Below are 135,098 nucleotides of genomic sequence, written 5' to 3'. Positions count from 1 at the left end.
CACGATGAACCCCTATGTTGTGGAAATGTGCAACTAGAGTGCATATTCTGTCAAAGATGTCCCTTGGTGTTGATGTAGTTGTTATGTCGTTCCCGCCTATCTGTATAAATACTGTGTTGGGTTTGTGTCTGGCAACTGCGTTGAGTAGTTCAGGATCCATTCTATCTGTACGAAGTCCCCCCTTCCCACAAAATACTGTGCATACTCCTGGAACGTGAAGATCTCCATCTGAAAACCTCCTTAGTCGTTCAATAAAACTGCTTCCAAACAAGACGGTTACTGCCATGATTGTTGTATCACAAAAAATTTTCCCTTCATTTATATGATTTGATAATTATTGACCCATACTATGATTAGCTTGGGATAAGTGTTCACTTTCTTTTTGTTTAACTTTTATAAACCAATTATTAAAATGATACATTTAGGTGTCATCAAACATCATGTATTCAGCTTCTAATGTGTCATTATCATGAGTGATTGTTTATTAAGGGAAATCAATTCAGGAGTTTATTGATTACTAAATAATAACTGTTAAAGCCATGCATGCACTGTTGTTTGGACAGGTGAGACACTCCTCAGGTGAGCTGTCAACCACTCTTGTTTATTCAAGTGATCACTAATAATTGCTAATAGGTGCGAATTTGTTGTCTGGCAGTACCTGTTGCTTTTATTTAGTGATTAAGTAATCAACACTGATTTTTTGAATACTTTTTAACATGAATGAAAACAATTCAGTAAAAATTATATCATATAAATATGGGCATTTCACTCAGTACAAATCATACCCATTGCAGAACCCTAACAGGTAACATATTGTTCATTTCTTTATATATATATAGTGCTTTTTTTCAACTGTGTACATAATTAAGGTAAAATATTAATTGTGTTATTTTTGTTTAGACTTTAGTGCTGTCAATTATGTCTGTCCTTGTAGCTGGTGATTCGCAGGCAAAATATTTTGATAGTTATCTTTCTGAAAATGATGGTGCTAAGGTGTTGTTTAGGAGTTATGGGAAAATAGGAAATATTTGGGGATTGATCAGGGATGTTGTGTGTCATCATGATGTGCTGGTTATTCATAGTGGTAAAGACAATCTGTCGGGTGGAGATAGTGTTTCGGATATTCTTAGGTCATTTCAAAGTCTTGTTGAGAAAATTATGTTTTCCTTGTTTGTTAATGACATGGAATCAGAACTTCTTTTCTCCAATTGTCAAATATATCATATACAACTCCTTTATTTGTTTTTAATCATGTATGCAGACGATACTTTTCTATTTTCTGGAGACATTGTTGAGCTCCATTTTTTTTTAAAGAGTTACTTGGATCATAGGAACATGACCATGAATGTCGATAAGACCAAGGTAGTGGTTTAAAAAAGTAAAGTATTATTACCAAATGAACGGTGGTATTTTGATGGAATATATATAGATATTGTAGATCAGTTTTGTTATCTAGGACTGGTATACAATTATGGCGGTGAATTTACAATAGCACATAATAGCATAGCTGCACAAGGTAGAAAAGCATATTATCTCCTCAATCGTGTGTGTGTGTGTGAGGGTGTGTGTGTGTGTGTGGGTGTGTTAGGGTGCGTGTGTGTGTGTGTGTATGTGTGGGTGTGTTTGTGTGTGTGTGTTTTAAATTATTATTCCATAGTAACAACAAAATATATCATACACTGTATGTGTTTACATATCATCATTTGACAGGTTCCTTCATAAACAATGGTCAGTTTTGTTTATAAATGAAGCATGTCTTTTAATACCACGAATTTAAAGATTTACCCCACGTTCTTCGGATTTAAAGTATCAATACGACAAACACATATAAACAAAAGCACACTGCTGAGACGGATTGAAGCACGCGAGTACGTACTGTGGAGGAAACGGGAAAACAAAAGAAAGAAACCCCGCGGGGTCGGGCAGGTGACTTCATACCTTTTCACACCCGATGAGGAAATCAAACACGGGTCACCAAGGTGAAAGTTGTGTTACCACCCGTCCTATCAAATATATTTAATTTTACATCACGTGACTGTGTGTATTTACCACAACGGCTACAATTGGTTGTTATTACGTAAAAGTGACGGCTTAGTCTGGGAAAGATAGACTTGTCTGGTTTCAGTACATGTATATAAAACAAAACTTAAGGTAAATATTTAAATTAGCTTTTCTACAGAGGCCTTCGTATAACGTCTATAGACGAACATAATTCAACAAAAGGTAGGGAATACTCCATTTCGGCATTTGTCAATGTCAATTGTGAAGTACTGTAATCTTCGATTCCATATTCACGCACCATCAATGGTCGTTTATGTGAAATACGTGAAATTCTAAAGGCGATATTTGAAATCGATAAACATGTTAATAATCTATTACAAACCAATCAGTCATGAGTGATACATAAGGGTTATTTCAATTTTATTTCATTCCGTATGCAACAGCATATAAGATTGACAATATACATACAAATAATAACATTTACATTTACACAAGGTGGCGGAGAACATTAGCTCTAACCAACAAGATTAAGACACAAAATTCACAAGAATGCACAAATATCAAACATATAAACAGAGCGCTGTTCTGAAGCACCAGTACTCCGAAGTGTTACTTTTGACAAATGAAAATGTATAGATTATTTAAGAAACACTCAATTGCTCCAAAATATCTCGAATAATATAAGAAAAAAATAATTCAAGTCTTTGATCATTATTTTCTTTTTTCCGTAGCATGAATCAGAAACCTGCCAAAATTCCTGAGAGTTATTACTAGACAACAGTTGAATAATTTTACTTACAGATGGCCGGTGATTTAAGTAAGGCTTGATATATAAGATACGTAACTCTGAATAAGATGGACATTGTGAAATAAAATGAATTTCATGTTTTATTTCATTACTGTCGCACATAGTGCATATTGTTTGAGAAATATTAACACCATGGTATTTACCCGTTTATTCAACTTATGTGAGCTCAATCTATAGTTAGACAGTATCATTGTTATCAAAGTTAGTGGTTTGTTGAGGTACGACTGTGTTACAAACCGATCAACTATATGTTTATACAATGTTCACTTCGAGGAGTTTTCAAATCTAATTCCTAAGTTTTGAATAAATATATCCTGTATACGTTGTTTAGATATCAATAATAAATACTTTTCATTTGAAACACCTTGTGCCAACACGAAATCTAAATAAATCTTGTTTCGAATGAAAAATCCAATTTGCCTTACAATTAGGCTTCTTGGTATCAAGATCAACTAATTCATAATAACAAGTTCTTAATATACAATTATCTGTCTTCGAAAGTTGTAGCCAATACTTAACAATACTAAAATTTCGCTGAACTTAATAGGGAAAGAGACCTAGCTCGAAATACACCATAGAATAGTTAACATTTTTCTTCACACCCAAAAAAGATTTTAAAAACGACAAATGTTCCTTTTAAATCTGTGGTGTTATATCAAAGCCCAGACCTCGCAACCATAATTCAAAATACATGATACGTAAGTATCAAATAACGATAACTTAGGTTTTACATTCAAAACAAACTTGTTAATCCTTGTCACATGCCGTTTCTATGTATATAGTAAATCATTATTTTATGCCGATAAATGATTTATGTTAGCCCTAGAGTTTCAAATTAGCGCGCTTTTTCTTACCCGTCGAGCTGTACGGGGCGTACGTGCGCAGGTGCGACAGGTGAGAATAATACAGGTAAATAAGCACGCTTAGCGGGTGGAAAGACGTGGCTCACTACGACGCCTAAAATACAGATTGGGGTGAGTATTTTTAATTTGATTCATCCAAATATCACCTCACAACCTTATCACTAGTATTTGGATAGGTTTTTGTCTGTTTGAATGAGATTTTGAGTTTGAAAGGGTCGTTAAATGCCACCGCTATTGTTATGGATGACCGGGTACTACTGGCGCTCGTGCAGTTCTTTGTTTATTAAAAGCGTGTATGTTAACGAATTTCACTAGAGTTGTATATGTATTTAATGTGTGGTTGGTAATAATAAGTAATATTAGAATAGTTTATTATACATTAAGGGTAAATTACAATTCCTATATAGTTGTAGCTTGTTGGGCCAACACCGTAGCGATAACTGACACTGAAAACCCACTCGTTGTGTGTATGGAAGCCCTGAGGCGGGGTCAAGTATTGGTCAGTACCAAATACCCAGCGTATATGTGCCTTGAACTTCACCCTTAGTAATATGGAAGGGTTGGATATACTGTATGGTATATGATGTATCCATTTGTCTCGTGATATGAATCGACGACGTCAATTATTTGTATAGAGATGTATGGCGTCAGCGTTCTGGGAACGTCATCGCCGACGTGGGAACACAGTTCCACATGATGTCTTCTCTGGGGTCGATTGTGATGATCTGTTGATACCTGTTACTTGGCTTTGGATGTGTGTTCTATGTTCTTACGACCAGGTGTACTCAAGGATTCTGGGAATATTGCTTGGCTGTGACAGTTACTTATATCTGGAACAATTGGTTGACGTCGGACGACAGCGACGTTGTGGAGTACTCTACGGTGGCCTGACAGTGACTTTTAGGTTACTTAGTGTTGTTGTAGTTTGGTAGTCATTTATGAGTATGTAATTATGTATGCATGAGAGTGAAATGCGTATGTGGTGATATGACTAACAATGTGAGGATCATGTTTGTAAAAAATTGTCCGGAAATATTATTGTAGGAAAACTGTAAATAAATCTTGTGAATATTGTAGTCTGTCTTCTCGTGTGAATGTCACACAGTGGGCAGTTGGGGTTTTCCGTCATCCCCCATCGGTGGAGATTGGTAGGTGTTGGTAGGACATCATACACTGATCGCAGGAGGAACTGGATTCTACATGGTTCCAACTTCCAGATATCTGCCCATGTAAGACGTCTTTCCGTTGTCTCCCATTTGGTCCATGCTCCCTGTGCTCCCATTTCTACAGCTTTAACCTTCCTGATCTCTTCCTCCATCTTCCTGATGTTATCTTGAACCATCTTCCTTCTACCAGCCGTGTCTGCTGTTCCCCACCTTTCCACCCGCGTTGACCCTAACCCCTGTTTGCCTATACAGGTAGTCCCAACGATGTCGCTGTGCCTTAGCCTGCTCTCTGCTTCCTGTACCGCAATACTTGCTGACCACTTGCGTCCTGTTCGAGTCTCAATTCCAGCATTCCGGATCCTTTCATCTTTGGAGTCTCTAACAGTCATCACCAGCCTAACCTTTGCCACCTTGAACTCTTCTACCAGTGATGATAATGGGAGTTGTAATTTGCCTGTGGTGCTGTAAAGGCCCACACTGGTGAAACTTGGGGGGACTCCAAGCCAACGTCGTAGACATTTGCTAATTTTCCTTTCCAGGATTTCCACTGTGGTAGTGGTAACCTCGTACAGGGTTAGAGGCCACGTGAGGCGTGGTAGGAGCCCGTGTTGGTACATCCACGATTTGAATTTACCGGGCAGTCCTGATTTGTCAATTCTCCTCAAACCTTCTTCCACCTGGTTCTGCAAACGTTTGATATTCTTGTTGTCGTTCAGGCTAGCATCAAACCACTTTCCTAAACACTTGATTGGATTGTCTACGATTGTTGGGATCTCCTCCTGCTGTATCGAGAGCTTGAACTTTCTGGTCACTTTCCCTTTCTTTATCACAACACATCGAGATTTCCTTGGTTTAAACTTCATCCTTGCCCATCCAACTGTTTCCTCGAGTGCTGACAGGATCCATCGCGCCTGCACGTGGGTGGTAGTTGTTATGGTCAGGTCGTCCATGAACCCTCTGTTTGGTGGTACTCGCACTCCTGATGAAGTCTTGGGTCCTCTAGTCTCCCGGTCTGCCGCCTTGATGATCAGGTTCATCCCCATCACAAAGAGTATGACCGATATAGTGCATCCTGTTACAATATTTTCTCAAGTGCCTGCCAAGATGTTGTTATCTCCCTGACCGTGAATCGGAGCCTAATGTTGCTGAAGTAGCTCTTCACGATCTTCTGGATGATGTGGTAATGTTCCAGCGCCTTGAAAATCAACTGGTGGGGGACAGAACCGTATGCATTGGCCAGGTCTAACCAAACAACTGTCAAGTCTCCTTGATTGATCTTGGCTTCCCGAATTAGCTGTGTGATTGCGCTGGTGTGTTCAATACATCCAGGGAATCCTGGAATTCCTCCTTTCTGCACAGAAGAATCGATGTACTCATTCGATGTCATGTACTTCGTCATCCTCCTGGCAAGTATGGCAAAGAAGATTTTCCCTTCTACACTCAAGAGTGATATGGTTCTGAACTGGTTCATGGAGTACTGGTGCTTCAGAACAGCGCTCTGTTTATATGTTTGATATTTGTGCATACTTATGAATTTTGTGTCTTAATCTTGTTGGTTAGAGCTAATGTTCTCCGCCACCTTGTGTAAATGTAAATGTTATTATTTGTATGTATATTGTCAATCTTATATGCTGTTGCATACGGAATGAAATAAAATTGAAATAACCCTTATGTATCACTCATGACTGATTGGTTTGTAATAGATTATTAACATGTTTATCGATTTCAAATATCGCCTTTAGAATTTCACGTATTTCACATAAACGACCATTGATGGTGCGTGAATATGGAATCGAAGATTACAGTACTTCACAATTGACATTGACAAATGCCGAAATGGAGTATTCCCTACCTTTTGTTGAATTATGTTCGTCTATAGACGTTATACGAAGGCCTCTGTAGAAAAGCTAATTTAAATATTTACCTTAAGTTTTGTTTTATATACATGTACTGAAACCAGACAAGTCTATCTTTCCCAGACTAAGCCGTCACTTTTACGTAATAACAACCAATTGTAGCCGTTGTGGTAAATACACACAGTCACGTGATGTAAAATTAAATATATTTGATAGGACGGGTGGTAACACAACTTTCACCTTGGTGACCCGTGTTTGATTTCCTCATCGGGTGTGAAAAGGTATGAAGTCACCTGCCCGACCCCGCGGGGTTTCTTTCTTTTGTTTTCCCGTTTCCTCCACAATACGTACTCGCGTGCTTCAATCCGTCTCAGCAGGGTGCTTTTGTTTATAAGTGTTTGTCGTATTGATAATAATTTAAAACACACACACACAAACACACCCACACATACACACACACGCACCCTAACACACACACACACACCCTCACACACACACACACACACACCTCACACACACACACACACACACACACACACACACACACACACACACACACACACACACACACACACACACACACACACACACACACACACACACACACACACACACACACACACACACACACACACACACACACATACATACATTATTAACTCTTTGAAGGAGAGTAACTGTAAAAAAGAATTTAAAAACTAAACAAAAACAAAAAAACAGTGTCTAAATTTCAAGTAAGTCTTTCACTAGTTATCTTTTAAAATGGGTCAAACATTTCGTCTCCTTAAATTCACACGTAAAACATTCCAGATTCCAGTCTTTGATACTGAATATAAAATAGTGGTTTGAGTAGAATATGGTTTTATATTTTGTCACTAAAATGTTGTTTTCACAGGCATATATTGTAGCTCTATTGGCTCTATTGTGTCTATTTCTAACCAGCTGTTCTAACTAAAATATACATTGCTGAAAAGTAGTCAGGACATCTTCTTGAAAATATCTAAGAAAAATCATACATAGCTTTCTAAAACGAAAAATATTTATCGATAGGCATCCATCGTAAAATTTCAAACATCTGTTGAAGGCGTATCGAATGGTACATTAAAAATAATCCTGGTTGCTTGTTTCTTCGCCTTAAGGACCGCTCCCCGACTTACCCCTACCTGACCGTGATATAAAAATGGTTTGTTTAAGTGTGTGCTGTTGAAACTCGATAACAGGTTATACATTGATATGACAATACAAGGCCGGTAGCTCGAAGACTATGAATGCTGTTGATAGACATTCCTATAAATAGATAGAGTATAACTAAACCTTTTGTCGTATATAATGCGAACAGAAAGTTGATCGAGACGATGGCAGTTAGACAGGTATTCGTTGGACTTGTAATTCTTGTAGTATCAACTGTGATTGTGTGGAATTTTGTCACCTACAAGTAAGTTATGTTGATACAATTCGATTATTATTATCTTTATTTCCTCCAAATATGAAGATTTACAAAGACAACAATATAAACAACAATAAATTACATAAATTTACACGCGTACACACCAACACGCACATACATATATATACAGTTACAATATGTTTTGATAGTTAATTAGAGGTATTTCACTACTTTCAACACATTTTCAAGATATAGGGTTTTGGTACTTATATGTACCAGAAAAACAGATTACTGATAATGGTTTTTCAACATTTGACATACATATGAGATAGCGCCTAATCTGAAATGTTCCATTTTCTCTGAAGATAAATCATACTTTAATAGACTGCCTAACAGAGCATTAGTTAATTCGAAATCCGATAAGTTATGTATATGGACACTGAATTGAATATCTGACATGTTAATAACATAGCACCATAATTCGTCTCTAATACCTGCATTTGCATCACAATTTAGAACAATATGAGTTATAGAATCATTGTAAAATTTTCCACAAACATGACACAATTCCGTATTGGTAGACCTGCGAGAGGTTACACACCATCTTAAAATACAATGTATAGATCTAGAGTACTGAGGATATTTTGCAGCAAGTTTCCATAAGCAATGTGACTCTAGCTTGTTATGAATCTACGCGAACCGGAAGAAGTCACTGTGATTTGACATTCTTTGTTTCAATTCATTTTCTTCAAATATATATACGTACTTATTTACCAATGTTTTCCACTGTCGTTTACCAGGTAACGAGCCCGTTCTTATACAATCTAAAAAAATACCATACAATGTATACTTGCGTAGGATCCGTACAATATCTGGTATGAACCCACTTTGTTTTGCAATTATATAAAACAGAGCTTTCAACATGTGTGTACATTTCTTGTAATATGACCCATATTTTACCCCTCAAACCCATTTCATGTAATTTAAATAAAAGGCCAGCATGCCAAACTGTATCAAACGCCTTGTTGCTGTCTAAAAAGGCAACATATACGTTTGAGCCATTTTCTATATTATAATTCACACATTCTTGTAAGTTAAATGATGTACACATGCTACAAAGATTCTTTTGGTATGCAGACTGTTGCTTGTTCGGAAACGTGTTTGAACACAGTACCGAGTCTATTCTACTTGAAATAGCCATTTCGAATAGTTTAAACATGACAGACAGAAGGGTGATTCCCCTGTAACTATTGGGATCATCTTTTACTTTCCCTTGACCTTTATACAACGTTACAATGATTCCCTTTTTCCATGGCTTAGGGATGTATCCTTTTTGTATTATAACATTAAATAACTTGGCCATGTGTTTAGACAGAGTTCTGCTACCATACTTAATGTGTTCGTAAACTAAACCATCATGGCCTCCAGCTTTTTTAGAATTAAGTTTTTTACACAACAGTTGTATTTCGGAAAATGTAATCACATCTCCAAGAAAATTATCTTGTTCAAATTTCCAGTTTGACTGTATATGCTTTTATATTCGCATCAATAAATTTGAAAAAGTCTGTATCGAAGCATTCATCAGAGTTATCTTGGTATATAATTTCAAAGTGTGACGCCCAAGCATTAACAATCTCTTCTGGATCACGTAATGTTTTCCCATTGTACTTTAGTTCAGTTAGAACATGGGATTTTTTCCGTGACTTTCTTTTATATAATTGACAAAACAGTATTTGATCTACCTCTTCACTTCTATCAATTTCTGAAAACTGCTTTGACATATACACATTGAAAGCTTTTCTCAAGTTCATACGGAAAATTGTTTTAGACTTTTTATAATTAAAAAAACTTGTACTATTAGATCTTGGTCTACCTTCTGAAATCCAAATTTGTCTTGTATTAGTCATCGATTTATGAATTCTAGACAATTCCTTATTCCAATATGGTTTTAGATAACTTTTATACACACTTTTAGGCAATGCAGCATCAGAGGCTTTCTTCATAGCTAATACAATATTATTACAGTATACATCGATATCTTCGTTACTTGCGTCACTTTCAGGTATACTTACGAGGCTTGAATTATCATCTAAACATCTTCTATATTCTTTGAGAAGACCGTTAGTTATTGCCTTCTTCCAGTTATACTTTACATAACCAGACTGTACATTAAGAGGTGGAGAGACAGGCACTGATAAAGAACATATTACAGGATTGTGCTCGGATAGATTGTGCAAATCTTCGTCTAAAACTTCACAGAAATTGATGAGATCAGCTGTGTTTGATTGAACTAATATATGATCGATGGATGTACAATTTCCTGTTTGGGGGTAAAATGTATATACTGGAACGTGACAGTTGGGCTGTACATTAACCGAAAATAAATTTACTCGGTCTAAAAATTATTGAAATAAGTCTGACCTTTCATTGTTTTCAAATTGATATCGATCACCACGTATCTTAACGTTTAAGTCACCAATGATAAAAACTTTTCCCTTTTCAGAATAAACTGTGAAAAGTGCCTCCAGAGTTTCGATATGATCGATGAACATTTCAATTGGCCTCGTTCAGGCTGGCATGTATACTGAGAAACAATATTAATTTAAAATTGTAATTGTAACACAACTTTCACCTTGGTGACCCGTGTTTGATTTCCTCATCGGGTGTGAAAAGGTATGGAGTCACCTGCCCGACCCCGCGGGGTTTCTTTCTTCCTCCACAGTACGTACTCGTGTGCTTCAATCCGTCTCAGCAGAGTGCTTTTGTTTATATGTGTTTGTCGTATTGATACTTTAAATCCGAAGAACGTGGGGTAAATCTTTAAATTCGAGTGGTATTAAAAGACATGCTTCATTTATAAAACAAAACTGACCATTGTTTATGAAGGAACCTGTCAAATGATGATATGTAAACACATACAGTGTACGATATATTTTGTTGTTACTATGGAATAATAATTTAAAACACACACACACAAACACACACACACACATACACACACACAAACACACCCACACATACACACACACACACGCACCCTAACACACCCACACACACACACACACACCCTCACACACACACACACACACACACACACTAAATTTCAAGTAAGTCTTTTACTAGTTATCTTTTAAAATGGGTCAAACATTTCGTCTCCTTAAATTCACACGGTAAAACATTCCAGATTCCAGTCTTTGATACTGAATATAAAATAGTGGTTTGAGTAGAATATAGTTTGATATTTTGTCACTAAAATGTTGTTTTCACAGGCGTATGTTGTAGCTCTATTGTGTCTACTTCTAACCAGAGACGTATATATCACATATATGTGATATATACGTCTCTGTTCTAACTAAAAGATACATTGCTGAAAAGTAGTCAGGACATCTTCTTGAAAATATCTAAGAAAAATCATACATAGCTTTCTAAAATTAAAAATATTTATCGATAGGCATCCATCGTAAAATTTCAAACATCTGTTGAAGGCGTATCGAATGGTACATTAAAAATAATCCTGGTTGCTTGTTTCTTCGCCTTAAGGACCGCTCCCCGACTTACCCCTACCTGACCGTGATGTAAAAATGGTTTGTTTAAGTGTGTGCTGTTGAAACTCGATAACAGGTTATACATTGATATGACAATACAAGGCTGGTAACTCGAAGACTATGAATGCTGTTGGTAGACATTCCTATAAATAGATAGAGTATAACAAACCTTTTTGTCGTATCTAATGCGGACAGAAAGTTGATCGAGACGATGGCAGTTAGACAGGTATTCGTTGGACTTGTAATTCTTGTAGTATCAACTGTGATTGTGTGGAATTTTGTCACCTACAAACTCTGTAGATAGTTTGTTCGACAAAATCCTCACTGAGACATGAGTTCTATGACATGGTGTTGCAAACGATATGTAGTTAAGTCAAGACCACAAAACTAAACAGTCTTAGGAATGACAAAAGTGATTTGTTCAAAGTGTTAATCAGACACAAATGCCTAATTACGATTCAATATTCCGTATACGAAATATGATTAAAAATAGATAAGATAGGACTGTTGTGTATAGGTAGCAGTACACAGTTTCTCGGTGTGGCCATGGGTGATTTTTTTTGCTCATTAGATTACCCCATTATAAAGGTTTTAATTAAAAATGAACAAAAAAAATCCTTGCTAAAATTGGTCCTGTCATGTTAAAGTGGACAATGTGGGGTTTCATTTTTTTTCAGGATAATATTTTAGCTTTGTGTTGGAGATTTGGGCAGTCTCGAATCTGTGTCTACGTACCAAAAACTAGCCTGACAGGAAGTGAATTTTTCAGTGTTTACATGTGGTCATGTTATGAAGAATTTCCGAGTTGGAATTTGCTGAAATGTAAGTACTTTGTTACCATGCCAGTGTTGTTGATTGTAAGATAGGTGTTTAGAATTAAATTTCTCCTAGAAAGTTGTAGTGTTGGGTTGGAATTAGCAGTATTTTTGTATTTTTAGCATTTTTTCAGTAGGTAACCATGACAATCAAATGTCAGAAATCAGAGGAAATTTTTTTTTACACAAATTTCATCTCTCTACTGTTAATGTAATTGTTATGCCGTTTATAAATATATATACGCTACCTTAAAGCACATTAAAAAAATTAATCTATTTAAAATGTGCTTTACTATGTTTGATTAAGTTTAATCCTTTCCATAATTGCTATGAATACACAAAAACACACACTGAAACTTGTTCATAATGATTTTATTTTAATTTCATCAGGGGTGCATCAAGGGAGGTAATTTGGGTGCTCTTGTGGGTGAGAATTTCAGCTGTTTTCAAAAGGCTTGGTATCAGTTTGAAAACTGTTCTACAGTAGGTAACAGGTATAAAATAGGTCAGTAACAACCTTAGAATGTATTTAGACTGGATTATAGGGCAATTCCAATAGTTTAAGGTGTGGTATCCATGGTAACTAAGAAGGAAAGTATGAGATTTGAATTTTGGATAAATTCTCTGTTTTGATGATTTTTACTCAATAATGTGTGTATTTCTCATAGATTGGGCATACAATCATGTTAATATTGTCATAAAATTACATTTCCATAGTTACTGCTGTAAATAAGACTTTTTTTCGAACAACATTGCAATGTCATAGGGTTTCTAATATTACACGTGAAGAAGGGTGGGGGGCAGTAAGCATAGGTGTTTGTGATGCCATATACATGACATTTAAGAATATCTTATGTCATATCACTGTTAATTACTTTCGAGAAATGTGTTAGATGCTAATTTGAAGTTTTTGTTGGATTTCTAGCCTTCACTATGACATCACAGTGCATTGGTGAAGCCATCATTAGCAATTGATGACGTCATAGTACCGATGACATCAGCTGTTACCATGACGTCATAACATCAGACTTTATATATGTAATATCAATCTGCTTTTCAGTTATCTAAATTCACAGAAGCACAAACTACTTGATTCAGTTTCAATTGCAACTTTATTCAAGTAAATTTAAGACTTATTGAGGTTTTAATTTTTCAAATTACCTCCCTTTCTTCCTAATTTGAGAGCAGAATTGGTCAAAACACACCATGCGGGAAAATCCATATTACTCGAAAGCTATTCGAGATACACAGTAAAGCGATATATCGTATTGTTCGTGTGATCATTTTCTAGACACTCAGAGGGATTTTAATGAAATCAAAAAAACTAATTGTGATGTGGCTCCGGCTCCGGATGTTAGTGTGGCCCGTGTAGGGCATTGTGGGATATTGTTAATAAACCGCCATATTGCAAACCACATGGTGTTGTGTTAGTCTGCGGGGCTAAACCCCAAACATTACAAGGACTAATTGGTCAGTATGACCTGCCGAATAGGTTGAAGCATTGTACAAAACTGTTGTGTGTAAGCTACGCATATTCTCTGACCAAGGTTATTATCTTGACGATATATTTATTTCAACATTTGCCAGACTTAATCTAAGATTCTAACCGTGTGTTTGAAGGTACGCGATATTTAGCTGTAACTGTCAAACGATACCCAGATCCTTTAGTTTTCGTTTCATTTATTGCAGCGGTCTACATATTGAAAACTTTGACGAATATTTACTATCGAATAGGTAAATATTTGTTTAAGACACTTGTATAAATAGTCTCCGATCGTTGTGTAAACGATGACGTTTTCGTACATTCGTACACAACTTTTACCAAAAGAAGGTACATGTATATTGATGAAATCAAGAAATGTGAATTTCTTTATAACTACGTCTCACTTTCTGACGTTGAAACAATTGATTTCATTCTATTGTTTATATATAGACAGATTTTAAATCGTTTTAACAGAATGGCCTCTAATGAAATTGGTGTGATTATCTGTTTTAAGTATGTAAAATTATTAGGGCTTTTCACCAATATCTCAATAATGATGTGACATTTTGAAATCATCTTTGGATATGTTATATAGAATTCAAAATTAATAGCTCTTCTTCTAGGGACATTTTTGTTTAAAACGTCAACTTCCTGTTTTCGGTAGGGGTCAAAGTTCAAAAGTGCAATTTAGGGTATCAAGTACCGGAAACTTCTTCTGAAGTTTGGAAAGGGCTAAAGGCTCTATAGTTCACAAATATATTGTTAAAATTATTGTCTATTGATGGATGACCTTGACCCACTTCCTATGTCATGGGGGTTAATTATATTAATGCCATTAGATGATGTTTACTTCCTTTGTAAGAGGAAACAGTTACGTGGTTTGATAAACAACCTTCTGCGGAGACTTCTGTTTGGTTGGTTTAAGCAAAACTTCCACAAAAGACCAATTTCCGGTTTTCCTTAGGTGTCAAATTTCAAAACTTCATTGTAGGGTACCAACGTATACGAAACTTCTTCTCAAGTTTGGTCAAAGAGACTTGATATCCAATACATATAAATGATGACCTTGATCCACTTTCAAGGTCAGATGGCTCAATTATATCAATAGGGACCAATTATATTAATAGCAATACCTGACCTTAAGTGCCAATGTATTGTAAGCATTGACTTTAATTACAGGCCAAAATCGGTAAAAAGCCTGTCAAAATTGTCTATGACAATTTCTAGTTTTATATTGTAATTGTAACATCAATTATAATTGAATGAGTTTAATAGCTTCAGTTGTTCATATAAATTATTCCTCATTTCATTAAAAAAAGATAAGAACTCGTTGTACTCCATGCTAATATGTTTTGTGTTTGCCTTCACACAGTCAATTCTAATACTTTTGTGTGATAAATAAAAGTTGTATCTCATTGGAGTGTTCATTGATATCACGTTACGGTTAAATGAAAAGGTAGACTTTGCAAACGGGTCAATAAAAAAGTTTAGTTATTTACCTCGAATCAATGAAGAATTAAATGCAGTTATTTGTTATGCAAAAAAACGCGTTAAGAACAGAATCGTCAATAAAGTAGGTTTGTCTTGGTGACTTCGTTATACTTTCGGGTTCTTTTCCTGGTTCCGATATGTTGCCGTATGTTACATTTGTAATTACCAAACCGGCAAAAATTATGTATGCTTTTGTAGTAACATTACTATGCTAATGTTAAATGTCATGCCGTATAACCAGTAAGGGTATAAATAGAAACCCAATTACAATACATAAATCAATAGAATGCTATCATCCGGGTAATAGTCCTTTCCATTCGATTTTTATCAGTTATTATGTAATTTGAATAATTAGAATTTTAAATAACCTCAGAAGAACAATCTACCCTTGATAGCGAATGTTTTCTTTTAATATTTGTTAATGGTAATCTGCCATGTTTAAACAATATGTTTGTATGTTTCAGACAATATGAGTACGTGTATCCCTTATTCCAACACTTTGCTACATCAAACCTGACTTCCCGCCAAGGAACCAATACTACTAATCCGCAAGAGCATATAATGGAGATCTTCAAAAATGCAATTAAGACTATCCCTGTGTCGGATTATTCAGCCTCTGTATCAAAAGCGGTTTTGTCATCTTACAAAGCCTACCTTTCTATCGAAGATATTATCGACATAAGAAGTCTAGCCAATAATACTTCCTCCACACAAACACTTGCTGTAAACAAGGCGGTATATTCTCTGGGAGAAATTATAAAGGTTAACATCAGACTTTATGATGGATACGGAAAACCACTCACATACGGCGGAGATGTTCTCAGAATATGGCTGACAAGTACAGCCAATAACGCAAATGCCAATGGCTACGTCATTGATCACGGAAATGGGTCCTACACAGGTCACGTGATTGCCTTATGGACAGGTAAAAGTGTCATTAAGACATCGATAGCGGCAACTAAAGAGCAAATTGCAGTCGTTCAAAAATATATAGAAAAACATGGATTACTGCATGATATGGTGGCTGGATTTACAAAAGATAATGTTGTAGAACGAACGCCTTGCAGTGTGAAACCCGATGTGTTAGGATTGACGGACATGTGTAATTTTACCAACGATAACTATGGTCTTCACTGGTTCTGTGGGAAGCCAAGCAATCCGTCACTAAATTGCAAGGATTGGAAGTTCACAAAAGGTCATCGTACAGATCATTTAACTAAACCAGAGAGGAAAATTGCAAGGTAGATGATAGCTTTATTACTAAAACGAAATAAGTATTTATGGTGTTACATTGGCGAAAGCTTGGACGTAACAAGAGGTTCATATGTCCTGTATCGCTCACCTGATTTGTTGGCTGAAATTTATTAATCTTAACTAAGGGCAAAGTATTTCTCCTTAATAGACTCGATCCTCCTGTCAAAGGAGGTTAGATGCACCTGTTTGTAAATAACTAAGTTCTCTTCACCAAGAATGTCTTCAGTTCCAACATAATAAAGATTGTAAAGAATTTGTTCTGTGTCCACTATTTGACCCCGGCTATCTATTCCCACCATTTATTCAAAATTGATTTTCCTTCACCTAAGCATACTTAAGACAAAAATTGGACAATATCCTGCAATTCCTAAAGAACAAAATAGATTTTAAAGAAATTGAAAAAAAAAAAATTCCCTATTGGGCCTCGCCCCTTCGGGCCAGGTGAGCTAAAATCTAAGTCCATTTCTGCGGCTAGTTTTCAACGGTTTGATACCAGTCCAAATATTCCAAAGGCTTTCATAGAGATTCCTAACCAAAGGAAATCAACGTCAACTTTAATTTAACGAAAACTGATGAAAGCTGAGGAAAAGATCACTATATCCAACGAAGAATCTTTTCTTCATGGACATGTAAAACTGTAGTTTGTTCTGATGTTTCATTATAGTTTTAAAGCACTGAATAATAAATTTTAAATGACATTTTGTAAGAAATATAACCGTAAATTCCATGAAAATGTAAGTTCATAATCTTAGCAGTCGAAAGGGATATTTACTATACTTAGTAACGTCAATGTAATTGTGTTATTTTAAAATTAGCGTACACTCTTGTTAATTCATTCATACATTTGTACAAAATATATTAACAAAATGTGATATTCTTTTTTAACAGGATCCACAAACATATGCATTTACAGAAAAGTCCGGAAATAACGATATCAGGAAGTAAGTAACAGTAGAATTATAGACTATCTAGGGACATCAGGAGGTAAATACAGGTGGAATTACAGACTATCTAGAGACATCAGGAGGTAAATACAGGTGGAATTACAGACTATCTAGAGACATCAGGAGGTAAATACAGGTAGAATTATAGACTATCTAGGGACATCAGGAGGTAAATACTGGTGGAATTATAGACTATCTAGAGACATCAGGAGGTAAATACAGGTGGAAATATAGACTATCTAGGGACATCAGGAGGTAAATACTGGTAGAATTATAGACTATCTAGAGACATCAGGAGGTAAATACAGGTAGAATTATAGACTATCTAGAGACATCAGGAGGTAAATACAGGTGGAATTATAGACTATCTAGAGACATCAGGAGGTAAATACAGGTGGAAATATAGACTATCTAGAGACATCAGGAGGTAAATACAGGTGGAAATATAGACTATCTAGAGACATCAGGAGGTAAATACAGGTAGAATTATAGACTATCTAGGGACATTAGGAGGTAAATACAGGTAGAATTATAGACTATCTAGGGACATCAGGAGGTAAATACTGGTGGAACTATAGACTATCTAGAGACATCAGGAGGTAAATACATTATAGACTATCTAGAGACATCAGTAAATACAGGTAGAAATATAGACTATCTAGGGACATCAGGAGGTAAATACAGGTAGAATTATAGACTATCTAGAGACATCAGGAGGACATTATAGACATCAGGAGGTAAGATATCTAGGACATCAGGAAAATACAGGTATATAGACTATCTAGAGACATCAGGTGGTAAATACAGGTAGAATTATAGACTATCTAGAGACATCAGGAGGTAAATACAGGTGGAAATAAAGACTATCTAGAGACATCAGGAGGTAAATACTGGTAGAATTATAGACTATCTAGAGACATCAGGAGGTAAATACTGGTAGAATTATAGACTATCTAGAGACATCAGGAGGTAAATACAGGTAGAATTATAGACTATCTAGAGACATCAGGAGGTAAATACAGGTAGAATTATAGACTATCTAGAGACATCAGGAGGTAAATACTGGTAGAATTATAGACTATCTAGAGACATCAGGAGGTAAATACTGGTAGAATTATAGACTATCTAGAGACATCAGGAGGTAAATACAGGTAGAATTATAGACTATCTAGAGACATCAGGAGGTAAATACAGGTGGAATTATAGGCTGTCTAGAGATATCAGGAGGTAAATACAGGTGGAATTACAGACTGTCTAGAGACATCAGGAGATAAATACAGGTGGAATTACAGACTATCTAGAGACATCAGGAGGTAAATACAGGTGGAATTACAGACTATCTAGAGACATCAGGAGGTAAATACAGGTGGAAAATACTGGTAGAATTATAGACTATCTAGAGACATCAGGAGGTAAATACAGGTAGAATTATAGACTATCTAGGGACATTAGGAGGTAAATACAGGTAGAATTATAGACTATCTAGGGACATCAGGAGGTAAATACTGGTGGAACTATAGACTAGCTAGGGGCATTATGATAGAGGAAGATATATGATAGATCTACAGATCATTTAGGAGATTCGTTTAATAATATATCATTGAAACAAGTGGTTGGATATGGATATCTATTTATTGTTTCTTCAGGTGTAATATTTCAGCAATTTACATATATCATTTTAATTATAGGTGCAGATTTCATACGATCTCCAGATCTGCCATGCTACAAGAGACCAAGTAACGAAACATGGCTAGAGGAGTCTCCTGTTGGTTTTTATTATCACGGAAAAAGGCACCAACGGGGCTGTAGAAACACCTTTATACCTACCAAGATTTCATATGAAAAGTGCTTACGGAATCAGTACCTGTTTTTGATTGGCGATTCAAATATCCGCTCGTGGTTTGATCATATAAAAGTTAGAGTGAATATGAAGATACCGAAGAATAAACAAGGTCTGACAGGACAACGATGGTTCAGTTTGAGGGAAGCTGAACGACAGGATTTGAATCTGACACTGTTATGGGCTGTTCATGAACTTCCTTTCTATACTGGAGAAGACTCCCCGAGGGAACATATCAAGTCCGTAGCCTGGTATATAGATCATGTTCCTACAAGGGAAAACGTAACAATAGTTATACATAATATGATGCATTTTGCAAGAACAACGCCGTCGGAATTTCGTGCACATATTCGGAATGTCAAATTTGCTATAGGCAGATTGTTTAAAAGAGTCCCTGGAGCTAGGGTGTTTGTAAAAGGACCACACTCTGCAACGTTTATCGATCTTCTTAAACCTTTAGATTACATACGAAAAATTCACGAACAATTATTTTACGAAGAATTTAAGGAATTCCATGATAAGGTAACTTATTTGAATGAATGGGATATAACTACCAGTATTGATAACACCAACGTTCATCCAAGTCAATTCACTGTTAGCGATATGGTTAATAACTTATGTTATACTTGTGTGAAGTTTAGAAACCATTCTGCAGAGTTTAAAAGTAAAATTCTTGTCTCCTTTTTAATTTTAATGTCAGTTCCGATGAAATTGCTTTATAATTCCTATTGAATGAGATTTGATTTCAACACCCAAGAGGCAACTGAGAGATTTTGAAATTGGGGGAGTTGTTGTATTCCTGTTTAGAGACATAGAAAATGCATAAATAGTTGATTAATATTGATAAATTATATCATTACATTAACAAATTGTCAGGAACTTCGTATATAAAAATTCCGGAAATATTTTAGTCATTTCTAAAATTACAATCTCCTCAAGTCCGGATATTTTGTTTTTATCTGTTTTGTACATTAGAGAAGAAAAGAAAACATAAACCTGGAAGCGTGAAGAATGCCGCAACAAATTTTCGCTTTTCGTTTTGATTTGCTACAGAGTGCATTCAACCTTAAAGTTTGATGTTTCTCAGTCGCCTACTTGTTTTCAAAAAAAATGTTTTCACTGACAAGTGATATATGATGCAGTCATATTCATTATCTGACTGTATATCAGATTCTAAATTTATATTGAAAGAAAATGCTATCAGTAACATGTTTGAGTTTTGTACTTGTCATTACATAAACATGATAAATTTCAGTACTGAACAATTTCAATAAACATCACTTTTTCTGGCTTTTAGAACAGGGATGTGACCCATTGGATTCACTAGCGTTACCTTGACACTGATTAGAGGTAACTGCGGGTGTTATGGTGACTTAAGTAGGTAATTAGTTATTGACACCTGATGTCGCAACTCTTAATGTAATAACGGCGCTGATGTAATAATTGTTACATTAAGCGTTGAGACCGTTACGCTTAATGTCATAAACCTATCGTTATTGCATTAAGAGTTGCAATTGTTACGCTTCGAGTAATACAAAATAAATTATTACACTAAGCGTCGTGGTTGTATTTATATTACCGCTAATGTAACAATTTTTATACTGCTACGGAAGTACACTGCGTGTCGATTACGAGACAATATAGCAATAATATACTATAACGATGTATGTTCCCGTGGCGTGTTCTCACTTTCCCAACTTTTGGATCAAATTTTTAGGTCAGGAAAGTGAGACTCTATTGTTTCGGTGAACAATAGTGTTTGGTAGGTGATAATGTGTGAAAATTGCTATACTGGGTAATAAAAGTTAGGTTACTAATACTGTCATGATATATATAAGACCTAACAAATTTTCGTATATATATTCTTTCAATATAGCATAAGAAAAGCACAGAATCAAAAATTTTATATCATTTATAAAAAATATTTACATTTTGCTCTGTGGTCACCCATTATGTCTATATTCATCTGGACTGCATTCACAGTATTGTAGATGCAGTTCAGAGAGTGCGCATTAATATTTTTTCTTTGGTAGGCTAAGTACAAATAGTATCGAATACCTGAATGATCAAGGATTTCAGGCTAGACACATCATGTTCATTAGCTCCCATAAATCTGAAACTTCGCTTCGGTCCTATAACCGCACAGTTTCGACAACACAGAATCAAAGTACTGAAAGTACTGGTATGCTAAGACCATTAAAAAAACAAATTCTTTGTTATTAGCTTGCTATATACTGAAACCAACTATATGCAAGCAGTAAATCATTACAGCCCATAAAATGACCAGCAGATATCAGAAATAACAAGCATAGTAGTATTACTTATGTAATACATGTCCCAAGTAGGCTCCAAGATGCAATGATAGGGAAGTTGTCCATTTCTTTGGATACATTGTAGGAAATGTTGATCTTGGACACCATATTATCACTTTAAAGACTGCGTATCTTATTGGTTTAAGACCATTAGTTAGACCATCATGCAAATAACATGCTACATACAAATATTGGGCAGCTTCATTTTCCAGATTTTCTGTAAATGACTGCATAAGAGTGCCAATTTTCTAAAACAAACATGATATGTCACCATATCTTAAAATAAAAGATGCCTGTTCTTTCGGAACACCTGGTCTTATTCTCCTTGTACTTTTTCAGGGAATCTTCGAGTAGATATTGCCTTTGTTTCAATTTTACACTTGTTTTACTGGTTCTACAATTCTGTTGACATGTTTATATATTCTTTGTTCTCTAAAACTTGTCGCAAGATATTTTATTCCTCTTGTATTATAATTTTTACATACTAACAGTGACCTTGAACCTTGAAATTTGCAAAATGTGAATATCTTTTAGGTTGTGAAATTTGATAGAAAAATGAGGGTAATGCAAAGAACACCCCCATGCATCTATCCGTTTTTTGACTGTGACCTTGATCTTCGACATCTGACCCTGAAGTTCTAAAGAAACCGACTTCCCATAAGGGATACATGTTCCAAATTTGATTAAGGTATACTGTCTTAGTCTCAATGCGTTTACAAGGTAATCATATAGTACTTATGCAAGTACTGTGACCTCTACATTCAATCCTCAAAATCATTACTATATCCTCTCCACATTGCCCAGGGATAACTGAAACTGTAATCCAAATGATAACTAATACCCCCAACACCCACAGCCTTAGTTATCTCCCCATGGTGACCTTTTGCACAGAAACATCCTCTGAAACACAGCGGCATGTGCACGTTCCCCTACATTCCTGCAAAGTTTTGTTGAAATTGGTCCACAGGTTTAGAAGTTGACCGACGAGCAAAACCCGTCTATATTGACCAGTTGCCATGGCAATGAATATTTCGAGGGAAAATGGTGCATGCACATCTACACATTGTCCCGAATATTACTGAAAAGTTTCATTGGAGTTGTCCAGACAAGATGTGTCTACAGACAGACAAACAGATGGATGGACGGATAGACAACCTGATTCCAGTTTACCCACCCTTTTGGTGGTATAAGAACGCACAAGAGTGCTTACAAATTCCATGTGGACAGACATTATGGAAAAATAATAATAATAATAATAAAAAAAACATGATACAGATGCTTATATCTTGTTTTATTAAGTTTTTAGATACAGTATTCTTTCCATGCTTTGATCAGCAATGTAATCTTGTCATGTCAATATCCTAGTACAAGATTGCATACACAAAATTGCTGTAGGTAGACTTTTAAGATACATAAAAAAATACATGCCTAAGTTTAAATGAAAGTTTTAAACAGAAGTCATATTATGTTCAGTATACAGTGATTTTTCTAGACAATTGTAAACTATAAACTCTGTATACAGCGATCTTTTCTACACATTTGTAAACAACAAACTCAGTATGCGGTGATCTTTTCTACAAAAAGTTTTTTTTTATATATCGTATACACTAAACTCAGAAAAAAAAACAAATAAGTAAACCTTTCTATGTACACTACAAACTCAGTATACAGTGATCCTTTCTACACAAACTTGGTATAACTAGTGAATCTTTCTACTCAAGTAAATTGAAGATTGTATACAAATTTACTACAAATGCAGTATACAATGATCTTTTCCACATTTTTTTAGTTTCCGCCATTTGTTGATTCTTCTTTTGTGATGGTAAATATATTTCCGCCTTTAGAGAGTACTGTGACATTAAAAGGCAACATGGTTGTTAGCATCTCCTCAAGTGATTAATCATCTTCAACATCTAATTGGAGGCCGGAAAGAAGGACGTTTTTCTCCACCATAAGGTCCTCAAATCCATTGTTGGTCACCATGGCCAATTCCAACTTAGAAGAGTCAATAGAGATACCTTCTACCATTCCAGATTTCATTTCTTCAGGGACATTCACTTGCTGAAAGAGAGTAAGGGAAATAAATAACTATATTTCATTATTGCTATGATTATGTGCAAAAAATACACACTTCTGTATAAGCTTATAGTCTTCCCAATAGGAGTCTATATTAAATATACTGTAATTAATTACTTTGACGTTCAGGACTGTCAAATTATTAAGCGATGGACAGCTAGCAAAATGATAATATCTTGACCATGGTCATACAGAGATTGAATCATAAAATTAAATTTGTGTGATAAATCTGTGCAGTATGATAATTTATTTTGACATTTGCATTTCAAAAAAAAAATCATTTTGACTTGAAAAGTAATGTATAATTTAATTAATTACATTCGACCGTCATGTAATGGTTATTTAATTATTTTGAAAATACCTGTAGTGGCAATGCCATTTTCATAATGTAATTGTAATTTAATTAATTACATCATCATGTAATTGAACCCATGCCTGTTACAAACAGTAGCTGTCCTAACTGATCCTAAAATTAACTTTGGCTACATCTATCACAAAATTAACTTTGGCTATGTCTATTACAAATGCCACATTTAGCTACAGTAGAGGTATTTCAAAAATGTACGTCATTATAGCTGAAAGGACATAATTAATGGTTACTTAACCAGAACTACAGTTCTGAACAAACCACTACAAAGCCTGGTTATCTGTACAGACAATGTCCTCTCAATTAATCAATTTCATTGATTATCAACATCTTATTGTTGTACTTCCGGTCACTTGAGTTTCTTAAAGTTTCAATTTGACTTTTAATAAGGCCCAATGTGATAATACTGCAATGTCTTAATAAGCTCTTGAGGAGTATTGGTTAGACTATTTATCCCATTTCATTCCATTCACTATGGAAACAAAACTCTAAAATGCTTATAAACAGTCGACAATTAATGACAAATATTGAGCCTAGGGCTGTGTAAAATTGATGAATCAAGTGTTGAACTGAAAGTTGACGCAGTTGACATAATACTGAAATTTCTGAGATGAACAAATACAGTACATATATTAAAAGTTCAGGCATAATAAGAATTGTACCAATGGGACCTAACACTTTGCTAGGTTTATCCTAATCTTCATTAAAACACTTTCCGGGATTCAGATGTTAATTGACATCTTCATTATTCCCAATCTTCATATTGTAATCGTTCACATGCATCACTCTTCAACAGAATCAACGAGACATCATGTCAGAAAGACAAAAACTAAATTTAAGCTAAAACTATATATATAAACTTCAATTGGAATAGCTGTAGAGTTCCCGTACGATTTCATACCCTGGACTTGGGGTACTTATAAATTATCTCCGATCAGAAATTTGAAAGAGCTAGATCTACAATAGCACGGACAGTGACCGATATTTTAAAGTAAAATCGATATATTACACAGATAGATTCCTAGATTTATTCACGGTAGCGTAAGTAGTACAGTACAATATTACGGATAAGTTTTTTTCTGTTTAATTTCCGATCTGTTGGGCCACTCACGATCATTCAAAATTAAATTTATTTCAAAACACTGAAATACTTTACGGAAGCAACAAATGCTTACATAACATTTTTCAAATGCATACTGCTTCAAAGGAAAAGTCTTGAAAATATTTTGAAAAAAGTGCCATGGCGGCAGTGCCCAGCTTGCGCGTCGCCGTCGAGCATAAATTCAATACATGCGATAGCTCATTTCAAATGAGTATTTTGCAAAAAATGCAATTGCTAGTTCAGTTTAATTATTGACTTTAAATTCAGCTTATAAATATATAGTGATACTTACTTGCATCAAATACCCGCCATCTTCTTTCTGCCGCCGTCTTCTTTCAGGGTCCAGCAGCAATTCCGTGTTTCCGTTTTTATGCTACTCTAAATCATTCTTATTTTAGTTTCATTCTTATTTTCAACTACATATTTCAGTATTTTCAAAAGTTTTCAACAGTATTAAACGGGATGAAAATTTTCGAAAAAGAAAAAAAAAGAAAGATATATGACACCCACAATGCATCGCGCGGGAAAGAAAGTTAAGCCGCCATATTGGCATCGCCTCGCAAAATTTACCACCATAAAACGTGAGTCTTCATCACTGTATTTACAAATTTCGATGTCTGATTATCATTAATACACAACACAAAACGTTTTCTTGATGTACAAGTAATGAAGAAAATGTCGATAAGGTTGTTTCATTTAATGACTGGGATCAGCAACTTGTAGGGGCGATAATCCAATGATTACGGTAATGTCCGGCAGATGGAGTAGGAATAAACTTTCGATTTATGAACCAATGAAAACGAAGTACTGATACTCAGGGCCAGGGGCGACAGCAACATGCTGAAGAGCATTGAAAATGCTCTTAGCATAAAAAGTCATTCAGTGCATCGTTGTCTACCCTGACACTTCCAGTTACCGATCACACAGCGTGAGTTTCGCGATCCCCAGTTACCGATCACGCAGCGACAGTTTCGAGATCCCCAAACACAAGCAGTTTCCTCACAAACCGTAGCATGTGTTTCATCGGAGTCCGTTTCTGCAAACGATAATCCTCTTCCTTTAAACTCACTCAGAAAAAACATGAATGTAAATGTCCAAACCAATACGGCTACACCAAGTTTCTTCGCCGGCTCATCATTTCCAAACTGTTCGTTCACTTTTAACTCGAAGTGACGTTACGCCGCCATTTTTTCTGAATGAATGGACCGGCACGGGTTATACCTGCGTAGTGAAATTTTAATTCTCTTGATTTAAGTACTGATATTAAATAGTAATCGTTGAAATTGTTAAACATATTCATTTCGTCAGCTAATAAAGTTTCAAACTTTATTGTTTTATCAGTCTGTCATTGTTTTACTGTTGTTTTTCCACGCACTATTTTTGTCGTCGTCAATATGGCTGTTCCATCAACATCGCAACACTAAAGATTGAGCGGGAAATTTGAATTTCAATTATTTCTAAAAATAAAAAAAATGACAAAAATGTAAATATAACCGTTGAACGTCTTTCAGATTGCATTTATTGTCAATATGAATGCAATCTGGGTGACAGAAAAATAGAATGACGTCCGTTAAAAGTAAGCAATGTTATATAGGACATAACAAATTTTTGTATCTATTTTTAAAAAAACAAAATAAGCATAGAATCAAGAATTTTATATCATTTATACAGAAATTTAAACAATGATATAGAAATACACATACATTTGAAAAGTAACTTGTTAGCACATATACATGTATATATGTGATGCAGTCTCCAGGCCTCAGTGTTATCTCGTGGCAGTAGAGGGAGCTGGAGTGATAAGTGTTCCCACGATGATCAAGCAAGGAGGTGGTCTCATGGGCAAGGATACAGTTGAAACCTCGGAAGTCTCGTTGCATGATTGTGAGGAGAGGAAGAATAAGCCAGTAGAGTACAATGAAGGCCTAGGGAGAGATGATCCCTTCAATCATTGGCAATACAATCAAATGCCTAGGAAAATGGTTCGACGACACCGTGGAAGATGGTCACAACCAGAAGAATACCCAGGACCAGGTACACCAATGGATGAAGAGGATAAACAAGTCAGGACTTCCGGGAAAGTATCAGGCTTGGAAGCACCAGCATGGCATGCTACCGAGACTGACATGGTTGCAGTTGCTGTATGGGATCCCAATGACGCAGAGGAGACTTTAGAGAGGGTGGTGAACAGGTATCTGAGAAAATGGCTAGGAGTCCCGCCAAGCTTCACAGATATTGGTCTGTATGGACGTTCTACAGAGTTACAACTGCTACTTGTGTCAGTGAGTCAGTGAGGAGTTCAAAGTGTCCAAATGCAGACTGTTGATGACACTCCGGGACTCCAAAGATCCAAAGATCAGTGAGGCAGGAATACAGATCGGGACGGAAGTGGTCTGCGACTGCTGAAAACACACTGGAGCGGCGAGAGATGGTTCATAATGCGGTACGGAGAGTAGAAGAGGAGAGACGGAAGCAGAAATCTGTTGAACTGAGTAAGCAGGTTGCAAGGACCAGATAGAACCTCCCGAAGAGAAAGCTTACATGGGCTGAATTGCGGAGGATGGAATCCTTCATGATCTCGTTCATGCTTAGATCAGTATATGGCACTCTTCCATCGCCCGTCAATCTGCACCAGTGGGGAAAGACAGAGAACTGGACTGCAGACTATGCAATCAGAAAGGGTCAAAGTCTCATATCTGGCTGGATGCAAGAAGGCACTTCAACAAGGAAGGTATCGATGGAGGCACGACAATGTACTGAGAGTATTGGCTGATATCCTGGAGATGGAAAGACGGAAGAAGAGGACAAATCGGTCAGCAGCAGAACCCCTATTCGGTTTGATAGGCATGGTGAAAGAGGGGAAGGGAGGAGAAGAAGCATCACTTCTATCTTGGACAGGGTTCAATCATAGGAGATTGGACAGAAAGCTTGTCTTCCCGGATATCGTGCAGATAACGCTGAGGCCTGACATCGTGATGTTATCGCAGAAGTCCAAACTCCTCTTCGCAATATAGCTAACAGTACTATGGGAAGAAGGTTGCTAGGAGGCCCATGATAGGAAGAAAACAAAGTATGATGAGCTGATGGCGGAGTGCAGAGAGAAGGGATGGACTGTTTGGCTATTTGATGTGGAGGTGGGCTGTAGAGGGTTCCCGGCCCAATCCTTATGGAGGATGCTGCAGACACTAGGGATCACAGGAAGAACTCGAACTGCAGCGATCAGACATTTGGCAGAAGCTGCAGAGAAAGCATCGTGCTGGCACAGACGAGATGAGCATTTTATGCACTAAAATGAACTATTATTCAAAAGAAACAGTAAACCCCAAAATGAAGCTGAATTAGCACTGACTCGTTTATCTATGACAATACATTATCCTCTTTATCTAGATATTATGTCCTTTTGCAACCTTTGAAAGTCAAGTACTAGGGAAGTCTCTACTAGGAAACACAAAACACTCTATCCAAGATGGAGAAGCTCGGATGCTGAATCAGCATAGGTCATCAGGTCGATCGTCCCAGTCTGATAACCGTCCTTCAAGGTGGCCAGACGTATGTCAATGTTGGCGTATTTCTTCTTCCGGGGTTGAATGGTGACTCCTGCATCTCTCTGAATCCGGCTGACGTCATTAATGCTCTGTATGTCCTTAAGCGTCTGGATGACGGTGTAGATGTTGAGGTGGACATGCAGTACCTTCTTCTTCAGTTTCCCTTGCCAAGCTTCAAGATGGTTGGTAGTCCGAGAAGTTGTTGAGAAGTTGAGAAGTTCCTCCAGGTGGTTCGATCTCCCTCTATCCATTGCTCTGTGACATAATCTGTGAATGACAACACTGGATGTGGGATGTCAGCATCATCAGCGTCCTCAAGGGTTTGTAACCAGACGTGCTCAGTGCGGTTTAAGGGGATGAGTGACAGAACTGCAGCTCGGCGTAAAATAGTTTGACGTCATCGTTGCCACGGTACATGGATGTTGTAAATCTGGTGACAGGTGTAGAATGTGCCATCACAGAAGAACGTGCTTGCGGCGAGCACGGTAGAGAGACGATTTGGCTGTGTAGAATGTTGGCAGTTGCTGGACCACGGCCTTGGGAGTGTCATTCCAGTCGTTGTCTTGGAGTTGATTGAGCTCCTTCTCAAAGATGGACGGAATGGGTTGGACAGATTCTACACATTTATTGGTGATCTGGTTCATGAACTGTTTGGCTACAACACTGGCTGGGTCTGAGGTGTGGTTGTGTGGATTTCTTCCAAAGTAAGCTAATGTGTTTTCTACTGTCGAGAGGGATGCTGATCATCTCCAGAGTGCCGTTCCTTCGAATCTATCTGTAGATGAATCCATTATGCGAAAGGTTCTGTCTGTCTCTTCTGTTGGTGATGAACTTAACGTTGATCTGAGCGTTAGCCATCCTGTTCTTGTATCAAAACCACACAAATACTATCACTCAAATTTAACACACTTTACACTAAGCTGGAAAAGTACAAGATTAACTAGTATATATGACAAAAGTTACGATAATTTACACTAAACTGAAAACTAAATAGTATCCACATCCCGATTGACGAGAAGATGACACCAGTCGTGTATGCCTTTCTCCCAGGAAAGAGCCAAGCCATCTACAGAAGATTTTTCCAGCTACTAAAAGACAAGATGGCTGAACTCAACTTAAGATTTTCTCCAACCAGTGTCCTCGCCGACTTCGAGACTGCAGTCCACAACTCAATTAGAGAGGTCTTTCCAGATACTACAACCAAGGGATTGCTCTTCCACAATACACCGAGCATATAGAGAAGAGCACAAGCAACAGGCCTACAGATCCTCTATAAAGACAACGACGCAGTGAAGACCTTAGTGAGACGCGCATTGGAAGACATTGAAGACGTCTGGTTCCAGGCCTTAGAAGATCGAGATGACGCAGACCTTACCCAGCAGACACAGACCTTCACAGACTATGTAACAGAGCAGTGGATAGAAGGAGACCGACAGCTTTGGAACCATTTCCATACCGAAGGACCCCGTACCACCAACAGTGAAGAAGGATGGCACAGCAAGATAAAGAAGATGACACAGCACGCCCATCCAAATATATATTCCGCAATCCAGATGTTCAAAGATATACAGAATGCCAATGAATATTGACCGACGCCTATCGACAGTTCAGGAAAGATACCAGAACAGAACCATTGACCTGATGACATATGTAGATTCTGCATCCCAACTCATCCATCTCGGATAACTGTTCCAGTCATATTGAAATATGTTGAATAGGTTAATTGTAACAGAAATCTTTTTGAATCTATCAGTCAATATCATTAAATTAACTCGAGTTGTATCCAGTACATATGCAATATCAATATAAATACATATTATTACATTTTATGTGCTACATACATTCAGAGACGTCTCTGATACATTTGTTACAATACTATGCTATGATAAAATATATAGTTTATGCTTCTGAGCTTATCTAGTGTCATTTTGTAATAAGACTTATAACTCACCTGTTTGTACAGGTAAGAAGTTTACAGGTAAACTTCATGCCTACTCCCCACTGAGAGCCCCTCAACACCTCAAGATAATTAGGTGTCAATTACAGGAGTAGTCGTTCGGGGACCCGGTTAGGTAGGGCAACTCGGATAAATGGCTCTCGATGGGCCAGGTGAGCTAAACACAAAAACTAGTATTTCAAAATTTCAGAATTCAAACCCACTGGCAAAACAATGTTGAGGTCAGGAGTGCAGTATTCTTATTATTAATGAAGTAAATACAGTAACACCACAAAAAATACTTCCATTTGCACATTTGGACACCAAGCATACCATGGATGATAATTAATATTGGGGCAAATGAATATAAACTAGACTTCCAAACTTGTGAGAAATAAACCTATACTCAAATCAAGCTGTCATGTGGTAGTTACTATCATTTGCATATACATCCTGATGTATAAGTTGTAATCACTGACTGAACTTACAATCAGTATGAATTATCCCATATATATTTAACATGGTGAATTGTACATCATTTGTATTTCCTTGCTGATATTCGTTCGCTAATGTTTTATCCATATAATGCTATATAGATGTTGTCAGTATATGTAACAATGAGTACGTAATTTAGATAAAAGATTTAAAGTTTATTCACGGAATAAAACGAACTGTGTCGACCAATCGAATTTCAGCATGAGTTCAAATCAATTTCTTTGTGATCGATCTGGCATTTTGAGATCTGACAGCAGACCGTTAGTACCTGTTTCAAAATGTCTAAGTTAGCAATTTGATTTCTAAGTAATATATCTGTTTATGATTTACTATGTATAAGTATAACTGGAATATAACAAGAGTACCGCAAAGCGGAACAAAATACGCCCGTGAATATCCAAAACAAAGAAGATAATTCAAGAATTACAGTCCTCCACCTGGTGTACTTTGATGGAAGTCTAAGGTCGAAGAGTAAAATCATGTTATAGAGATTAAACCTACAAAAGTTCATAAACATCGATTAGAGGAAATATTCAGACAAGATTTTTATATTTCATATCATGGTGATTAAGCCTACCAAGTTTCATAAATCGGCTGAAAAATGTTGGAGGAGATCTCCTGACAAGATTTCTATAGTGAAATAAACAAAGGGGCATAACTCTTGTTTAAATCACCAAATCAAAACCCCGTTCAGAAAGCACAACTTCATATCACGGTGACTAAGCCTACCAAGTTACATAAAGATCTGCTGAAAAATGTAGGAGATATCCGGACAAATAAAAGTTTATGTTGGACGGACGGACAGACAGCGCCATACCATATGTCCGTCTTTCGACTGGTGTATAAAAAGTTTGTGTTAACACAACTTAATGTATTTGTGATCGCTGCAATTGATTAATATTTTACCTGTATCTACATACATGTAATTATATCGGAAGTGTTTAATCAATATATTTGCTTTAATACTATTTGGTAATGTCTGCAATAGTGTAATGGATAACGTCGTGGTGCTGTAGTTTGCGATGATTTTGTAATTCTCGTAGCCGAGGTTCGAATCTCGGAAGTTACTGAATTTTATTCTTCTATTTTTCATGAATTGTAAGTTTCTATTGAAAAAGATTGTTTGTCCATCTCAGGTGTTCATCTCAGCGAGATTTATCGTACAGCGAAGAAGGATTGTGATTATGTCTCATCTACCTGACTTAGGGCGAGTTTTGTTAACTCAGTTCTCATTACTATTGACATATTGACGAATGTTTATATAATCCTATGTCAGATGCCACCATTAATGTAATTGTCTGATGATGGTCAAAATGTTAATCATTCTCAAACTTTTATTTTAATTTGTTAATGGTGTGTTATTATCTGTGTTTCTATTGAATGTTATGTTTTTGATATATTGCAGACGAATGCCTTTTGTCTGTAGCTAAAATTAAAGAAGAATCAAATTGAAAGACTAAAGTAGAGTAGGTTTTTTTTTCTGCTGGTTATATTTATACACTTCAATCTGACACAATGTGCGTAGAACGAGTTGTCGACTTTACCCCCAAATTTAACAAAACCTATCCCAAAGCCAAGACCAACACCCAAACCCCATCTCAGGACTCAACCACCACTGCCATCGTCTGTGGATGACAGTGATGAGGAGGAATCCAGCAGTGATGGAGAAGGGAGTGTGTGGGTGACGGTGCCCTCCGTACCGAGAGAGTCAGGTGATGTTGCAGCTGATGTCATAAGTGACACTCTGGTCCATGCGTCGACCATGGAGGAGAAACCTACTGAAGATAACTCTTCTGAGATGCCAGGCAGTCCAGAGGAGGGATCTGATAGTGGGGCAAGGGCAGAACACGGGGAAGATGATTCGACCATTCCAGACGAACAGAGGTCTCCAGTTATCCGGAGGTCTGGGAGGGTTCGCTGGAAACCAGTACAGTTTCAGGACTACGTGATGGCTGGAGATGGGAGGAGTTTACGTGTATGGACTAGGAAGGCTTATATTGGAGGTCTCTAGCACCAAAAGGAATTTTCGCCCCGGAATCGTGTAAACTATTGGAGGCGATTATTTCCATTGTGGCTGCCCCTGATTGATGGACCATGGTAGTTATATAAGAATTACAATATTTCTTTTAATCCTCTTTGATAATATTTTAGCTGATGTGATGTTTTTCCTTCTGCATCTGCGTGGATATGTCTGAGACGACATTCCTCAAACAGGGGATTGTATGTGGCACCCTGATCAAGTAATTAAATATTTTATAATTGTATTTAATAAATATGCTTAGTTAATCCTGTACGGTAATATTTCCTTTGTTTAATACTGTCCATGGCAATTGTAATTATTGTTTATTAACAATTAACGCTTCGTGTCGCTAGATCACGTGACCGCCACTTTCGGTTTGTATGTATTTCGCATTGTGTGTAATCATGTTTGATGTCATGTGATGTGTTGTATTCTTTTGTTGACCAGACTGACCACTCTGGACACATGCCCGCTGCCTATTTTCCTGTCCTTTCCAGTGTTTCGGTCTTTCCTTTCAGAAAGGTACCAGATTTCAAAGTGGTTGGACGTTTGAAGTTTGAACCTATTACTGCAACTATATCTATTGTATCTATTCGAGATATAAGTACACATCCCCAGCACCACATGCAGGATAAATTGCTGTGAATTATTTGTTAACGATTATTACCCATAAATTATGAATATTGCTGTACAAGTTCGGTCTTTCGTATTTCAAACATACACATATATTATCTCTTACTTCAGATGTCCAGTTGTTCGCATTCTGTATTGTACAGCAATTGTGTAGTACGTTCGATAACATATTGTAAAAGTTTTTTATGTGCTTGTATAGTCATGTTTTTGTCTTTTTAGGGATTTTTTTCGTGCCCAAAATAAATCTGCAGCAGACAACCTCAAGTCAGTCGTTTTTTTTTCAAAAACAACCCTAATTTCACACTTACATATCATTAATCTATCCCATTTATGTTAATTGACATGCCACTTACATCTTGGATTCTCTGATTTCAAGAGACACAAAAAATGTTCATGCTGTCATGTGTTCGAAGTAGCTGCATTCACTAATGCACCTCACTTAGGTGTAGAAACTAAAGGGACATAACTCTTTACTAACAGGACAATTATGTTACTAAGTCATAAAACATCATGGTACTCAGTAATTAACACCATGTTACTTGACATATGTAAATTTGTTACCTATAAAAAGAAACAAGTGAACAAAGCTGGTCAGTCACAGTATTTTTCTCATTTATATCAGTATAATTATACTGTATCATATCATTCATGTATAAATACAGCAAAGCAGATAGATAAATTGATCAATACATCAGCAAAATCTGTATCTCCTGACTAGAAGTAGTTTACACAGATACAAATATCACAAAACAACTTGATTCACTCTTACAGTAAAGTCATATCTACAAAGAGTCGGTCACAGGTGTCAAACGGAGAGAAAAAAGAGACAGCTTCTAAATATCTTAAAATAAATAACTGTACAAATGTTTATATAGGATTCCTTATTATACATCACCAGCGTCCATACAACCTTTGGTATACACAGGGACTAATATATATTATTGCTTACTTTCAGTGCTGGTCAATGTTCTGTTTTCTTCACTGAGTCTTGCTTATGACACTGAAATCCTTTGCTCTTCAAGCTTATCATTGGTTAAGTCATAAAGTACTTGGCTCTGATAGAATATACACCTTACACTATAGTCGTATGAAAGTATCAACAACATACAGTCTCTAACTTCTGACAAATCCTGTGTTTCCCAATTTTTTGTTTTTTGTTTCCCCAAAAATTACCATTTCAAGGGCACTTATTTTTTGTGGATACAGAATACTCAGAAATCCACTAATACTAAAATTCCATGTCATGTCTCTATCAGTTTATAAAGTCATCCATTCATGGAAAAAAAAATTTCAGAAATCAGTGAAAATAGAATTCCACAAAAAAATTGATTTTGTCTGTTGATGGAGTTCACTAACGGCATCAGAAACATGATTCTGGAGATGACCATCAGCATCATTGCATGATTTTAGAGAACACCCAATCTACAGTGCTAGTGATGGCGCTAGGCATTGTCACATGGTGCTAGAAGTCGGTTCTTCATCTAGTCACAAAGTACTTGAATCAGATGTCAGGCTGAGGTGAGTCAGATCTGGTGTAGATTTAGATACTCCGAGTGGAAGAAGTGACCAACCAGACATCTGGACACTAATGGTCATGAGCTGGCTGTGTACATGACTGAGATCTACATCTAACCCAATAAGGGCAAATACACCTGAGGATAGAAATAGATAAAGATTTTATTTATAATCACATATATTACGTTTGACGTACCAGAACTAGGCTTGGTATTTTCTGTATTTTATGTCAAAAAGGCCAACACATTGTTTCTTACCATTACAATAAAGATGTTACAGGAAACTAAAAATAACAGTGATTTGTAAATTTGTCTCAAATCAATAAATACCATTACGACTAAAAAACAACTTAATGGTGAATCAATATGGGTAAACCATTTTCTGAATAGAGATCAAAAAACAATCTTAAAAGTCGTTTTCTCTATGTATAGGTTACTTGATAGAGTTTGCCTGTTAATCCAACATACCTGTCCTTTTATCAGCCTGGGAGGTACAGAAGATGTTAAGCAGAACAATGATATCATCTTCTGTAGCCTGACCAAACATGTCATTGGGCCAAAGAGACCTGTAACAAAGCTCATTATTACAACAAGGGTCCTGTCATAAAGATCTTTATCATAACACATAGACCCGTCACAGAGATCACTATTATAACACAAGGACCCGTCACAGAGATCACTATTATAACACAAGGACCCGTCACAGAGATCACTATTATAACACAAGGACCCGTCACAGAGATCACTATTAAAACACAAGGACCTGTCAGAGAGATCACTATTATAACACAAGGACCTGTCACAGAGATCACTATTATAACACAAGGACCTGTCACAGAGATCACTATTATAACACAAGGACCTGTCACAGAGATCACTATTATAACACAAGGACCCATCACAGAGATCACTATTATAACACAAGGACCTGTCACAGAGATCACTATCATAACACATAGTATCATAACACATAGACCCATCACAGAGATCACTATTATAACACAAGGACCTGTCACAGAGATCACTATTATAACACAAGGACCTGTCATAAAGATCTTTATCATAACACATAGACCCGTCACAGAGATCACTATTATAACACAAGGACCTGTCACAGAGATCACTATTATAACACAAGGACCTGTCACAGAGATCACTATTATAACACAAGGACCCATCACAGAGATCACTATTATAACACAAGGACCCGTCACAGAGATCACTATTATAACACAAGGACCTGTCACAGAGATCACTATTATAACACAAGGACCTGTCATAGAGATCACTATTATAACACAAGGACCTGTCACAGAGATCACTATTATAACACAAGGACCTGTCACAGAGATCACTATTATAACACAAGGACCTGTCACAGAGATCACTATTATAACACAAGGACCTGTCACAGAGATCACTATTATAACACAAGGACCCGTCACAGAGATCACTATTATAACACAGGGACCCGTCACAGAGATCACTATTATAACACAAGGACCCGTCACAGAGATCACTATTATAACACAAGGACCCGTCACAGAGATCACTATTATAACACAAGGACCCGTCACAGAGATCACTATTATAACACAAGGACCTGTCACAGAGATCACTATTATAACACAAGGACCTGGAGATCATCATAACACATAGACCCATCACAGAGATCACTATTATAATGCAAGGACCCGTCACAGAGATCACTATTATAACACAAGGACTCGTCACAGAGATCACTATTATAACACAAGGACTCGTCACAGAGATCACTATTATAACACAAGGACCCATCACAGAGATCACTATTATAACACAAGGACCTGTCACAGAGATCACTATCATAACACAAGGACCTGTCACTATTATAACACAAGGACCTGTCACAGAGATCACTATCATAACACAAGGACCTGTCACAGAGATCACTATCATAACACAAGGACCCGTCACAGAGATCACTATCATAACACAAGGACCCGTCACAGAGATCACTATCATAACACAAGGACCCGTCACAAAGATCACTATTATAACACAAGGGCCTGTCACAAAGATCTTCATACAGCACAGGGGCCTATCACACAGATCTTTATGAGAACACCTGTATTTGCATTTTGAATGATATTATAATATAAACACCATCTATACTGTCTACATAAGGACAGAATGACAAGGATTGAAGAAATATACACTAAAATGACTGAAGCTTTGAATAATTCTGTGATATAGATCATCTTTAAAACTATATTTACAGAAATATTAATTGTAAATAATTATTTCATTGCCTGAAGGCTGAGTACCAGAGTGAGATCATACCTGAAGGAGCGGAGAAGCTGTATGGCCTTTACATACTGCTGACCATTGACATATTCAGCCAAGCTGGATAATGCCTCCTGTTTGGAAAGTACCTTTCCTGAGTCAATGTTGACAGGCGAGTCTTGACCATTTTCCATCTCACTGAGTGCCTGTGTGACCTCCTCCTTCAGAGATGACACTTGTGATGATATATCTACCACCTGTATTTATAAAGTAAAACAATGTCAGCTATACCGACAAAAAAAACCCCACAAGGATCTTGACGTCCAGTATTGTTTGGTCTTCCTATGTTCTTAAACTTTCCTTTCTTTGTCAAAATACATGATGGCCACCTGTCAGACATTTTTTTTTTCTAACAAGTCCCATAATTTAAAGTGCATAACACGGGACAACCTTCATACAACATTTGAAAAAGATCCCTCCACTGCTTCTTGAGAAATAAATGATAACAAACTTCCTATGTCAATATCTAAGGTCACCTGTCAGCCATTTTGCCTGATCAGTCCTAAAATTAGGAGGGCACAATAATGGTCCCTGGGAAACCTACATAAGAGAGAGAAATCCATCGTGTATGTTATCCGTTCTGAACTCTGGTCAATCTGAACAAAATTATATTAATATTATGGAATCGTTTGTATATTACACTTGTGAAAATATATTTGAACTTTCAGATTCAACATTGCCAAAAATCATGACTAAGTGTCAACAAGGGGGAAGGCAGGAACCACAGTTAAGACAATGGCCTGTTTCTAATGTTGAAGAATGTGTTGATTGTGCAATATAATTTTCTTTGAAACACTCCCCTGTTAAAACTTGACAAGTTTCATTTCATTCTTCATCATGTTGGATATCACATGTATGCCTGTGAAAGCTTATGTCTACTTGTGTATTGACAGAAGTTAGCATTGACATATAACGAGTGTGGATTGAGACTTCAGGGTACAGACTGTTTATTAAAATCATATCATTTGTGTGTGTCTAGGAGTCTTACAATCATTTATTGCTGTAATAAATAAGGACAGTCCTGGTGCAATTTTTATCTAAATGAGTAGTGAAACACTGCTGTTCTTTAACAATACACATGCTAACATTCCGTGCTGTGATCGCTGGTAATACAGAGTTGGAAGCTCAAGTGACATTAGCTGGTATGAGCATGATGTCGTAGCAAGACATGAAATAATTCACACCAAATCCATGCTATGTAAGTGACATGTGTATGATTTGGCAGTATCACATGCTTACTATGGTAATTTACAACATGCTAACCACACACTGGGAGACAAAACGCTCCATTACATCACAGCTATTTATTTCACTAAATTAGAATTTAGCACTATTTGTTAACCTCTCTCCACCAATTTGACAAAACTGGATCTAATTTTACAGGATATAGACGCGAGCTATTAACCACAGCCTATTTCATGATATGTTTGTTACATTCCTAATCACAAACTACTGATAGTTATCGATAAATGTAGAATGTTATCTAGATAAAGCATTACCTACCCTAAATCTCATCATTAGAAAATCTGAGGATTTTGTTGGCATAACGACTCTCATTTAACAAATGTTAGTTCTGTTGATATGCTGTTGCTTGTCACTTGGTATACTTTTGGCTCCAGCGACAGATCTGTGAAAACCTTGTCACTTGGTATACTTTTGGCTCCAGCGACAGATCTGTGAAAACCTTGTCACTTGGTATACTTTAGGCTCCAGTGACAGATCTGTGAAAACCTTGTCACTTGGTATACTTTTGGCTCCAGTGACAGATCTGTGAAAACCTTGTCACTTGGTATACTTTAGGCTCCAGTGACAGATCTGTGAAAACCTTGTCACTTGGTATACTTTAGGCTCCAATGACAGATCTGTGAAAACCTTGTCACTTGGTATACTTTTGGCTCCAGTGACAGCTCTGTGAAAACCTTGTCACTTGGTATACTTTTGGCTCCAGCGACAGATCTGTGAAAACCTTGTCACAAGTGAGCAGTCTAGCCAATCTTTAGTCAGGTCAGAACTTGAGCTAGTGCTGACAAGCTGCCCCAGGGGACCTAGGCAAAATTGATTCCCCTTCAGCCAAAAATCAATCAGACCAAATATGGGCAAAATTCAATCATCCCTACAGGAGTAGGATTTTCAAATATTTTGCTCAATTTGACCTATTAGGCTAGGCACATCCAGCCCCTGGGGGCTGAGAACCACTATTTATACAAAAAGGGATCATCTTTCACCCAATTTGGGCAAAATCTAATTCCTACGGAAGAAGAAGGATTTATAAATCTCCTCTTTTAGACCCTGCTCCGCAGGCAATTGGGGGTCAGAGACCGACCAGTTATACAAAATTTGTTTTACTTTCCTTGGGATGCTTCTGAATGAATTTGGTCATAATCCTGTAAGTCGTTTATGACTAATACTGATTTGTGTGAACAAATTGATGGACAGACAACAGTATGCCATGAGCTCACCCACTGGGCCAAGTGAGCTAAAAACAGATATTACTTTTCTGTTTTAGATAGATTCCAGCCTTTTCAGCTCAACAATTGATTAAAAAATTCAATATCCAACTTAAGGATTAAACAGTAGAAAGTGAATTACAAAAGTAAACATCCTGCCATGAGAAAGAGTCCTATGAGTACTGTACATGTGAACATGTACCTCCACCATGAACACAGACATATAATGGTTTCAGGGCTATTTCATCATTGCACTAATCAGAAACAAAAAGTGATAATGTGCTAAAAATTTGATGCTGCTAAAATTGTGTCACAGAAACTGATCTTCAGAGGAAAGAAAATAATTTTGTGTGGTGTAATAAACAAATCTGGAGTTGACTTGTATCCTTAAATGCAGACAGATTACTTGTTTAGCCTTTAGATAGTAAAAACAAGAAAATGGTAAAACTATCCACAAAATATGACAATATATTTCTTAAACGATGTCGTTTATTTGGTGGTGACCAAACACTCATTACACCTACCTGTGGTGATGCTCTCACGTTGGTGAACACCTCCATCAGCTTAATGTAGTTCTCAAACAGCTGGACGAGCTGGAAAATCAGACGATACAGCTTGCGACACAGATCTAGCTTCTGTAAAAACAGAATCAGAGGAATGAAATTAACAAAAAGATTAATATGTTGATAATGTATATACAAACTGTTACTTTTGAAGTAAGATATTATCCATCACATGCAAAACAATCAAACACTTTTTATAGAAGATGACTATAAAGCCAAACATTGGATACATTTTCCATCAAATCAGTGAAATTGGTGCAAAATATACAATTCTTAGCAACAATTTATTGGATATTGAACCCAGACTTTACAACAGATTATAAATGGTTTATTTTGCTACCATAACAAAAGGCCCAAGGGCCGTTACAGTCACCTGAGTTACAATGCTTCTGGTATCATGTCACAGAAACAACCTTGTTAATAAAAGTAAGATGCCTGGACTACATTGTTCATGTCATGCACATGTAAACTGTGCCTAACTTTAACTGCAGTCCCATGCTAAGGCTTCTAACCAAGTCTGAGTTAAAAGAAATGACATCCAAATAATGTAATTTTCCTATATAACTCTTCCATGCAGAAACAGTATTTAATAGATTGGTTGTATTTGGCATTGAGATGATCTCTGAAATTGGAGTCATTTTGACCCCTTTTGACCCTGACCATAAGCTCCTAGGGGTTAGCCAGGATCAATACCTTATACTAATAATTTTAACCATGTTTGAACTATTTTCAATAGAAAATAAACAATTCAAAAAATGTGATTTTCATGTATAAACTATGATAAATTTTACCCCCTCCTCTGGGGGAGATCCCAGGGTCCTTTTCCCTATTTGGTGATGTTCCTTACCTGTTCCTCACTACAGCCGGCTACACTGTTACCTCCATCCCCCAAGGATTGCTGTTTGATAGAGGACTTGATGGACTCCAGACTCTGATGGAATAAAAATACATCATCATTCATCTAAAAGAAACATATGTTAGTGTACAGTCTCCTTTACTCAGACGGAGTGGAGCTAGGGTCTGTTCCTTTGGTCAGCAATTTAAATAGATCTTCCAGGCATACACTGGGACATACCTATAAATATTCATTATTAATACAGGCCTCACAAGTAGATGATTTAATTGTATGTATTCCACAAACCCAGTAGATGATTTAATTGTATGTATTCCACAAACCCAGTAGATGATTTAATTGTATGTATTCCAGAAACCCAGTAGATGATTTAATTGTAAGTCTTCCAGAAACCCAGTAGATGGTTTAATTGTATGTATTCCAGAAACCCAGTAGATGATTTAATTGTATGTATTCCAGAAACCCAGTAGATGATTGAATTGTATGTATTCCAGAAACCCAGTAGATGATTTAATTGTATATATTCCAGAAACCCAGTAGATGATTTAATTGTATGTATTCCAGAAACCCAGTAGATGATTTAATTGTATGTATTCCAGAAACCCAGTAGATGATTTAATTGTATGTATTCCAGAAACCCAGTAGATGATTTAATTGTATGTATTCCAGAAACCCAGTAGATGATTTAATTGTATGTATTCCAGAAACCCAGTATTTAATTGATGATTTAATTGTATGTATTCCAGAAACCCAGTAGATGATTTAATTGTATGTATTCCAGAAACCCAGTAGATGATTTAATTGTATGTATTCCAGAAACCCAGTAGATGATTTAATTGTATGTATTCCAGAAACCCAGTAGATGATTTAATTGTATGTATTCCAGAAACCCAGTAGATGATTTAATTGTATACCTTCCTGAAACCCAGTAGATGATTTAATTGTATGTATTCCAGAAACCCAGTAGATGATTTAATTGAATGTATTCCAGAAACCCAGTAGATGATTTAATTGTATACCTTCCAGAAACCCAGTAGATGATTTAATTGTATACCTTCCTGAAACCCAGTAGATGATTTAATTGTATGTATTCCAGAAACCCAGTAGATGATTTAATTGTATGTATTCCAGAAACCCAGTAGATGATTTAATTGTATGTATTCCAGAAACCCAGTAGATGATTTAATTGTATACCTTCCAGAAACCCAGTAGATGATTTAATTGTATTTATTCCAGAAACCCAGTAGATGATTTAATTGTATGTAGATGATTTAATTGTATGTATTCCAGAAACCCAGTAGATGATTTAATTGTATGTATTCCAGAAACCCAGTAGATGATTTAATTGTATACCTTCCACAAACCCAGTAGATGATTTAATTGTATACCTTCCAGAAACCCAGTAGATGATTTAATTGTATGTATTCCAGAAACCCAGTAGATGATTTAATTGTATACCTTCCACAAACCCAGTAGATGATTTAATTGTATACCTTCCAGAAACCCAGTAGATGATTTAATAGATGATTTATTGTATACCTTCCAGAAACCCAGTAGATGATTTAATTGTATGTATTCCAGAAACCCAGTAGATGATTTAATTGTATACCTTCCAGAAACCCAGTAGATGATTTAATTGTATACCTTCCAGAAACCCAGTAGATGATTTAATTGTATACCTTCCACAAACCCAGTAGATGATTTAATTGTATGTATTCCAGAAACCCAGTAGATGATTTAATTGTATGTATTCCAGAAACCCAGTAGATGATTTAATTGTATACCTTCCAGAAACCCAGTAGATGATTTAATTGTATACCTTCCACAAACCCAGTAGATGATTTAATTGTATACCTTCCAGAAACCCAGTAGATGATTTAATTGTATGTATTCCAGAAACCCAGTAGATGATTTAATTGTATACCTTCCACAAACCCAGTAGATGATTTAATTGTATACCTTCCTGAAACCCAGTAGATGATTTAATTGTATGTATTCCAGAAACCCAGTAGATGATTTAATTGTATACCTTCCAGAAACCCAGTAGATGATTTAATTGTATACCTTCCAGAAACCCAGTAGATGATTTAATTGTATGTATTCCAGAAACCCAGTAGATGATTTAGATGATTTAATTGTATGTATTCCAGAAACCCAGTAGATGATTTAATTGTATACCTTCCACAAACCCAGTAGATGATTTAATTGTATACCTTCCACAAACCCAGTAGATGATTTAATTGTATGTATTCCAGAAACCCAGTAGATGATTTAATTGTATACCTTCCAGAAACCCAGTAGATGATTTAATTGTATACCTTCCAGAAACCCAGTAGAAATTGTATGTACCTTCCAGTAGATGATTTAATTGATTTTGTATACCTTCCACAAACCCAGTAGATGATTTAATTGTATACCTTCCACAAACCCAGTAGATGATTTAATTGTATACCTTCCACAAACCCAGTAGATGATTTAATTGTATACCTTCCAGAAACCCAGTAGATGATTTAATTGTATGTATTCCAGAAACCCAGTAGATGATTTAATTGTATACCTTCCACCCAGTAGATGATTTAATTGTATACCTTCCAGTAGATGATTTAATTGTATACCTTCCAGTAGATGATTTAATTGTATATTTCCTAGATGATTTAATTGTATACCTTCCAGAAACCCAGTAGATGATTTAATTGTATGTATTCCAGAAACCCAGTAGATGATTTAATTGTATACCTTCCAGAAACCCAGTAGATGATTTAATTGTATACCTTCCGTAGATGATTTAATTGTATACCTTCCAGAAACCCAGTAGATGATTTAATTGTATACCTTCCAGAAACCCAGTAGATGATTTAATTGTATACCTTCCAGAAACCCAGTAGATGATTTAATTGTATACCTTCCAGAAACCCAGTAGATGATTTAATTGTATACCAAACCCAGTAGATGATTTAATTTTCCAAAACCCAGTAGATGATTTAATTGTATACCTTCCAGAAACCCAGTAGATGATTTAATTGTATGTATTCCAGAAACCCAGTAGATGATTTAATTGTATACCTTCCAGAAACCCAGTAGATGATTTAATTGTATGTATTCCAGAAACCCAGTAGATGATTTAATTGTATACCTTCCAGAAACCCAGTAGATGATTTAATTGTATGTATTCCTGAAACCCAGTAGAAGATTTAAATGTATACATTCCACAAAACCAGTAGATGATTTAATTGTATACCTTCCAGAAACCCAGTAGATGATTTAATTGTATACCTTCCAGAAACCCAGTAGATGATTTAATTGTATGTATTCCAGAAACCCAGTAGATGATTTAATTGTATGTATTCCAGAAACCCAGTAGATGATTTAATTGTATACCTTCCACAAACCCAGTAGATGATTTAATTGTATACCTTCCACAAACCCAGTAGATGATTTAATTGTATACCTTCCAGAAACCCAGTAGATGATTTAATTGTATGTATTCCTGAAACCCAGTAGATGATTTAATTGTATGTATTCCAGAAACCCAGTAGATGATTTAATTGTATACCTTCCACAAACCCAGTAGATGATTTAATTGTATGTATTCCAGAAACCCAGTAGATGATTTAATTGTATACCTTCCAGAAACCCAGTAGATGATTTAATTGTATACCTTCCAGAAACCCAGTAGATGATTTAATTGTATACCTTCCAAGTAGATGATTTAATTGTATACCCCAGTAGATGATTTAATTGTATGTATTCCAGAAACCCAGTAGATGATTTAATTGTATGTATTCCAGAAACCCAGTAGATGATTTAATTGTATATATTCCAGAAACCCAGTAGATGATTCAATTGTATATTAGATGATTTAGAAACCCAGTAGATGATTTAATTGTATATTCCAGAAACCCAGTAGATGATTCAATTGTATACCTTCCAGAAACCCAGTAGATGATTTAATTGTATACATTTCCACAAACCCAGTAGATGATTTAATTGTATGTATTCCAGAAACCCAGTAGATGATTTAATTGTATACCTTCCAGAAACCCAGTAGATGATTTAATTGTATGTATTCCAGAAACCCAGTAGATGATTTAATTGTATGTATTCCAGAAACCCAGTAGATGATTTAATTGTATGTATTCCAGAAACCCAGTAGATGATTTAATTGTATACCTTCCAGAAACCCAGTAGATGATTTAATTGTATGTATTCCAGAAACCCAGTAGATGATTTAATTGTATGTATTCCAGAAACCCAGTAGATGATTTAATTGTATGTATTCCAGAAACCCAGTAGATGATTTAATTGTATGTATTCCAGAAACCCAGTAGATGATTTAATTGTATGTATTCCAGAAACCCAGTAGATGATTTAATTGTATGTATTCCAGAAACCCAGTAGATGATTTAATTGTATGTATTCCAGAAACCCAGTAGATGATTTAATTGTATGTATTCCAGAAACCCAGTAGATGATTTAATTGTATGTATTCCAGAAACCCAGTAGATGATTTAATTGTATGTATTCCAGAAACCCAGTAGATGATTTAATTGTATGTATTCCAGATTTAATTGTATGTATTCCAGAAACCCAGTAGATGATTTAATTGAATGTATTCCAGAAACCCAGTAGATGATTTAATTGTATGTATTCCAGAAACCCAGTAGATGATTTAATTGTATGTATTCCAGAAACCCAGTAGATGATTTAATTGTATGTATTCCAGAAACCCAGTAGATGATTTAATTGTATGTATTCCAGAAACCCAGTAGATGATTTAATTGTATGTATTCCAGAAACCCAGTAGATGATTTAATTGTATACCTTCCAGAAACCCAGTAGATGAATTGTATGTTTCCAGAAACCCAGTAGATGATTTAATTGTATGTATTCCAGAAACCCAGTAGATGATTTAATTGTCATTTCTTTTAACAAACTTCATTAGGCTTCATCCTAGGAAGATACCTGCAAAATATCTAAATATTTGGTCCGTTTGTTTTTTAGAAGAAGTTGTTTCCCCTTCGGGCAAGGTTAGCTAACTTGGGACCGAAGAGAACCTTTATATGAAATTCAAGAAAAATACATCATGTATTTCTCCAGAAACAGTGATAACAGTTGAACTGTCCGTCCATCACTTAACAACCCTTGTTATCACTGTTTCTAATGGATGGACGGAGGGAGGGATGGACAGACGGATGGATAGAGGGAGGGACAGACGGCTGGATGAGGGATCATGGACATAGGGTGTTTTAAATAACCCATCATCATCAGAAACATTCCTCAGGCATTTATCATGTCCGAAGAGTTCTTACCTGTTCTGCTTGGTCCTTCCTCATACAGTAGGTTTCAAAACACTCCTGCATCTCTAGGAGGCTGAACTTGTGTCTGTCAGCAACACGACTTCCACTCAACTGAAGTATAACAGAAGTACAGTCAGTAACTACTAATGTCCTTGATGTACTTAGTCGTGAAGAACTACAGCTGGGATAATTTCAATCCTATTACTTGAGATTTAATTTAGGTGGTGCCACAGAGAGCCATCTTTTAGCCAATACTTTCCATGTAAGGGTTTATATCTACTTCCTAGAAGTAAGTATATGAATTACTCACCGTGTCACTGTCAGTGAAGAAGTAAGGACAGTCAATATGGATGAACATGGTATCCAGAAGCTGCCCTGAGCTCTGTTAAGGTCAATTTACTTCAATGGGATTTAGTTGTAAAACTACAATATGTATCAGATGACTTACAGAGGATAATAGAAAGTAACAAAGGATGACTTATAGAGTATCCTAGATAGTAACTAAGGATGACTTATACAGTATCCTAGATAGTAACTAGGGATGACTTATAGAGTATCCTAGATAGTAACTAAGGATGACTTATAGAGTATCCTAGATAGTAACTAAGGATGACTTATAGAGTATCCTAGATAGTAACTAGGAATGACTTATAGAGTATCCTAGACAGTAACTAGGGATGGACAGTAACTAAGGATGACATATAGAGTATCCAAGACAGTAACTAAGGATGACTTATAGAGTATCCAAGACAGTAACTAAGGATGACTTATAGAGTATCCAAGACAGTAACTAAGGATGACATATAGAGTATCCAAGACAGTAACTAAGGATGACTTATAGAGTATCCTATATAGTAACTAAGGATGACTTATAGAGTATCCTATATAGTAACTAAGGATGACTTATAGAGTATCCTAGACAGTAACTAAGGATGACTTATAGAGTATCCTAGACAGTAACTAAGGATGACTTATAGAGTATCCTAGACAGTAACTAGGGATGACTTATAGAGTATCCTAGACAGTAACTAGGGATGACTTATAGAGTATCCAAGACAGTAACTAAGGATGACATATAGAGTATCCAAGACAGTAACTAAGGATGACTTATAGAGTATCCTAGACAGTAACTAAGGATGACTTATAGAGTATCCTAGATAGTAACTAAGGATGACTTATAGAGTATCCTACACAGTAACTAAGGATGACTTATAGAGTATCCTAGATAGTAACTAAGGATGACTTATAGAGTATCCTAGAAAGTAACTACAGATGACTTATTGAGTATCCTAGACAGTTACTAAGGATGACTTATAGAGTATCCTAGACAGTAACTAAGGATGACTTATAGAGTATCCTAGACAGTAACTAAGGATGACTTATAGAGTATCCTAGACAGTAACTAAGGATGACTTATAGAGTATCCTAGAAAGTAAGTGAATTAGGATGACTGTATAACATTCCAAAAGTACAATTAGATTGAGATAAGCAAACATGTATCTATATAGTAAGTGATAGAAACTGAGTTAAGGATACTGAAATAGGTGGCAATCTGTTTAAGTGATTCTGTTTTTGCAATGTAGTAGCTGGATTCCTTGGTCATGGTGTCTAGTCTTCTACGTAATTCCTACAACATATACATCACTAAATAAACAAGACTTAAATATTTACACCAAATATACCTTAGATTTAAAATTGGAAAGACTTATTTTTTTAATTAATGGTTGCCATTTTTACAGAAAGCAATAAAAAGGATCCCAAACAGTGAGAATACATGTTATTCGTATCAACATGACAAAAGCTAGATATACATGTACTTATTATCAACTTGAAAATACCAGGATGTACATGTTCTTCATATCAACCGCACATTACCCAGATATATGTACAAAATATCAACAATACAGTACACATATATACATGTTCTTCATATCAGCCGCACAATACCCAGATATATGTACAAAATATCAACACTACAGTACACATATATACATGTTCTTCATATCAGCCGCACAATACCCAGATATATGTACAAAATATCAACACTACAGTACACATATATACATGTTCTTCATATTAAGCTGACCATACCAGGATGTACATATCAACTTTACAGTACCCAAATTTACCTGTACTTAATATCAACTTCAAAGTTTTCAGATATCTCATATCAACTTTACACTTCCCAGATATACATGTACATAATATTAACCTGACACTATCCAGATAAACGTGTACTTCACATTAATATGACAACACCAGGACATATATTTACTTCACATCAACCTTACAGCACCAAGATATACATGTACATCATATGATTGTTACCACACCAAGATATACATGTACGTCATATGATTGTTACAGCACCAAGATATACATGTATGTCATATGACTGTTACAACACCAAGATATACATGTACGTCATATGATTGTTACAGCACCAAGATATACATGTATGTCATATGATTGTTACAACACCTAGATATACATGTACATCATATGATTGTCACAACACCTAGATATACATGTACGTCATATGACTGTTACAGCACCAAGATATACATGTATGTCATATGACTGTTACAGCACCAAGATATACATGTACGTCATATGACTGTTACAGCACCAAGATATACATGTATGTCATATGACTGTTACAGCACCTAGATATACATGTACGTCATATGATCGTTACAACACCTAGATATACATGTACATCATATGATTGTCACAACACCTAGATATACATGTACGTCATATGATTGTTACAACACCAAGATATACATGTAACTTATATGATCGTTACAACAAGATATACATGTACGTCATATGATCGTTACAGCACCAAGATATACATGTACGTCACATGACTCTTGCAGCATCTAGATATACATGAACTGTTGGGTCCTTTAATCTACTGACTAACAGTTTTGTGATACCAGATTACCTTGTACAGCCTTGGGAAGATCTGTGTGGTATTGAGCATCAGGGTGGCTGATGATCCTGACATGATACGCCCCATGTGAGATTTCCATGCATCCTCGACCTCGTCACTCTGCATGGTCAGGTACAGGTAAACTGACTGGAGACCAGAGAAACTGGGGGAGGCCGTACTGGAACTCAGTTCAACCAGATCAAGTTCACTGTTGGTACTGTGTAGACTGCGACTAGGAAACATACACAAGAAAACTACACTTACCAGCACATTTGTCCTATATTCTACAACTTCCGTATTTAGGATAAACAAGAAAGAACATCTAAATACCGTAACAGTCTGTATTGATATTAAGAGGCCCAAAGGACCTGTATTGCTCAGCTTGCTTGGGCTAAAACTGCTTAATCATCACTAGAGAAAAATACTTTTTTTTGGTAAACTATGTCCCCTAATAAGATTAAGTGACAAGATAACTTTTTTTAAGTGATTTTTTATCTTATTATAGTTCAAACATACCTAGTTGCCTGGGTAGTATCTTTCCCTGACACACTGAAAAATAATTATTTACTTACGTGGAGCTTGTGGTTATTGGACTTGAGTGACGACGCTCATCCAACATGGGGTTCTGTATGGTAATGGTGGTCCCCATTGGTAGGTTCTGGGGCACGCCATCGTCCTCAGGGGTCATGTTCTCACTCTACACCAAATGAAACACCAAGTTATCATACAATAACAATCACACCTTAGGTCCTACAAGAGGCCCATAGGGACTGTATAGCTCACCTAGCTAATTCAGCCATTCAGTCAGCCTTCTGGTCATATGAAAGCCAGAACCACTGTTTATATAAACATTCCCACAAATGAAGGAGGGTCTTAAGAAATTTTTTTATCTCCTTATAGGACCCTGTCCTTTCTGCCCCAGAAAGCAGAAAACGTTGGTTTACCCCTGTCATCCAAATGATACTTCAGTCCTAATTGGTCACCTTGGTAATTTAGCTATTCAGCCTTTTAATAAAGAATTTCAGATATAACAAATAAATTCTATTGTAAAGTCTATTGGGTTCCAGCCTTGTGGTCAAACAGAAGTCAGATTCACTATTTATAAAATGTTCGTCAGACTAAACTTGGACACTACCCCTGAACGTATGAAGAATTTTTAAGAACTTAATATTTGTCCAAGTGGACCCCACCTCTCTGGCCTTAGACCAAAGTTGGGCAATATCCAATCATTCTTACAGGAGTAGGGTTTTCAAGAACTTACAAAATTTCCATTTTTGGGCCCTGCTCCTCTGGCCCCTGGAGGCTGAGAACCAAAATTTACTCAAACTTGGTTCCCCTTCCCCAAAAGAATGCTTCTAACTAAATTTGGTCAAAATCTGTGTAGTTGTTCATGACTATTCATGCAATTATTAGGAAAAAGATGATGGACAGATGATGGATGCCAGATCACCATGGCATAAAGTCAATGGTCCTTCAAACCAGCTAAAAATTTAACCAACTTATTAAGTCCTTAGAGGTGATTCACACCCAAGGTTCAGTTACACCATGGCTGTGCTTACCTCTTGATGCCAAGCAATTCTACATATGGTTATGGGATAGGGATTTCAGCCATGTCAAAACTACAACTCAGAAATTTGAAGTCCAGAGGGGCCAATTTTAACATCATGATTGTGTTTATCACTTTATGCCCATCATTGCTCTATATGGTTATGGGGTGAGAATCTCAAAGATAAAACCTGTTTCCCCTATTGAGCCTGTTCCTCTCCTGTCCTTGAAGTCCAAGACCCACCATTTACACAAAACTGATTTCCCTTCACCCAAACATACTTCGGACCAAATTTGGGCAAAATCCCATCATTTCTACAAGAGGAGTAGAATTTTGAAGAATTTGCTCTTTTTCCCCTGATGGTCCTCTCCCCTCCTGTCCCAAGGGGCAGTTACATACACTCAATACAAAATTGATTTCCCTTCACCTTTGCACCATACAGACCATATTTCAACAAAATCCAATCATTACTACAGGAGGAGTAGGATTTTAAATAATTTGTTCTATTTCCCCTATTTAGCCCTGCACCAGGAGACCCATAGATTACCTGGTAACAGAAATTGTTTGAAGATAGATTCAAAATTCTATTTGTTTTTTGATAAGAACTAACAGGTAAACAGGTCAATCTTATTGTTTAGGAGTTGCACGCTTGGTGTGAAAAGTTGGCCAAAAGGTCAGTGACAATGTTTACATAATGCATTCAGGTGTGACATATGACCCTTCAGGCATGAATCCATAGATCCTTTCCTCACTTACCTGTGATTAACCATTTTTTTTTTTTTTTGTGATAGTCGGCAAAATGAAGTGATATTAAGCGTTTAGACTTGGTGAGGTTATAAAATTGGGAATGTGATATTCTATTAGGAATACATTAGATTATGTGATAATGATGACTTTTCTACAATCACTTCATTGGTTTGCTTGGAAAAGTTGGCTACTTTCAATATTCATGATGCTGGTAAACTACTTCACCTCATTGTCTGAGATTCTCTCCTCTTTTAAACTGATGCTGTCACTAGGTGTCACTGGTTTCTCAGCAATGGCCAGGTGACCAATAAGCTTAAGGTCAGGTACACTACCAAAGTGATGGTGACGCTCCCTCTCAATTTCTGGAGAATTGAGGTTGAATGAGTGCCGTCTGTCTAAGCTTGGATAGAAATCATTCTCCTGGAAGATTCAAAATAAGAATAAAAAGAAATTCAATTTATTCAAGGCCATAATGAAATAAATCCTAAACCATAATAAGAATCAGTAAAGGCATAACTAACCAAATAATAAAACAACATAATAACTTGTCACAGAATACGAGGTATCTGATTGGTTGTTGTACTGAATAACACTAGATCACCAACCAATCAAATACCACATTTCTGAATATTCCAGTCGATCATCAAAACAAACATCTAACCACATGATCTTCCTATATATCGACTTCTGTCTCTTTACCTCTGAATCCTCCAACTCGTTGTCCAGAAAGTCGAAACCTTTGATGGTCAAATTAATGTCGTTAACATTCGGCTCACTGAGCAGGATGTCGCCTGAAACCAACGAGATAAACAAAGTATAGAAGTTTATAAACACCTGTTCACAAACCAATGTTTGCATATATTTTAAGAAGCGGATTCCAGACCTATCTAAAACTTTCTGACAAGGACCAAAACTTTTTCAGGGACACTGATTCAGGTAACCTTATATATGACAGTATATTATGATTTACATTCAGTGTTTTATGGGAGGTCACCACTATATGTTTGTAACAACTGCAACAAAGGAAGCAAATATATCTCTGACAAGATTGTAGCAGGACACTCTGAAGATCTGCTTTTAATTGCCTTGTCAGTTTGGTATTTTATTTTAACATCAGAGACAAAAGTTGAACGACTTTTCAGTCAAAGCCTAAAATTTTTCAGGCAAGACTGAAATTCAAGGACAACTCATTCCCTTAACGAGTTATATTGTCATGCTGAAGATGCTAACCTATGGGGGATGCCAGTAATACACTTCTATATTATAGTATTGCTTAAATCTATACCATTAATTAATAGGTTCATTGAAATCTGGGGATCAAGTGATTTACAGAGAAAATAACTAACTTCACTTCTGTCGTGAAGCATTGAGTATATAATTCACTAATCAATACGAAATGAATTTCCAATTTCAGTTTGAATATAAAATTATTGAAGCCCAAGTGTTTTATTTTGTGTTCAAATTGAGAAGCAGATGTAATTTCACTGAAATTTCTGTCAATTAAAATGACTTTATTGGACACAAAACTTGTACAAATAGTAATAACTCTGTATTTAAGGGGTTGCAGGACCTCAATATAATATAACACACACTTTCTTAGCATGACCAAGGTACACACCCAAGTTTCAAGATCCTGGTTTTAAAGCTATGCTCATGACACAAAACATTAACAAAGGACGATAACTCTGTAATTTATGGGTTGCAGGCCCTAACACTGGTACTCTGTGCATTGCCTTCGTATGATCAATGATCACCAGGTTCCATTATCCAAACTTAAATGCAAGCAAAGTTATGCCCTTGAAAAAATATTTTTAACAAATTGAAATAACTCAGTAATTGAGGAGTTGAGGGCCCTAAATTCGGTACACACCACATTGTCATAGAATTATCAATGTACAGTGAAACTTCTCCAAACCAACCATGCATGGGACATGAATAATTGGCGAATTTTCATGAAGGGCAATAACTCTGTAAATGAGGGGTGAAGGAAACTGAATTTAATAAATTGCACTTTGTCTTAGTGTGATCAATGTCTATACCAAGTTTTGTTATCATAGCTTAAATGCAACCAAAGTTATGCTCCAGATAGAAAATTTTAACAAAGGGCAATGACTAATTGAGGGGTTAAGGGTCCTGAACATTTTCAGGGAGCATAAAAAATCTTTTAGAAATAAAGGATTTACAGGTAAAAATAGATTGTCATTTAGCTGTGTTTAATGATCAGACACTGTCCCCCCCCCCCCTACAAACCCCCACCCCCAAACATGTTGAAAATGAGATATATAGTTATCATGAGTGCATGACAAGCAATGAGAGCTGTATATCACCAACTAATACCTATGTTTGTGTTTGCAGGCAGACAGATATACAGGATAATTTTGTCTGAGAATAAAAGCGTTAAAATAAGCTCAAGTTAATTGAAAAAAAAAACACAATAAATAGTGTCTGGGACTCAAAAGCTGTGCTCAATTTATGAAGAAATATGTATGTTAGGGGAAGGGAAAGGACCGTCTCGGAATGCTTCATGTTGTCAAAAAGAATGTTGATTTCTGAGATTTAAATGTAACTGGGACATTACTACATGAATAGTGACTGTCAGGTATGGGTAAAAGTTTGGAGACTTGTATGGATAAAAGTTTGGAGACTTGTATGGATAAAAGTTTAGAGACTTGTATGGATAAAAGTTTGGAGACTTGTATGGATAAAAGTTTGGAGACTTGTATGGATAAAAGTTTAGAGACTTGTATAGATAAAAGTTTGGAGACTTGTATGGATAAAAGTTTGGAGACTTGTATGGATAAAAGTTTGGAGACTTGTATGGATAAAAGTTTAGAGACTTGTATAGATAAAAGTTTGGATACTTGCATGGATAAAAGTTTGGAGACTTGTATGGATAAAAGTTTAGAGACTTGTATGGATAAAAGTTTAGAGACTTGTATAGATAAAAGTTTGGAGACTTGTATAGATAAAAGTTTGGAGACTTGTATGGATAAAAGTTTGGAGACTTGTATGGATAAAAGTTTGGAGACTTGTATGGATAAAAGTTTGGATACTTGTATGGATAAAAGTTTGGAGACTTGTATGGATAAAAGTTTGGAGACTTGTATGGATAAAAGTTTGGAGACTTGTATGGATAAAAGTTTAGAGACTTGTATGGATAAAAGTTTGGAGACTTGTATGGATAAAAGTTTAGAGACTTGTATGGATAAAAGTTTAGAGACTTACTTGCAGCATTATCTGGTATGGAGGTCTCTTCTCCACTGGAGGCTACACTGTGCTGGTGATCCAGTGTGTCACTTGACTGGCTGAAGATCACCTACAAGGGAGACAACCAGAACTTATTTAAATATTGTGTAGCTTGGGTGGAAATACACAACCATTTACGTAATGAAACATTAGATGACTGCAGATCTATGTTTTAATCTGATTAATATCATCGTATAAGCATTTTGTTCTCATGTTTAGGTGTAGTCACATCATGTGTATACCTCGATCCAGATAATTAAAATCACCAAAGTTGACTTTAATCTCAGAGAGAATGACAGATATATATTATTAAACAGTTCATTATCAACATTTAATCTCTGATGCAATATCAAAGAACAGGAAAAAAATTTATATGAATTAGTAGACAAAAAAATTTCAATAAATTTAACAGTGGGTCAATCATCGATCAATCACCATGCTACTTTTGTGGTAGGGAAAGTACAAGGTATACCTTATTTTACCAAAATGATCCTCACGGTTTCTATAACATAAACAATTCCCTTACATAAAAATTGTATTGTGTTCCATGTTGGCTACATTCTATAACAGCATTAAGGAAAAGATTTTTGAAATTTCAGCTAATCCGATCCTTTTGACCCATCAGCCCCTGCAGGTCAGACAGTGTCATAAACAACAAACTGCCGTCCTTTACTAACAATTCTAACCAAGTCTGATCTATTTTCAATGGAAAATAAATAAATTAGGTTCCAATTTTTTTTTCCTATGTAACAGAGGTCATTTTTAATCTCTCTTTAGCTCGATTGGTTGAGCGTCAGACTAGTAAACCAGGGGTCCCGGGTTTGATTCCTAGCGGAGGCATTGAGATTAAAAATGACCTCTATTACACCTATATAAACTATATTAACTTTATTACTTCCCCAGATGGAAATGAAAGATATCCTGGGGTCATGAAAGTTTTCCAGAAGAAAATGTACAAAGTCTATGGATGCATGAGAGAGAACGCCAGACAAAAGGGTATCGCAATAGGTCACCTCGAAGCTCAAGTGACTTAAAAACACAAAAACGAGCCAGCAAAATGATTTGTATCAAGAAAGTCCAGAGTACACACACGCTGAGTTCCTATGAAACTAAGGTAACTCCTTTATAATGATGTAATCAGTGCAAAAACAGAATATATATCAGCTTTGCTTTTGTTCTAATGTCAAGGTCAGAACAAGGACATAGTCATCAAGATCCCCCACTCATGTTCATTTGTAACATATATACATTTAAAGTGAGCAACATGGAAAATTGGAAAAGATATCAGCCAATCAGGTCACAGCAGATTAACAAGGGATTAAGGTAACAAGTCTACCAAGCAAGTCTCATCATAATTCATTTGTTCCTTCAAAAGATAACGAGTGAAAAACATTCAATTAGAGTGCCGAAAGACATCAGCCAATCAGGTCACAGCATCTTCATTAATTATGCACAAAATTTGCTGTAAATAAAACTTGGGCAAGGGATTAAGGTAACAAGTGTACCAACCAAGTTTCATCAAAATCTGCCAGTCCTTCAAAAGATATAATGTGGAAAGCAGCATCCGAGAGTGAATAAAAAAAAATAAAGAAAAAAATATTGCCAGAACACTGACATTCCTTAGAGGGACAACATTGAAGAATAGTCAATGTCAAGGTCACCATGTAACCAACCAATCCACACATAAAGTTTGTAGATTGTTGACCTCTGGTATCTTAATACATGATCTTAACAAAAACTCTCATAGGTTGGTCATCCTGTTCTAAAATCAGTACTAAGGATACAGTTAACCTATTCTCTACACATACCAGTTTACCAATTACTATATTGTAGTATTGGGAGCTGTATACTGCTCACAGTAAAAACACATCAAGATCCTATGATTTAGAAGCATGAAAAGTTTGCTTTTATCAGTAGCCTAATAAAGATGAAACCTTTGATTTCATATACAAAAAGAGTATATTATATTCATATATAATCTAAATTGAAAATATCTGTATTTTTTTAAGGAACAACTGCATAATTAAAGTAAAATTAATGCTTGAATTGCAAAAATGGTCAGGATATTTCCAAGACAATTTCTAAATTCTGTAATTGTGTTTATAGACAAAGTGAAGAGACAAGAGTACCCTACAAAATGACATTTGATTAAACAAAGAGTTTACAAGGGCAGTAACAATAAGCAATAGATATAAAAATATGATGTGTTTGTAAGCATCAGAACTCAAAGATAGATCTATAACAGCTGTTAAGCAAACTGAAGTCTAGGAGGAATATACCTAGGATGATTTTAATACTTTAATGATCAAAATCACAAGATTTATATTGCAAGTGAGTACATAGAGTAAATTTCTACAAAATTCGATACAAAAATGAGAGAAAAAAAGTTGTAAAAAATAAGCAAGGGACATAGAGTTTCACCCAGAAATATCAACTGAAGAAATGTTTAGACCAAGGAGAACTGAAAAATTCCTACAGAATTATTTTCAGACCTTATCACTGATTGATACACAATGGTGATAAATTTAAACAGTGCTTTTTTCAAACAACCACCTCTGTCATCCCTCAACTTAAACAACTGCAGTGCCATTGTATGTAAAATATATTGTAGGCTGAAGTGCTGGAGAGCCAGAAACAACCAGGTAGTGTAACCATGGTGACATATTTTCACCCGAAGCTATTACCTTGACAAGCAAATAGATCAATCTACCCATCATGATGTTATTACTGGATATAAACATGGCAAAGAAACACACTACATGTTTCAATTCAGTACATGTAGAAGTTCCTAAAAGTACAAGAGGCCTAGAAGACCTGAGATCCATCGTTTGTACAAAATTGATTTCCCTCACCAAAGATGAAAGACTGAAAAAGAAACCTGGTATTCCTACAGAAGAAAAGAGATTTTCAAGAATTTGCATTGTTTCCTCTACTGAGATTTTCCTCTCCTGCTCCAAAGAGCCCAGCCTAGAGATTTTGAAGAAATTATTCTACTTTCCTCATTGGGCAACACCCCTCTTACCCCAGTGGGCTTAGAACCACCATCTAAACAAAATATATTTCCTTCCACCCAAGGATCAGTTGGACAAAATTGGGAAAGAATCTTGATATTTCTACAAAAGAAGAAGGATTTTACAATTTTAAATCACAACCACTTCAGGGTTCTACCAGTGATTCTATAAGTGATATCCATTACTTTATTCAAGAGAATAAGCTGTTTCAAACAATCAGAACCAAATAACCCTTTTTGGTACCCTCATCCCCTTAAGAGATTCACACACAACCCCCCCCCCCTCCCCCTCCCCAACTCCCACCCCTTAAAAAGGTTTTGAATCTCCACCACCTAGGGATGCCAACAGAATGAGTGAATGATAGCCAGTTCATAGTTCTAGAGAAGAAGTTTTTAGGAATAAATGTTACCAAAATTTCCCCCTTTTGGCACCATCCCTCAGCCCCTGAAGGGTGAATTCTCAATCTCCACCACCTTCATATGCTTCCAGCCAAATTACGCAAAATTCTATTCATTGGTTAAGGATCAGAAGTTGTTTCAAAAAATTGCTGACACACAATGGACAATTGACAGACACTATGGCATCAGCTCATCTTAGAAGTTGAGTTAACAAGAGGCCTATAGGGCCTGTATTGTTCACCTTGATCTTACAGCCTAGGAATGGTATACATGCCTATAGGTTAGGTATTTCAAACATGTTCAGTCACTTGACATCTTTGTTAGGGCAGGACCAAAATGGGACAAAATGCAATCATTCCTACTAGAGGAATAGGTTTTTAACTCTTTGCATACTTGAGACATAACAAAAAAGTGTTCCCATATCTTTCATAATGTTTTGAGGCATTTAAAACATGTTTGTGTTATTCGCCAGTTAGGAATAGTCATATGAAGGAATTGGATGACAAACTGTTAATCAAACAGATAATTAGTAATAAACATATGATGATATTCTTTCAAGTGTATTCATTTATTAAAACAATAAGAGATGCAGCTGGATTGATTTCTGAGGCAATGATGACGAGAAAAATAGAATTAAACCATTAAAAACAATTAAACATATAAAACTGAGTATGGTTTTATGTCAAAATAAAATAGGAATATGTATAACTTGTGCACACAACCAAAAGATGAGGTTATGAATGAGTGATAAATTGCACACAAGTGAAATGGTGAGCACATAAAAAGTTGCACTTCCAGTCATTTTATTGAGTGATTTGATCGTATTTATGATATTCTATAAAAACCGTTTCAGGATTTCGTAGGATAAATTACAGCATATAAATGTCACCTATTAATAGCACCACACAGTCATAAATATAATCCTTTTACCGAAGCCAGCACAACACCCATGTGTTCTGTTATGTGTCATGTGCAAAGGAACGACCAAAAAATAACTTCCAGCAGCAACCGCAAAATTTGAATCGAGTATGGAAAGAGTTATAGGATTTGCTTTATTAGCCCCAGGTCTCACTCCCTGCAGGGAGCCTACTGCTGACACAAAATTCCTTTTTATCCCAGGCCGATTCAGATCCAATTTAATTATAACATTTCCTACAGAAGAAGGGGATCTCACAAATTTACCCTATTACACCTATTTTCTTCCTCGCCCCTCCCACCCCAGGGGTCCAAGACCAAATCTCTATACAGAATTGATTTTATTTCCCCCATGATAATTCTGGCCAGATTTAGACAGAGTCCAGTAATTCCTATGGAAGGAGAATGATATTAAAAATTTGCTCGATTTGGCCACACCCCTCCTGCCCTAGACCCAACATTTGTACAAAGTATGTTCCCCTCCCCCTAAAGAATGCTTATGACCAAATTTAGTTAAAAATCTGCTCAGTCATAGTAGCAATTTTTAGAAAAAGTTGTCGGATGGATGACAGACAAGCAAGGGGTCATGCCATAAAATCTAAACTCCTTTGAACCAGGTGAGCTAAACCCTGTCAACAATCTATTGCATGTTTTACTACAGTAATGACGTGAGATAATGGTGGTTATTAAAGCTGATTTTTGTAGGTTTCATTGTTTTCCTTGGTTATACCTAATTCAGGAATGACATGTTTTAAATCATGATTCCTCTAATGTCAACTGTTGGAATCAAAATTGTAAATGAAATAAAGAAGCAAATCCCCAAACTGTTATAAATCACATACGTAGTGCACAAAATACAAAATGTATACGAAAAACTTCAGAAACCTGTATTTATCTGCGTTTATAGGTTACTCATAAGTAATGCCTGGATCTATTCCAGTGAGATATAAGAATGTATTGAAACATAAGTCATTAAATTAATATCCAGCATATACATTAATTAAAATGTAGATCAAACCTTAATATAATATTCAAGTATCCAATCAAGAATCAAAAAGAGTCTTCTAATGAACAGAGAAGCTGCTATCCATTACGTCATTGTATCAGCTAGAAGTGTGTAGGACTCTAACAAGAAGCATCTATCTATGGCAGTGAGCCCAAGAAGAGGACAATGAAAGTGGAGGCAGAGGAAAGAACAGGTAGAATACAGGGCCCAAAGCTAACCACTTTGTATACATCAACATCCAAGATTTCCTTTGTTTCAAAACTAACAGATTTTAAAATTAATAATATTGCTATTGAATTCATAATTGATTTCAACTTTCTTTCTCTTTTATTTTTTCAAATATTTTCTTTTAACATTTTCACTTCAATAATAATAATTATTGTATCCTTTCAATTATCAAATGCATGTAGTTAAATCAATAATGATAATGTAAGTCATGTTTTAAGAATGGAATTATCCAAAAAAAAAAAAAAAACTTTCCACAAAGGAAAATAATGGACTTGTCTCACAGGCATGCAGCATGCAGTGATGTTGCCTGTAACCATGGTAACCGGTATCTCCCCCTTACCTTGTTAATAAATGTATCCTAATGAAGCATACACAGCATAGATAAAAGATAAGCAGGTTAATATAACATGCCTGTTGGCAGTAAAGTTTACCCTAAATATCACAATATCTCATACATATTATCTTACATTATCTTAACAAATTATCTGTTGGAACTTGTCTTGCACGGATCAATATGAAATGTTCAAATAATAATACTTTTCTTTCATACAATAGGTAATGTCACATACATATCAAGCTTTCCATCACTGTCCGCTGTTTAAATGTCATTATCCTTAACACGAATACATTGTCACATGGGTACAAAATGATCAAAATCCTTTATCAAATTATCAATAAGAAGGACAAAGTTTCAGAATTGTCAGTCAAGAGTTGAACTTATCACACTGTATATCATAGATACCTTACATATCTTACAGCTAGTAATTACATGATCAGGATTGCTTCTGAATTATCATCCTTTCAAAATCAAACTAATATATTTTCCTCCTTGGAGGATTCTTATAACCATTACCATTCATGTCTGTCATGAGCTAGACAAGAACCATTTCCATTTCCCAACTTTCCATTTAACTCATGGTAAAGGTAACTAATTTGATTTTTGGGAGGACTGAAAAAGCATGTAACAGATGTTGTCCCTATGTGCATTAAAAGGCTAGGCAAAGAAGAAATAAGAACAAGAGGCCCAATGGGCCTGCATTGCTAACCTGGTGTTCAATGTTCATCAAAAAAAAGAATTGGTGTCAATATCATAAATACATTGAAATGTACATTATTGGCACTCAAAGTGTGCATATCCAATCCATTTTAATCAATTTCCACAACAAACAGCTATAAACAACAACAGTTATGACATATGGATTTTAAGTAAATGCCTTTTTTTTTCCTCAAAATTTGTCAGGCTTTGACCTAGAAATACCTTTCTGTCAAATATATTGCTTCTCAGACTTTTGGTTTACCAGAAGAAGTCTTTCGCAAGTTTCAAGAAATTTGATCCCTGTGACCCTCAATATGGGTCATGGTCATTTCTTTTCAAAAACATTGTCAGTCATCATATTAGGAACCTATCAGCAAAATATCATGATTTTGCCCCTTCTGGTTAGTCAAAAGAAGTTGTTTTAAGTTTTTAACATATTCAACCCCAGTGACCTTGAATAAGTGTCAAGGTCATTTCTTTCCTCAACCATTGTTGGGCTTAAACCTAGAAAAATGTCTGCCGAATACCATACTTCTTCACCATATGGTTAGGCAGAAGTCATTTTAACATTTTAACAAATTTGTCCTCAATGACCTTGAATAAGGGTCACAGTAAATTTTTTCTGCACACTTTGTTTGGCTCCATCATAGAAAACTATCACCCAAATATCATCCTTCTGTATCAGGTGGTTAGTCAGAAGAAGTTGTTTTAATGTTCCCACAATTTTGACCCCTGTGGTCTTCAATAAAGTCATTTCTTTTTGCAAACTTTGTAGGGCTTCATCCTTATCAATCAAATACCAGGGTTCTGCATCTTTTGGTTAGTCAGAGGTTGTTTAAAGGTTTTAACATATCTGACCCCTGCAGATGATGGACAGACGATGCTCCACGACATAAAATCACATGGCCTTTTCTGGCCAGGTGAGCTAAAAACTTAGTCAATGAAATTGCCAAAATTTTTCAGTTTCTTTAAGAAAGAGTTTGTGGTCTAATAGATTATAGAAAAAGAAAAAGATATTTCAATCCTAAATATGAAATACTGTGTACAATGATCTGAAGGGTTACTGGACCTACTGGTACAATGTGTACAGTGATCTGAAGGGTTACTGGACCTACTGGTACAATGTGTACAATGATCTGAAAGGTTACTGAACCTACTGGTACAATGATCTGAAGGGTTACTGGACCTACTGGTACAATGTGTACAATGATCTGAAGGGTTACTGGACCTACTGGTACAATGTGTACAGTGATCTGAAAGGTTACTGGACCTACTGGTACAATGTGTACAATGATCTGAAGGGTTACTGGACCTACTGGTACAATGATCTGAAGGGTTACTGGACCTACTGGTACAGTGTGTACAGTGATCTGAAGGGTTACTGGACCTACTGGTACAATGTGTACAATGATCTGAAGGTTATTGGACCTACTGGTACAATGATCTGAAGGGTTACTGGACCTACTGGTACAATGTGTACAGTGATCTGAAGGGTTACTGGACCTACTGGTACAATGTGTACAATGATCTGAAGGGTTACTGGACCTACTGGTACAATGATCTGAAGGGTTACTGGACCTACTGGTACAATGTGTACAGTGATCTGAAGGGTTACTGGACCTACTGGTACAATGATCTGAAGGGTTACTGGACCTACTGGTACAATGATCTGAAGGGTTACTGGACGTACTGGTACAATGTGTACAATGATCTGAAGGGTTACTGGACCTACTGGTACAATGATCTGAAGGGTTACTGGACCTACTGGTACAATGTGTACAATGATCTGAAGGTTACTGGACCTACTGGTACAATGTGTACAATGATCTGAAAGGTTACTGGACCTACTGGTACAATGATCTGAAGGGTTACTGGACCTACTGGTACAATGTGTACAGTGATCTGAAGGGTTACTGGACCTACTGGTACAATGATCTGAAGGGTTACTGGACCTACTGGTACAATGATCTGAAGGGTTACTGGACCTACTGGTACAATGTGTACAATGATCTGAAGGGTTACTGGACCTACTGGTACAATGTGTACAATGATCTGAAGGGTTACTGGACCTACTGGTACAATGATCTGAAGGGTTTCTGGACCTACTGGTGCAATGTGTACAATGATCTGAAGGGTTACTGGACCTACTGGTACAATGATCTGAAGGGTTACTGGACCTACTGGTACAGTGTGTACAGTGATCTGAAGGGTTACTGGACCTACTGGTACAATGCGTACAATGATCTGAAGGTTACTGGACCTACTGGTACCATGATCTGAAGGGTTACTGGACCTACTGGTACAATGTGTACAGTGATCTGAAGGGTTACTGGACCTACTGGTACAATGTGTACAATGATCTGAAGGGTTACTGGACCTACTGGTACAATGATCTGAAGGGTTACTGGACTTACTGGTACAATGTGTACAATGATCTGAAGGGTTACTGGACCTACTGGTACAATGATCTGAAGGGTTACTGGACGTACTGGTACAATGTGTACAATGATCTGAAGGGTTACTGGACCTACTGGTACAATGATCTGAAGGGTTACTGGACCTACTGGTACAATGTGTACAATGATCTGAAGGTTACTGGACCTACTGGTACAATGTGTACAATGATCTGAAAGGTTACTGGACCTACTGGTACAATGATCTGAAGGGTTACTGGACCTACTGGTACAATGTGTACAGTGATCTGAAGGGTTACTGGACCTACTGGTACAATGTGTACAATGATCTGAAGGGTTACTGGACCTACTAGTACAATGATCTGAAGGGTTACTGGACCTACTGGTACAATGTGTACAATGATCTGAAGGGTTACTGGACCTACTGGTACAATGTGTACAATGATCTGAAGGTTACTGGACCTACTGGTACAATGTGTACAATGATCTGAAAGGTTACTGGACCTACTGGTACAATGATCTGAAGGGTTACTGGACCTACTGGTACAATGTGTACAGTGATCTGAAGGGTTACTGGACCTACTGGTACAATGTGTACAATGATCTGAAGGGTTACTGGACCTACTGGTACAATGATCTGAAGGGTTACTGGACCTACTGGTACAATGTGTACAATGATCTGAAGGGTTACTGGACCTACTGGTACAATGTGTACAATGATCTGAAGGGTTACTGGACCTACTGGTACAATGTGTACAATGATCTGAAGGGTTACTGGACCTACTGGTACAATGATCTGAAGGGTTTCTGGACCTACTGGTACAATGTGTACAATGATCTGAAGGGTTACTGGACCTACTGGTACAATGTGTACAATGATCTAAAGGTTACTGGACCTACTGGTACCATGATCTGAAGGGTTACTGGACCTACTGGTACAATGTGTACAATGATCTGAAAGGTTACTGGACCTACTGGTACAATGTGTACAATGATCTGAAGGGTTACTGGACCTACTGGTACAATGTGTACAATGATCTGAAGGGTTACTGGACCTACTGGTACCATGATCTGAAGGGTTACTGGACCTACTGGTACAATGTGTACAGTGATCTGAAGGGTTACTGGGCCTACTGGTACAATGTGTACAGTGATCTGAAGGGTTACTGGACCTACTGGTACAATGTGTACAGTGATCTGAAGGGTTACTGGACCTACTGGTACAATGTGTACAGTGATCTGAAGGGTTACTGGACCTACTGGTACAATGTGTACAATGATCTGAAGGGTTACTGGACCTACTGGTACAATGTGTACAATGATCTGAAGGGTTACTGGACCTACTGGTACCATGATCTGAAGGGTTACTGGACCTACTGGTACAATGTGTACAGTGATCTGAAGGGTTACTGGGCCTACTGGTACAATGTGTACAGTGATCTGAAGGGTTACTGGACCTACTGGTACAATGTGTACAATGATCTGAAGGGTTACTGGACCTACTGGTACCATGTGTACAGTGATCTGAAGGGTTACTGGACCTACTGGTACAATGTGTACAATGATCTGAAGGGTTACTGGACCTACTGGTACAATGTGTACAGTGATCTGAAGGGTTACTGGGCCTACTGGTACAATGATCTGAAGGGTTACTGGACGTACTGGTACAATGTGTACAGTGATCTGAAGGGTTACTGGACCTGTTGGTACTAAATGCTATGTACTATGATCTGACTGTGACTACTGCAGGTACTAAATACTGATATTGTTTCATGGATCACATACAAACACTTTTGGTAATTAGAGCAAGCACACAATACAGAACTATAAGAAAGGATAAAGAAAGTCTCGATACATACCGATGGGCTCTTTGGTAGACGTTTCTGTCCATAGCATGTCAGTAGTTCTGCCAGTCTCTCACGTACCCTTGTCTGAAACACATTCAGTACATAATGTTGATGAAAAATACATTATATTAACCAACCTGACTGCAAGGTCTTATTCAGCTCTGATTTTTGCCACACTGGTGTGATCTTTTCACACTAATTCACTTATATAATTGAATATAGCAAAATATCATTTTAATGCATACAATATGCAGGACTTGTTGCTAGGTAAATACAGTATGTGAATTATGTTAGATCCCATAAGTTGAAAATACTACAGATCTCAGCAGGATCTTGTCACCCAATATTATTTGTTCTTTTAAAGACAGAGATTTTCCCTTCTTTTCCTCTGTTTTGCTCTTGATCATGAGAAATTTGAAATTCCTCTTTAAAAATAGTGATAATAATCTTTAACTGCTAAATCTCAAATGGTCACCTGTCAGCCATTCCCCTTTTCTGATCAATTTTAAAATCAGACAGGCACAACTAGGGACCAATGGTAACCTATGTATGAAGAAAGATCCATCCCGTGCCTAGGGACCAACGGTAACCTATGTATGCAGAAAGATCCATCCCGTGCCTAGGGACCAACGGTAACCTATGTATGAAGAAAGATCCATCCCGTGCCTAGGGACCAACGGTAACCTATGTATGCAGAAAGATCCATCCCGTGCCTAGGGACCAACGGTAACCTATGTATGCAGAAAGATCCATCCCGTGCCTAGGGACCAACGGTAACCTATGTATGCAGAAAGATCCATCCCGTGCCTAGGGACCAACGGTAACCTATGTATGCAGAAAGATCCATCCCGTGCCTATCTAGAACTAGTGATAACTAACTTTCAAGGTCTGAGCTGGTACCTGTCAACCTTATTGTTTTAGATATCAGTTCCAAAATCAAATGCATACAACCCGGAACCAAAGTTAACCTACATTTGAATTTAAGAAAGAACCATCCAGTACTTTTAAAGAAATAGTGATAAGAAGAATATTTGACAGATTTTGGACCATAGACATCAGGCTAGTAACATGTCAACAAATTGATTAAAAACAAAAGGCAACAGACTTATTCTTAGACCAATAAGTTACCTCGATTGACCAGTTATCTTGAAACCGTTTCTTAATAAAATCAATCCCAGAATTCCTTGCTTTACAAATAGTGTTTCCTACCTGTGAATTCTGTGGTTTCTTCCAAACAGAGTCATGATCCTGGTTTCCTTTCCTTGCAGGAGAAGACTGAACCTCTGGAATGCCATCCAGGGAGCCATGGATTTCTGTGTTGACAAACTTTCTCCCTATAATGCCCACCTCCCTGAAGTCTACAGCAAAGTCCAGTGTGCGTCCTACAATATCAGTCAACGACAATCCATTCTTAATCATCATCACATGGGTCATTAGGTGGGGCATAGCCGTTTGTGTTGTTTTGTGATATTCGTCAAAATGTAGTGATATCAAGCATTGCACGTATGAAAGTAAGTGACATAAGACATAAGATTAAATAGAAGATATAGGGAAAAAACTGGTGTTTCAAGTAAACGTGATATTAACATTAAAGTGACATTAACATATGTGACATTAAGTGGTTTCCACGGTACCATAAACCGCAGAAAACTTTAAAAGTACCCCTTGTCAAAAACCATCGTGGGTGGCAGATTATGATACATTTTGTAACAATGAACAGACCTGGCAGTTCCTTGCGGGTAATGACCTCAGCCTCGGCAAAAGATGTATGCGACATAAATGTTCCGACTTCATTTGTATGGGCTGAAGGTGGTGCGGCAGTAAGCGTGGATGATCGTCCTACAGCTAGTTTTAAGATCTTCAATGCCTCCCTCCAATGGAAACCCTGTAAACAGTGCATTGAACTTTGACCTCCTGTTAAAATGCAGTATGATTTTATGTTTTCAGTAAAAATGTGATTGTTCAAGATTACATAAACATGAGGCCCTTTGGGCCTGTATTGCTCATCTGGCTGTTTCTCTAAAATTACTTTTTCCAAGGAAAAAAGATTTGAAAGACCTTTTCCCCATCGACCTCGGATCCTTTGCCCCTAAAGGATCAGCTAAACAATTTATACTCAATTTCCTTCATTCAAGAATGCTTCAGACCAAATTTGGAGAGAATCCTATCAACTCCCACAAAAGAGAAAGACTTTAAAATAATTTGTAGTATTTCGCATACTGGGTCCATTCCCTCCCATGCCATCTATTTCAAAGATTCTGCTTTATTTCCACAAATGGGCACAGCCTCAATGGACCAAGAACCATTATTTACACAAAACTGATATGTCTCTAAACAACAATATTTAGACCAAGCTGGGACAGAATCAAGGCATTCGTACAGAGGAAGAAAGATTTTAAAGACTTTGCTCTAAATCCCATATTGGGGCCAGTCCCTCAGGCCTAAGGGGGCAGAGACCCACCATTTACACAAACTTGATTCAAACTCTATTTTGTTGACTAGTAGTGTCAAGGACACTCATAGGCGCTGAGAATGATGTGTAATGAAATGAAGGAGTAAAGGAATTGATATATCAATTATATAAAGATTCAAGACATATAGTCAGGATAAGATCTTCATATGATCATTAGGGTGGATGAGTGGCTGGAGAGGGATAACTGATCATGTCCAGTCAAGCGTGACTCTGAAATCTGCACCTTTTGCAGTGTAGTGCATGGTTATAGGGCACAGATGGTTTGAATATTTTGTAGTGTTCATGGAGATGGGTTGAGATTTCATCATCCATGACCAGTTACAATTACTTGATTGTTTATCCAATTAACTGGTTATTTTCAGGTTCTGATGCAGGCCTGGGCATATTGTTTTGCAGCTTGTTTATTGTCAACTTCAACCTTGGCCATAACTACTGCACTGTAAGAGGTAAGGCTTTCATGTTTGGCCTGTAAGTTCCTTGTGACAAATCCATTCTGGTGGTATAATGCTGCAGGCCTAATATCACCACTCTGAGCATTATGGTTATTGAAACGAGTGGAATGGAAAGTGTAAGCATAGCGTACTATGACAGACAAAACACAATGGCTATAGGTCATCCTGATCATTCAGGTCAAACGATTTTAAAATTGATGGATGACAGTTACTGGACACTGCATCATCACATAAACCCATTACTCTTTTGGACCAGATGAGCTAAAAAGTTAACAGATGGACTGACGATGGAAGGAGGATAAACATTTATAAGGGATACATAGCTTAATTACCTGGACATGCTTGGAGATAGTATGGAAGAGCTCTGGGTTAAGAGAAGACGCTGGAGTGGTGTTGATATCCATATAGTGTACCATACAGTGTAGAATCTGAAAGACTGCTAACTGGTTTGTACCAGAACCCTTCTCTAGTACCTACAAATAAAATATAGATCAGGCCATGTACCATACAGTGTAGAATCTAAAAGACTGCTACTTTTTTTTTGTGTCAGAACGTTTTTTTTTTGCTCCAAAAAAAGTACAAAACAGCAGATTACAACCATAAAAGAGATTTTTAGCAAGATTATTGAAATAGTTGCAAGCTTACCTCTACAAGGAAGGAGATGAGACTGTAGGAAGCTGGAACATAAACATCAAGGAGATATTTGATGACACACTTTGTCCACTGGAAGCTGTCCTTACCGAATGTTCCACGGCTATATAATGACATGATAGTTCCCAAGTTGTTCAGGCGATCTGATCTCTGGGAACAAACCTGAAAGAAAAAAATGATGGATAGTGTCTTTTTTTTTTAAATGGTTTCTTATTTCATTACAAATTTAAGGATTGCTACTTGGGAAAGTATGATCTACTTTCAGTGATATCATATACCAATATTGACAATTGATAACAAATTTCTATAATTTTCAAATCAATGACCCATAATGATGAGGAAATTCTAAGATATGATTTATATACCTTCTAGATCATTGTCAGTTATCCAACCGTAAATTAGACACAAACACTATCAGCCTACCTCCCTTTCAACAGTTCTACTACCAGCCTTCCTCCCTTCTGACAGTTCTACTACCAGCCTACCTCCCTTTCAACAGTTCTACTACCAGCCTACCTCCCTTCTGACAGTTCTACTACCAGCCTACCTCCCTTTCAACAGTTCTACTACCAGCCTACCTCTCTTTCAACAGTTCTACTACCAGCCTACCTCCCTTCTGACAGTTCTACTACCAGCCTACCTCCCTTCTGACAGTTCTACTACCAGCCTCCCTCCCTTTCAACAGTTCTACTTCCGGCCTACCTCTCTTTCAACAGTTCTACTACCTTTGGAAGGTCAGGCAGTAGAGTCAGGATACTTAAAATGTTTTTCACCCAAGTGTACCTGAAGAATCAATTGCCTGATTTAACATGAAATGGGGCCTGTTCACTGAGGTAGACAACACTTTAAATATACATTTCAGGAATAAATCAGGACAGACCTGCAAATCACAATAATTACAGATATAAGTAATATGTATCTTGAAAGGTTTAATGGAGGTTCATCAGAGAAAAAGATAAGATCAGCAGATATGTCCTTATTTCATAAACAAAGAAACCTGGACTGGCTGGTTACACTGATAAACATAAACAAGCATGGTGTTGGGTCAACTGTATTTCTTACAACATTGTATATAATATCATGGCTAACTTCAATATTTACTTAGAAGAATGAAGTGATATCATTAGTTAATGAATGTTGCAAAATCAAAGTTAACTTATGGTATCACTTAAATTGTTAAGATCAAACAGAAAAAATATAAAACTTTATCCTTGAAGATTGTAATAAGCGATAATCTTGACTTTGACCCTGACATAATATAAAACATCTTTATCAAAATAAATACACTTTAACGTTAATAGTAATGTACCTGGGCAATATGGTCAGCGGCGTCCCGACAGCCCTGGCTTGGATTCTCGTAGTTCTGTACCAGTAAGGGTAACAGTGCAACAACATTCATAGGGAAACCTGAAATACAGCATTGTTTCAAGTGACAACAGGCCCATTGCTCACGTGAGTTTTGCTTTATCCAAACAAAATGATTTTTGAACTTTTTTCTCTTTTTGGTCCTACGCCTACCAAATCTGGACTGTGTATTTCTACACCATAAAGATTACAGAGAATTTGATATACATCTCCCATTAGGCACTTTCCCTCCCGCCCTTGAAGACAACCACCAACAATTTAAACCAAACTTATTCCCCTTCACCTATGATGCATCAGACCTAATTGGGATACATACCTAAAAATAATGAAAAGTTCTTAAGAGAGGAAAGTTATGTATATGACAAAAGCATTATTTTCTACACTTTCTGTGGGGTTACAGAGGGGAGATACTCACCCAAGTTTTCTGTGGGGTCTACCACAGGGGCACCTATACACACGGTTAAGCGCGACAACAGTGACCATGTGAGCTCTGATAAGGCACCAGATGTAAACCCCTACAAGAAAACGAGAAAACATTTTGTATTAAACAGCATATCAAGGCAACAAATATAAAATCCTGTAAGGTTTCATAACATCTCGGTGTCACTCTTCTAGCTACTGAATGACATTGAAACTATAACAAGAGGTCTAAGGGTCAGATGACCTAAAAATCTCTTATTGTTGTCTTTGCATAACTTCAAGATCCGAGGTGTATGGTTGGACATTCCCTACCAATGACAATTTCCCAGTAAGCTGGAAAAGCGAACTGTCTGTGCTGACATAGTTGTATCTATGGGTAAGACTCTTATTGTTCTGGATGGCATGTGATGGGACCCTGGTAGGTTGTTACTGATGTAATGACCAGTTTTAACCTTGGCTGTTTATGGAATGATAAACCCAGTACACAGACAATATATCATGCAATAATCCCAAGGGGCTCTGATTAAAGAAATAAGAAGGGATTGATGAAGGTAAATGATAAATCCTGTTTTTGTAACTTTTGAATTGGCTAATGGTGTTTTCTCAGATAAAATATATTGCCAAATTAAAGGGCGGAAAGAAAGATTGTAAGAGTGTATTAGACCAAAACCACTGTGAGGAAGGTGTGATTTTATAATGTAAGATACAGTTATGTTAGGGAATGATCATATAACACTATACATGACATACACAATATGATGTGTACAGTGTGAAAAGTACCTTTAACAAAAGAGTCTGGATCCCTGGAAAGTTTGTCCACTTTATCTGCTGTTGGATTTTTTCCAAACGTTCCCGACACTCTGGTCTCTCTGGTTGTATGTTTGTCAAAATCTACAAAATATTTAGAAAAAAATCAAGTATTCACTGATATATATCTTGCTGCATACTTCATACAGAAACCTCGCTGCATTCGGATAACTTCTAAGGAAAATTTGCTCACAACTGCGAAGTACTGTTTATGCAAAGTGAATTTTAAAAAAAACCAACAAAATGAGAAATATATTTCAAAAGAAAGCTTAACGTATAACAGCAAATAGACTGTTGTTCATCTGACATGGAATGGGGCAAAAAGTTCCATAATATGTGCCAAATACTCACCTTACTCAATAGCCTGACAGACAGTGAGAATTCATACTCAAAGTCACTCTCAAGGAGAGACACTGCTATCCAAAACATTTGTGACATGATGGTCAATTTGTCCTCAGTCCCATTCTGGTCAAGATTCTTTAGGGAATGTGCACTCCGTGACCTAGGCATGTTGGCTCGTATGCGACTCTCAATTTCAGTACCACTACGAATTCTTAAGTCTATTAAACAGGAAATGTAGAAAAAGAAATAGTTTTTCATTAATAGACAAAAGATTCTAAAATATTGCAAATTCTACAGATATAACCATACATTATGACAGCAACACAAAATCAACAATATTAATTCATAAGGTGACAAAATGGAAAATTTCAAACTGTGAAAACTGTGAAAATTTCTTTTCTGTTGGTGATGACAAAATAATTTGAAAATAACCGGTTAGAAAATTGGAATGTACTTGATGTAACGATGAGTAAACTGTCACCTTCACCAAACAATGAACAATAAATCCAAGTGCAAATCCACCGAGGTGTACAGTGTACACGGTGGTAATGAAATCAACAGAATTTATCAGCTGTTTTATGATCCTATGTACACAAAATTGAAAAATAATGCCCAGGATGACAATGATACTATGATGAAGACAAGTGGTGATAGTCAACACGTTCATTAGGCAGCAACAATGTACAGACAGCTGATTTGGCTTGATATTTGTGATATATGAAAATCTATTCTATAAATACTTCTATATCTAAAGAATATATTGGATTAGTTTTTGAACTACCAGACTTATGAGTATAGTAAACAAATAAGTTTTTAAATGTGAACATGAATGCTTGTGTATCCAGTGCTTACGAGGGGCAGTGCGATGAGCTGGGCCCTGGGAGTAACTAGTGCTGCGGGCATGATGGGGTGAAGGCTGGAGGGGAGCCATTAATGCACAGCTCTTTCTTCCCTCAGAACCCCCTTCTTTTGCAAGGTTTGGAGTAGAAATAAACAATTCCCTCATGAAGTCCATTGGCCGAAATTCAAGGTCAAGGTTATCAACAGCAGCTTCCAAAGTCAAAATGATTTCTGTCACATATCCCTGATAACATAATGAAAATTCATAATCAGTTTAAAGTGATATTTGTCTACTAATTAGGCAATATAGATACAAGGTTTTATAACTTTTATAAGTTCTAAAGACTTTTTCATTTAAAATTTACATCTTACATCTTTTTACCAATACCTTTGGGGTACATCACTTTTTGGGAATATGGAAGTAAAATGTTAAAACCTTCTTGAGATTGGGGACCATTACTACATGAGCTAGAAAAGCAACTGATGTTTATACCTGCATGTCCTCTCCTTGTTCTGCAACAGTCTCCACCAGGCGAGACAAAATATCAGACAACATCTGTGTTGATGGGCGGATATGTAAGGCTCGCAAAACCTGTAATGAATATTGTTTGAATATTAAACTTCTAGAACAATAATAAAATATCTCAATAAAAAAACCAGATAGTAAGACTCAACCCCACTGTGTCTTCAGTGTTGGTTCCCTGGTGTCCTGCCTGCATATTCAGGGATTATAGGGTGTCAAGATCAGTTGTTATCCTGCTTAATATAATATCTGATATTATGATATCCCGCTTAATATAATATCTGGTATTATAATATCCTGCTTAATATAATATAAGATATTATGATAGGATGCTTAACATAATATCGGATATAATATTATCCTGCTTAATATGATATGTGATATCATCATATCCTGCTTATTTTGATGTTTTTTCCATGTACAGAATATTCTTTATATAAATTATTTATATTTCCCCATCGGGCCCCACCTCTCTGTCAGGGAATAAGCAATGCATGCTTCATAAATAAAACCCTGCCATTTCTATAAACTTTCTGTTCTTACAACTTAACTCGCCTGTTTGGTTATTATAATACTTTATGTGTCAAGTTCCATGAAACCTATCATACATAATGAGGCATTCTTGGTAAAAGGGTTGATAAGATAGATACAGAAAAGAATCAATATGTCTCACATGGAAAAAGTGGTGGGATATTCATAAAGAGTGACAAGAAAAATTTTGTGTACAAATTAACTCCAGTACCTGAAAAGATCGTCCAGCATAGTGGCGCGAGGAACATGACAGAGCTAGCTGGAGTGCCACTTGCGACCATCTCTGTTCCACTAATGCTAAAGGCTGCATCTCTTTGAAGCATTTCACAACACATTTGAGAAAATATTCCAGACGCACTGCACTTTGGGTGTTGAGTGTTCGAGGTGTGATATCTTCACAGCTCCATAAGGGACGCCCACGTCTGCCAATCATATCGAAAGCACGTTATGGAAATTTGACATTCATTCAGATTCATTTTCAATTCTAAAACGAATATTAGATCTAGCCTGCACATTAACTTTACCTCAATTTACTGTGGCCAAATATCAAGCACAAATTTAGCTTGAACCATTAATGTGGTAGTAAAACCGCACAAAGTTCCTTGGCACCATGCACATAGTTAGGGGATATTAGCTATTAGGTTAGATACTGCCAGGTAACCATAATCTAGTTTCCATGAATGAAGTAACCAATACTTGCAATGTCACTGTCAAACTCATTCAAGATCTTATTGATATATGATAGCAGACCAAGTCTCAGCAAAATCCATTCATATCTACTCAAGTTATTGTGTTCACAAGAATCAAAGTGCCGAGGACACTCAAAGAAGCTATGTATGATACTCGGTACTCACAGACACTGCATATGATATATTATATAAATTCATCTTAACAGCAAAGTTTTCAATTCTTACTTAGCATCCATGAAATCCAGAATTGCCTTAACAACTTCCTCTACAGTGTTAAGGGAGTCCGAGTCAGCTGGTTGTTCTATAGGAGTGGACACGTCTGGGGTCAGCACTGCTTGACCACTGTCCAGGCTAAATGTTGACCTTCCTACTGATTCATTCTCTTGACCATCTGGAAACACATCAAAATATGAGAATCTTTCTGTCAGTTATTTAATCCTTCAAATGAAAAGTTTATATAATTATTATGAGCTAAATCAATAGGAGGTGTCATCTCAACAAGTGTATCACAAGGCGGGCCAATAATCACCCATCCAACGGTCAATGAAATATTTCTGATTTATCATATCAAAATGAATTTCAGATATGAAACTAATTAATGTTGAAAATGAATAAAAAATATCAAGAGGGTAAACAGTGCTTTAGGGTTAAATGATAAATCAAGAAATATCAAGATATTAAGAGATAGAGGAAAACTGACAGAAATCTCTATACAACATTAAAATGCTGATAAGAACAAATGGCAATTATACCTCCTTGTTTTTTAAATATAATTGAATCAAAATGCTGTTCACAATCTCATGTGGTGATTTTAAAGCCTTCTGAGTTTCAAAGAAATTGATTAAAAACTGCAGAAGATATCTGAACAAGACAAAAATGTTCAAAAAAACAAAGGACAGTGACTCTTTGTTATGTAAAAGTTGGATCTTTTCCCATCTTTTCCATTCTTTTCTTTTTTTTTTGAAATTTCAATATTCCTTCGCAGATATAGTGATGATAATCTGTAACTTCTAAATCGAAGATGGTCGCCTGGAAGTCAATCTGTTATTCTTATCACTACCAATATAAAACAGGCACAACTAGGGACGTAAGGGCAACCATCTTGACCCTTAATGACCCTAATGAGTCAGATGACCCTTTGAATTCAACACAAAACCACCCTTGAGAAACATTTATTTGTTCAGAGGCACAATATGTAACACATTTACCCCTCAATGGAATACTGTAAAAACTTGCCTTGTTGAAGCACCACTTCTGATGATTCATTACATACCTAAGGTATTGGGCATGTCCTTGTCATCTGCTGCCATGAGGCGGAGAGTGTCAGTGATATTGCTACGGTACTCCAGCAGGATCCGGGCTACACCTTCATGTTCCTGGGCAGCAGCAAGTAACATTAAGTTCTCCAGCAACTTTTTACAGTGTTCATACACCATTCCCCGCATATGGTCCAGGCCTGTGTTCAAGTTTTACATCATCTTTAATCATCTCATTGTTTTGATTATTTTCTCAAAACAGTACTTATTCAAGGGGCAGCAACTTGCAAACAAGAGGCCCATATGGCCTGTATTGCTAACCTGCATCTTAAATCCCAGCAATGGTATACATGCCAATATGTTGAGGAATTTCCAATATTTCCAAATTAAAGCTCAGTCACTTAACCTCTGGGTAAATTCCTATATCATGACTGTCTTTCTGTATTGATGCTTAGTTAGAGTTTATATGGTTATCAGGTGGGGATCTCCAATGTGCCCAAAATATGACCCCGAAATGAAGTGCGTAGGGGAGTGCCACACCCAAGGGTCAATTTTCGCAACAAGAATGTATTTATCTTTTGATACCAAGAAATTCTATACATGGTTATGGGGTGGAAATTTCAACTGTTTCAAAAATATAACTCAGAAACTAAAATTCAAGGGTTGCGGCCAGACCCCAGAGCCTGATGCCTAGCAATGCTTTATATGATTAAGGAGTGAAGATCTCACTCTTTCAAAGATATAACTCAGAAACTAAGTCTCAAGGGGTGGGGCCAGACCAAAGGGCCAGTTCTTACATCATGAATTGATGCCCATCATTGCTATATTTGGTTATGGATTGGGTTATGGAGTGGGGAACTCAACTGTTTGAAATATATAACCCAGAAACTAAGTCTCAAGGGGTGGGACCACACCACACCCAAGGACCAATTCTTATTTTTGTTAAATAGCAAATGTTTAATTAAGAAATTTCAGTGCATCATCAATGTTTATCAAATAATTCATAACAACTGATACAAAAACAACATAAAGAAGGAGCAATAATCTATAGAATAGAATATCTACAGAATATATATTTGTCGAAATAACACACTGTGTAAGCCGGGAGTATCATAACGAAAACTTGACCATCAGAATTTTATGATAACATAATATGGAAAAGGAAATTAGGTAGAAGATAGGGAAAGGGAAAAGAGAGGGCTGTAAAGGGGAGAGAAGTGGCCAGCATTACCTAGGAATATGACATGTAGCATGAGTGGCAGATGAGCTGACCAGTCAATCTCCAGGCCGTCCAGTACCAGGTCTGACAGGAACATTACTGCTATGTTGCTCCTGTATCAAAGAGGTTCATTTATTACTCAGAAATGCTTGAAACTCAAAATTATTTATTAAATCAAGTTTTTTTACAGTGGACAGGAATACCAAAACAATATTTTTTAAACATTAAAATTCACTAAGATTTGCAGGTTTTCAGAATATTAAAAGTTTTACCAAAAGGATACAAACCTATGAAAGCCAGCTGTGGGATGAAGATTTTCTGGCAGGTATTCAGTGAGGGGAGCAAAATACCCTCCATAAGCTGGCATTGGTAAGGGATAAGGTAGTGGTGATTCACTCCGCCTCGGTTCACTAGCCCTGCCACCAGTTGGCATGTGTAGATCCTCGTCTGATGAAATAAATGATCCTACTTATACACTTAGATATACTGTACATATGTCAGTTCATGTTGTGTCACATGTGACTTTCTTTTCACTGTTTACAGAGTATATATTGTGATTAAGTAATTATGTTATATGAATTGTTTATATTGTGTCTGCTGATATAGTTGTTCCTTCAGAGTGACCTGTTACAGATGTGAATCAACAGCACCCTTGAATACTGGTAAGTTGCTGGAATGTCATATGATTTACATACCCATTAAAAACTGGTCTGGATTGGATGAAGCACTGGAGGAACTCCTTAGTGATGTGGTTGATTCTGTGCGAGGCGTGCTGTCAAAGAACCAATCAAAAAGCTGTAAAACCTGTAGGTCCAAAACTTTACAGAAAACATCATGCATATCAATGACACTGTTTTGTGTGTAGCAACTTCCATCTAAATGATCACAGGTTTAAGACTTTCTGACAACCGATGAATGTATGGACAAACCACAGAATTTACAGATGGTGGTCTGACAAATCTGATGAATTCAAATTTTAAACATTCCTTAAAAGTATCAGAAGCTCATAAATGGTAAGTTCTGTAAATGAAAAACAGTTGCACAATCGTTTCACAAAAATGACTACTGTGGTTGAAGCTTCGATCAGGCTGAAAAATAACACTCTATTTCTTTCTTTTCTTTCACCATTCAAATTTTGTCAATGTGTGAATGGAGCTTGAGAAGTAGGTCAGACTATTTGCTTAAAATGAAATATGTTCGATTTTGGAATAGACCTAAAAATAAGATTTGGTCAGGACACTACCATGATCCCTTCTTTTGTATTTGGTATTATTGCAACTCTCTAATAATATTTCAGACCAAATTTGGTTGAAATCTACACAGGCATTAAGAAGGAGCACATTATGAAGCAAAATATTATCCAACTTTCCCTTTTCGTTCCCCCCCCCCCCCCTCCCTTCCACCCCCCATCCCCTCTTTGAGATTGAATCAACTTTCTGAATTTCTTAATTAATTGCCTACCCTTAATGATGATTAAGACAAAATCTGAATGAAATCTAATCAAGCATTATGGTAGAGCAGCATTTTGAAGCACAACATTGGCGTAACTTCCCCTTTTTGGGCCTCACCCACAGCTACCTAGGGTCGAACCAACTTTCTGTATTTATGAAATAATTTCCCAACTATAACAACGCTTCTGACCAAATATGGTTAACATCCATCTAGACTTTAACAAGGAGTGTTACGTTGTTATGGATTTTGGACCAAAGCGAAAAAAAATTAGATTTAAATCTGCAGAGGCATTAAACAGAAGCAGTGTTCTCAAGGGAAAAGATTATGGACGGTGCACAGCACATGGCAGACAGTGCACAACAGACGACACATGATAGCAATAACACATGTTAACCCCTCAAAAAATCTGTTGCTATGTCATTATCACATTTGTGGTAATCATATGTAGTTACCAATGTGGATATAAACAATGATTTAGGAAATATAATTTCAGCTCCCGTAAGTGCTAAATTGACATGTAATAATGGGATTGACTACATCAATATTCAGCATGATAAAGGCTAGGCCATACAGAGGATGAGTAGCAAGACTACTACATCAACTACCCAGCATGATAAAGGCTAGGCCATACAGAGGATGAGTAGCAAGACTACTACATCAATATTTAACTACCCAGCATGATAAAGGCTAGGCCATACAGAGGATGAGTAGCAAGACTACTACATCAATATTTAACTACCCAGCATGATAAAGGCTAGGCCATACAGAGGATGAGTAGCAAGACTACTACATCAATATTTAACTACCCAGCATGATAAAGGCTAGGCCATACAGAGGATGAGTAGCAAGACTACTACATCAATATTTAACTACCCAGCATGATAAAGGCTAGGCCATACAGAGGATGAGTAGCAAGACTACTACATCAATATTTAACTACCCAGAATGATAAAGGCTAGGCCATACAGAGGATGAGTAGCAAGACTACTACATCAATATTTAACTACCCAGCATGATAAAGGCTAGGCCATACAGAGGATGAGTAGCAAGACTACTACATCAATATTCAACTACCCAGCATGATAAAGTATTTTGTGTCTATGAGACTTAAGTGTCAAGGAACAATTTACTCATGATGATTGTATCCCCTTTAAAAAACAATGAAAATCTGACAAAATTAAACAAAAATTGGAGAGTATATATTTCCTACCATGACAACGGATCAATTCTACATGATACATTTTCACTTTTGATTCTATCTTCTATTTGAGGTAATTCAACAGAAAATATTGTACACTTGTTTACTATAAGCTGTACCTTTCACTAGGTAGGTCATCGTTGGCGCTGTGTCTCTTGGTATGTAGTGTACCCTTTTCCAGGGGGTGGTCAGTGAATTGTGTCGCCACCTTTTCATCATCAGTGGTGTTAATATGTAGCAGACTTTTCTTGATCTGAGAGAGCCGGAAGAAAGGTGGAGTCTGTGTGCGCTCTATACTCATATTCAGCGTTTCCACAGTCTGTAGCTCATTCATCAGCTCGTCGACTAGTCGCTCTGGCTTGGCACGGCCCAGGTAGCTCACCACACGCTTAGCCTGAAAGTTTACAAATGATGATTTGAAAGGACATAAATTCTTTAAATGCTTACTTAATGTGTGGCCTGATGATTATTCACAAAGTTCTCTTATTATTATTGGTTGCCTCTGTGACCTTCATCAGGAAATATTCTCTTAATAAGAGTTTTCATTGGTTGCCTCTGTGACCTTCATCAGGAAATATTCTCTTAATAAAAGTTTTCATTGGTTGCCTCTGTGACCTTCTTAAGGAAATTTGATGTTAAGACATGGAACTTAATATCTTCCTTATCTGAAGTATCAGAAAGCAACATTATAAAATTAATGTATCTATAAATATGTCCATGAAAGCCAAAACTTCAAACCATAAAATCATCTTAATGCATACAGAAGGCCTAGTGACCTTGACAGTCACCAAAGATAAGCAATATTGAATATAAAGGTTAAAGGGTAAGTAGCTTTTAGGTAGCATGATAAAGATATTGTAATATCGATGATAGAAAGATTGAAGTGATATGTTTTCAACCCTTGAGGCTCAGCCAGGGTCTAGAATATCAGCATACCATCAAAACTGTCATCCTATTCTAATAATTCTTACCAAGTTATTTCCAGTGGAAATTAAACAAATTATGCTCAAAAATGAACTTTCCCTAGATAAATTGCAGTAAATTTTACCCTCTCCCTAGGGGGATATGTGAGACACTGGGGCCATGAAATTCACAATTTTTGTAAAGCTTCCATCTATGAAAAGCATTTGATTCTACTATATCTGGGTAATGAGAAGAAGAATTTTGAAATTTGAATCAATTTGACCCCTTTTACCCTACTCATCAATCCCTATGGGTCAGCAAGGATCATTATAAACAAACGATCAAGCTGTCATTCTTTGTTCATAATTGTAACCAAATTTGAAATATTTCTAATGGAAGTTAAAGAAATTATGCTAAGCAAGAGGCCCAAGGGGCACATGCATCCCTCATCTGACTAATAGAGCTGTTCAGTCATTTAATTAAACATTTGTTGTTAGCCGTTTCAGTCATTGAAGCGATGAAAAAAATTTCTAGATATGGGATGCAAATACTAATACAGAGTAAGGTACCACCGGTATTTAAAGTTCCTACTTAATGACTTTCCATATATTTCTGCTTTTGATTATGTTTCATTTTCTTCAGTGGTGTTCCTTTAGTGCATCAATTACATTTTTGTGTGTTAATACAAACTGTTGGTAAACACAAATTATCATTGATCTGAAGTGGAATATAAAGAGTCCTGAAAGAACTCACATATTGTAGCAGTTCCGAAGCAGCCATGTTGGTGATGATAACCAGGTAATGGATGACCACCTTGAGGTTGTTTGGCCAACAGATGACTAGAGATGACCAGAGATCTTCCACTTCTCTCGGATGGTCATCTCCAAACTATAAAAATTACAAAGATTATACATGATTACAATAAAGAGGTCAGGTTGATGAAGAAAACACAGAGAAATTACAATACCGTTTGTAAGGTTAGGTCAACCAACCAGTGCAACTTCATTGCTAAATAATATATTCATGTACCTCAGAAACTGTACAATACTATCTAAATGAGGGAGCCAGATGCACCATTTACACAAAATTGCTTTCCCTTTCTCTAAGAATGCTTCACATCAAATTTGATAAACTTCTGCTCAGTCGTTCATGAATGGTTGCAATATATCGTAAAAGATAACCGAGGACGGACACTGCAGTATCCCGATGGTTAAAAATTGAAAAATTCTCTTTAGAAATAGCCATAATAATTTTTAATTGCCAAATCTGAGATGGTCAACTGTCAGTCATTTTTGTCTTTTTAATCACGCAGTCCCAACAATTGCAATTACAACCTCTCATTGCTAAAATTCAAGATATCTGCCTGTAAGCTATTTCATTTTCCTAATCAGCCTAAAATCAACAGAGCGCAACTGGAGACCAAGGGACTCTTTCATATGAAATCTGCGGAAGATCAATCCAGTTGTTAATATGCAATAACGATAACAAACTTCCAGTGTAAAATCAAACATGGTTGCCTGTTAGCCATTTTGTTTTTTGGATCAGTCCAAAAACAGGCACAATTAGGGACAAGGGGAACCTTCATACAAACTTATAAAAAAGGTTCATCTTGTACTATCCGGATATAGTGATTAACGATGCTCAAGAATTAATTTTTATCAAAATACAGAATATTTACAAAAATGTATTTAAACATACCTTGACTGTGAGATGAAAAAGATTATTCAGAACCATCTTGGTAGCCTCCGGAGATCCCCAGCCTTCACCTTTAAGAGGAGGCTTGAATGTGTCTGTGTGTGTGTCATGTAACCGAGTCAGAAAATTGTTTAGTGGAGAGGACTGTGGTAGTGATGGGTCCATCAGCTCCATGTTATGTAACCAAGGCAGCATATATTTCAGTAACATCTGACGAACTGCAGACTTGGCAGTCTGGAACCGATGGGTTATTTCTGTTAAAAAAAAAGAAAAGAAAACCACATACATATAAAATTATGTAGCAAACTCAAACATTTACAAGTTGGATCAATCATACACAGGGACAACCTTTGGGCAGAAAAGGTGTCCATCTTCTAAAGGAGGACTTATTTAACAAGAGGCCCAATGAGCCTTCATCGTTCATCTGGTATTCAATGTTCATCACAAATAGAATTGCTGCTCGTAACAAATACATTTACATGTATATCATTGGCCTTTGAAGTGGGCACATCCAAACAATTTTAACTTATTTCCATAACAAACAGTTTCTAATACTCAACTCCAAACAGTGATCATGATAACCTCGACCATAGATAAAAGTCATTTCTTTTTTTCTCAAATTTTGTTGGACTTTGATCTAGAAACACCTTTCCACAAAATAACCTGCTTCTCTGACTTTTTACAAGTTTTTACAACTTGATAATTTGACCCCTATGATTGTGAATATGAATCAAGGTTGTTTCTTTTCACAAACTTTGTCTGGCATCATCCTTGGAACGTATCAGCCAAACACCATGACATTTGGTCAGATAATTATTGTAAAAGTCATTTAAATGGAAAAGTTGACACCGGATGGACGGATGATAGATGCCACGCCATGACAAAAGCTCATGGCAGTAGCTCTGTAACTGAGGAATTGTGGGCCCTGAATTTGGTACAAAGTCTTTCTTTATTTGCAAACATTCTCAATCTACATCCTAGAAAACTATAAGCCAAATATCACACTTCTGTGCATTTTGGATAGTCAGAGGAAGTTGTTTTAAAGTTTAAATGAATTCAACCCCTATAACCTTGAATAAGGGTAAAAGAGCAAAAGTAATGTCTTTTCAAAAGCTTTGTTGAGGCCTCATCCTAGGAACCCATCAGTCAAACTCCTGCACTTTTTGGTTAGTCAGAAGAAGTTGTTTAAATGTTTTAATTAATTTGACCCCTGTGGCCTTGAATAAGGGTCATGGTCAAATCTTTCTCCAAACTTTGACGGGATTCATCCCAGCAATCCACCAGCAAAAACAGTGACATTTGGTCTGTGGGCTACTAAGAAGTGGTTTAAATGGAATGTATGGACACCATACATTTTCAGCTAAATAATCTTTCAAGCTTACTAATCACACCACTGAGAGGACAAATTCAAGCTTACTAATCACACCACTGAGAGGACAAATTCAAGCTTACTAATCACACCACTGAGAGGACAAATTCAAGCTTACTAATCACACCACTGAGAGGACAAATTCAAGCTTACTAATCACACCACTGAGAGGACAAATTCAAGCTTACTAATCACACCACTGAGAGGACAAATTCAAGCTTACTAATCACACCACTGAGAGGACAAATTCAAGCTTACTAATCACACCACTGAGAGGACAAATTCAAGCTTACTAATCACACCACTGAGAGGACAAATTCAAGCTTACTAATCACACCACTGAGAGGACAAATTCAACCTTATGGGTACTAATCATGTTGCTGAGGACACTGCAAGCTTACTTACTACTAAAGAATTTACTAACCAGAGAACATCGGCATTGTGAGGTCAGGCTGCACACGAGCTAATTGCTCTGACAAGTACATCTGTGAGTGACAGTATGATACAGAGATTAAGATATCATTGAGTGGCAGACTTTGTTGTCGCTGATCATCAGATGAGTCAGTGAAGACAGGTGTCTCCTGGAAGAAGCGTGTGTCCAGTAGATGGAGCAGATGTACCGCAGTCTCATGTGTCTGTGTTCGCGGACTTCCCACATTCAATACAGCCAGGTTGAGCATAGCAACATGGTCACATGGGTATTCCCTATAACAACCAGTATAGAAACAACATACAACTATTCACTGTTTAGAACATTACAAATTAAAATCGGAGGCATAATCAAGAAAATAATTTTTCTTTTTCGGGTACATCTTTTTCTCATTTTGATTATTAGATCCTGCAAACCAACTTTCTTTCAGATGTTGTTTACTTTCATTTCATGATAAAAGCAAATATGTAAAAACCCACATATGAAGACAAGAATGCAGTGCTGTCACAAATCATATTATGTTGGTAAGTATTTTATAGTATTTTCTGGATAATATTTATATTCCATATTTGGTATTCCTTAAATAAGACACACCCTGGTATGTATAGAACAGTCAGGTCAGACGGTGTTTGTGCTAAAACAAAATGTGGGGAGTATTTGGTGTTTGTACTAAAACTACCCACAAAATGTGGGGAGTATTTGGTGTTTGTACTAAAACTACCCACAAAATGTGGTGAGTATTTGGTGTTTGTACTAAAACTACCCACAAAATGTGGTGAGTATTTGGTGTTTGTACTAAAACTACCCACAAAATGTGGTGAGTATTTGGTGTTTGTACTAAAACTACCCACAAAATGTGGTGAGTATTTGGTGTTTGTACTAAAACTACCCACAAAATGTGGTGAGTACTTGGTGTTTGTACTAAAACTACCCACAAAATGTGGTGAGTATTTGGTGTTTGTACTAAAACTACCCACAAAATGTGGTGAGTACTTGGTGTTTGTACTAAATCTACCCACAAAATGTGGTGAGTATTTGGTGTTTGTGCTAAATCTACCCACAAAATGTGGTGAGTACTTGGTGTTTGTACTAAAACTACCCACAAAATGTGGTGAGTACTTGGTGTTTGTACTAAAACTACCCACAAAATGTGGTGAGTATTTGGTGTTTGTACTAAAACTACCCACAAAATGTGGTGAGTACTTGGTGTTTGTACTAAAACTACCCACAAAATGTGGTGAGTATTTGGTGTTTGTACTAAAACTACCCACAAAATGTGGTGAGTATTTGGTGTTTGTACTAAAACTACCCACAAAATGTGGTGAGTACTTGGTGTTTGTGCTAAATCTACCCACAAAATGTGGTGAGTATTTGGTGTTTGTGCTAAATCTACCCACAAAATGTGGTGAGTACTTGGTGTTTGTACTAAAACTACCCACAAAATGTGGTGAGTACTTGGTGTTTGTACTAAAACTACCCACAAAATGTGGTGAGTATTTGGTGTTTGTACTAAAACTACCCACAAAATGTGGTGAGTACTTGGTGTTTGTACTAAAACTACCCACAAAATGTGGTGAGTACTTGGTGTTTGTACTAAAACTACCCACAAAATGTGGTGAGTATTTGGTGTTTGTACTAAAACTACCCACAAAATGTGGTGAGTATTTGGTGTTTGTACTAAAACTACCCACAAAATGTGGTGAGTATTTGGTGTTTGTACTAAAACTACCCACAAAATGTGGTGAGTACTTGGTGTTTGTACTAAAACTACCCACAAAATGTGGTGAGTATTTGGTGTTTGTACTAAAACTACCCACAAAATGTGGTGAGTATTTGGTGTTTGTACTAAAACTACCCACAAAATGTGGTGAGTATTTGGTGTTTGTACTAAAACTACCCACAAAATGTGGTGAGTACTTGGTGTTTGTACTAAAACTACCCACAAAATGTGGTGAGTACTTGGTGTTTGTACTAAAACTACCCACAAAATGTGGTGAGTATTTGGTGTTTGTACTAAAACTACCCACAAAATGTGGTGAGTACTTGGTGTTTGTACTAAAACTACCCACAAAATGTGGTGAGTATTTGGTGTTTGTACTAAAACTACCCACAAAATGTGGTGAGTACTTGGTGTTTGTACTAAAACTACCCACAAAATGTGGTGAGTATTTGGTGTTTGTACTAAAACTACCCACAAAATGTGGTGAGTACTTGGTGTTTGTACTAAAACTACCCACAAAATGTGGTGAGTATTTGGTGTTTGTACTAAAACTACCCACAAAATGTGGTGAGTATTTGGTGTTTGTACTAAAACTACCCACAAAATGTGGTGAGTACTTGGTGTTTGTACTAAAACTACCCACAAAATGTGGTGAGTACTTGGTGTTTGTACTAAAACTACCCACAAAATGTGGTGAGTATTTGGTGTTTGTACTAAAACTACCCACAAAATGTGGTGAGTATTTGGTGTTTGTACTAAAACTACCCACAAAATGTGGTGAGTATTTGGTGTTTGTGCTAAAACTACCCACAAAATGTGGTGAGTATTTGGTGTTTGTGCTAAAACTACCCACAAAATGTGGTGAGTACTTGGTGTTTGTACTAAAACTACCCACAAAATGTGGTGAGTACTTGGTGTTTGTACTAAAACTACCCACAAAATGTGGTGAGTACTTGGTGTTTGTACTAAAACTACCCACAAAATGTGGTGAGTATTTGGTGTTTGTACTAAAACTACCCACAAAATGTGGTGAGTATTTGGTGTTTGTACTAAAACTACCCACAAAATGTGGTGAGTATTTGGTGTTTGTACTAAAACTACCCACAAAATGTGGTGAGTATTTGGTGTTTGTACTAAAACTACCCACAAAATGTGGTGAGTACTTGGTGTTTGTACTAAAACTACCCACAAAATGTGGTGAGTATTTGGTGTTTGTACTAAAACTACCCACAAAATGTGGTGAGTATTTGGTGTTTGTGCTAAAACTACCCACAAAATGTGGTGAGTATTTGGTGTTTGTACTAAAACTACCCACAAAATGTGGTGAGTATTTGGTGTTTGTACTAAAACTACCCACAAAATGTGGTGAGTATTTGGTGTTTGTACTAAAACTACCCACAAAATGTGGTGAGTATTTGGTGTTTGTGCTAAAACTACCCACAAAATGTGGTGAGTATTTGGTGTTTGTACTAAAACTACCCACAAAATGTGGTGAGTATTTGGTGTTTGTACTAAAACTACCCACAAAATGTGGTGAGTATTTGGTGTTTGTACTAAAACTACCCACAAAATGTGGTGAGTATTTGGTGTTTGTGCTAAAACTACCCACAAAATGTGGTGAGTATTTGGTGTTTGTGCTAAAACTACCCACAAAATGTGGTGAGTATTTGGTGTTTGTGCTAAAACTACCCACAAAATGTGGTAAGTATTTGGTGTTTGTGCTAAAACTACCCACAAAATGTGGTGAGTACTTGGTGTTTGTGCTAAAACTACCCACAAAATGTGGTGAGTATTTGGTGTTTGTGCTAAAACTACCCACAAAATGTGGTGAGTACTTGGTGTTTGTACTAAAACTACCCACAAAATGTGGTGAGTATTTGGTGTTTGTACTAAAACTACCCACAAAATGTGGTGAGTATTTGGTGTTTGTACTAAAACTACCCACAAAATGTGGTGAGTACTTGGTGTTTGTACTAAAACTACCCACAAAATGTGGTGAGTACTTGGTGTTTGTACTAAAACTACCCACAAAATGTGGTGAGTACTTGGTGTTTGTACTAAAACTACCCACAAAATGTGGTGAGTACTTGGTGTTTGTACTAAAACTACCCACAAAATGTGGTGAGTATTTGGTGTTTGTACTAAAACTACCCACAAAATGTGGTGAGTATTTGGTGTTTGTACTAAAACTACCCACAAAATGTGGTGAGTATTTGGTGTTTGTACTAAAACTACCCACAAAATGTGGTGAGTACTTGGTGTTTGTACTAAAACTACCCACAAAATGTGGTGAGTATTTGGTGTTTGTACTAAAACTACCCACAAAATGTGGTGAGTATTTGGTGTTTGTACTAAAACTACCCACAAAATGTGGTGAGTATTTGGTGTTTGTACTAAAACTACCCACAAAATGTGGTGAGTATTTGGTGTTTGTACTAAAACTACCCACAAAATGTGGTGAGTACTTGGTGTTTGTACTAAAACTACCCACAAAATGTGGTGAGTATTTGGTGTTTGTACTAAAACTACCCACAAAATGTGGTGAGTATTTGGTGTTTGTACTAAAACTACCCACAAAATGTGGTGAGTACTTGGTGTTTGTACTAAAACTACCCACAAAATGTGGTGAGTATTTGGTGTTTGTACTAAAACTACCCACAAAATGTGGTGAGTATTTGGTGTTTGTACTAAAACTACCCACAAAATGTGGTGAGTATTTGGTGTTTGTGCTAAAACTACCCACAAAATGTGGTGAGTATTTGGTGTTTGTGCTAAAACTACCCACAAAATGTGGTGAGTATTTGGTGTTTGTGCTAAAACTACCCACAAAATGTGGTGAGTACTTGGTGTTTGTGCTAAAACTACCCACAAAATGTGGTGAGTACTTGGTGTTTGTACTAAAACTACCCACAAAATGTGGTGAGTACTTGGTGTTTGTACTAAAACTACCCACAAAATGTGGTGAGTATTTGGTGTTTGTACTAAAACTACCCACAAAATGTGGTGAGTATTTGGTGTTTGTACTAAAACTACCCACAAAATGTGGTGAGTATTTGGTGTTTGTACTAAAACTACCCACAAAATGTGGTGAGTACTTGGTGTTTGTACTAAAACTACCCACAAAATGTGGTGAGTATTTGGTGTTTGTACTAAAACTACCCACAAAATGTGGTGAGTATTTGGTGTTTGTACTAAAACTACCCACAAAATGTGGTGAGTATTTGGTGTTTGTACTAAAACTACCCACAAAATGTGGTGAGTATTTGGTGTTTGTACTAAAACTACCCACAAAATGTGGTGAGTACTTGGTGTTTGTACTAAAACTACCCACAAAATGTGGTGAGTACTTGGTGTTTGTACTAAAACTACCCACAAAATGTGGTGAGTATTTGGTGTTTGTACTAAAACTACCCACAAAATGTGGTGAGTACTTGGTGTTTGTACTAAAACTACCCACAAAATGTGGTGAGTATTTGGTGTTTGTACTAAAACTACCCACAAAATGTGGTGAGTATTTGGTGTTTGTACTAAAACTACCCACAAAATGTGGTGAGTACTTGGTGTTTGTACTAAAACTACCCACAAAATGTGGTGAGTATTTGGTGTTTGTACTAAAACTACCCACAAAATGTGGTGAGTATTTGGTGTTTGTACTAAAACTACCCACAAAATGTGGTGAGTATTTGGTGTTTGTACTAAAACTACCCACAAAATGTGGTGAGTACTTGGTGTTTGTACTAAAACTACCCACAAAATGTGGTGAGTACTTGGTGTTTTACATTCTGATTCTTTCACTTTATACTTCCTTATTTCTTCAGGTGTTTATTGTATTTAGTGTGCATGAATTGTTAAGGTGAGACTAGGTACAGGTGCGCTCCATTCAAGCGTAACATGCATGTTTACATGTACATTACAGGAGTACAATTCCAGTTGAAGTATTTTGTATATGTACATCATTGCATAGTTTATCGTTTACATGTAAACTATATATTGTAGTACATGTATAGAAATACCAGCTTAACTCGCAATTCATTGTGTATGTATATAGTGTATATAGTATTCTGAAATATATGTTAATCACCGTATATACAAATAGACCAGGAATTATTTGTTGTTGGTGAGACTTATACTAGAATCTCCGATAATGTACACTTCCTGTGTGTACATAAGAGTCGGAGATCAGAGACCTGGGACTGCAGCCACAGTGGCCTTTTATTTCATCTTCTGTTTTTACCTCATCTACATGACTTATTACATCAAATTGACATGTTTACATATATCCACCTGACAACATTGGAACAGACTTTCTGTTCATGACAGATTCCGTCATGTAACCGAGAAAAATACTTTATCATTAATTTTATATTTGCTTTATAAATGTTTATTATCGGTGGGAGTGATATAATTTTGTATGTGGGAAAGGTGTGCAGTGTATATATAAATGTAAACTAGTGTATATTTGATGTAGATATTGTATATGATTGTCTCCCTTGTGTGAATGTCAATTACTTGCTGTAATGCAGAAAAATAGGCAAACTAAGTACCCAGAAAAGAAACCTTGTTCACGGATTACGGTACAGATATGACCTTGATACTGACCTTGTTTGGAATACAGCTGCAAGTGCATTGAAGCATCCATCTGCCACCTCATTAGCACCTGTATAACAACGATCAATGACCCAATCGAGGAGTCCCTGTGTATCAGGATTGAAGTCCAGAAGTAGTACCACTGTCTCCTTAGCCAGCTCATATATCTGAAACCAAACACCAATATTGTATCTAGATAAGTTAACCTTGACCATATCTATCCAGCAATAAGTCTATCACCATATCTATCCAGCAATAAGTCTATCACCATATCTATCCAGCAATAAGTCTATCATATATCCAGCAATAAGTCTATCACCATTTCTATCCAGCAATAAGTCTATCACCATATCTATCCAGCAATAAGTCTATCACCATATCTATCCAGCAATAAGTCTATCACCATATCTATCCAGCAATAAGTCTATCACCTTATCTATCCAGTAATAAGTCTATCACCATATCTATCCAGCAATAAGTCTATCACCTTATCTTTCCAGCAATAAGTCTATCACCATATCTATCCAGCAATAAGTCTATCACCATATCTATCCAGTAAGTCTATCACCATATCTATCCAGCAATAAGTCTATCACCATATCTATCCAGTAAGTCTATCACAATATCTATCCAGCAATAAGTCTATCACCATATCTATCCAGCAATAAGTCTATCACCATATCTATCCAGCAATAAGTCTATCACCTTATCTATCCAGTAATAAGTCTATCACCATATCTATCCAGCAATAAGTCTATCACCTTATCTATCCAGCAATAAGTCTATCACCATATCTATCCAGTAATAACGTCTATCACCATATCTATCCAGCAATAAGTCTATCACCATATCTATCCAGCAATAAGTCTATCACCATATCTATCCTGCAATAAGTCTATCACCATATCTATCCAGCAATAAGTCTATCACCATATCTATCCAGCAATAAGTCTATCACCATATCTATCCAGCAATAAGTCTATCACCTTATCTATCCAGCAATAAGTCTATCACCATATCTATCCAGCAATAAGTCTACCACCATATCTATCCAGCAATAAGTCTATCACCATATCTATCCAGCAATAAGTCTATCACCATATCTATCCAGTAATAAGTCTATCACCATGTCTATCCAGCAATAAGTCTATCATATATCTAGCAATAAGTCTATCACCATTTCTATCCAGCAATAAGTCTATCACCATATCTATCCAGCAATAAGTCTATCACCATATCTATCCAGTAAGTCTACCACCATATCTATCCAGTAAGTCTACCACCATATCTATCCAGCAATAAGTCTATCACCATATCTATCCAGCAATAAGTCTATCACCATATCTATCCAGCAATAAGTCTATCACCATATCTATCCAGCAATAATTCTATCACCATATCTATCCAGTAAGTCTATCAACATATCTATCCAGCAATAAGTCTATCACCATATCTATCCAGAAAGTCTATCACCATATCTATCCAGCAATAAGTCTATCACCATATCTATCCAGCAATAAGTCTATCACCATATCTATCCAGTAAGTCTATCACCATATCTATCCAGCAATAAGTCTATCACCATATCTATCCAGCAATAAGTCTATCACCATATCTATCCAGCAATAAGTCTATCACCATGTCTATCCAGCAATAAGTCTATCACCATGTCTATCCAGCAATAAGTCTATCACCATATCTATCCAGCAATAAGTCTATCACCATATCTATCCAGCAATAAGTCTATCACCATTTCTATCCAGCAATAAGTCTATCACCATATCTATCCAGCAATAAGTCTATCACCATATCTATCCAGTAAGTATATCACCATATCTATCCAGCAATAAGTCTATCACCATTTCTATCCAGCAATAAGTCTATCACCATTTCTATCCAGCAATAAGTCTATCAACATATCTATCCAGCAATAAGTCTATCACCATATCTATCCAGTAAGTCTATCATATATCCAGCAATAAGTCTATCACCTTATCTATCCAGCAATAAGTCTACCACCATATCTATCCAGCAATAAGTCTATCACCATATCTATCCAGCAATAAGTCTATCACCATATCTATCCAGCAATAAGTCTATCACCATATCTATCCAGTAATAAGTCTATCACCATATCTATAATATAATATTAATCTTTAACTGCCATATTCAAGATGGTCAAATCAAAAGGGCACAACTTTGGACCAAGAAGAATGTACAATTTGAGAAAGATCCGTCTGGTACTTAAAGAAATTGCTGTAACAAACTTCCATTGACAAAATCCAAGATGGCCACCTGTTGGCCATGTTGATTATGTGATCAGTCCCAAAACTGAATGGGCAAAACTAAGGACAAAAAGGACCTACAGTTAAAATCTGAGAAAGATTCATCAAGTGCTTCTCAAGAAACAGTGACAAAAATTGTTTATGGAGAGACAGACGAACAGAGTGTGATTTGAATTGCCATATAATTTGAATGGTGTTCACATTAATTTGTGTTTAATGGACTTATTTCAGGATAAACACTGTAACATCCACTGATCTATACCAAAGATACTTCTATAAAATCATCATACACGACAAAAAAAGTTATCAATTAATGATTCGCATACAAAGTAAGAGACTGAATTACATGAGTGTCAGTACAACATATCTAAAAGTATAAAGAAAGAATGACCAATCTTTTTGGTTAAAAACTAAGCTCACATAACACAGGGTGTCTGGTAATTCACATTTTACTAAGTTACTAACACTGTCTATTAGTAGGAGAATAAATAGTAAATTCTTAAACTTTAAAATTATTTCTTTAAAATATCAACAAGGTCTAATATATCTATCAACTGACGATAACTACTTTTACAAAAATATATCTTAAAACTTTCATTTTCTCATTACACAGAATATTCGGTAATTATTTCTTATCCTGCATAATGCTATGACAACTGCTTTCAAGCGTTCCCTGAAGCAGTAGACAGAATCTATCATAAGTCATGCACCAACATCATGTCATCCAGATGTGCAGTGTCCATATGCTGTGGAAGAGGTGTAGGACAGAAGGCATGCTTACAGAAGCTCTCTAGACATCAGCTAAGTCTGTAAGTAGCAGGCTTACTAATACTCTCTGTCCCTTCATGGAAATAGTCAAAGAGAAAGTAAAAGAGGAAAACAAAAAATGACAAAAAGTTCTATCTGATGTCTAAGTTCACAACTAAAAGATGGACAGGTCATGCAAATAGGTTTTGTAGGGACACATAGGCACAGTACAGGAGTAACACTTGTTACAAACTGCAGTTCCATGGACCATTGGTATCAATGCATTTGGAAAACAAGAAAACAAAAACAGCTTATCAATTACACATCCTTCTCCCCTTTTTTAGTGGATGATTTCAGCAAAACATTTGGTCAAAATCCTACAAGAGACAAAATGGGCCTGCAGTGCTCACCTGGTATATTTATATACCACCCAAACATAATGTCTCCAGGTCTTTCATTCATGAGAAGAAGTTGTTTAAATGTTTTAGCAAATCTGACCCTGGTGACCTTGAATCAATCAATCAATACAGAAGATGGATGACACACAAAGTATGACCAGAGAAGGTTACAAAGTATGACCTCGAGTTCTTTCATGGTCCTTATTTCACCATTACAACTACTCTATCAAACTACACAAATATCATGACTCTGGTAGGATTTTGATCTGAAAATTACTTCTGAAAATGGGCCTTACATGAGTAATCAAGGCCCTAATTCCCACCAGTGGACCGTGAAACAACAAATGACAGTCATATGCATTATCCGGTGTAGTGGGAAGGCCTCGGCTTTACACAATGCTTACCCTTTAAGGAGTATCAACATTATACACATCTAACACCAATAAGATGATGAAACCATACTGAATGAATCCGTCATTGCACTGAATAGGGACCCCTCTGACTTTAAAAGTGGGTCAAGGTCATTTATATTAACAAATATGGTCTTGATTTATACCCCACATCAGAACCTTTTTAAATCAATAATATCATCAAGGTTATTTTTAAGTTTGGCCCAATAATCAACCAGTGAGTTTGGAGGTCTGTAGATACAACCAATAAATATAGGTTTATTACGTGTGGTGACTTTGGCCTGTAGAAATCTGGGTTAATAACACTAAAGATCAAGTATTTCCATTACTATGACGATTATTTTTAGAATAGATGAGCACACCACCACAGCTGCAATTAGCTCTATACTTCCTGAAAATATTCCCATAATTTTCCAGTGATATATCATCATCAGTAACAGAATTATTAAGATGGGTCTCTGAAATACATAAAACATCATAATCTTCAAAAATATTTGTGTTGTTTCTTATAGACCATATTTTACCATGACATAGAGAAATATTGTCAATACAGATATTTGTATCAATACTAGATCCTGAATTTGGATGAATATCGCCACATAACCTTAAGTCAATCTATCTGTGTAGTAAATAATGTCTATTTATGGAGATTTCAAAGGATCATCGGCCATACCAGAATAATATATAGAGTCACTCAGCGCTCCTAAACCAGGATAATTAACTGTTTTATCCATTATCAAAAAAGATGAAGGAAAGTGCAGCTTGTGCCCTTATCAATGTAGAGCAATGAATGACACTAATAGTCATGATTGAAAGAATATGGTTATTGAACATTATTATGTAGTTTACAGAAGATGGACATGTGTATTTGTTCTGAACATGCAGTACATTATAGGGTACAATTACCAGTTACAATGGCAACAAAAATTTTTGGGTGTGGGTGTGGGGAGGGTGGAAATTGCATGCACATCTACATACAGTCCCTTTATATTGATATGAAGTTTAGGAGGATATGAATTAGGTACACTGCACATTGTCTTATATTGCTAGTATAAATGTAAGCAATTTAAAGTTTTGCTCCAGACACAAAAGGGCATTAACTGTAATCCAGAGGGTTAGGGCACTGACTTTTGTACAATATATATCTTCTTAGTAGGACCAATGTAAACAATAAGTTTCATTATCTCAAGTTAAATGTGCTTTAGGCATGAAATTTACACTGCATATCCTTCTGATATGACCAACATACACAACAAGATTTAAGATCCTTGCTTTACTTTGGGCAAAGTCATTCTCCAGACACCAACAGAGAGACGGATGGACTGGCAGACTAAGTGGCAACTATATGCAGGGAGCAACAAGACAGAAACACACCAACGCAGTAGTCATGTAATCATTCACACACATATCACTTATTCAAAGGACACATATATTACTGAAAAATTTGTTGTCTTATGAAAAAGACATGCAAGAAATGTGCATTTTACATCGCAAAACTGGCTAGCAGCAATGTATCAACCAGTATATTTATATAAAACAAGAGGCCCAAGGGGCCAGCTATGCTCACCTGACAAATAAATAAAAATATTTTTAAATATGACCAACAATTTCTGATATAATTACACTTACATTTACTTACATTTTCTCCAATAGGGCCTATCCCTCCTACCCCAGGGAGGCCAGGATGCACTGTTTATAAAGTCCCTGTCACCCAAGAATACTTAAGACCAAGTTTGGGCAATAATAATATATTCTTATAGGTGGAGTACGATTTTTATAAAACTTGCAAACATTTCCCTTTTGGCCCTGCCATTAAGTCCCCTGGGAATCCCCCCAATCCTTATACAAATAATGTTCTTCTTCACCTAAGAATACTTCTGACCAAATTATCATTTATAATGGAAAAGCTGGATTTCAAAGAATTTGCTCTATTACCCCTATTGTGGGGGCCGAGACATACCATTTATTCAAAATTGATTCTTCTTCATCAGACAACGCTTCAGAAGAACTTTGGGCAAAAGCAGGAGCAGTAGAATTTAAAGAATATTCCCCTTTTAAGCCCCATCCTGTAGGCCCCATTTATACGAAATCTCTACGGATACTTCTGACCAAATTTGGTCAAAATCCTTTATGACTAGTAGCAATTTGTATGTAAAATTGATGGACAGACGGACGCTGCTGTATGCCATAAGCTCACTTGGCCTTTCAGGCTATCAAAAACAGTACAAAAATCATAATAAAACAATTATTTAGAATTGCTGGTGGTTGTCTCTGCGAATATGGCAAAAGAGGAAAAAGGAAAATATCACAGAAATATCATAAACAGTACAATGTACGGCAAACACCACAAAATTTCTAAAAAACACAGGAAATGTATGCAGTTTTGAAATCAACAGATGATGACAAAAATAATGACAATGATGACTTCTGATCATGAATCAATACAAATAATGAAAAAAGATATTAGAAATGTTGACAATGATAATGAGAGGTGGCGATGATGAGAAATGATGCTGACCTAAATGAGATGATAATTCAACTGAAATTGGCAGGCATAAAGTCAACAAGAAAAATGAATTGATGTAAAGAATACCATGCAGGAGTGGACACTCACCTGCTCCTTAATCTGTTGCAATGGTGACGAAGATATACAGGTATGCACATTAGTACAAACTCGAAACATTCTGACATCAATAGTGCCTAGGTAATTCATTATTACATTTTTACAGCAACAGTCACTAGATAACCCACTCATACATTTTCACATCAACAGTCACTAGATAACCCACTGTTACAATTTTACATCAACAGTCACTAGATAACCCACTGTTACAATATTACATCAACAGTCACTAGATAACCCACTGTTACAATTTTACATCAACAGTCACTAGATAACCTACTGTTACAATTTTACATCAACAGTCACTAGATAACCCAGTTACAATATTACATCAACAGTCACTAGATAACCTACTGTTACATTTTTACATCAACAGTCACTAGATAACCTACTGTTACATTTTTACATCAACAGTCACTAGATAACCCACTGTTACAATATTACATCAACAGTCACTAGATAACCCACTGTTACAATTTTACATCAACAGTCACTAGATAACCTACTGTTACAATTTTACATCAACAGTCACTAGATAACCCACTCTTACATTATTACATTAACAGTCACTAGATAACCCAGTTACAATATTACATCAACAGTCACTAGATAACCTACTGTTACATTTTTACATCAAGTCACTAGATAACCCACTGTTACAATTTTACATCAACAGTCACTAGATAACCCAGTTACAATATTACATCAACAGTCACTAGATAATCCACTCTTACATTTTTACATCAACAGTCACTAGATAACCCACTGTTACATTTTTACATCAACAGTCACTAGATAACCCACTGTTACAATTTTACATCAACAGTCACTAGATAACCTACTCTTATATTTTTACATCAACAGTCACTAGATAACCTACTCTTATATTTTTACATCAACAGTCACTAGATAACCTACTCTTATATTTTTACATAAACAGTCACTAGATAACCTACTCTTATATTTTTACATCAAGTCACTAGATAACCCACTCTTACATTTTTACATCAACAGTCACTAGATAACCAACTCTTACATTTTTACATCAACAGTCACTAGATAACCCAATGTTACACCCTGTCATCAACAGACTTTACATAACACTCTGTAACAGTCCTTAATAACCCAACATAAAAAGACTTTAGATAAGCCACTATAAGCTAAAAAAGAGAGCCATGGCCCTTAACAGTCATCTAACAACTGACACATGGATGGACAAACCACATAATTCAAAATTCAGAATTCAAATTTGGAACACTTCTTGAATGTATCAGATACTCATAAATGGTAGGTTCTGTTCATCAAAAAACAGTTGCACAATCATATTAAAACATTACTACTGTGGTTACCATGTTGAAGTTTTAATCAGGCTAAAAATCAAAATCATCAGTCTTTTCCATAACAAATAGAACTCCCAATATCTACTCGTTGGTGTGAATGAAATTTGAGAAGTAGTTCAGTCCATTTCCCTGATAATGTTTCAGGTCAAATTTAGTTGAAATCTACCCAGGAATTAAGGATGTTTTGACCGGAAGTAAGATATAATTCAATATAAAATAAATTCTAACATAATATCTTTGACTTTTGTCGTTTTACATACTTAGTTATCTAGAGTTGTACTTAAAAATTAAAAACAGGCTGTTAATGTAACGCTTCAAAGAAATTTGGCTTGTGGAATAGACTTTTTGACGAGGTAGTGATTCGGTTAATAGCGTCAACAATTTCGACATTTTCTGGTTACTTAGGTACTTCTCTTGAGTATAACTCAATAATGGGTAGATTTCAACTTCCCAACACATGAATTCCAACAGTGGGACTATTTTTCCAAATTTTTAGGTCCAAAAAATAAATACTTAACCTGATTTTTTTATCTTGGAAAAACTGACTATTTGGGTGAAAATTGCTAAAAATAAAGCACAGAGACTCGCTCTTTCTTAATCATGAAAAGTATCCTTGAAAATTTATTATCAAAATTTAAGACTTTAACAAGAAAATGTCAATACTAGAAGATGATCAATTAAAAGACTGGTGTCATTTTAGAAAATGTTTTGGTTGCAATGCAGTTTAAAGCTTGTTGAATGAAATGGTCACACGATTTTGTTTGATATCCAAGTATCATGTCCTTAGTTTGTAATGGAAGATAATTTTTCACAAAAAGGATGTCATGAAAATAACAGGGAATATTTGTTATTCAGGCAAAATCATAAGTGTAATATATATTTCAAAATGAATTATTTCCTGTTACTCATATCCCATCCACCCATGGGGACCCATCCACCCATGGGGACCCACCCACCCAGGGGACCCACCCACCCACATATCTGTAAGGATCAAATCAACTTACTTAATTTAAGAATTTTTTGCCAACCCCTACTAATGTTACAGACAAAATTTGAATGAAATCCTTTTAAGCTTTAAGGAAGAGGAATGTTTTGAAGCAAAGTATTGTATAACTACCATTTTGGGGACCCATCTCCAGGTCCCTAGGGGTCCAATCAACATTCTGAATCTAAAACATTATTCACCACCCTCCATGATGTGTCAGACCAAATTTGGCTGAAATCTGCTGAGACGGTAAACAGGAGTAGTGTTTTAAAGGAAAAGTTTTCAGACAGCGCCCAACAATGGACGATGGTCACATGACCTAAATACTCAGTGAAGAAATACCATGCTTGTCCTTTCTTTTTTTCAGTTTTTCATTCTCCCAATATTTTCAGTCTGTATTTAAGCTGCATTGCTGTATAAGCTGTATATACAACCCAAAATGAAAAAATTGTAACTTATGATCTGGAAAAACAAGGTATGCTACCCAATTCCTTTGAAGTAAATTTTTTTTAGGTATACAAGATTGAACAAACTTTTACCATTTCAATTATGGGGCAGATTTTCCATATATTTTGATTATTTAGGTTATAGATAAATAATCCTTAATTTATTTAACAACAATTGCTTACCCTATCAATGTAAGGGTAGATTGTCTATGTATAGGAGGATGAGTGTAAGCTTACCCTATCAATGTAAGGGTAGATTTACTATGTATAGGAGGATGAGTGTAAGCTTACCCTATCATTATGGAGGTAGATTTACTATGTATAGGAGGATGAGTGTAAGCTTACCCTATCATTATGAGGGTAGATTTACTATGTATAGGAGGATGAGTGTAAGTTTACCCTATCATTATGAGGGTAGATTTACTATGTATAGGAGGATGAGTGTAAGCTTACCCTATCATTATGAGGGTAGATTTACTATGTATAGGAGGATGAGTGTAAGCTTACCCTATCATTATGGAGGTAGATTTACTATGTATAGGAGGATGAGTGTAAGCTTACCCTATCATTATGATGGTAGATTTTCTAGATTTTCTATGTATAGTATAGAGGATGAGTGTAAGCTTACCCTATCATTATGGAGGTAGATTTACTATGTATAGGAGGATGAGTGTAAGTTTACCCTATCATTATGGAGGTAGATTTACTATGTATAGGAGGATGTGTGTAAGCTTACCCTATCATTATGAGGGTAGATTTACTATGTATAGGAGGATGAGTGTAAGCTTACCCTATCATTATGGAGGTAGATTTACTATGTATAGGAGGATGAGTGTATGCTTACCCTATCATTATGAGGGTAGATTTTCTATGTATAGGAGGATGAGTGTAAGCTTACCCTATCATTATGAGGGTAGATTTACTATGTATAGGAGGATGAGTGTAAGCTTACCCTATCATTATGAGGGTAGATTTACTATGTATAGGAGGTTAATTTACTATGTATGTATAGGTGGATGTGGAGGATGAGTGTAAGCTTACCCTATCATTATGAGGGTAGATTTACTATGTATAGGAGGATGAGTGTAAGCTTACCCTATCATTATGGAGGTAGATTTACTATGTATAGGAGGATGAGTGTAAGCTTACCCTATCATTATGGAGGTAGATTTACTATGTATAGGAGGATGAGTGTATGCTTACCCTATCATTATGAGGGTAGATTTTCTATGTATAGGAGGATGAGTGTAAGCTTACCCTATCATTATGAGGGTAGATTTACAATGTATAAGAGGTTGAGTGTAAGCTTACCCTATCATTATGATGGTAGATTTACTATGTATAGGAGGATGAGTATAAGCTTACCCTATCATTATGGAGGTAGATTTACTATGTATAGGTGGATGAGTGTAAGCTTACCCTATCATTATGGAGGTAGATTGTCTATGTATAGGAGGATGAGTGTAAGCTTACCCTATCATTATGAGAACTCAATAACATATCCAGCCACTGGTATATGTATCCATCATCATTCAGGCCACTTGGGTCGAACACAGGTCCACAGCACAGTACTGCAGACATGGCTCTCACAGCTGACAGCTCCAGCTCAGAGCAGCTCTCATCTTTATTAAATCTGTGAATCATGTGAATCAAGATTAACATAGTGTTGTTGATGACTCGATATGGCAAAACACTAAGTTTAGCAATTTATCAAGGATATGTTGTACCTTCCTTAGTGTTCCAATGGGAATCAAGTGTCACTCACCTTCTGTCCAATGTATCTCCAATGGTGTGGCTGAACTTGCCACTCCAGCTGGCAAACAGGTGGAACAAGCTATATCGCAAATCTCTGGTCAACAAACTTCTCTTAAACTCCGCTGGTCAAGTAATAAATATTATTTATGAAAACAAGATGCCTATCACACTTGATATCTAACTGTATTAGAGGTAAAGATTACACGATTCATGTTTTATGTTGCACTATGAAATGCATTCACAAGATCCTAGGACAGAATTTTGTTTTACAACAATTTTTTTAACTCACATCATTTTACTTTGACTAATTACTACCTTTCCTGTGAATCTGCAAGTTATTGACAAGAAAGGAAAATACAAATGTATGCACATAATGGACAAAATTATATTTTCTTAATGAAACAGGTTACTGTAACCACACATTTTCTAGTGGTTATCTCATATTTTTGCTATTCCCATGCTGAAATTATTGCTCTAAAAAAATGGTTGTGCATGTTGAAGTTTCAGTAGTTATTTTATGTAGCAATTATCTACTAATTAAATAGATATTGTGAATTGTAATCCTGATAACATGCCTGGTGTGTGAGCGATGAGCTCACGGACAAAACGGCTGAAGTGTAGACGAATATCATGTAAGACAGGCAGGTCGCGGTCACTCTCACTCTCCAGGTACTGACGTGCCCCATCTATGTACTCTACAAAGGTCTTTATCAGGCAGCTAGATTCTGTGTCAATCACACCAGACTCACTGTAACACAGATTATATAGTCTATATTAACCATATCTATCCTGAAATAAGTCCTGAGATATCAACATTGAAGAGGGGATGGTTTACTACAGGACCCCAGAGATGTCAACAATATCTTTGATAATGTAGAGGGGTGGGCTTACTATAGGACCCCAGAAATACCAACAATATCTTTGATAATGTAGGGGTGGGGGCTTATTACAAGACCCCTGGGTCACTAACATAACTTTTGACGATTTAAGGGGATAGGGGAGTGGCGTACTACAAAATAATGGTTAATCCTCTGTTTGCCTTTTAACTGAATCTGCAGTTCATGTAGGTGGGCTTATTAACTGATATGGTAAAAAATCTACGTTAAACCTCACACCTCTGTCTTACACACCTAGAATTATTCCTTACCTCTGGGCAAATGGTAAAAAATCTACGTTAAACCTCACACCTCTGTCTTACATACTTAGAATTATTCCTTACCTCTGGGCAAAGGCTCTGTTCTCTGCCATCAGTTCAAATATATGAGCCAATTGTACTCGAAGAGTGTCCTTTTTACGACGTCGATTCTTGGTTTCTTGTTTGCGTTCAATAGCTTCCTTGAGGAAGGGAAGTAACTCATCAATGAGGTCCCTAAAATCACCAGGATAAACACTTCAATTTTAAATGTAAAATCGTCTAGAAGATTCTAAAAAATATACACCTTCTGAATAGTTCATTTCGAGAAAATTTGCCTTGAGAAATTTCACACTGACCAAGAGGTCCAAGAGAGATTTTGGTCCCCACCATTGTTAACAATCTTACATAGAAAATTTTCAAAAATAACAATTTGTAGGTCATTTCTTTTTCTGATCAGAGCCAAAATCAAATGGGAACAACTAAGAACCAAGGGGAACCTATTCATAAAATGAATCAAAATCCAAGATGGCCACCTGTCATCCATTTTTTTTATCAGTCCCAAAATCAAAGGGGCACAACAAAGGACTAAGAGAAACATACATATGAAATTTGAGAATGATCCATTCAGCACTTCTCTAGAAATAGTGATAGCAATTTTCCATTGTCAAAATAAAAGATGGCTGCCTGTCAGCCATTTGTTTTTCTAATTATTCCGTAATTCAAAATGGCACAACTACAGACCAAGGGGAACCTACATATGACATCTGATAAAGATCCATCCAGTGCTCCTCTAGAAATAGTGATAACAAGAATTGTTCATGGATGTCAGGACTGACAACAGAGAGATCATGGACCATGGACATATGGGAATAGGCAGGCTGAAGATTGAATAAATGAAATGTAATCAACAAATTACATCAGAATCTGAAATACTTAAATAAAATAAATAAACGCTTGTAAATTTGTAAATGACAAGCAGACTAAAGTTTTTATATATCTAAGGTCAGTTCTATTATACCCTGGGTCAGTATACACCAGCTTACGATTGTTGTTGTTCGGCCCTAACTCACCTAAAGGCAGCAGCATTTGTATAGCCAAGACCATTGACAATGGTGTCTCGCATGTCAGAGTTTTCACACTTCATCAGTGGTACAATGAGTTTGAACAAGTCTGTGCAACTGGTGCTAGCCTGACGACTGTCACTTTTCTCTGACTCTGGGGATGACCTGACATAAAGAGCAAAATACAGTTATAAGGCAACTAATAAGTTCATTGTATCTGCCCAAATACAATTATGATCTTACATTTATTTCATTTGATAATCTTTCGGGAAATTTAATTGGTTAGAATTAGTTTTCTTTTCTGTAATATGTACCAGACACAAAAAAATTAGAGATCACTTTTTAAAAATAGATTTAGTTGTATCACAAGGCAAAAACTTTTAGAATATGAAGTAAAGAAGTAAAATCAAACAATAAAAAAACAATTCTGACTTTCAATCAATTTCATTCATGCTTGTCATGTCTGATTACATAACAAGAGGCCTCACTGCCTTGACAGTCACCGGGGATAAGCAATATTGAATATAAGGGTTATAGGTTAAGTTGCTTTCAAGTTTCATGAAAAAGAACTTGTGACATTGATGATCGTAAGCCAGTTATATACATACCGTCACAACTGTCATCTACACTCATAATTTTAACCAACATTTACCAATAAACAACATTATGCTCAAAAAGGCTTTTTTTTCTATAAAAGATATAGCAAACTTTCCACTGGGAAATGTGAGCCATGAAATTCACCATTTTCAGGACCTTAAGACACTTCAATCTCTGCAAAGTATTTGATACTACCATATCTGAGTGTTGAGAAGGAGGTTTTTAAAACTTGAGTCAATTTGATCACTTTTGGCTCTCCCCATTCGTCCCTGGTTAACCAAGATCAATATAGGCATACCATCAAGCCGTCATCCTTTGTTCATAATTCTAACTAACTTTAAAATATTTCATAGTGGTAATTAAATGAATTATGCTCAAAAATCTAGATTTCCTATATAAACTATAGTTAACATGGTCAGTGGGTGATGAGGAACATATAATTCACTAATTTGGTCACCTGTCCAACAACGTGGATATTCTCTGGGTACTCCCACTATCCTCCAACATAAGAACCTTTGCACACTTACATCTGGGCCAACAAGAGTGATAAGTAGAAGTTAAAATGACTTGTCGTAAAATAAATAAATTTTTCTCATAACATACCCCTGCTCAGGTGAAGCACATCGATAGGAAATGAGGCTGTCCTTCTGAGCTACAGAACATGCCAGGATGACATAGTTCTGCCATAACTGCATGTGTACATCTTTTTCTGTTGTTGGTTTCTTACTGGATGTTCCGGATCTCAAGATGGACGATGTGCGGAATTCATTGATCATGTTGCTGTAAACAATAACTAAAGTGTGAGCAATATGGCACTATGATGGAACAAGAGGCCCAAGGGGCCTGCATCACACACCTGGCTAATTCAGCTACATTACAAATTATGTCCAACACAAAGATTGATAAGATAATGACATTGATAAAGAACCACAATGATCACAAGGAAAATTTTTATGATATTTAAAAAAAGAATTAATCACGTGATAAATTATGCAAATGAAATAGAAATTCAAGTAAGATCCTATAAGTAGTAGTATGTTGACTATATAAGTATATACACTTACTTAGGGTCCAGTAGTGTGTGCATGCTGACCAGACGTGTGTAGACAATGGGCCAAGAAGCAGCAACTGCATGAGGGCAAAGGGTCATTCCATATTCACTGGACACAAAAGTGGCTATGCACCTCATCCAGGGGTCAACCTTGGAAAAGGCAGACTCTGACCTCTCCTCTATGTTGTTCTCCTTTGAAATAGGGTTCCAGACCGAGGCTGCACGGTCAATAACCCATGCCAGGTCAATGTTTGGGGAGGTCAGAAGAATAGGCTGCCACCAGAAACAGTTTAATATGATCAGTATGAAACAAGGTTATAGACAGGTATCAAGTGGTAGGAAGAATACTCTATCAAGGAGGACTGATCAGATATAATGCTTCAAATCTATGGGGTAAAATATCAAAACAATATTTCTAGTTATTTCATCTTACAGGTTGTGTCACTTTATCTCTGAGTTAACCCCAAGGAAATATTAGGCTTAAGCATATCTTTAGACCAATAAGATTCAAAATAAAAACAAATCATTATGATCAAAAAGAAACATGCTCATCTTCCAGTCCATTGTCATTACAAAAATTATATGGATGAGTAGTGGAAAACATCGATGGCAACTACTCTGATGGTATTTTAAAGATAAATTTTTGAAAACTGAGTCCATTATTCTAAATTTATGCACCAATCATCATATTTCCAAATGAAACTAAATTTAATTTCTAAAGATGAACTTCTTCCCCTCATAACACGTATTCAGTCAATCTATTATGATGACATGAAATATGAAGCTGTTGGTCTGAGTGCTGTGGCCACAAATACTATTAAACAATGGTTTTTCAACGATTTCTAAAAGTTGTTTCTTCCTTTAGTTAATGGTACCGGATTAATCCCTCACCTTTTCTGATGCTGGCAAGGACAGCAGGAGTCTTTTGACTACATCTGGACAGGCCTTGTCTATCATCTCTAGAAGGCATGGTTCAGACATCTGCTAAGTATAAATCATACTTATTCATACACAGTCATCCACAGATTACAACAAGCTGTTAGTAAACAAATGAAATATTACAAGCATTGATTGTTAAGTTTTAAATTCTCATCAAAGCAGTTTCAGTGTTAAGTGTTTCCCTTGTGATAACAGACATCACAGCACCTGGTCATTAATGCTCATGGACAAATGAGTAGATCCACTTAAGAAGAGGCTCATAAAGCTTGTATTGCTCACCTGTCAAAATTGATTCCCCTTTAACCAAGAATGCTTCAAACCAAAATTGGGCAATATACAATAATTCCTTCAAAAAGAGTAGGATTTTGAAGTATTTGCTCTATTTTCCGTCTGGCCCCAGGGAGAAGAGACTCAAGGTTTGAAAAAAATTGATTCTCCTTCACCAAAGGATACTTCAGACCAAATTCATACAATAAACAATCATTCTTACAAAATTACAGATAAATCCAATCATTCCTATCTGAGGAGTAGAATTTAAAGAATTTGCTTTATTTCCCATTGAGGATCCTGCTCCTACAGCCCCAGAATTACACAAAACTGATTCCCCTTCACCTAAAGATGATTAAGATAAATGCCTCGGACTAAATTTGGACAGCCTCCATTCCTTCCTTCAGGATTTTAAAAAATTTGCTTTTCTATTTCCACTATTATGTCCCATCCTTCTCGTTCCAGGGGAACAAGACCTAGCATCTAACCAAGATGGATTCCCTTCACCCTAGAATTCATTAGACCAAATGAGCAATATTCATTCATTCCTCCAAAAGAGTAGGATTTAAAATAATTTGTTTTATTTTCCTTCCTGCCTTTGTTGAAGAGACCCAAGATTTAAACAAAAATGATTTCCCTTCACCCAAGAATGTTTCAATTTTTCAAATTTTTGCGAAATCCTACAAGAACAGTAGGATTTTAAAGAATTTGCTTGATTTCCCCTATTAAGCCATGCCCCTCCCCTTCCAGGGGCTGAGACCTAATGTTCAGATAAGATTGATTCTCTTCATCTCAGAATGCTTCTAAATTTGGGTAAAATCCCCATCCCCATCCACATCCCCACACCACTTCAAGGCCCCTTTGACCAGTTTCAATGTTTAGACTAACTTGATTCTCTTCCCCAAGGATGCTTCAAACCAAATTTGGTTAAAATCTGTACGGTCATTTATAACTAGCAGCAATTTTTATTATAAAGTTGACAACAAAAGAAGATTGGCAGCAAATGGCCACTGCATCATGGCATAAGCTCGCCGGTCCTTCGGACCAGGTGAGCTAAAAGTTAACACTCAGACATATAAAGGCTAGGAAAGCTTAAACAAAAGTTGGCAGAAATCACAGGTTCTTCTTATTTCTTTGGTCTATACTGTTAGACCTTAAACCCTGTTAGACCTGTGATGAGAGATACATAATAAGGAGATCTAATATACGTAGGTAAATCCTAACTGATTCCTACTGTTTACCTGTGCTTGGCAACAGGTAAAGATGTTCCTGACTTCCTTTAAAAGGAGGGCAGCCAGTTTGCGTGTAACAACACGGCAGCTACACAACATAACCAGTGAGAGACCTTCCACCTCCCGTAATACCAAAATGTTGGTTGCTTCTGGTAATGTCCGCAGTTGGGTAGCGTTGTCGCCTGTTGTACGTTCCTACAATAACATAAGAATTACTGAAAGTATAAACATGATAAAAACATACATTTATAACCTTAAATGCAAGATATAATTCATCATATGCAAAGCAAACAAACATTGTGATAGAAAATGATTATCAACAGATTAAATTTGAAGATTTAAAAAAAGATTTCCATCAAATCAGTGAAATGTACCACTCACTGAAACAATTTCATGTTCTAAAACACCACATTGCCACTGGTATTGAGTACATGTAATGGACTTAGAACAACATTGAAACTTTAAAACAGATCATAAAGGGCTTATTTAGTGATAATAAGGTGCATGATGCCACAACACTTCAAGTCTAAGCACAGTAACTGACATTGTAATTGTTCCTTATCATTGTATGGTACATACGAAACATCTGAAGGCATATATAGAATTTTATGACACCAAAGTAGTTTTTTTTAACCATTGCTTTTTATATAAAAAGCTGTTCACCTTGTTTGAGTAACATTGTCATTTTTTCATTTATGAAACTGAGACTTAATGTACTAATTTTACCATAAATCATATTACACACATAACTTTTGATGTCAATAATTTTATTTGGATTTTAACGATAAATGATTTGATGACACTTCCCCTGAGTGTGATACACAATGTACATGTGAGCCATCAAATATTTTCTGAAGACAGTTACAGTCGCTGCTTGTCACTTGTTGATCGTTTTTAGATCAACCCACAAGAATAGATATTAGACATCCCATAATCAAGTGTATTCACCTTATTGTCCCATTCAAACATAAACCTCAAACCAAAACAATATTGGTTCATGATTTGTGAAAATCCCAATCTGAATCTTGTCAAGGACACCTAGCCTGTAAGTTTTTAGAATAGCATTTTGTTGTCTCACAGTGATCACATGCATGCATAACACTATTTTGAAAAACAGTGTCATTATTTATAGCACATGACTGCTGCTAGGTAATGTGGTTAACTCATTGGCATTTTTTAACCAATCAAAAAGCTAGAAATGTTAGTTCCAGAGGCTGTGACATTATACTGAAACCCTGGATTAAATTACTTCTTGAAAATTGCAAGTTATCCACATCAGAATTGACTGCATGGCCCATTCATAAAACAAGGACATTTTTCTTCATAAAACTTGCACATGTAAAGGCCTGTTCTATTTAAGTCAAACATATCTTTGAAAGCTATATCCTGTGTAAATTGTAACAGTTCATACTATATGGAACATTGCATATAGTCTATCTAAAATGTTGATCAAGTAGCATTATTTGACAAATCTGCCACTGTCAAATGTGACCGTTAACTCTTTCACCTTGACCTATGACCACCTTAATATGATCAGGTGTAGAACTTGATGTTACTATACTCAGGTTTAAATATGAACCGTATCTGTTGAGAGGCTTTCGAGAAATGGCATTGATTTAGAACGGGACGTGTCGGGATGCAATGGGACAGGAGACATAATCATGTGTAATGCTATTTGTCCCCTCCACATAAAAAGTGACTGTGACAGATAAAAACGACTACTGCCACTACTTGGTGAGATTTACCCTTTGTTGTGCAGTAACAATGTTAGTTTTCCACTGGACCAAGAGCTGCATCAGAAGTCGCAGGGCACCGTCCAGTAGCTGTGTATTAGTATCACTGATATCTCGTTGTACAAACTGTACGAAACCTGAAAACAAATGATTTAAGGTATTGTCTACACAGTTCTCCAACAGTCTTATGTTTTAATCCTTAGTGCCTATAACAAATCTAAGTTATTTTCTTTCTTGTTAAGGTATTGTCTACACAGTTCTCCAACAGTCTTATGTTTTAATCCTTAGTGCCTATAACAAATCTTAAGTTATTTCCTTTCTTGTTTAAATTTCAATCTTCTAACAAAATAAGCAAACAATCCTGTGAAAACTAGAAATGCGTTTTGGGAAAGTAGGAAATAGTTTGGGACTTTTGAACATGACACCAGACACCACCAAGGTAGAAGTTCAACTGTCCTTTCAGTCCATGGAGAGGTTATTATAGAAATGTAAAGGTCTTTATTTAATATAATGTTTCTTAGATTCCAAATTATAACACTCTGTAATATTCATATAACAACATCATTATCATAATCATATAACTAGATGTATAGGTTTCACATGAATGTCCCCCACCAGTAACCAATAAAAGTTATAGGGTCATAAATCTGGATAAAAATATGATGACTGAATACTAACAATTGACCTGTATACTGTAACAATACTATTACACTTTAACTTTCAATTCAATATACCCAAATGGAAAGAACTGTTCAAGTTTCTAGAAACTTTCTAAATTCAAGGGACCATAACCATTGAAAAAACCTAACCTGCATCTTATTTTTATGCAACTACAAACAAAATTTCAATACAATTTTACTGTCCATCCAAGAGAAAATGAATGAAAACACAATTTTTACAGAATGATGGCCATCACTATCACATCAAATGGGACACACTAATAAAGGATCAATACTTAAGGAGATATCTGGTTCATATAATGTCTTACCTCTCACCACATGTTCCCTCCACACTGGCGACTCCTGCATCAAGTTTTGTAGGGCCTGGAATGCATGGCTGTACGAGACAGAAATTGTTATCATGTCATTAATATTTCTTCATTCTTATTACATGCAAGCTATGTTAGGCTTCATCCTTGGTACCTATCACCTAAATACAAGGCTTCTGCACCTTTTGATTAGTTAACAGAAGACGTTTTAAGGATTTAACAAGATTGACCCCTGATTAAAGGTTAAGGTCATTTGTTTTCCCAGACTTTGTCGGTGTTCATCCTAGAAACCTGCAAGCCCAATACTATGCTTCTGCATCTTTTGGTTCATCAGAAGAAGTTGCCTAAAAGTTTTAACAAACCTGAAACCTGTGACCTTGAATATGGGTCAAGATAATTTCTTTTTGCATAATTTGTCTGGCTTCATCCTAAGAACCTATCAGCCAAATACTATTCTCCTGCACCTTTTTGTTAGTCAGAAAAGGTTGTAGAAAGGTTTTTAATCCAATTTCTGTGAACTTGAAGGTCAAGGCCTTTCCTTTCACAAACTCTGTGGGGATTCATCCCAGCAACCTACCAGCCTATTTCATGACATTTGCTCTGTTGGTTAATTGAGAAGAAGTTGTTTAAGTGGAAAAGTGGATGCCAAACAGATGACAGATACCACACAACAGCATATATATCACCCCTTTAACTCCTCTTTCAGTACAATAACTTCTTTAGCCATTCATTGGTACAAACAATGACCACTTCAGCCCCTCATTAGTACAAACATTGTTTTCCTTTAACACTTCATTAGTACAAATACTGATTTCCTTATTCCCTCTGTCATTAGAACAAACAATTAATCCCTATTTCAGTACAAACACTCACCCATTTATCCCAACATATTAACATATATTCATCTTTTCATCTCCTTACAATTACATTCAACCTTTTATACCCTGTCACCCATCATTCAATACACTCTGTCCTTAAGCCCCTCATTATTACAAACACTCAAACCTTCAGCCCATAAGGAAGTTACAACAATCATCTGTTTAGCCCCTGTTTAGTACAAACATTCTCTCCTTTAGCCCCTCATTCAGTGCAAACACTTACCCCTTTAGCTCCTCATTCTGTATAAGCACTCACTCATTTAGCCCCTCATTCAGTACCAACACTCACTCATTTAGCCCCTCATTCAGTACAAACACTTACCCCTTTAGCCCCTCATTCTGTATAAGCACTCACTCATTTAGCCCCTCATTCAGTACCAACACTCACTCATTTAGCCCCTCATTCAGTACCAACACTCACTCATTTAGCCCCTCATTCAGTACCAACACTCACCCCTTTAACTCCTCATCTAGGTGAACTGTAAGCCTTGTAAGCAGTTCCACTAATTCTTGACAGCTCATTCCATCTGGAATTAACCGAGGGATGGCAGCAATACAGGTTCGGAACAGTTCTATCTTCGCCTTTCTTTCTCCACTGAAACAGTATAATGTAATCGTCAATTTTATCCAACAATGTGCCACAGAGATATATGTAAGAATTACAATAAACCATTCTTGTCCTGTAAAATGCCCTTCTCCTTACACAGAGATATATGTTAGAATTACAGTAAACCATTCTTGTCCTGTTTTTTATTTCCTTCTCCTTACACAGAGATATATGTATACCCTGGTAGTTGTGCTTGAATATAAATTAGACATATTTTTCATTTTACGATCGCTTCCCACAAAATAAAGCAAAATATATCATTTATCATAAAATCTCATGATTTTTCGTCATCAGATAGTCAAACTGCAAGTAAAATATGTCTCTACCAATTATTGGTATTTAAACCTAAATGAGCAAAAATATCTCATGATATACAATATCTCATTTTTTCACCTTCTTTCATAAAATTACAGAATTAAGATTTTTTCATTGCACACAAAATCTTCAATACCAATGACAAGTTGCATACCTATGAAAATATTGTGAACAATTAACTTTTTTCTATTTTTAAAAAGCATTACTAAGGAAGATGTTGCAGAATTACCACCTATATTTCTAACTTATGCTGTCTAAGGCTCCAGTGAAAGCAATTTACTTACGTCATCAGTTCATCTGGCTCCTTGTTGACATTCTCTAACTTGGTAAGGAGGAGTTGTCTCCCCACCTGTAGATCTAGTGCATGTAACATAGAATCAAATGCTTTGAGTATGTGGGGATAATACTGAGCTAGGCCTATAGTTTTTGCCATTTGGTCAGTCAGCATCTTATTGAGAAAGGTCCTCTTGACCCTCACTGTGGCTCCAGAGGGTAAAGTAGCCTGCGTCTGTGGCATTGGGGGGTCACCATCCTTCTGTTGTAGGCTATCAGCGATGACAAGGAATGCTCGCAGACCAATACTCATTCGCTGTGGGAAATGATGGGAAAATCACTTTATGTTTCATAAACATACAGTAAAATCCTTTAACTAACATTTAAATTAGTAACAGTAACAAGAAGAGCAGTATTCTGTATGGTAGATTATTTTGACAGGGATAGTTTTGCATTCTCAAGCAGTTTATCATGATCGCAGAAATTTAATCTGTGGAAAAATAACACCCATGTAAAATCTGTGATATAACATTATCATGATTTGGCTGTCTCCAATTATCAATTGATATTTTGACAATAATATTTGTTTGGAAGCCATAAAAATGTATGTGATAGAGATTAGAGAATTAAAAGTCTGAAATCCAATCACAATGAAGTAGTCACTGGTCTAGTCTTGGGAGGGTCACTGAGATGGGGTTCATTATTACTGATAGAATGCTGAAGGGAAAACAGCTGTTTGAAGGGAGTTGTTGCTGACTTGGGGGGTTGTAAATAGAGGGAGCACTGTGCCAATGAATTATTATTACATATTGTTTGTGACTCACACCTGCTTGCACTAGCAGGGTGGTATATTATGCAATCAGTAGGGGCGACAGGGTCTGCAAGTTTGAAAAACTGATCTACTTTGAGGGGGCACAAGGCAAAAGAATAATTTGATGATTAAAATTTAATATGTACACTAATACAGTCTGATCTAGACCAATTTGTTATTTCCTGTATTTATTTGTAATTCAGTACCTATCAAAGGTTATACCTTTTCCCCTATATATATAGTAAAGATCATCTCTGATAAAGTCACTTTTTGTACTCGCAAAAAAGTTACACCTTTATTGTGCCTTTTTGTACTCGCAAAAAAATTACACCTTTATTGTGCCTTTTTGTACTCGCAAAAAAATTACACCTTTATTGTGCCTTTTTGTACTCACAAAAAAATTACACCTTTATTGTGCCTTTTTGTACTCGCAAAAAAGTTACACCTTTATTGTGCCTTTTTGTACTCGCAAAAAAGTTACACCTTTATTGTGCCTTTTTGTACTCGCAAAAAAGTTACACCTTTTTGTACTGTTTTTTTTAACTTTTTATTACTGTATCAGAACCCTGGACATTAAAAAGTTATAACTTTTTTGTACCTAAATAAGAATAGTTTTTTGTAACTTTTTGTGATATCAGCAACTACTTGATAAAGTAATTACCAGACAGATGATGGATGGACAGACCAAGCATTTTGGGGGATTAAATAGTCATCCATTGTCAAAAACATTGTTTTACATCGCAATATTGTATCATATCATAATATTTGTAGATTGCAAATTGCCATTCCTCAAAAACAGATTGTGCAAATGGTATGATTGCCTGTTTGAAGGGCACAATTTGTTTTTATTGTCATACCTCTGGTGTCAGAATCTTGGCTGAACGCCCCACACACAGCAGGTCAAATATAATCTCCTTCATAGCAAAGTCTTGTCTTTCCTGAAAACACAATTATATCAATTAACTACAGCCAAGGTACCTCAATATCTAGTAACAAGGAAGACTTCATTATCTACAGAGAAGAAAGTAACTAATTACAATAATGGTGGAATAATCAACAGTGGATGATAGGAGGACAGTTAAACAATTATCATAAATTAAGGAGACAAAAAATGATGGTTGACATACCTTTGCAATGAACTGGATTATTTTGACAAAGAAGTTGAGAGGTACATCCCTGGGGGTGACCATCTTGGAGCCCCTTGGAAAGAGACTGCTGACAATGCTCTGTAGACGACTGTGAGTAATAGTGTTACTCTCACATTTTATCCTCACCATGTACACCCTGGAATCACAGAAAATGAGGCCCAAAGGGCCTGTTTAGCTCACCTTGTTTTTCCTGTTGAAATTGCTTCACTATATTGAAACTAAAGAAAAGTATAGTGTTGCATCTATTTCCCTCTGTCCCTGGGAGGGGAGATATACCATTTATACAAGACAAAGCTCTCTTCATCAAAGGATGCTTCAGATAAAACTTGAATTTGAATCATTCTAATAGAAGAGTGATTATAAAGAATTTGCACTATTTTACCTATTGGGCCACACCCTTCCCACCTTTCAGGGTCCCAAACCTACCATTTATATAAAATTGGTTTTGTTTTACCTGAAGATGCTTCATACCAAATTGGAACAGAATCAAAGGATTTGAAAGAATTGGGATTTTAAAGAATTTGCTAGATTTCCAAACTTGCCCCTCCCTCCCAACACAGACGGTTCCAAGTCCGACCATTTATACAAAACATGCTAACAAAAAGACCAGAGACCTAAGATGAAGGGTGAGTCGAATATCCCATCATCTGATGATCGTTGATTAAGAAAATGAAGACCAGACTTTAATTGAAGTATCTCATCTGATCGTTTTTCTCACGGTTCTACATCGGTTCCCAAGTCAAAATAATAAGAACTCTTTATGTGTACTAACCACAGAAGTCTGTGCAGAGAGTCAAGAGCCATACGAGATATTTTTTGGTCCTTGTTCTTCAGCTGTGAAAGGCAGTGTGTGGTCAGAAAGTATGGCCAGTTGTTAAGGAAGAATGTCTTCTGACTCACACACAATAGGCACGTCACAAGAGGGAAACAGTGCTATAAAAGAACAAGTATACAATGTATTATTAAACACTCAGAAACGTTGATATTTCTTATAGTTTTAGTAGGCAATAAATCCTAAATTATGCAAAAGAGAGTGATGGTTCTTGTGCACTGCATTTCTCCTTTTTTGAGATTTATCTATCTACGAAGTTTCCTGTTGATACCTCTTTTAGTTTTTGTGTTACGCTCCAGACCAATTTATGACAGATGGACAAATAGACAGACAGACAGATCGATGAACAGACGCAGGGATGCACGCAAGGTGCCCAAATTAATATCCCACACAAAAGTGTTACATTACGATAACAAAGATAAATTATGTTTTTTTTTTCTTGGAAGATTGTGACTTCCTTAAGACAATTATTCCAACATCCAATACATTCTAACTACTCTAGTCAAGTTACTATGAGCCTGTCACTGTTAATCATCATTGTATTCAGTGTAGAAATGGGACTCACAAATATGTGTTTTTTCTTCATTGTCAAATCCAGTGCTGGTGTGTACAGCATATCCACCAAGTTCTTTAGCACTGGTACATTCACTTCATTCTTGGCCGTCTACAAGATTGGAAAGATCAACTCATCTGTTTTCCTTAAACAATATTTTCTACCATTGTATCAATGATATTTTGAACTGGGTATCAATATAATATCACTCTGTACAATCAGTGATATTTGTGGAGATTATAGGTAACTGTATTTTCTTTTTTATATCTAAATTTGTCAAGCTTTAACCTGGAAACACCTTTCAAAAAAACATCCTTCTTAGACTTTTGGTTTACCAGAAGAAGTTTTTTACATGTTTCAACAATTTGACCCCTGGGACTTTGAATATGGTTCAATGTCATTTCTTTTTTTGCAAACTTAGTCAGGCTTAAACCCAAAGACCTACCGGCCAAATACCATGCCTCTGTGCTTTTTGGTTAATCTTGTAATATTTAAACAAATTTGACCCTATGACCGTGACTATGGATCAAGGTAATTTCTTTCCCAATATTTTGTCAAGCTTCATTCTGGGAATCTGTCAGTCAAATACCATTTGTCTGCACCTTTTGGTTGGTCAGAAGAAATTGTTTTGAAGGTTTTCCTCAATTCAACCTCTGTGACTTTGAATAAGGGCCAGTGTATTTCTGTAAATTTTGTCATTCTAGGAACCTATCAGTCACACACCATGTGGAAACCAACCATTTACAAAAATTTAATTATCCTTCAAAGGCATGCTTCTGACCATAAGGGCAAAATCCAGGCATTATTACAGAAGAAGGATTTTTATATCATTCCCCTAATTGGGCCAACCCCTCCTGTCTCAGGGTTCAATACCAACTGTTCATACAAAATTGATTCCCCTTCAAAAAGCATGCTTCAGTCCAAATCAGGACAAAATCCAGGCACTCCTGCAGAAGAAGAAAGGTTACCAAGATTTGCTCTATTTCCACTATAAGACCCCACCCTTCCTGCACCAAAGGGTTGGGACAAAATTATGACATCCAAGCATTCCTGCTGAAGAAGAACTTTAAATAATTTGCTTTATTTCTCCTATTTGGCCCCATTCTTCCTGCACCAGGAGGTTAAGACCAACCTTTTACACACAATTGATTCCTCTTCACCAAAGGATGCTTCAGCCAAACTTTTGACCAAAATTCCTACAGAAAAAGGATTTTGAAGATTTTGCTAAATTTCCTCTTTTAGGTCCCTCCCCTCAGGCCATTGAAGGCCAAAAATTACCATTGACACAGAGTTGGTTCCTTGCTTCTGACCAAATATGGTTAAAATCTGTTCAGTCAATCATGACTATTAGTACTATTTAATTTTCAGTAAACATTGCAGATGAGGGATTCCAGACAACAAATGCAATGCCATGGTTTAAGTCCTTCAGACCAGGTAAGCTATGACCCGTAAAAATGGAACAATTCAGCATAATCTCAGAATTAGAAAATTACATCAGGGATGTTTCCTTACACTCAGAGTGGAATAGCACCAAGTATCTAAAAGTAAATGTGTTGTTACTCACAGCAGCCACAGGCAAAAGAATGTCAACAAATAAAGTCGCAAGAGCATGCTTGATGTCACGATCCTTAACCTCCAAAAAGTAATGCCCTAAATCCTGCATAAACATCACACAGGCCTCAAAGTCCTCTATTGGGTGCATCTGAACATACAAAAAAGTTACACCATTTAAATATTATTACAGCTAAATAATTCATGTCATTTCAATGCAGTATCACAGAGATAAACATCAATGTTTATTTACCATTTACTAATCACTCCAGATTCATCATTATATGTCACATTGTTCTTGTGAAAATTTATTTATAATCTGAATCAATATTTTAATTAATTGTTGTATGTTAAGCCTGATGTATATGAAAGGAACATAAATTGATATATACATGTGTACTGTTTATCTAAACAATGTAGCATCCAAATGTAACACAACATTAGAAAAACTCAATAGAGAACTATCTTGACCTTGAAGTACTTGATAGTGACCAGGGACCACTTTAAAAGTGGCTTACAATGATCTTGAAGCACCTGATAGCTGTGACCTAAATTGACCACGAAGCACCTTATAGTGACTTACAATGATCCTTGAAGCACCTGATAGTTGTGACCTACCTTAACCTTGAAGTACTTAAGACTGGTAAGCAAACTGATGATGCTCTGTGCAGTATATGGGGTCTGGTCGCGAAGTTTTAGCTCCCTCAACTCGGACATAAAATGTTTCTTTACTGCTGTGAATCTATACAAAAAAAATATATCTGAGTCATGCAAATAAACACTGGTTTATGCATTATTTCAAACTTCAAATCATTTAGAGCAAGAGATGTAGTAGTGATTATTTTAAGATTGAATTCTTGATAACTTTCTTTCCACAGTAATGTTGACCCTAACATTGCAGAAACAATCTCATCGGAGGTACAATGCATAGATTTTGAAATCTCTTCAGAAATGAGAAAGTAATTGTAATGAAATTGATTATTGCTTTGGGATAGGAGATAGGGTAGGTTTGACATGACTCATGAAATGAGTTAGGTATAAAAAGGCAGGACAAATTAACACACAACTATCAAGAAGATGACAATAAAAATGATTTCTCTAACATAGTTACAAATCCTGACCATATTGTTCTTTATACAATGAGCCAAAACACTGATGGAAAATCCAGGGTCTAGCAGCCCATATTATGTTAATTAATTCAAGTCAAGATCCTGACATATGACCTATGACCCCTGACCTACCTGGACTGGACAAGAACACCAATAACCTCCGAGTACAGGTCAGTCAGGATGCTGATGTTCCCTGAATTGGGATTGGTTTGTATACTGAAATGAACCAAAATGACTTACAGTACATATATCATTTTATAGCATCAACCACTGCAGCATGTATAAGTAAGAACCTATATAGGCCAATGTAGTGCAAAGGGGTCAAAACTGAAAATAGTGTAAAGCTCTGTCAAAATATCAGGTAAAAGACAGACTGTGTAGATTTAAAGTGATCAAGTATTTGTTAATCTTAATTATGAGATATTTATACATTCCATATATCACTCTGATAAACTGATGGTGATTGTAAACCAGGAGATCTGAGGGGGATTTTGTAACCAAAAATCATTTAATTTTCCTTTGTTCTTCAATTATTGGATCTTTACTAATCTTTTCTCTTCTTTCCTCCACTTTTGCTTGTAATCATATGAAATTTCAAATTCCCAATAAAAAAGTAATAACCTTTTACTGCCAATTCAAATATTGTCACCTGTCAGATATTTAGTTTTTCTAATCAGTCTGAATCGGCCTGAATTGCTCACCTGTTCTACAGCTTACAAACAAGACTTTGTCCGTTCATAAAAATCAATATCTGCCCATTTGAAAATTCTATTTGTCATACATGCTACTACACAAATACCGTGCCCGATGACCTATTGCTTGTAGACAGAAGAAATTCCAAATTCTCATCACATTCTACCCAAGTGACAAGGTCAATCATTTGAATAAATTCGGTAATCTTTGTAAAATCCAAATTAAAGCTCAGTCACTTAACCTCTTTGATGGAGCAAGACCAATGGGTAAATTCTTATATCATGACTCATTCTCTTTTGGTGCCCAGTTAACATAGTTATCAGGTTGGTATTGCCGCTGTATCAAAAATATGACCAAGAAATGGCCACCTTTCAGCCATTTTGTTTTCCTGATCATTCAAAAACCCAAATGAGTACAATTTTGGAGCAAAGCGGAATCTTCATATGAAATTTCAGAAAGCTCCGTCCAATATCTGTGAAGAAATAGGGATAACAAAAATTGTTTACAGACAGATCATGGATTACAGATGTAGAGCAATTTGAATAGTCCACCATCTGCTGATGGTGGGCTAATAAACCACTTTATTTATAATGAAAATATAACTCACCCGTCTTTGTATTTGAAATGTCGAAAAGCCTGGGTGATTATGTAGGTTACCAGATCATTATGTCCAGGATGGAAACTCAGCTGTGATATGGCAGAAACGCAAAAAATAATTACAGTTAAATGTTTGTGCAGATACAACAAATTGATTTCTAGCAAAGTTCTAAAACATTAGGGAGCCCACCACAGTTTAATTTTCATTTATTCTTAAAAAATTGAATATTTTCCCATTTTATTTCCTCTGTTTGAGCTATTAATCACAAGAAATTTGTAAATTTCTCTAAGAATTAACAAAAATAATCTTGAACTGCATAACCAAACAGGTTATCTGTCAGCCATTTTTCCTCTTCATCAGTCCGAAAATTAGAAGGACACAACTAGGGACAAAGGAGAAGAACACAACTAGGGACAAAGGAGAAGAACACAACTAGGGACAAAGGAGAACCACTGTATGAAATCTGAGAATGAGGGGCCTAAAGGTCAGTATTTACTTTGTGTAGCTTAAATGGCGTCATCCAAACTAAAATAAATTCTATAAAGATTAATGTCTACTTCTCCATCCTTCTGCCTAAATCATATACCGGTATATCAAAGTCCTTCAAGCATGGTTCAGACCAAATTATGATAGTTTCCTGCCATTCCTTCAGATTTCCCCTACAGGGCCATACAGCTCCTGTCCCAAGGGTGAGGGTGGGGACATTACATGAGAAGGATTTCAGAGAATAATCTCTATTTCCCCTTTTGGGCCCCCCCCCTTCTAGCCAAAAGGGGCTAGACCAATCTTTTATGGAAATTGTATTTGTTTTATCCAATGTTTAGGTGCACAATATAATGCTATACTCCATGCACTCCTTTGAGAAAAATCTTTGATTGATATCATGTCACAAATGTTACATTGATACTGAACAATAACACAAATGTAATGTGTAAACATGATGACCCCTATGCATACTGACCTTAGCTAAGACCTCTATGAGTACCAGACAGTACACAAACTCCACAGCAAGCTGGAAAAACACAATTCACAGAGTTCAACATCATTAGAGTAAAGAACAAACAAAATATTTATCAGTACATAATTTCAAAGAAATAAGATTTTAAAATAATTACGTATTCAATACTGACAATACACTGTAAACCTACCATCCTCTCAGGTAGCACAAATAGAGGCAATCTATAACACTGTTTCATACTTTAAACTCAAGCAGAAATAAGCCCAATTCCTACTATTTTCAATTGTGTAGAAATGTCGATAATTTTAAATACATTGTCCTACAGCCCAGTCCTACTATTTTCAATTGTGTAGAAATGTCGATAATTTTAAATACATTGTCCTACAGCCCAGTCCTACTATTTTCAATTGTGTAGAAATGTCGATAATTTTAAATACATTGTCCTACAGCCCAGTCCTACTATTTTCAATTGTGTAGAAATGTCGATAATTTTAAATACATTGTCCTACAGCCAAGTCCTACTATTTTCAATTGTGTAGAAATGTTGATAATTCTGAATACATTGTCCTACAGCCCAGTCCTACTAATTTCAATTGTGTAGAAATGTTGATAATTTTCAATACATTGTCCTACAGCCCATTCCTACTATTTTCAATTGTGTAGAAATGTCGATAATTTTCAATACATTGTCCTACAGCCCATTCCTACTATTTTCAATTGTGTAGAAATGTCGATAATTTTAAATACATTGTCCTACAGCCCATTCCTACTATTTTCAATTGTGTAGAAATGTCGATAATTTTAAATACATTGTCCTACAGCCCATTCCTACTATTTTCAATTGTGTAGAAATGTTGATAATTTTCAATACATTGTCCTACAGCCCATTCCTACTATTTTCAATTGTGTAGAAATGTTGATAATTTTCAATACATTGTCCTACAGCCAAGTCCTACTATTTTCAATTGTGTAGAAATGTCGATAATTTTAAATACATTGTCCTACAGCCCATTCCTACTATTTTCAATTGTGTAGAAATGTCAATAATTTTAAATACATTGTCCTACAGCCCATTCCTACTATTTTCAATTGTGTAGAAATGTTGATAATTCTGAATACATTGTCCTACAGCCCATTCCTACTATTTTCAATTGTGTAGAAATGTCGATAATTTTAAATACATTGTCCTACAGCCCAGTCCTACTATTTTCAATTGTGTAGAAATGTCGATAATTTTAAATACATTGTCATACAGCCCATTCCTACTATTTTCAATTGTGTAGAAATGTCGATAATTTTAAATACATTGTCCTACAGCCCATTCCTACTATTTTCAATTGTGTAGAAATGTCGATAATTTTAAATACATTGTCCTACAGCCCATTCCTACTATTTTCAATTGTGTAGAAATGTCGATAATTTTAAATACATTGTCCTACAGCCCATTCCTACTATTTTCAATTGTGTAGAAATGTCGATAATTTTAAATACATTGTCCTACAGCCCATTCCTACTATTTTCAATTGTGTAGAAATGTCGATAATTTTAAATACATTGTCCTACAGCCCATTCCTACTATTTTCAATTGTGTAGAAATGTCGATAATTTTAAATACATTGTCATACAGCCCATTCCTACTATTTTCAATTGTGTAGAAATGTTGATAATTCTGAATACATTGTCCTACAATAAGCCCAGTCCGCCATCTTAAATCTGAGAAAACTGAGTAGAATGAATTAGGTGACAAAATATCAGCTGTTGACACTGTTGTGTCATGTACGAATTCCACCATGTGTAAACTGTGAATATGACATGATTGTACAAGATAATTCATGATAGCAGGTTTGATATTTCAAAGAGTAAACAAACAAAAGTTGAGGAAAATCACTGGGAAAAACAAAGCATATCACAACTTTTCATCTTCAAACAATTTCTGTAAGAAACAGTTTGGCCCAGAAAGTTAACTTCCGGGTTAGACAACTATTAATGTCACGTTACGCTTATTATCACAATTTCCCTTGACAAATGGAACATATTATTATGCTGTTTCCAGTTTACAAATTCAAAGTCAAAAGTAAAGCCAAAGACACAAAACTAACAAAGAATATGAAGCCATATCAAAGGATATACTTACATCTCTTCGTTCACAGAGAAAATCTTTACTTCTGCAATAGACATTGACATACATTATTGATCAGGTCATGCCATTTTTTCATATAACCCAAATTTTACCACAGCATTCAACATGTTATCGCTTTTTGATTTTCAAACATGTTTTATATAAATAAGAGGCCAAATGAGCCTACATCACTCATTTGATATTCAATGTTCATCAAAAATAGAATCGTTGTTCATATTATATATACTGACATATACACCACTGGCATTCAAAGTTGGGCATATCCAATAGATTTTATCCAATTTCAGCAACAAAGAGCTTTTAATACTCAACTCTAAACAGTGAGAGTTATGACTTGGATTTCAAGTAAATGTCAGGTCTTATTTTCTTGAAATTTGTTGGGCTTTGATCTAGAAACACTTTTCCAATGCTTTTGATTAGTTAAAAGTAAAAGAAATTGCTCCAAAGTTTTAACAAATTTGACCCCTATGACATTATATAAGGGTCAAGGTCACTTCTTTTTGAAACCTTGTCAGGCATAATCCTAGAAAAGTATAACCCAAAAACCATATTTTCTATTTTTAACAAATTTTAGCCCTTTGACCTTCAGTGAGGGTCAAGGTAATTTCTTTTCGCTAATATTGTCGGGCTTCATCTTAGAAACTTATCGACCAAACACCATGCTTCTGCATCTTTTGATAATTCAGAAGAATTTGTGCAAACCTTTTTACAAATCTGAACCCTATGACCTTAAACATGCATCAAGGTATCTTTTTTCACCTAGGAACATACCAGCCAAATATCATACCTACCTCCAGGCCTTTCAGTTCATAAGAAGTCATTTAAAGGTCTTAACAAATCTTACCTCTGTGACCTTAAATTTTATCAAGGTCATTCATTTTTGCAAACTTTGTCAGGCTTCAACCTAGAAACATACTAGCACGGTTCCTTTTCGTTCATGAAAAAGAATTTGTTAAAATGTTTTAACAAATTTGACCCCTGTGACTTTGAATATAAAAAAGTCAGGGTCATTTCTTTTCTCAAACACTGTCCTGTTTCATCCTAGGAACATACCAGTCAAATTGCATGCCTCAGTGACTTTTAGTTCATGAGAAGAAGTCGTGTTAAGTTTTTAACAAATTTGGCCCCTTTGACCTTGAACATAGATAAAGGTAATTTCTTTTCGCATATATTGTCAGGCTTGATCACGGGAACATACCAGCCAAATCTCAAAACATTTGTTCCATTGGTTATTGAGAAGAAATATTTAAAATTTGACATCAGACGATGGACGATGGACACCCCCTGTGAGCTAACAATTTTATACAACACACCCTTTGCTTCTGTGTCGTTGTCGAGTGTCAGGTTGCGAACACTCATCCATCAGATTTTGACGTTCAAACCAACGGAAAAGACTGCGTAGAATGGATGGTAGACACTGTTCAGCCAGACACCCAAAGGAATTCAACAACTACAAAAAATATAAAATAAGATAACACTGTTCTCAAGTGAGATACACATACTAACACACACGTACCATCAGTGATGGAGGAAAATTTACCTCTCTGCAACACAGTACAAGATGTATTATAATCATATTAACGAATCATCTATTGATGCCGCTATCTTCTCAAGCACTCTGAGTTATAGTGATTAAAGGTGCATCACCATTACCATATGGTATTTATATAAATATACACACATGTGCCAGGCTGTCATTCCTGCTACAGTAAAATTATCATAACTCTGTCAATTTTCATGTATTAAATGTATTATACTTATAAAAAGTACAAAATCTTTGATGCCATTTACTTTATTTACTGTATACCTTAAAAACCAGCGTAATGTGCACACCTACATAATGTATGCAGGTATTTTTTTGGGGCTGAAAATGGTAAAAAAAACTTCTACCAGCATAACGTGTACACAAAGAAATCTAGTCAAATTGACCTCTGTGAGCCAAGAAATTGATAACAGAATGTTCAGCTTACACATCAGACCAATGATATACAGTCCAAAACATGAAAATATTCTCTTCAAATTCAGGCCAGGTGAGCTAAAAATTTATTAAGTATATCAACTCTGGGGGTTCTAAAGAATTTTACTGAAATCCTAAGATTTTTTCACAGTACAGATAATACACAGCAACATTTCTACTGATACAACTACAGCCAGATGTTTCAAAGTTCAAGGGACTACCAAAACACTTTGATACATCAAGATTTCGTATCATGCTTGGTGGGTTATATAAACGTTTTCATGATCATGGCTATATGTAGTCAATCACACGATAATTCACCTGAACAAACATAAGATTAAATGAAAAGAAGCATTTTTATCTTCATGAAAAAAAAACAACTTTAAATAGAAATCAACGGGAAATTGATCCTTCATGTCACATAGTATATGCATTTTACGGGTCGATCTTAAATGAACCGACGTGCAGCATTAAAGTGGTCTTCACATGTTACGGTAATTATTTTAGGACTGATACATAAATGTTATAGGCACATATGAATTTAAAAGTAACAAAATTATAATGTATTATGTCCAGAAGCAACAGTAGAAATCACAAGAGTGTTTGCTAAAGTTCTGACTATGGCTAGTCTGAATCAATCGGAAAATGCATGATTGACAGATAAATCACTATGTTTCTCTTGTTTTTATGCTAAAAACTAAAATGTGACACTTTGGGAATGAGCGAAATCATCATACAAGAGATAGGATTTCCTCTGATTGTTTTCATAATTCCGTAAATTAGACCTTTCTAATTGCCATTGCAACGATGGTGGTGAACATCACACAATGTCCCATTATCTAATCAAATTTAAATCTGTGTCCAGTCATTAATTAACCCCGTAACACAGAGCTAGTGATAGCAGGCTATCGTAATCCCATTGTCTGATAGCACTCTTTGTTTAAATGTTTGAAATTTTGTCGCAGGGCAAAAATACCTGTACAGTGCAGGTAAATGTTTTGTTTGAATCATGAGGTGTCAATGACTGTGTAATCATAGCTTATGGTCCATGAAAAAACTTTAATACATCAAAAAGTTCAATTTATAAAACTACAATTCATAAGGGGGGTTAGTTAGTAGTAATGTATAGGAAAGAAAATTTGGGACCGGGCAAAAACCTTGATACACTGAGAAATTTGAATAATCAAACTTTGATTCATAGAAGTTTGACTGTATACAGAAAATTGTGCTGAATTTCTCTAATAAACAATAGCTTACTTGATCAAATTGTGCATCTTCTCCTCTCTGTAAAGACTTTGATAGAAGCTTTTCCTGAAAAAAATGCAAAACACTAATTGTCAGTCTTATAAAAAAAATATTGTTTAAACCAAAGTGTTGAAATCCTTGACGGTTCTATTTAAAAGTAACTTAGAATTAATTCTGGTTTTCAACATCAAGATTCTTATCAAAAATAAGAAAAGTACATTATAATCTCAACATTAAAAATTTATATAGGTAGGGCACATCCCGTACATAGGTCCTACTAAAAGATATATGTTAATTTCAGCTGTCTATCAGTACAACTTCCATATATCCTTTTTTGAGGATGTCATGGTGGTGTGATAGTTTGGCAATCAGTAACTATTTGGCAAGTTGATTATATAAATACCAGTAATTCAGCTCTAGACATACATCTACTAAAACATATATGTATTATATATATAGCAGTGTTTCAGCTCTAAACATACATCCACTAAAACATATATGTATTATATATATACCAGAGGTTCAGCTCTAGACATACATCTACTAAAACATATATGTATTATATATATACCAGAGGTTCAGCTCTAGACATACATCTACTAAAACATATATGCATTATATATATACCAGAGGTTCAGCTCTAGACATACATCTACTAAAACATATATGCATTATATATATACCAGAGGTTCAGCTCTAGACATACATCTACTAAAACATATATGTATTATATATATACCAGAGGTTCAGCTCTAGACATACATCTACTAAAACATATATGTATTATATATATACCAGAGGTTCAGCTCTAGACATACATCTACTAAAACATATATGTATTATATATATACCAGAGGTTCAGCTCTAGACATACATCCACTAAAACATATATGTATTATATATATACCAGAGGTTCAGCTCTAGACATACATCTACTAAAACATATATGTATTATATATATACCAGAGGTTCAGCTCTAGACATACATCTACTAAAACATATATGTATTATATATATACCAGAGGTTCAGCTCTAGACATACATCTACTAAAACATATATGTATTATATATATACCAGAGGTTCAGCTCTAGACATACATCCACTAAAACATATATGTATTATATATATACCAGAGGTCCAGCTCTAGACATACATCTACTAAAACATATATGTATTATATATATACCAGAGGTTCAGCTCTAGACATACATCTACTAAAACATATATGTATTATATATATATACCAGAGGTTCAGCAAGCACTTGTTCTACTTTCTTTTCTGCCATATTACAGAACTCAAGAAAAAGAGTCTGTAGAATGTACTCTCCAGGTTTAGTGCCATCGTCCCCAGGGCGGCCGCCCGGACAACTGTTATTCCTACGCCATGGGAAGCGTATTATTGCCACTTCTCTACCATCCTGTCCATCTTTCATCTCCTTACTTTCCTGTGCACCTGTTTTTGTAACAACCAAACATGATCCTACATAATTTCAAACACATGAATTATATTAAGTGAAGCAACTTTTCCATAAGAATATGTCTACAAGTTTTTCTTGATTCAGTCAGATATTACATATCATTTATATTTATCCTCCCTCACAGCAGATATGTTAATCTCTCTATACTTATTTGGAATAGTCCTTAAAAACTGTTTCCTCAAAGGCAACAACATCTTAATTGAAGGTCTATTAACTTATGGAAAGATTTTAACTTAAATAAAATGGTTTTTTTATTAAAGTTCCTTCAAATTAGTGTATTTATCAATTCTGTTATACTTGACAAAAAATTTGAACCTATCAACAACATTCCTATTAAATGCTTACTATATGTATACTATTATGGCTTAATCTAAACCCATTACAAAATTAACTAAAATAAGTTAGAAACAAACTTTTTTCTTCAATATTCTCCATCTTTGCAGTGGCGAAATCCACGTCCACCTCAGATGAACGGTTCAAAGCAAATATTTGTTCACGTCATGATGGCTGTAAATTAAAATGAGAAAGAAAAAGCGTTTGAAACACTCGATATGGTACTAGACAGATTGTAAACCGTACAACCAGAACCAAATTTTTATTTATTTTGTAACACAATGAACTTCTTATCATACATTTCAAATAATTGTAACACTGTACATGTTCCACATACAAATTAAACAAGGATTGTTCTGTGTGTGCATCTAAGTACACATGTATTTATATAGGCTTAAATACATATGATATGTAGTTAACCGACATCCAGAGTGCAAATAGGGTGAAATGTCATGCCCAAGGATATGTCTCCACTGACCAGTCCATTTAGTAGTCTCTTGAGAACTACAAAGCTTGGGGTAAGGAGTGCCAAATCATGCATCTAGGATATTCACCTAAGGTTATGTAGGTCAACATTCAAACCAAATGGGCTATCACCTGTGTTACCCAACCCACTCCTATGGGCTATCACCACTGTAACCCCACCCACTCCTATGGGCTATCACCACTGTAACCCCACCCACTCCTATGGGCTATCACCACTGTAACCCCACCCACTCCTATGGACTATCACCACTGTTACCCCACCCACTCCTATGGGCTATCATCACTGTAACCCCACCCACTCCTATGGGCTATCACCACTGTAACCCCACCCACTCCTATGGACTATCACCACTGTAACCCCACCCACTCCTATGGGCTATCACCACTGTAACCCCACACACTCCTATGGGCTATCACCACTGTAACCCCACCCACTCCCAATATAAATATAATTTGATGTATGTACAGAAAATAAATGACAATTATATTCAATCCTGGGAAAACAATTTAGTACATATGTCAACATGTTTTTTCCTGTTCAGGATTTACAGAATATTTTTTCGAGGCCTAAGTATAAAAATCACAAAAATTTGGATTGGAGAGTTGTTGATTTGTCTATGTTTTAAAAGATCTTCTGATTATACCAAGAATAGAGTTTTGGATGTGGAAACAAAATCCCATTTTTTCATCCAATAAAACACCTAAGTCTTTTTCAATTTCAGTATTTTTAAGGCATCACTTTGCTACATTGATCATGTAGATGGCTGATGTTCAGTGAACATTGAACTTTTGGAGCTTATCTAAATCTGATTGTAGAACATCTTCATCTTAATTTATAATATTTCAATAAAGTTTTAAGTCATCTGCAAAGAAGGAACATGGTGACGTCATATGATTTGGATGATGACTCATTGATCAATATTCTTTGGTGCCTGTTGTTAAGGAAATTTTCTATCCAGACTACTGTAAACATGGATATTTATGCAAGGAGGAAATTTAAACTAATTACAAAAATGTTGTTAAATCACAAAAATTTGCTGAAATTTTGCAGACGAAATAAAATGAAAATTGGCTAGTTACATCTTGTTCTATTTTTTTATTACTCAAACACTTCATTACTATATATTACAGCAAAAATGTTTTATCTTTTTTATTACTCAAACACTTCATTACAATATATTACAGTAAAAATGTTTTATTTTTTTATTACTCAAACATTTCATTACAATATATTACAGCAAAAATGTTTTATTTTTTTATTACTCAAACACTTCAATACAATATATTACAGCAAAAAAGTTTTATTTTTTTATTACTCAAACACTTATATTACATTACTATATATTATATTACAGCAAAAATGTTTTATTTTTTTATTACTCAAACACTTCAATACAATATATTACAGCAAAAACAAATAAACAATCAGTAACAAAGTTTTGCTTAAGTCAAAGAATATTGTTTAACAACAGAATATATACACAAGACTGCATCGAATGGTATAAATTACCAGGTGCCCCTAACGGACTAATACCAATTGGGGAGAATGAGTTTATAATGAAAGACTTACCTTCTGACATCTTTTCATATGAAAAAATGGCCCATTTTGCATACAAAGGTTTCAGTATGGATGTTTTCAGATATTGTTGTTATCTCCCCTCTTATTTACATCATGTTTGTTTCTTTTTTACAGCAATTTGCTCTCAATACCATGACTGAAGTTGTATTTTAAGTTCATTTCTGAGTTAGACATTGTGACATATACTGTGATGTAAAGCTGTGTTAAGGTTGTGTGTGGATCTGAACTGTATTTCTTATAACACCTGAGCTACATACCAGGTATCATCCACTTGGACAAAGGTCCATGATATGTATTCACACTTTATTGTTTAATACATACACTGTACATGTACAAAGGTAAGAATTATAAGTGCCTGCAGGCAGACAATGAGATCACTGTCAAGCATAGGATCAGGTGTGATAACTCTTACTGATTTAAAAAAAAAATAATCACCAATTATCCAAATGTCATACGATCATGAAAATAACCTCCACATACAAAGTTTACCCATAACCCTCGACGAAAGTTTCAACCATTACAGTATTGTATTCTTTCTGAATCCATGATTATTCATTTTGTGATTAAAGCAACAATGGGGTATTTCATCCAAACACTTTCATAAGTTCATATAAATAACATCTACTTTGTCCCATGACCAGCATTCATCCAAAACTATTAACATCTGAAGTGTTGTAGATTTTCGGTGTGGAAGCCTAAGTGCTTAGTACTAAATAAATCATGTATCTGTTTTACTACATGATCATGAATGAGTGTTTCCATAAATTTACAAATGACCCTTGTGAGACTCACTCATCGTAAAATAATCAAAGTTTCATTCATTCTTTAGACATCTGCATCTTTTTAAAGTTTTGGATGGAAGCATCTGGTCAGCATGATTTGCTTCAATCTAAGTTCATAAGAAGTTTTTTTATTTGATTTTTCTGTATCACTTGTAGCTAAACTCACTGGACTGCTGTCCAGTCCTTTCAGCCCACAATTTCTGATTTCATTTTGTAATTTTCAAAAAACATTTTGGCTAGTACTTCATGTTGTTTGCTATATCTTTTTCAAATCCCTTGCTTTTTTTATCTTCCATTTAGCCTGATTTCTATATCTTGAGTATGATAAGTTCAAAAAAGCATATGCTTCTTCAGTACCCAGATATAAAAGATCCATTGTCAACATTGTCATCGATAAAAAAAATACACTTTTTCATTTTGACATACTGTTACAAAAATAACCCAGAAAAAATATACACACAAACTCTGCTTAATACCACTTGCGAAAATGAATGTTCTTTGTAATATGTCAAGTTTTATAATCTTAAATGAATGATTTTAGTCATAATCATGATACATGGCTCCATTCTTTCAACAAATGACACAGAATTAAGTGAAGTGGATACTTTAAGAGGTTACAGCAGAATATCCCAGTTTACATTATTGTTTTCTAAGGTTTGTGCATATGCAAAAAGTGGCAAGACTGTAGGCATGTGACTACAGGAATGACTTACACAAATGTAAGTTAAAACAGAGAAAGGTAGAGGAAAGTATGTTTAGTGGGTGAAGTGGTATCATTAGCCATGTCCTGTTTGATAATACTGACAAATGAAGAAGAACAGACCTCTCAATCCATGTGCGATGCATGTGAAAATGAAAAAATTATATGTGCATGCCAATCCATGAACAGGTCACTGATTTCAATCACTTTTTAAAGGGACAGAGTTCTATACATTCCTTGACTCCAAACCGATACTTCTACTAGGTTGAAGGATTTGTCCGTATGATATATGTTAATGACATGCTATGCTTCATATGTTTTAAAGTTTTGCACATCATTATATCTGTTTGTCACAGAAATAGCTCTACTGAGCTATTTTTTGTCTGTTTTCGCATAAAATAACTACATTCTTGTACCTAGCACATAAGCAGAGATCATAGTTGTTAGGGATGCCATCAGGTACTGGAGTGCCCCAACCAGGAATCGAATCTGGGTCTCTGGCATGATAATAAATCGGCTCTACCAACTGAGCCAAAGATGCATGCTCTGTCAGCTGAATGACAGAGACTTTATATAACACTATATGCAAGCCACATCAACCCGCTCCCTATTTCACCATACAGGCAGATTTTGCTGTACAGTCAAATCTGACTATATGTACAGTGACATGCCATAAGTCTTTCACATTTGTTTATTTTACTATATATTCTTTGTATCTCAAACCTTTTCCAGTGGCTTCTTTCGTGAATGATTTTAATGAATTTTGTACACTTAGGTTATTTCCATACCAGGGAAATAATGATTCATTTACAATATTGTCAAAATCCATCCCTAAACAAAGTCAAGGAAATTCAGCGAAAAATAGAAATATAAAGAATATATCACTTAAAATAAACAGAAAGTCTTAGCAGAGATGTCTATGGTCTTAGGCACGTTTACCAATGCTCCAGCGCCTGGCCATTTGTTCGATGATGGGTATAACACCAAACCAGGAGAAATCGACCACATTTTGACGTGATCAAGTTACCATGATTATTACACAAAGTGTACTATATCAACATATCCTGAAACTTGATAAGATTGTACCTTTTCGTTTGTACAGGCTTACGTCTCAGTCGGAGAACATAAACATTTAGGAAGATCTAGCGGAAGTCGGCTATTTCCTTGTGGTTGCCTGTTTAACTAAGGGTAGATAACTCGTTGTGATGATACGGTGATGTCTGAGATCGCTCTCGTGTAAACGGGATCGTGCAGCATCGGGCGACGATTTACAAGATCGGGATGAAAAAAGAGCAATGTTTAGAAATGTTAATACAGTTATTTTGCTTGTATATCATCACATTGTAAACATTATCAATAGTTTTTAACGAAAAAACAAAACAGGATTAAAAATATTACTCATATTTCGGTCGCGCGAGACTGGCAGACGATTCTCGGGATCGGGCGGTTATGTATAGAATTTGGGCATTGAAATGTTCTTTGGTTTGTAAAGAGCAAAAAGTAAAATGTAATGGTTTCATTTTAACCAAAACCTGCAAAAATGATTGGTTCTTGTTGGGTTTTTTCGCAATGTGTTGCACAAGACTATAAATGTACTTAACAAATTTAGGAATTTTGCAAAGCGAGAGCGGTCATTTCTAGTCTCACAAAGATAAGTAATGTATCAATTAACCATCTTATCAGACTTTCGCTTTTTACACATTTATATTTTTCTTCAAATTGGTCCTTATACATTTCCTCGTTATCATGCATGAGGACATTGTTGTAAAATGGAAAATCGAAAAGAGCATAACCAATCCACTCACTGACGTTCGTCGGTGAGACGATACCCGGACACGGGAGGAGTCACGGAGACGGAAAACCAGTCAATCAATCACTAATAAGACACGTCGCCAGAATACTGACGTTCGTCGGTGAGACGATACCCGGACACGGGAGGAGTCACGGAGACGGAAAACCTGTCAATCACTAATAAGACACGTCGCCAGAACACTGACGTTCGTCGGTGAGACGATACCGGACACGGGAGGAGTCACGGAGACGGAAAACCAGTCAATCAATCACTAATAAGACACGTCGCCAGAACACTGACGTTCGTCGGTGAGACGATACCCGGACACGGGAGGAGTCACGGAGACGGAAAACCAGTCAATCAATCACTAATAAGACACGTCGCCAGAACACTGACGTTCGTCGGTGAGACGATACCGGACACGGGAGGAGTCACGGAGACGGAAAACCAGTCAATCAATCACTAATAAGACACGTCGCCAGAATACTGACGTTCGTCGGTGAGACGATACCCGGACACGGGAGGAGTCACGGAGACGGAAAACCAGTCAATCAATCACTAATAAGACACGTCGCCAGAATACTGACGTTCGTCGGTGAGACGATACCCGGACACGGGAGGAGTCACGGAGACGGAAAACCTGTCAATCACTAATAAGACACGTCGCCAGAACACTGACGTTCGTCGGTGAGTGGTTACGGGACTCTGTAGGAGTCACGGAGACGGAAAACCTGTCAATCACTAATAAGACACGTCGCCAGAATACTGACGTTCGTCGGTGAGACGATACCCGGACACGGGAGGAGTCACGGAGACGGAAAACCAGTCAATCAATCACTAATAAGACACGTCGCCAGAACACTGACGTTCGTTGGTGAGACGATACCCGGACACGGGAGGAGTCACGGCGACGGAAAACCTGTCAATCACTATTAAGACACGTCGCCAGAACAATGACGTTCGTCGGTGAGACGATACCCGGATACGGGGGACACGGAGACGGAAAATCTGTCAATCAATCAATCAATTTAACTTTAAGTCCAGGTTACCACTTACCCACCTGCTGACATCCCTTTGATCTCATAACTTGATACA

General features: G+C 36.1%; 3 protein-coding genes across 4 annotated transcripts; 1 reads left to right on the top strand and 2 right to left on the bottom strand.

Moving 5' to 3' along the window:
- Positions 1 to 4,678: 4,678 nt before the first annotated feature.
- On the bottom strand, positions 4,679 to 5,881 carry LOC132543183 (uncharacterized). Its single transcript, XM_060206652.1, has one exon. It carries the CDS (start codon positions 5,879 to 5,881, stop codon positions 4,679 to 4,681), a length of 1,203 nt encoding a protein of 400 aa, XP_060062635.1.
- A 10,095-nt stretch (positions 5,882 to 15,976) lies between these two features.
- LOC132543182 (NXPE family member 4-like) lies at positions 15,977 to 27,604 on the top strand. The gene is made up of 4 exons (XM_060206651.1): positions 15,977 to 16,656; positions 17,558 to 17,610; positions 19,302 to 20,117; positions 27,063 to 27,604. The coding sequence occupies exons 1-4, from the start codon at positions 15,977 to 15,979 to the stop codon at positions 27,602 to 27,604; spliced, it is 2,091 nt and encodes a 696-aa protein (XP_060062634.1).
- A 6,925-nt stretch (positions 27,605 to 34,529) lies between these two features.
- On the bottom strand, positions 34,530 to 128,830 carry LOC132543196 (protein furry-like). Of its 2 annotated transcripts, XM_060206670.1 has the most exons (64): positions 128,745 to 128,830; positions 128,098 to 128,306; positions 126,865 to 126,918; positions 124,964 to 125,100; positions 123,645 to 123,675; positions 121,514 to 121,564; positions 120,562 to 120,641; positions 119,394 to 119,477; positions 118,771 to 118,894; positions 118,166 to 118,303; positions 116,614 to 116,712; positions 115,989 to 116,149; positions 115,196 to 115,352; positions 114,926 to 115,006; positions 113,269 to 113,573; positions 112,517 to 112,657; positions 111,185 to 111,252; positions 110,209 to 110,333; positions 108,473 to 108,658; positions 106,917 to 107,006; positions 106,039 to 106,298; positions 105,578 to 105,754; positions 104,387 to 104,542; positions 103,401 to 103,550; positions 102,757 to 102,929; positions 102,192 to 102,303; positions 101,900 to 102,059; positions 97,647 to 97,658; positions 91,205 to 91,359; positions 84,880 to 85,160; positions 83,090 to 83,340; positions 82,145 to 82,279; positions 80,608 to 80,882; positions 78,534 to 78,610; positions 78,126 to 78,285; positions 77,851 to 77,951; positions 76,637 to 76,819; positions 75,589 to 75,754; positions 74,886 to 75,096; positions 74,114 to 74,212; positions 73,633 to 73,864; positions 72,790 to 72,998; positions 72,412 to 72,522; positions 71,627 to 71,726; positions 71,156 to 71,253; positions 69,841 to 70,008; positions 69,528 to 69,668; positions 67,993 to 68,155; positions 67,480 to 67,652; positions 66,283 to 66,354; positions 61,314 to 61,331; positions 55,395 to 55,485; positions 52,869 to 52,960; positions 52,395 to 52,589; positions 50,449 to 50,573; positions 49,889 to 50,108; positions 48,475 to 48,565; positions 47,249 to 47,313; positions 46,951 to 47,049; positions 41,636 to 41,719; positions 40,750 to 40,860; positions 37,776 to 37,975; positions 35,922 to 36,019; positions 34,530 to 35,591 (listed from the first exon to the last, which is right to left on the bottom strand). In XM_060206670.1, exons 1-64 carry the CDS (start codon positions 128,764 to 128,766, stop codon positions 35,425 to 35,427), a joined length of 8,760 nt encoding a protein of 2,919 aa, XP_060062653.1. In that variant the 5' UTR covers positions 128,767 to 128,830; the 3' UTR covers positions 34,530 to 35,424. The 2 variants fall into 2 exon arrangements, with proteins under 2 accessions (XP_060062653.1, XP_060062654.1); XM_060206671.1 differs by lacking the exon at positions 61,314 to 61,331.
- Between the last annotated feature and the right edge of the window lie 6,268 nt (positions 128,831 to 135,098).

The sequence above is a fragment of the Ylistrum balloti genome, unplaced genomic scaffold (assembly GCF_031769215.1).
Source record: "Ylistrum balloti isolate Yb309-2 unplaced genomic scaffold, AGI_CSIRO_Ybal_v1 Utg369742, whole genome shotgun sequence".
Taxonomy (NCBI): Eukaryota; Metazoa; Mollusca; class Bivalvia; order Pectinida; family Pectinidae; genus Ylistrum; species Ylistrum balloti.
This window is presented reverse-complemented; position numbering and strand designations above follow the sequence as displayed.

What these genes read in the sequence shown, in the direction of transcription:
- LOC132543183 (XM_060206652.1), bottom strand. Translation starts at nt 5,881, where the DNA reads ATGGGGATGAACCTGATCATCAAGGCGGCAGACCGGGAGACTAGAGGA.
- LOC132543182 (XM_060206651.1), top strand. Translation starts at nt 15,977, where the DNA reads ATGGAGATCTTCAAAAATGCAATTAAGACTATCCCTGTGTCGGATTAT. An exon ending in CCAGAGAGGAAAATTGCAAG is followed by an intron (nt 16,657 to 17,557) that starts GTAGATGATAGC and finishes CTTTTTTAACAG; the next exon opens with GATCCACAAACATATGCATT. An exon ending in CCATTCTGCAGAGTTTAAAA is followed by an intron (nt 20,118 to 27,062) that starts GTAAAATTCTTG and finishes TATGTGATGCAG; the next exon opens with TCTCCAGGCCTCAGTGTTAT.
- LOC132543196 (XM_060206670.1), bottom strand. Translation starts at nt 128,766, where the DNA reads ATGGAGAATATTGAAGAAAAAA. An exon ending in ACAAATGCTGCTGCCTTTAG is followed by an intron (nt 103,551 to 104,386) that starts GTGAGTTAGGGC and finishes TGGTGATTTTAG; the next exon opens with GGACCTCATTGATGAGTTAC. An exon ending in GCTCATCGCTCACACACCAG is followed by an intron (nt 102,304 to 102,756) that starts GCATGTTATCAG and finishes TTACTTGACCAG; the next exon opens with CGGAGTTTAAGAGAAGTTTG.